This window comes from Chrysemys picta, chromosome 8, assembly GCF_011386835.1.
Source record: "Chrysemys picta bellii isolate R12L10 chromosome 8, ASM1138683v2, whole genome shotgun sequence".
Taxonomy (NCBI): Eukaryota; Metazoa; Chordata; order Testudines; family Emydidae; genus Chrysemys; species Chrysemys picta.
In genome coordinates, this window is record NC_088798.1 from 104,753,384 (window position 1) to 104,887,752 (window position 134,369).

General features: G+C 52.5%; 5 protein-coding genes and 2 long non-coding RNA genes across 13 annotated transcripts; 3 read left to right on the plus strand and 4 right to left on the minus strand.

Annotated features, from left to right (window-relative positions):
• Positions 1-3,106: 3,106 nt before the first annotated feature.
• On the plus strand, positions 3,107-9,549 carry LOC101936906 (platelet-derived growth factor receptor-like protein). Its single transcript, XM_005295896.4, has 6 exons — positions 3,107-3,843; positions 5,213-5,558; positions 6,688-6,839; positions 7,053-7,346; positions 8,105-8,244; positions 9,169-9,549. The coding sequence occupies exons 1-6, from the start codon at positions 3,789-3,791 to the stop codon at positions 9,388-9,390; spliced, it is 1,209 nt and encodes a 402-aa protein (XP_005295953.2). The 5' UTR covers positions 3,107-3,788; the 3' UTR covers positions 9,391-9,549.
• A 4,368-nt stretch (positions 9,550-13,917) lies between these two features.
• On the minus strand, positions 13,918-45,899 carry CCDC69 (coiled-coil domain containing 69). Of its 3 annotated transcripts, none has more exons than XM_042850976.2 (9): positions 45,703-45,899; positions 44,791-44,910; positions 24,199-24,368; positions 23,055-23,142; positions 21,595-21,668; positions 20,279-20,380; positions 19,574-19,693; positions 19,001-19,098; positions 13,918-18,312 (listed from the first exon to the last, which is right to left on the minus strand). In XM_042850976.2, exons 2-9 carry the CDS (start codon positions 44,852-44,854, stop codon positions 18,144-18,146), a joined length of 885 nt encoding a protein of 294 aa, XP_042706910.2. In that variant the 5' UTR covers positions 44,855-44,910; positions 45,703-45,899; the 3' UTR covers positions 13,918-18,143. The 3 variants fall into 3 exon arrangements, with proteins under 3 accessions (XP_042706910.2, XP_042706908.2, XP_042706907.1); XM_042850974.2 differs by having other exon boundaries at positions 44,791-45,042; positions 45,703-45,859; XM_042850973.2 differs by lacking the exons at positions 44,791-44,910; positions 45,703-45,899 and adding exons at positions 27,281-27,353; positions 38,912-39,341.
• Positions 45,900-50,227: 4,328 nt separating this feature from the next.
• Positions 50,228-53,158, minus strand: LOC135973202 (uncharacterized). The gene is made up of 2 exons (XR_010589932.1): positions 51,761-53,158; positions 50,228-50,396 (listed from the first exon to the last, which is right to left on the minus strand). It is a non-coding gene; the product is annotated as an uncharacterized LOC135973202 (long non-coding RNA).
• GM2A (ganglioside GM2 activator) lies at positions 50,731-65,664 on the plus strand. The gene is made up of 4 exons (XM_005295788.5): positions 50,731-51,220; positions 57,569-57,721; positions 60,517-60,699; positions 62,134-65,664. The coding sequence occupies exons 1-4, from the start codon at positions 51,101-51,103 to the stop codon at positions 62,287-62,289; spliced, it is 612 nt and encodes a 203-aa protein (XP_005295845.2). The 5' UTR covers positions 50,731-51,100; the 3' UTR covers positions 62,290-65,664.
• A 2,021-nt stretch (positions 65,665-67,685) lies between these two features.
• LOC101933334 (proton-coupled amino acid transporter 1) lies at positions 67,686-110,457 on the plus strand. 5 transcript variants are annotated; one of them, XM_042850980.2, is made up of 13 exons: positions 67,737-67,839; positions 70,552-70,767; positions 76,133-76,280; positions 77,280-77,370; positions 78,794-78,882; positions 80,461-80,556; positions 82,318-82,402; positions 85,135-85,353; positions 86,046-86,144; positions 91,286-91,452; positions 96,459-96,628; positions 104,902-105,155; positions 105,274-110,457. In XM_042850980.2, the coding sequence occupies exons 3-13, from the start codon at positions 76,138-76,140 to the stop codon at positions 105,292-105,294; spliced, it is 1,434 nt and encodes a 477-aa protein (XP_042706914.2). In that variant the 5' UTR covers positions 67,737-67,839; positions 70,552-70,767; positions 76,133-76,137; the 3' UTR covers positions 105,295-110,457. The 5 variants fall into 5 exon arrangements, with proteins under 5 accessions (XP_042706912.2, XP_042706914.2, XP_042706911.2 ...); XM_042850978.2 differs by lacking the exon at positions 70,552-70,767 and having other exon boundaries at positions 67,686-67,839; XM_042850977.2 differs by lacking the exons at positions 67,737-67,839; positions 70,552-70,767 and having other exon boundaries at positions 74,013-76,280.
• LOC135973201 (uncharacterized) lies at positions 69,907-70,514 on the minus strand. Its single transcript, XR_010589931.1, has 2 exons — positions 70,377-70,514; positions 69,907-70,076 (listed from the first exon to the last, which is right to left on the minus strand). It is a non-coding gene; the product is annotated as an uncharacterized LOC135973201 (long non-coding RNA).
• Positions 110,458-121,174: 10,717 nt separating the features above from the next.
• Positions 121,175-128,820, minus strand: LOC101936633 (melatonin receptor type 1A-like). Its single transcript, XM_005295895.4, has 2 exons — positions 127,705-128,820; positions 121,175-124,318 (listed from the first exon to the last, which is right to left on the minus strand). The coding sequence occupies exons 1-2, from the start codon at positions 127,886-127,888 to the stop codon at positions 123,534-123,536; spliced, it is 969 nt and encodes a 322-aa protein (XP_005295952.2). The 5' UTR covers positions 127,889-128,820; the 3' UTR covers positions 121,175-123,533.
• Positions 128,821-134,369: the final 5,549 nt, after the last annotated feature.

Consider the following 134,369-nt stretch of genomic DNA (forward strand, 5'->3'; position numbering starts at 1 on the left):
CTCATGTTACATGCTCAGGTATCCTCCCTTCCCCAATGCAAGCAGTCCCAGGAAAACTCCCCTGCAACCTTCCCAGGTTAATACTCCCCACTCAGCATTCAAACAACACATCAAGAACATTCCCACTTCGTCACAAGCTTTAAACAAGGGACATTCCCTTATTGAATACCACTCACACGAATGCTTTCATTTCTCTGACCCTGTCTATAAGATGCAGAATATCCAGCCATACCCCAGGGGATGTGATAAACCTCCGGGTCTATATGGGGTTTGGATAGACTCAGTTGAAGGTTGCCACTACATCCTCAAATGGGCTGGGACCCATTTATACAAAGGGTCTTATGCCCTATGCACACTGTTAGGATTGGCAGGGGGATTCCTGTAGCCAGACTCTAAGCATGCACCCGCCTTGTTAGGCAGCCAGTCACTCTGCCTACCTAAGGGCCCCATCTGCCCCCGCATTGTGTCTGGGCTCCTCACAATAGGGTTACCATACGTCCGGATTTTCCCGGACATGTACGGCTTTTTGGGCCTCAAATTCCCGTCCGGGGGGGAATCCCAAAAAGCCAAACATGTCCGGGAAAATAGGGAGGTGCTGGGCCGGGGGCCGGGCTGGGGCCGGCGGTGCTGGGCTGGGGGGGCTGGGCCGGGGGCTGGCCCGGGGCCCGGGGCCGGCAGTGCTGGGCCGGGGGCCGGGGCCGGCAGTGCTGGGCCAGGGGTGCAGGGCCGGGGGTGCTGGGCTGGGGCCGGGCCGGGGCCGGGGGTGCGGGGCCGGGGGTGCTGGGCTGGGGCCGGGCCGGGGCCGGGGGTGCTGGGCCGGGTGCTGGGCCGGGGCCCGGGGGTGCTGGCCCGGGGCCGGGGGCCAGGGGTGCTGGGCCGAGGGCCGGAGCCGGGGGTGCTGGGCCGGGGCCGGCAGTGCTGGGCCGGGGGCCGGGGTCCGGCAGTGCTGGGCCGGGGGCCGGTGGTGCTGGCCTGGGGGTGCTCAGCCGGGGGCTGGCCCGAGCCGAGCCGGGCTGGGGCTTGGGTCGGGGCCGGGGCTGGGGCCGGCCGCCGGAGAGATCCGCTCGGTTGGGGGGTGGGGGGGGGGGACACAGACTGGGCCACGCCTCCTCCCCCCCCAGCTTACCTGGAGAAGTCTCCAGTCAGTTCCTTGTAGGTGCCACAATACTGCAGCTGCCAGCAGGGGCCATAGACCCAAGAAACAACAAGGATTGCTGATGCCTGCATTGACCAGCCAAGCGTGCCTTTCCCAGGGGAGGAAGTGAAGAACCCCCAGAAATCCATCCCAACAGGGATCGTCATCTCCCTCTTGGTCTGCTTCCTGGCATGCTCTGGGGTTTCAGCTGCCCTGACTCTCACGGTGCTGTACCACATCTTGGACCCCAGGAGCCCATGGCCAGTGGTGTTCGAATACATTGGGTGGAGCGTGGCCAAGAACGTTGTGGCTGTGGGGTCGCTGTGCGCCCTGACCACCAGGTGAGAAGGGGGCTGTGGGGAGGAGGGAGAAGCACATTGGGAAGAAGTTATTTTTGCTGAGTTTACCTCAGACTCCGTTCATGTTCCATAGGCCCAAACAAAGTTTCCTGAGCATCGATAAAGCCTTGGGTGAGCTTTAGTCCTTGTGAAAGTCAGAGATGGATAGAGCCATGCCTGCTTCCCCGCCCAGCCCCAACTCAGCTCAGCCAATGCACCCCCCCCGTCATGACCAGCAGCACCCCTGCTTTTCCAGTCCTGGGCCCCAGCAGAGCTCTGCCAACGCACCCCAATTGTGACCTCCTCCAACCCTATCTGAGCAAGGATCTGGAGTCAGGCCCATTCGTTTCACCAGATTACACGTAGGCCTGCTCCCTGGAGTGCAGGGGGGGCAAAAAACACAAGGGACAAATCTGTGGGGAAGCTGCATTTCTGGGCTGTCCTGGGCCCAGGCTCTGCCGCTGCTTCACACGCAGAGCTCCCATGAACATCAAGAGCAGGCTTTGGTGTGTGGGACGGCTACAGATCCAGCATGTGTGCCATTGTGCTAATAATGCAGGGACAAACCTTTGCCCTCGGGGGCAATGCTAGGCAGGGCTTACGATTCCAAGCGGGAGGAGACCTCCGGGTGCCATGTGGCCCTCGCTCCATCGTCCCACAGGGAATTAACCTGCAGCTCTCCAGCGAAGCTCAGAAACGGGGCTTCTCCAGCAAATATAGGTAAAAAGTCAACACTGAATATTTCCTCTGCCCACATGCAGCTCTAACCCTAACCCTAAATCTCCCCCGAACCATAGGGACACTCCACACCACATCCTGTCCCCCTTTAAGGCCCCGCAGCCCCCACGTCTAGTTAATATGTGCACCCATCTTCCAGGTTGCGGGGATGGCCTTCGTTCCACAAGTTTGCCCAGCATCCTGCAGAACTGTCCTATCATGGAGAGGCCACATGAGTCAGGGCTTAATTTGTAATGGCAAGAGAGGCCAGGGCTCAAGCAATTGTTTTACATTCATAACGGATACAGCAAGCCCAGAGGTGCCGGGGCTCTGAACCGCCAGGCCCGGAGGTGCCGGGGCTCTGAACCGCCAGGCCTGGAGGTGCCGGGGCTCTGAACCGCCAGGCCTGGAGGTGCTGGGGCTCTGAACCGCCAGGCCCGGAGGTGCCGGGGCTCCGAACCGCCAGGCCTGGAGGTGCTGGGGCTCTGAACTGCCAGGCCCAGAGGTGCCGGGGCTCTGAACCGCCAGGCCCGGAGGTGCCGGGGCTCTGAACCGCCAGGCCTGAAGGTGCCGGGGCTCTGAACCGCCAGGCCTGGAGGTGCTGGGGCTCTGAACTGCCAGGCCCGGATGTGCCAGGGCTCTGAACTGCCAGGCCTGGAGGTGCCGGGGCTCTGAATTGCCAGGCCCGGAGGTGCCGGGGCTCTGAACTGCCAGGCCCGGAGGTGCCGGGGCTCTGAACTGCCAGGCCCGGAGGTGCCGGGGCTTTGAACTGCCGGGCCTAGTCTTGCCACTGTCTCACTGAGTTTCCTTGGGCTAGTCAATTCATCTCCTAGTGCCTTGGCTTCCCCTGCTGTACAGTAGGGATGGTGCTTTGAGATCGGAGGATGAACAGTGCTGTGTAGGAGCTAAGTATTCTATTATTCCAGGCTGCTGGCCTGCACTGTGTTGAACTCTGTGACATGGTCTTGCGCTGCAACATTTACCCTTCAATGGCGTGTATCAAAGGCAATAGCTGAAGGGGAAGCAAACCGCAGGATTCCAACAAGAAGCTCCCCTTCACCCACACTGCGCTATCACCATCGTCGGGGTAGATAGTACCCAGTGTCTTCCCTCGGGATTGGCACCCTGTTGTGCTAGGAGTTTGTTCAAACACTGGGGTAGAACTGGCCCCTTCCCCAAAGCGCTTTGCGTCTAACCACTCCACCTGCCCCATGCTCTCCACAGCGTAACTGGACTGGGCACCGCCTGGAAATGGAGGAGGTGGACACTGTTTTCTTTTTAAGCCTGGAGTGTGACTGCTGGAGCCAGGCGTTGAATAGCTCCATTCACCACCTCCGAAGGAACCTGAATGCCTTCATGGCACGCGGGGGTGAAAGGAATTTTGTTTAACGAGTCGAAGAGTCAAGCCTTTGACTTGCTTTGAAATCTCTCCCCTTCATCTCCCGAGTTCCCCGGCCTCTCCATCCCCTCAGCGCCCCCTCCTCCCTCTCGGAGGGAACGGGAGAGTGTGGAATTGCTGCGGAGCTGTGAACAGTTGCAGCTGCTGCAGCCCCACTCCAGCAGCGCGGCTCCCTGGTTTGTGTCCGGCTTGCCCCAGCATGAACTCCAAGGCCCTGGCTGTCCTGGGCTGCGGCCTTCTCCTCCTCCTCTTGGGTAAGTCTTGCTTTTCTGACTCTTTCCCTTCCTCCTACTCATTTCCCAAGCCCATACGTTTCCCTCCCCCTCCCTAGCTTGGTGCTCCTTGCATTCCTCAGTGGCCTACACCAGGATGCCTTGTTGGAGGGCAGGGCAGCATGCTGGAAAGGCATGGCATGAAGACAGTCCCTTATTGCCTGCAACACCAGCAGGAACTCAGGGACTGTGGCTGTATAGGGACTTGCTTCTGCAGCTTTGGCCAGGCCGTGGTACTGGAACAACTTTGCCAATGGGCCCCAGCCCCAATTATTTTGGCTTGAGTGTCATCAAGGGAAAGATCCCAGGTTTTGCTGGCTTTGTGGGTCCGCATAAAAGGAAGCTGGATGAGTTTCCCTTCAGACATGCATCATGTACAGGAGCCATCTCTTCCCTGGCCAGAGAAGAAGGATACATAGGAGGGTGGTGAGTCAGATGGCTTGGCAGATTTGGGAGATCCACATCTAAGTTAGGATGCCTGATCTCTTGCTCTCTGCCAGGTGCATCCCAGATGTCCTGGGCTTGGGTGCATGTGGGGATCACAGATAGGAGGCAAAAGCTACTTGCTACACAAATGCCTCCCAACAATCAATGAACAGAGAGCAGGCAAACCAGTGAGTGAACAGAGAGACCTCTTGTCTGCTCAGCTACGATACTTTCACAGCATCTTCCTGTGCCAATACCCAGAAGCAGCTTAGAGTAGGAAGACAAGTAACCCTACTAGGAAAAGCCTTGTCTTATATGGCACAGGGATCCTGCCAGTCATGTCCTTTGCACGGTGAGTGGGTAAGAATTTCCTTGGTAAATAATGTTACCCTGCAAGAATTGCAGATTTCTGCCCTTTTGGGGATATGCCATTTGGGACCCGATTTCCAGAACTTGTCTCTGGTTTTGAACCCGCGACTGATTATGGCCATTGTATCAGGCACACTCCCATTTTGAATACGCAAACAGCCTTTTGTGGATGTGAATTCCGGGATCCAAGAACCCAGGGCCAGATGCTCGGCTGGTGAAACGACACCGATGAACATCAGCTGAGGCGCTGGGCCGTATCCCAGTCAATGTGTGGTGGTAAACTGGTGCTGCCCCTCATTTTGTGGGCTCAGCTGCACACACAGAAATGGGGCATCTCATAACCGGACCCTTAGTGTGTCCATGAAACCTGTGCTGTGGGTTAGGAGGGAGAATAAACATCCCGGCAGTGCCTGGGGCCTGACCTGGCCCTGTTGCTGAACAGCCTTTTGTAATTAAAGATCAGTGCAAGACCCTGCAAAGCCGCGCTGCGCCCTCTGCCCCTGTGGGCCTGTGTCTGCTGCTGCTCTGCTATCAAATGCGTCTTCTCTGTCCTCAGCTGAATGTCAGGAGAAGGAAAAGCCCCCCAAAGCCACCGAGAAGAAGGTCACAAAAGAGCCCAAGCCAAACAAGCTCAAACCTCCCAAAGCAACAGGTGAAAAGCTCCATCAGGCAGCAGCCAAGCCCCCGAAGGGCAAAGCCGGAGTGAAACCCACGGCCCCTCCCAGCCAGGTGCACCCGCCTGCGTCCATCCTGACTCGGGTGGTGGCCAGGGGGCGGTTCCAGAAAGTGCCTGACTCCCTGACGCTGACGGCAGGCGACACCCTGGAGCTGCGCTGCAGAGGGCGGTCCGTCAGGTGGAGGTTCCCTGCGTACCTGGAGGACGAGGATGAGGGGCGGCTCAGGTGCGTGTCCGGGATGTGCAACGGGCTCTGGGAGGCTGTCCAGGCCCGGGGCCTGTCGTGGATGAGGGGTGAGCAGGGCCTGTGTGGGGTCCATTCCCCCGAGATGCCAAAGGCATCAAATGGCTTCAGTAAATGACATGCAGGAGGCTTGGATTTGGGGATGCCGGGCAGACCCTTGTTCTGGAGGCCAAGCACAGGTGAGGGCATGCAGCAGACGCGTTACCCTGGCGTGGACAATCGGAGCTCGTTTAACAGGCCCAAACACACAGACACCCCCTGCTCGCTCCGTGAGATCCACCAGGGAGCAAAGCTGGCAGGCGCTCAGGGATATAGAGCCCGAGTCTCACGTTCAGCTTGAGTCTGGCTGTGGCTTCCATTGCCCGTCCCACCTCTCACGCCCCACGGCCCTGGGCTGGGGGACAGTGCGAGCTACACAGCAGTTGGGAGCATGTTAAGAGAGGGGCTGTGCCAGGCACTATCCATCTCTCAGCATTTGGAGCACCCTGGCCACGTCTCCCGTTATTAACCATCTCCGGACTTCACCCCGCTGGGTGGGCAGGTAGGTCAGAGCGGGGGAGCTTGACACTCGGTGCCCACTGGGAATTGTTAGCGTGACCCTGTCATGCACGGTCTGTTCTTGGGCACAGGCTATGGGGGTACAGGAAGCCCTTTGCCGGCCCCAGGCTGTCACGGTGGGCGTGGAGATAAGTGGGTGTTTTCCTGCCTCACGCAGTGCACAGTCAACCTGTGGAACTCATTGCCAGGGGATGTTGTGAAGGCCAAAACTATAACAGGGTTCAAAACAGAATTAGATACATTCTTAGAGGATCAGTCCATCAAGGGCTATTAGCCACGATGACCAGGGATGCAACCCCCTGCTCTGGGTGGCCCTAGCCTCTGACTGCCAGAAGCTGGAAGTGGACGACCGGGGATGGATCACTTGATAACTGCCTGGTTCTGTTCATTTCCTCGGAAGCACCTGGCTTTGGCCATTATCAGAGACAGGACACTGGGCGAGATGGACCCTTGGTCTGACCCAGTCTGGCTGTTCTTATGTTCGACTGTTTGATGCAGAGGCCCAGGGTGACTCTCCTGGAGTCTGAGCAGGGCCCTCTCCCCTCTGTTTCAGAATCAAGCACTTTGAGAGGCACAGCCAGCTGCTGGTGGTGAACTCCAGGGCTGCTGACACGGGCGAGTACAGCTGCTGGTCCTTCCAGTGCCGGGACAGCGAGTGCCAGGACGGAGAGGACAGGACGGGCAAGGCTTTCATCTTCTTCACAGGTCAGGCTTCTGCGCTTAGACCGGTTTGGGGCAGGCAGGGGACATGAGCCAGAGAGCATCAGCATCTGCTCTCGTTATCCAGCGGACAGGGAAGCCCCGGGTGAGGCCTGCTGCGGGCTAGGGCGTGTTACACAGGAGGCCGGCGCAGGTGGAGAGCCGGGAAGTGTCTCCCTGCCTCCAGTATGTAATCCCACTGCCCTCCTCCCTCCCCAGACCCCCAGGAGCTGTTCGTGCCGACGGAGGATTACTACGAAGTGGTCCAGCTGCGCACGAACCACCCCACGCTCCTACCATGCCAGGTGACCAGCCCTCTGGCCAAGGTGACGCTGCACCGCGAATTCCCCCCCGAGGAGGTGGCCGTGGACGGGATCGACATCTCGTATGACGTGAAGAGGGGGTTCGTGATCCACCGCCCGCGGCCCTCGTATGCAGGGTCACTCTTCTGCATGGCCAGCCTGGACGGCATGCGGCAGATATCCACCAAGTACATGCTGATCTACATCAACTGTGAGTGACCGTTGCCTGGCAGGGATGGGAGATCCAGGTGGGAGAACACCTATGTGTTCCTTTGGTTTTGAGACCTCCACCTGCCTGCTTGCTGACATCCGCTGCCTTTACCCGAGCCAGCTCCACCCTTGTCAGCTCAGGAACGGCGCTAGCTAGCCAGAAACGCTCCACCACACTAGCAGTGGGGACAGGAATGGGGACACAGAATTCCACCTGCCTTCCTAAGACAGAGCAGGAGGAATTAGCCCACGAGGCTGTGTATCGTTGCGGCCTTCTCACTGTCACTAGCGTTTCTGGGCACTGCTGCGCTCATACAGACCTGCTTATGCAGAGCAGACCCTCTGCCAGCTGAGCTATCCGGACATGTTAACTGAGCGCCCCTGGTCACCTGCACTGGTCTGTAATTATCGAGGACCATACACATGCTGACGTACCATTCGTCAGCCCGCCAGATGAACACACGCCATCCAGCACAAGGAGATGGTAGGTTGCTACATTGACAGAGGTCTCTAAGCAGAAGCAGAGACCCCTTTAGCTGCTGGAGATACCTGTTAGCAGGCCTGTCCCTCCCTTAACCCAGCCCTAAAGCCCAGAAGGGTTGGCAGGGAGGTGGTGAGCTGATGGACGCTCAGCGCTACGGCTCCCTGAACTGCCATTGGTTGACTAGCCCATCTCCTACGATCGGGAAGTGGCTAACCCATGGTACTTTGCCGCCCTTCCTAATCCTGCTTCTCACCACTTCACTCTTGACCTCGCAGACCCGTCCTCTGCTCCCAAACCCACAGTCAGCGCCTCAGCCGCCACTGTGCGGGCTGGAGAAAACTTCAACGTGACATGCACGGTTTTTGGAGAACCAGAAGTCGCGGTCGATTTCACCTGGGAGTATCCGGGGCAGCAGGTAGGGAAGCGAGGTGGCTGGGTGGGAAGGGGGTTGTTAGCCTGATAATACCGAATGGCTCCAACCAAGATCAGGGTCCCATTGCGCCAGGCATTGTACCTACAAAGAGTAAGAGGCAGTCCTGGCCCCCCAGGGCTTACAGTCTAGACAGAGAAAGTGTGTGTGGGGGGAATAAAGGCAAAAGAGGGAGGATGAGTTGCCCCAGGTCACACAGCAGGTCAGAGCCAGAAACAGAACCGAGTTCTCCTGACTCCCAGACCATGGTGCCTCCCCATCTATAAGGGCACAGAGAGAAGAATGGGGCTTGTGCTGCACACAACTTTCCTTTCAGGGGCTTCTCCTCTGCAGCTGACCAGAGGCATTTTCCCCACAGGAAACAGCACAAAGGGCTGATGTGACCTTTGCAGAAGCACGGTTCACTCAGCACACCAGGGCCAACGAAACAGAACTGAACGGACATGGGCTGGGGCCTCCAGAATGATGGGCAGCTCCAGTGAAACCAATGACTGTGGGCGGGGGGGGGGGGGGGGGAGATGGCGGGGGGGCGGGAAATTGGGCTTCATCGGAAATGCACACGGCGCCCTTTTCATGGAGTGGGAGGTAGTAGGTGGGGCCGCCATGCAGACCAGGTGTGAAGCTGAGGTCCCTTCTGCCCATCTCTGGTGACACTTTACGGGGGAGATACCAGGAGCCCGTGGTGCTCCGTGCATGGAACAGGGGATGTCCGGGGGGTTGGCTAATATGCCCCCTCTTGCTACAGCAGATGCCAGTGACCAGGGCTAGGCGTGAAGGGCTGTTGAGCATCGGATGAGCCCTTCCTTTGCCTCCAGCCCTGCACTTACCAGCCCCTAGCTCTGCAAGTGCTGCAGGCTGCCTAGGAAGGGACAGGAGCTCTCCAACCCCCATTCCGCGCTTGCTTTTCAGATTGGCAGGCCCCCCTACAGCCGCGAACGCGCCGACCTAGTGCGCCGAGGCGGGCAGGTGCAGCAGGAGTCCGAGAGCATCCTCTATGTGGACGAGGCACGCGCCATAGATGAGGGGCTTTACTCCTGCAGTGCCATGAACCTACAGGGCACCACCACCGTCTCCACCCGGATCCAGGTACTTCCAGCCACCCCGGCCCCGAGGGGGACCCGGTCTGGATAGCCAGGCCGTGCTACAGACAGGGAAGTCAGCGATGGCAACGCATAGAAGTAATAAAAGGACCAGAGATCTCTTTGTGAGACAGGGACCAAATTTGCTTCCATTCTCCCGCCTCCCCTTCATGGGATTTATTTACTCATTAAACTGACCAGCTTCTTCAAAGAGGAGAGACTTTGTTTTGTCCACAGGGTGCACTGAGGGGAGGCGAGAGGCTGCCCCAGGTGAGTCTGGGTCAACCCTGAGCAAGCAGAGCATTTCACTAGGATCCGAGACGGGAAACCAGTCCCTCTGTGCCACAGAGCCTTGCTGCCAACGTGCCCCAGAGCGGCACATTGCTGGCTGGCAGGTTCTCTCACTGCTTCTGCTCTCTTGAGCTCTCAACACTACACCATGGGGAGCAGGGCCCAGGGTAGCAGAACCACGTCAGCTGGGTCACAGCTGCTGGGAAAGAAACTAGATCTGGGCAAAGCTCTCCGAGGGGAAGAGAGAGATGGAAGGTCGAAGCTGTTACGGTCCAATCCAAGTGGGGTCTGAACTTCTGCCAGGTTTAGGCCCACTTGGGCCTGGGATTCTGCCCAGGGCTCATTGCACATCGAGGGGTCAACAGCAATGTTCAGAACTGTGGGCTCCACCTATCCCACAGCTCAGGGCTGGTTGGATCCAGGATTTGGGGTCCGGCCCAGCTCTAGTTCACGGTAGCAGATGGTTGTATCATTTTAGTCACCCGTGTACCGTGTGCGATGACATACGTGCGTGGGTGTGCAGCGTATGGGAGCCTGCCGGGGCATATGCAAAGCTGTCCCTTGGGTATGGCAAATTGGGGCAACCGCTCTGGGCCCCGCGCTTTGGGGGGCCCCGCACTTCAGTGTGTGTGTGTCATGCGGGGGGGCGCTAGGCCGGCCCGGGGGTGGGGTGGGGTTAGGGGTGCCTCCTATTTCTTTTTCTTCCTCGGCATTTCAGGGCTCCGGCTCAGTCTCCGGCAGCAGCAACCCCAGCCCGCCCCGCCCCGCCCTGCCGGCTCCCAGCATTGCCCACCGCTGCACCAGCCACCAGTGTCCTAGCACCGCCGGAACACGCCAGCGCCAGGCTGACCCCATCCATTGCGCTTCTGCCCCCGGTCCCTCCCTTTTCCAGGACCCCCCAGAACAGGGGGGGCCCCCTCACCCCTAGCACAGGTGCCACCCTGTGACTCTCCATCATCCCTCACCCCCCAGCACTAGTGTCCCCTCCCCACACCAGATTTCACCTGTATAAAAAATGTTAAGGGGGGCCCCATACAGGCTGATTTCTCCCAGGCCCCCACCCCCCTAGGGACGGCCCTGTGCATATGTGTATGCTTGTGGGAGCATGCAGAGTGTGTGTGCGTCAGCCTATATAGCTGTACATGTGTTTGTGCATAGTTATGTGTGCGCGCCTACACATCTGTATAGGCAAATGCCTGCGCGTGCATGAATATGTGCATGGCATGTATATGTGCAGTGCATGCGGGGTACTCACACATCCACACATGAGCACGCTTTCCCATGGGCAGCCCTGAACAGGGACCAACATATGTATTTTCTAGCAGCCATGAACTTTAATTCTAACATGCCACCAGTCACGCTGCCCTCCCTCATGGAACCATTTCATGGGGAAAGCCAAAGGGGAGACAGCCATGATATAGAAATACACCTGGTGGCCAGGAATGTCACCACCCTCTCTTATTGCCTACATCTGTGAGAACACGGGGTTCATAGCTCACCCAGTAGGGTCCCTGCCTGCAATTCTTACGCTAAGGATTGTACCTCTGGGAGGTGACAAATACCCCCTAATACAGCAGGCCAGAGAAATGCATCATAGAATTATAGATTAGGGTTGGAAGGGACCTCAGGAGGTCATCTAGTCCAACCCCTGCTCAAAGCAGGACCAACCCCAACTAAATCATCCCAGCCAGGGCTTCGTCAAGCCGGGCCTTAAACACCTCTAAGGAAGAAGATTCCACCACCTCCCTAGGTAACGCATTCCAATGCTTCACCACCCTCCTAGTGAAATAGTGTTTCCTAATATCCAACCTAGACCTCCCCCACTGCAACTTGAAACCATTGCTCCTTGTTCTGTCATCTGCAACCACTGAGAATGACTGATGGCTGGAGGCCTCATCTCCCCCCTACCTCCCCTGACTCCTTCCTGACCGAGCAGGCTGAAAAGATATTAGCAAAAGACCAATTTGGGAGAGAGATAGCGAGCTGTGCAGTGCTCCCCGCAGCCTAATTGGTCCCAGGCACTGGGGAGAGCTGGGGCATGATAGAACGGCTGGTCAGACTCCAGAGATCCTCTTGGTCAGAGACCAGCAGAGGCAGCCTCCACGAAGGTTTGCAGCGTCTCTCCCTGGCTGTGACAGCCGTAACAGCAGGACTCAAGCTGCCTTTCCACTCCTGCCCATCCTTTCCTGTCTCCTGGCCCACAAGGAGCTGAGACTTCTTTTAAAATGAGTTTAGTGCCGGTGACAATTGCCTGATTGACAGCTCTGGGGAGCCACGTGCTCAGAGTCTCTGCAGAGCGGGGGTAGATCTTGCGGTTAGCACAATGGCATAGGACCCAGATCAGGATTCAGCTCCCAACTCTGCCACTGATGCCCTGGCTGCCCTTGGCAAAGTCACCGAGGGCCAGATTTTCCCAAGCGCTCAGCTCCCTATTCTATCTCGGGGTTCGTTCTGCACACCCCCATAGGCTCTCAGCTCCTTCCACGTACAATCAGCGGCAACAGAAAGGCTCTCAGGAGCCTCTTGGCGTCTCTGCCAACTTCTCCTTTTTCGGGAAAAACTCTGCTTGCAGGAGGGATTTTTTAAAAACAAGGGTTCATTTCTCTCTGTAGTGGGGTTTATTTAGACTGCTTCATTTCAGGGTTTCTTTGATTGGGGAATAAGGGGGGTCTTTTAGGCAGGTCGATAAGGGGCAGAGTTTCTGAAGTGCCCAGCAACCAGAAGCTCCCATTGCAACACGGGTGGCCAGGTTTTCAAGAGTTTAGCACCCCATGGGCTCCCACCCTGCTGAGTTCTTTCGAACATCCTTCGCCTCAGTGCTGCAGTTCCCCAGCTGTAAAATGGGGATAACACCTTCGCTCCCCCCACCCACCTGGGATAATTTAACCAGTGCTCTTGAGGGGCTCACAGACTATAATGATGGGGGCCAGATCTGTAGCTCGAAAACAATTGGTGAAAACAATTGGTGCAAACTCTCCCCCCACCCCCCAAGCTGCCTGTGTGTCTCTGTCCTGACAGGGAGGGGTAGGAGATGGGTAAGACGGTAGCTCAGTCAGTCCCTGGCTTCTCCACCGAGACAGCTGACAAGGAAGGCAAATCGTGGGGGTGCTTCCTATGGAGATCTGTGCGCTAGCCCCAGACCTGAGAGTCAACAGCTCCTTTCCGCCGGGAGGTGACCCTCGGGGCCGTCCGAGCCCACCCAGCATGCTGACGTAGGGTGGGAATTTCCATAGCATTAAGTGGCTTAGGAACATGAGTCCACACTGACCTGTGCTCCAGAGAGCATCCCAGCCAGGATCCCTTCCCCTGCCATCTGAATGTGAGCTCCAGAAAAACTTCAGCCAGCTCCAATGGGATCTCTAGGGCAGCTGAGGAGAGAAACACGGGCCAGCCCTGAAACACCCTCTGCTTCCAAAGGGCCCATGTTTGCCCTGCATCCGTTGTAGCGTAGGGCAAGGCATGTGTGACCCACAGCAGGAATCTGAGCTCTGTTCTCATACAGGAAAGGGCTTCTCACCGACTGCACTTATACACAACACCGTGAAGGGACCCTTGCTGCCAGTCTCCACATACCGTAAGGTCCTGGTAGCCGGCGTCTTCCCCTCTTTCCTAGTTTCAGGGAGGGTGCAGTACCTGCGGCAGCGCCATTCCAGCGGGGTCCCATTCTGGGTTCTGCAGCTGCTCCTCTGTTCTGGGACGAGGGTTTAACGCCCTCCCTCCCAAACACAGGGCAGGTTCTCTGCCCCCCATCTGTGGTGGGTCGATAGTTACAACCTTCCCACCGGTCAAGAAAAGGCTAAAGAACTCCTGTGGTCAGAATCCGCCCCAACCGGCCGCACCTGTCAGCCCAGCTAGCGCTCCTGGGCCAGGGGAGGAGATGCTGAGGAGCAGTTTGGGAGCACCGCCAACCTGAGGAGAGAAGATGGGCTGGTTTGTTTCTTTTGTTGAAAAACCTTGGCCACGCGAAGGGTGGGAACCAGCATTTCCCGCGGAGCCGGAGAGGCTGCTTCCCTCCTTTGTGTGCGGGAGGGGCCCGGCCCCTTCTGGGCCTGGGAATTACTTTCTTTTTTGGCTGGACTGTTTTATACCCCTGGAAAAGGGCGGACTGTAAGGGCTGTACCCTACCTCCGGGCCAGGCCACAGGACTGCTGCTGCCCAGGGAACGATCTATGAGGTAAGTAGCCGCCTGCCCTGACCCCAAGGGGGCAACCTCAAGACACAACCCTTAACACCGTCCATGAGCCACTGACGCAATCCGTGCCGCAAGCCAAAGAAACGCACACGCCGCCACGTGGAAAATACTGACATTTCATTCTTTGGGTATCTTCCCCTCCCAGAACTGTGTTGTTACAGCCTTTAGCACACAGGCGTTACACACACACAGCTCCACACTCCTGGTGCAAAGCTTAGGGGCAGTCTGTGGCACCAGCTAACGCTCCACTTGGTCTCTCCCGCCAGCATTCGCACGCCCAGTGGAAAGTGCTTGCGTGAATCCAATTAGTGCGTGTCAGCTCCCCAGCCATGCCGTTCTGGGCCGCCATCTCCTCTCGCCCCGCTTTACCGGTCTGCGTGGAGCACCGCAGTGCTCTGGGCACATTAGGGCACGGAGGAGGGGGGAAGGAAAGAGAAGACAGCCAGCGATGGGGCTGGCTTTACACATACCACTACAAACACAACGGGGACTTAGAAAGAAGCCACCCCTAGACGAGTAACAGCTACCCCAAAGTTAGCAGCCTCTGTTCGGCTTCCGCAGGAGGAGCTGGTATCACTGTGGCAAAGGGACATCAGCCACGTCTTCGGATGGATGCCAGACCCCGTGATGACTGGACCCCTAGCAGAGCACAGGGCCAGGGATTCTCGTCCCAGCCACTGTACTCTGAGCGAGTTGTAGGGTGGGACCCAAACATGGTTCAAATTCTCATTCAGCGGCAGGGGGGATTAACTCACTGCCACCAGTGCAGGCTTTGCTAACGGATGGTTCCTCATCTCAGACGGGCCCCGGGAGAGTCTCGGGGCTCTGAGCCCTCGGCGAGGGACGTGGGAGCACACACTTCAGGAGGCCACGTTGTCGTGACGCCTCCTATGACCGTCGCGCTTCTCGGAGCCAAGATTGATAGACTGTAAGGCCAGAAGGGACCCCTGGGGTGGCCTAGTCTGAGCTCTTAGACAGGTGCTTCTCTACCTAGTTCTTGAGCCTGCGTCAGCGCTCCCTTAGGCTGGTGTAACGCTGAGGTAGTTGCTCCTGTCACGTCAGTGTAAGCGAAAGGAGAATGGAGCCCACCAGAGCTGCCCCTGCCTGCTGCCATGCACCGTCTCTCTCTAGCCCTGGGCTCCGTAAGAAATGGGGCCGCAAGGAAAGGTACAAGATGGGGCAGCCGGGGAGCCGTAATTAGTCAGTACTGAGTGAGCAATGACTTCTCCATTGTTCCCGAGAGCCCCGCTAAGTTCCCCTCACTCAGGCCCCAGGGCTTATGGGGGTTCTAGAAAGACAGGCAAAGGTCTGAGACATCTTCAGGGGATCTTGTCTATCCCTCTCACAGACTGAGCTACGCAGAGCAGAACAGACTGGTTTCCCCCCAGCCCCCGTTGTGCCAACACTCGGCTCTCAGCGAGGATTGACCCTGTAGCAGTTCATGTTCTAGACACAGCTTCCTCCCGTCCCCCCGCCCCATTTGTTCACAAAGATGGTCGAGGAGAAATGCTTAGAATAGAATATCAGAGTTGGAAGGGACCTTAAGAGGTCATCTAGTCCAACCCCCTGCTTGTTAGTTGCGGTGTCAGTGATCTAGAGCATTTTTGTGCAATGTCTAAAAGACCCTCCTGGGGCCTGGAGTTTATAAAGGAAAGAGGCACAGAAGAGAACGAGAAAATGAAAAAGTGAGGAGGAAGAGAAGGGACAGGGAAGGAGGGGGAAGATCTTGAATTCCCCCCCTCCCCACTCCCACCCCCCCCCCCCGTGGAAACAGGCAGCTCCCAGACACAGAAAAACCTCATTTCAGTGTGAAAATAGTGACCCTTCTTTGGGAAAATGGCCAATTTTCACCTGAAGCAAATTTCCAAATTGCCCAGGTCGCTTAGTGGGCTGAACGGAATCGCGTGACTCTCCAAGCCCTGCCGGCTAGCACAGAAATGATGACAAAATTTCCGCGTGGGCCAAACTCTCACCAAAGAAACAGCCATTCTCCCAGGTAAATCTCGGCCAGGCCGACAGGGGTGGGTCTGCCCAGCCTGGCCGTCAGGTTGCGTGAGAACAAACTTGGAACAAACTCTTCCCACTTGACAAAACAGGACAATGGGAGCTGGAGGCATCGGGGCTCACTGGTTGAGAATTTTCAGAGTTCGGTGGTGTATGGGCCCTGCGTGGACAAGATGCCCGGTGGCCGTGACTCCGGTGTGAAGTGAGCATGGGGTTTTCGGCGTGCACAGACGCCTGTTCGCAGCCATTGTGAATTCTTCCAGGATCACCGTCATTTCCACAGCAATGGTGGGGAGAATTAAAAGGTTCACAAGGGGAGTAAACAACAGGAGCAGGTGAGCTCGCAAGGAACCAAGATTCTTTTCCAGGAGGTGTCCTGGAGCTACGAGAGAGAAAGGGGGTGAGTGTAGAGTGCAGCGGACAATACTTTGCGAACGACCGGGAGGCATCAGGGGCTCTTTGTACAGAGTGAATCCAATATGACGTCAAGGGGCCAGAGTCATATTTACAAAAAGGCTCCTTGACACCACACTGGCAAGTGGAAAGGAGTCTTAAAGGGGGAATAAATTACATTTGTGCCTTCTTTCCGGCCCTTTTACCCTGCCAGAGTGATGTCAAGGAGCCCAAGCGTAAGAGGAGATCTGGCGCCGCTGTGATGGGGTATAAACCTCCAGCTTGGTTAACCCAGCCTGAGCCCTGTTAGGCCACTGGGTGGCACCTGGAGGGGTGTTAGATGTAACTGGAGCTGGGCCTTCATAAGGGAAGGAGCAGAGCAGAAAGAAAGGCCAGGGAGGAGACCCAGGAGAGAGGTAGACCTAGGACTGTCTTCTCTTGGGCTAAGGGCAGAGAGGAGGCCAGAGCCAGAACTAGAAGGTGATGGCCCTTGAGGAAGCCTGGGGCAATAGGACTGTTGTCCTGAGCCAGGAGGAAGCAGGAGGCAGTGACAGCAAAGTCTAAGGGGGATTTGGACTGAAGCTTGGAGGACTGTGAAGAGGAGCTGCAGAAGGGGACAGGCACCTGCGGCAGCCCCTGAGGAGGGCAGATTCCAGGGAGGGAAGCCCTGGGAGGCAGTGCTCTGCCCCCCCATCTCCTCCCCAGAAGCACTACTGGACCACATGATCCATCCGCAGGCAGGGCTGGGATTTCTGAGACGGGGGCATGTTTGCTACAATCCCTCTTCCCCTCTGCTGCTCCCCAAACGCCTGCTGAAGGCGCTCACTGGTCCAGCTCTGGTTGCCACTGCTATGCAGTTTCCAGGGACAGGGGGTCCATGGGCCACCCTATGAAGCTGGAACCATCTGCTCCCAGAAAGCCTGGGCAGTGAGTGCACCAGGGAGAGACCAGCTCTGTCCACCTCTTGCCCACTGCGTTACCTTTCCCCATCCTCACCCGGCCCAGCAGACATTCCCCCTCTTTGCCGCCTCGGGCACCACTTCGGGTGCCTGCTACAGGCCATGGGAGCCGTTTCTCCAGCTGGGAACAGCAGGCTGGCTGCTTCTTCCGAAGCCGGTGTTGCTTCTTGGCCAGCAGGGGGCACCATCTTCTGCCCGTGACAACCCTGAGCCTGGGTCACACAGAGCAGCACATTCCAGCTCCGAGACTCTCAAAACTTTCCTTGCGGGGTTGTTCTCGAAGAATACCAGAGAGAGACGCCTAGGGGTCGCCTGACCCGCTGCGTGCCTGTGTACACCACAAAGCTGCCCCGCGGGGGCTGATGCTGGACTCAGCTAGGTGCTGTTTTCAACAGCTCCATCTGAGACGAGCATCCTTCTCTTTGGTTCTGGTTAGAGCTGGACCCGAGCGGCGAACTTCAGCCCTGGAGCCTGATCCAAACTTCCCCAAAAGCGGAGGCTGTTCAGATGCAGGGCTCCGGTTCGGATTCACCTGGGCAAACCAGTGCGGGGAACAGACCTCTTCTTCCCCACCCCAAATGCACCGGAGAGCCCTTTGGCTCCCCTTCTAACCACCGCTACTGACTGAGATGTGAAGCCAGGGGCAGCCAGGACATCTCGCGCCGCACGGGTCTAGGTTCTGGGGTGTCTCGTAAGCTCCCCCATGTTCAGAGTCAGACAGGGGGACACACAGGAGGGGTAAAAGCACTTTGAAAAGGTCCCGAGAAATACTGCACTGTTCACTTAGAGGGCGGCCGTCCCAAGGTTAGAAGTCTGAGGAACTCCCCTTCTACCGGACAGAGTCCCCATGACAGCAGCTCTGGGCCTGTGCAATAAAGGAAGGGCTAAAACGAGGGGTGGAAGAGTCTCTGGTGCCCCTCGCTTGCGTCCTCATCCCAGCAGCCTCCGTCGCCGCTTCCCGGAGCGCTACGTGGCGATGAGTGGCACCTCGCTGGAGGGGATGGGGAAGGTGGGGGAGGAGTCACCGTTCAGGACCCTGTATAGCAGCTCTTCCTTCTCCCGGTGCGCCTGCTCCCGCAGCTGGGACTCCTTGTCCAGGGCCTCCCGAACCACCAGGAGCTTGTCAGACAGTTGCCTGCAAAGAAACAGCAGGTGATGAAGCGGGCAGGGGACTGGACTCGATGACCTCTCGAGGTCCCTTCCAGTCCTAGAATCTATGAATCTATGAGCTGAAGTGGTAAGAACCCCGGAGTGAGATAAAGACGGGGATCAGGGCCCCGCCAGCCGTTCTGATCACTGCCAAAAGAGGCCAGGGCAGGGGGGGCATGGAATGGTCTTGAAAAGGGGTGGGGTGGATTATAGGCACTCCCAAAGCCAGTTAGGTACTGTGCCAAGTCACGGTCTTCCTCACACATACACACTCTCACCAGAGCCAGACTGGTGCTGTGCAAGGTCATGGTCTCTCTCCCTCTTCCACACCCCCCGAGCCGGATGGGTGCTAGGCAAGCCCACGTTCGTACATGTTCACCTGAACCAGACCAGTGCTCTGCAAAGTCACACACCCACAGGGGGCCTGGCTTGTGCACCTCAGCCCCTACTATCATAGCTCTACTCAGCTATCGCCCTCTGACCTGCAGCTTCTGTGCTAGCTTTGATGCCATGATCACACCTGCCGTTTGGGTCCTGTCCCCGCATCTAGTTATCAGCCTATAATTCAGAAAACAGCCTGTCCTGAGTGCAAGTCAAACCTAGCCCAGAGCTCAGCCCGTGAGCGCCGACGCTGGCAGCAGGTAGCTTGTTCTGCACTAGGCTGCGGATGTTACCTTGTCATTGTCAAGTGGTTCTGTGTCTGAACGTGCAGATCCTCGTTCTCCTGCTGAAGGGTTTTCACTTTCTCCTCCAGAAGCAGGTTCCTCTCCATCTGTGACATCCCAGAAGGGTTTGGGAAGGGAGGATTCAAAGGAGAGGTCAAGGGTCAGAAGTGACATGGATTTGGCAACAGACGATCCCCTACGCTGGTTAATGAGGTCCTGCCTAAGCGCCAACGTCAAAACGTTGGTGGTTACTGACAAAAGTTGCCTCTATGCGAGTTTAGTGATGCATAGCAGCAACCTGCTGTGTATGCCAGCAAGCACCCAGCTCCAATTAGTGCAGTCCTCCATCTGCTGGCTTCCCCCACTGGGTCTGCGCCCGACACGTTAGCTCGGCTGAGAGGCCAGCCAGGACAGAAAGCTGCCCCTAGGCAGCAGGTGAGCCAGAGGGGAATGCGCCTGGAGAACGCGGTTTGCATTCAGGTAGGTGGAACGCTCTCCTGCGAGCTGTGCTTTTCCATCTCCGCTATTGCTGCCCCTGGAAAGGAGTCCATGCACTTTTTGGTAGAACCACATCAAACCCACCACTGTTTCCAAGTTCAGCAGCTTCTTGTCCAGGTCATGGATGCGTTCGTTCTTCATCTCTATGACAAAATGCAGACTCTCCAGTTCTTGCTCCCAGAAGTGGCTGGGGCTCCCATAATCCTAGAAGGGGAGAAAGAAAACGCATGAGTCCCCCACTGACTGGAGAGGTTGGAGGGGCTAATGCATGGTTCTGGTTTGGTTCTTTATTCCTGAACGGAGATGAGCCAAGATGACGACCGTTAGGAGTCATAATTGTCCAGTGTTCTCAGTCCTGGAATGATAGGATTCTTACCCCATAAAATGTGCTTACTAGTGTTCATCCATACCCTACAGTTTTACGGCATTTGCACTAGGCACCTGAGTGCAAGGAGCTTGAACTACCTGCATAATGCACATAATGTGTACCCTTAATTTTCTTATGATCTACTTCCTATCCCTTTGCTTACTTCAACCATACTACAGGTTTACCAGGCACTACGAACACTGCCCTCTCCAGATCCAGTGATGGGGAGTCTTCCAGGGAGGCCTCTATTAAGCTTTTATTTTGGTGACAAAGCATTTATAGCATACAGATGCTTCTATGACTAAGTTTGAGCTGTCCATTGCCACAACTGCGAATCCAACAGGCTTGCTCGGAGACCCCGGCAAATGACGGGTTAAAGCAATACCTTCCCAAGAGGCCACAGTTTGTTTGTTTTCCTGCACCTGAATATGTTTCTTATAGTCTCTGCTCAAGATCGATTCCTCCACCCGTTTCATTTTCTCCTGGAAGGATTTCAGCTGGGAATTTAACCTGTCAATCGTCTCCTAGGGCAGAAGAGAAAGGAAGAGGGATGTGATTATGAGTCCTGTTTTATGACCTCCCCTCCAGCAGGGGCACTGTTTATATAAGGGAAGAAAATTACCTATTGCATTGTACAGAGGAGGCAGGAGTCAAACTGCAAGACATTTCACAATGAATAACAAAGTCCCATGTAGCAGTTCCCTAATACAGTATTTAATGGCAGCAGGGAGCAATTCCCACTATAATGCCTTCTGCCATCCTGGCTTCCCTGGTTACAATGGGTCAGTCGGTAACCACGGGAGAGATCTCTTTATAATTAGCACTTCCTGGGTTGCTTGCATAAGAACAGACTCCCGGACTCTGCCAAGTCTGCTCTGAGTCACAGTATGGCAGTTAGGCGGCTTGTTCGCACCAGTTTCACTTCTGGAGTGTTCCGGTTACAGACTTGCCTGCCAGTAGAGATGTGCCCTAACCAGAACCTAAGCTCTGAGCACCATTAACAACATGGAGACATTCCAAACACAACCCACCTGTCCCCTATGTCAATAGTGGTGTGATGGGGTGTCTGCCCCATACCAGCATGCAAGGGGTTAATAGAGCTCTAGAGAGGCTACGCAGGAAGCAGCCAATAGGAGAGGGACTGGAAGCAGCAGACAATCAGGCTGCAGGCCAGAGCAGGGTCAGTGACTCCCTGGAACTCAAGGAGGGAGGACTGGGTGCCTTGCAGGTGGAGGGAAGCTAGCACCCTGGACAGAGCAGGGCAGGAACAGGGGAGCCAGAGGGAGCACCTGGCTGGCTGCTAGGACTGGCATGCTGTGGCGAGGGTGAAGAAGGTGCTGGAGCTGTGGGGAACTCTGCACTTTTTTGATTGAGCCAGTGAAGGACTGTTTTCTGTTTTGGAATGTAAAGCCCAGGTGGCCATTTTGATTTAAATATCTATTTGACTGCTGCAAAATTAAGGCAAGATCACTTTGTGAGAGGCCCCTCTGGGCTCATTCCCACAAACAGCCAGCCTGGGTTACTCCAAGGGTGGTGGGCTCCGGGCAGCACAAACAACCTTTGTTTTCTCAATTTGGCTCTTGTGAAAGTGAGGGGCCGACTGTGCTGTTTTACCCCCGGGATAGTTCAGGCAGGTCCCTTGCAAGCTTCTCCCAGCACCCTCAGACCTGTGCGCTGAATCTAAAGAGCTCTGCTCCACGGGGAATTGCTCAGCAAGCCAAAGCAAGGGGGCCAGCACCTGTAAGGAAGACTGGGCCGTTTGGTAGGATTCCCTTAAGAGCAGCATCTCCTGGTCATGGGCCCTCTGGACTTCTGCAGGGAAAACATAAAATCAGTGTCAGAATCAGGAGACAGGAAAGCAAGCCCTGCCCAAGCCCCTTACCCGCATAGAATGGCAGTAGATGGCACTGCCATAAAGGGGGGACCCGAGTTACTCTGGGCTAAGAGTCAGCAGAGGCTTGGGACTGTAAGCAGAGGAAATGCCGTTTTCTGGGGCAGCCTTGCAGTTGGGAGCTCCCTGGAGGACTCGCTCAGCTAAAGTCACAGGGCTGCTAGCTGCGTGATTGCTACGCTAAGGAGAGAGGCAATATGTCGCCCGTAGCGAGAGGAGAAAGAGAGGGAATGACCCCATCACCAGTCACAGCCGTACTGCTGAGACTGGGTGACCACATCTCGCATGGTTGGCTGCAGTGTAAACGCTCCCAGCTCCCAGAGAAGCATCCTGCTCCGATGGAAGGAGTCTCCTTTTTGAAGAATTTTAGGTTTATTTCAGAGGCACTGGCAGTGTAATACCCCAGTGGGGTCAATTTTCCAGACCTTAGGTTGGGTTTCTACAAACGCTCCATGCTAGTTAATGAAATACAGAGTAATATCTCCTGCCAGCATTTCTCCATGCCCCTCCCAGGGTCCTCTCCCTCATGGCTTGGAGAGGTGCAGACAAGATAACAGTAAGGGAGCACCACGGCAGCCCTGAGAGCATGACAGGTGACAGTATGGTAATCCAGAGGGCATGGGAGGTGCTTGCCAATGGGGTCAGTCAAAGAGCGGGCAGATCTCTTGGCAGGGCCGTCCCTAGCTATTCTGGGGCCCTACTCAGCCCACTCGCGGGGGTGGGTGGGGCCCCAGGCCTCGGGGGGGGGGGGGGGAAGAGGCTGGTCCCAGGCCTCGGGGGGGGGGCGGGGCTGGCTGGAACCACCCCCCAGCGGCACGGCTGGGGTCGGGTCGCTGCACTTCCTGCCGCCGGTGAGTGCAGGCCCAGCCCTGCTGCAGTCCTCAGGGGAGTGGGGGCAGAGCAGGGGCGGGAAGAGGCGGGGCTGGGGCGGGAAGGGGCGGGGCAGGGTTGGGGTGGAACAGGGGTGGGAAGAGGCAGGGCAGGGAAGAGGCAGGGCTGGGGCGGAGCAGGGGCTGGAGCAGCTCCCAACTGCGCAGGGCACCAGGAAATGTGGTGCCCCAAATTCCCTGGTGCCCTACGCAGCTGCGTACTTTGCGTCTGGGTAAGGATGGCCCTGTCTCTTGAACACACAACATCTAATGAAAATGCTGAATATTCATTACAGGAGCGATCGGCCTCTGCTCAAGAGAGCCAAGGAGGTTGGAGAGGAGAAGACATGCAAGAGCAGCCCTGTGAGAAGTTTAAACCCTAGCGGTGGGGGCGTAGCGGGAAGCCAGCGCCCAGCAAAGGAGAGACTGGGGCCTTACCTCGGAGGTTCTCTTCATGCTCTCTGTTCAGTGTGTCGAACTGCTTGGAGAGCTGCTTGTTAAGCTCTAAATCTCTTTCCTTTTCCACCTAGAAACAAAGTGAGCAACAAGCCCTAAGTATCCGGGGATCTCAGAGAAATAAGTGTACCTGCCTGTGCAATCTCTTATTTATCTCCTGGGCGGCAGATCCAGTTTCCTGTTCCTATTTTCATGAATGAATTTAACTGTGGTGCTTATGACAGTGAGGGGTTAATATCACTGGCAACCATATACACTGGGGGAAGGGGAAAGAGCATCACACACAGCTCTGCTAGGACAGCTGACCTACGACTCCCTGGACTTTTCCAGGATTTCCTAGACAACTGCCCTTTTTGCTGAGCTCTGCGAGATCAGTAAAAGGGGGACAAGGAGTGAACCACTGAGCTCAGTTTCGCTCACGACGAAGGCCATGATTTTGGCGTGTAAATTTCACAACAGAGTGCAGGGGAAAAAACAAGTCAGAGAAGGGGGAGAGCTCACCTTGCAGCAGCAGCTGTGATGTCCTGGGCCTAGACACAGCTTCCTGGCACTGTGAGCTGGGGAATGGGTCACAGCACCTCTCAGGCTGGGTCTGTCCGCCCCTCCGTAGGTGGAGCCGGAGGGGCCAAACCTGAATAGCGCTGCGACCCCGGTGCACCAGGTCACATGTGTTTTTACAGCCATTTCTGAGATTTCACGGACTTTATTCAAATTCACGATTTTCGTGAACTCCATGACAAAACTGTATCCTTACTTGTGGCCTTAGGTGTCTAGAAGTGGAAATCTGAGGACACTAACCTACAATACTGAGTCTGCTAACCCTGGGGAAGGCAGATCGGTGCTATAACTGGGGGAGCAGGCCAGCTGGCTCTGAATGCGAGATCAGGGCCGGAAGGGGAATGTCAAAGCCTCCTAGCTGACCACCCAAAGGATCTCACGCTGTCTGGTGTCTTTGGAGACTATCAGGTCATCAAGGTCCTGCTATATACTACTCCCTAGCTCTGAACCTGTGGGAGTGGTGCAGTGTGAAGGTCAGGAAGCAGAAGCATGAATGCCCAGGACTGGGGTGACTGCGCTGGGACACTAGACAGACACTCTTGGGGTGGGGAAGCCACTTTGATCCAACCTGGATTTTAACGTCTTGGGTCAGTCTCTGGGTCTCTGCCTGGTGGGCTTCCTTCAGCCTCTCCGTTTCCTCCTGATGTCCTTGTAGCAGCCTCCCAATCTCCCTCTTCTGCTCCTCCAGCAGCAGGGCCTTCGTCGTCTCCACATCCTCGTGCAAGGGAGCTGCGATGACTGCAAATTAAACAGAAATGGCTAGACCGTGGCTGGCTGGTTTTGCTGACAGGATTCTGGGGCTGTTTTCTACTCGGTCACCAGTTCGAATCCAGACCTGGTCAAGCTCATTATCGCTTGGGGGCGGTTTGGTGGCCCGCATAAACTATGATCTCAGTCTAGTTCCTATTGGACAATTACCCACACTACTCCTGGCACTAATTAGCACCAATGGGCATCGTGTTGGCGGTCTGCACAATGGGGAGAAGTATCGAACAGAAACAGGCGACTCCCTTGGCCTCCCAGTCCTGGGACTGACCCTTCCAGCTCAGGGCTGAGGGGTGTGGCTAGCTATTTCTCCCTGTACCACAAACATGTCTCATTTAGGTCTTTGTTTCCTGTCAATCGTTCCCAGTTTCTGTGAGTGCATTCATTGCTCAACGACTAGTTGGAGCGAATCATTTCCAGCCACCAAGTGCCTTGCAAACAGTTGGCTACAGCTGACTGCTAGTCACAGTTTGTTGTGCGAGAGTGGTCACGTGGTACAGTGTCCAATTCCTGATTGGGTGACTGAAGCTATTTAAATGGGACTTTAGCCAATGACAAATACTGCTGAATAACTCAGCTGGTAGAGAGCACTTATCTCTGAGCTTGTCTGTAGTTCTATGCCTGAGCCAGCCATTCACATAAGGGCTAGAGTGTGTCAACTCCAGACAGGGCAACAATACACATACCCGTAAGGCAGTGTTTCTCGAACTGGGGTCACCACTTGTTACGAAAAGCCCCTGGAGGGCTGGGCCGGTTGGTTTGCCTGCCCCGCCCGTGGCTCCCACTGGCCACGGTTCGCTACTGCAGGCCAATGGGGGCTGCTGGAAGCGGCGGCCAGTACGTCCCTCAGCCCACGCTGCTTCCAGCAGCTCCCACTGGCCTGGAGCAGCGAACCGCGGCCAGTGGGACCTGCGGACGGGGCAGGTAAACAAACCGGCCTGGGGCTTTCCCTACACAAGCGGCGACCCCAGTTTGAGAAACACTGCCATAAGGTAATTCCTCCTACTAGCATACAGACACCATCCTCTCCAGCGAATATCCTCCTCACTACTGCACCGACTGCTTCCTTAGGGGCGGGATTGTTTGTCTGGTGGGACGTTTTGGCCAGCTAGTGCAGTGTTTGAGCGGGCCGTTTGTGGTGTTCGCCTGGTCATACATATTTCTAGACTTGAGTCATCGATTTCTCTGTCCATGAACAAACACTAAGGCAGCTTCCCAGCGTTCTACCTACCCACTTCCCTTGGGCAAGCAGCTTGGTTTTTTAACTTGCTTCCCTTAGGAATTCGTGACATTTTCAGACCTTGCTCAGATTTTCATGACCAGTGTTGTCACCCAGGCATTCGAGAGTGACTAATAAGATCAGTTCATGAACAGCCGCACGTGGAATTTGCTGTTCATCTTGGAAACTGTTTGTGAATCTCTGATTCTCATTCCTGGGCAGCACAGGGAAAACTTACACTGATGCCCTGCCAATACCGAGCCTGCTTCATCGGTAGAGGGGCTTCTGTGGTGGCAGCATGACATGGATGGAGTTTCAGCATAGATCCCCGGCTGGTGTAACTCAGCGTCCCTCCATTGAGTCATTGAAGATGGGCTAATTTATGCCAGATGAGGATACAGATCTTTATTTCTAGCCTGGCTCTGCATTGTGCAGTTTGTCTCATACAAGTTGGCAATATTTCCACTAGAACAAGCATGCATTTCCAGGAATGCATGCCAAATACTCTGTCGATTTCTAAGGAACCATCTGTGATGAAGTGGGAATCTCCTGTAATATTTTATGATTCCCATGAGTGCCTCAGTTTCTCTTTCTACTTTGCACTGCTCCCCAGGCGGGGCAGAGAAAGAGACACGGGCTGTTGTGTCAGGTATCTGTATGGGGTGAAATAAATGGGCCAGTCAAGTACTGGCTGAAACCGCCCCATATCAATGGAGGGTCCGCAAAGACAACGGAAGCCCCAAAGACTGAGCAACTGACATTTATCCGTGGGACTCTCCTGCAGGCGGAGCGTGTGAACTCAGCACGGGTCTGCAGGAGGTGGACAATGGACCAAAAGGTGTCAGGTGGGTGGGATAAGAGCTGGCTTTTGAAGGGTCTCAACAGCTCTCACCTGGGAGTGACACAGGGACATGGAGGACCAGAGCCAGGAAAGGACACTAGATGGAAGGCTGGTGTGGCCAGAAGAGATGGTGTTTTAACCTTTATTCCTCTATGCTAATCTCAGGCCTTCCCAGTGCTGCGTTCCATCTGCCTCTGTTCTGAAAAGGCTGCCTGGTGCCTGTGCCAATACTTGCCGAGGCGCACTGAGCCCTGAAGTGTGTCCAAGACTCTGACCGGCGATTTATCTCAGTGGGACGTGTGTCTCAGGAGTGCTGAAGCCCGGAGGCTCAGTTTTGGAGGCACCGAGGCTGCCTTAAGGAAGAGTGGGACCCCTTGAGGGTCTGCCACATAGAAGGGGATCCTCCAAATGGCTGTTTAAAACCTGGCGTGTAGCATCAATACTGTGGCTCTGTGACGCCATCTCAGGTGGGACTAATGCCAAGACCCCCAGGGAAACTGGAGTGAGAGAATCCACTCTGATTTAACTTGAGTCAGTAAAGCCCTTTTACCCCAGTGATCCTCAGACACATCGCCTCCCCGTCCGGAGGAGCTTTCTGAGCAAACACAGATGAGATGGCCTTGGTATGGACCAGAATAGAAGACTCACTAATCACAGTGCCACTTTGGCTGCATCAGAGCTCACAGTGCTGCCTGTCTTAGCAGGTACAGGTGCATCTGCGCATGGAACACATTGGCCCATCTGTTTGGACCCGGTCTTAGCTTAATGCTTTTAAAGGGGTAGGTGCACTGAAAAGCCATGTGAGGAAACAGATGTACACCTCACCATGATTCTCTGTCTTCACGGCCGTCAGCTCCTGGGAAGCCTGCCCCTTTGGCTGCCGAGCTCTTAGTCGTTTCTGTGGGGAAAATAAGACGACTGGAATCATGAAAGCAGGGAGGAAAATGTAAAAAAACCCACGCTGGTTTGTGGCAGAGCCAAGACCTGAAGGGAATTGTGTCATGGATGAAACACCCTGAAATTAGTCCCCTGCAATGGGTCCCCGTGATGCGGCGTTATTTAGCAGTTCCTCTAAATGAAAGAGCTGCAGCAACATTCAGATCCCAGCAGCTCAGCTAGGTCCTGTCCAACCCAGAGCACTGCTCTCAATTGCCAGAGTGCGGCTGAAGTGTACCCAGCACGTTGTATTTATCCCTGGGGAGTTCAACCTGCAGCCCCAGCCAGCGACCCCAAGCCTCTGTCACACTCCATCCTGTTTAGCCAGCTCTGAATCTGGGCCAGTTCTCCTCCTAGGGAGCTCAGTATCGCCGCTATTTCCACCTTTGGCCTCCGGTTTTAGGCTGCTCCATCTCCGCTTAGCCCACTGTGCCCTTCTGCCATCCCTCTCTCCTTTGGGTATGACGGAAAGTGACGCGTGGCTAACATGGTACAGCACACGAGGGGGAACGTGTAACCTGGGAGCGCCCATGCGGAGGGGCCCTGCCCCCATTATCGGGGAGATATCCTGTGGCATGTGAAGGGCTATTCCAGTGAGAAATCCCAGCAGAGGGACGTGAGAGTGGATCACACGTGCCTGTTCATTTTCTCTCCCTCCTCACTCCTGGTTACTCACGTTCCCACTTGGCCCTGGATTTCTGTTTGCAGAAGTGCTCCGTAGAGAAGGCACGTACCCGCGAAGGGAGGAGGCACCCGCACGCCTCCCTTCACACTCCCTACCACACACAAATTCACCCACCCCACACACACACACACACGCTCATCCTACGCAGCCGCCCAGCCACACGGACAGGCTAGAAGATTTATTGTCCTTCCACCTTTTTGGGGGGGCCTTTCAGTCTCACCAGCAGGCCGGTCTGCTTACTAGGACCCTCCCGGCCCAAGGTACAAATCTCCACTTTGCCTTAGTATCGTTATCAGCCCCACACTCCCACAAGGGCCTTCTGGGATGGGGGCACTGGACAATGTACAAATCTGTCCAGCAACCAGTCAGCGTGAGATGGGGTTAGCACCAAAACTCTTGGAGCTAGAGGGCTGGAAACATTTCCCAGTGCTCTTGCTGTTCCCCTCCCTTCACCCCCTCTTCACGCCACCTATGCATGCCCGGGACGCCGGACTACACGAGCCAGTCAGTGCTCGGGTCAGATAGTGGGTGCAGATCTGTTAGCAACGCCCACAAACTTTTAGCTCAGCTGATGCTTTTTATAGCCAGGCTCGGAGCCTAGAAATAGCTTGGGCTAGAGCACAGAGCCTGTGCAGGAATGAGAGATGAAAAACAACACTCAATCAAAGGCAATTACAGGGATCAAGCCCAGTTCTAACAACGCCTCGGAATCTCTGGCACCAGCAAAGCTCTCGCTTTCTCGCCAGTTCAAACAATTACATCATCATCAGAGCATCAGCTCCTGCTACCAGCCCCCCGTTGAGACAGCGCTAACTGTCACAGTTTCCATCCTAGCCTCCCTGTTTAACGGGGTTTATAGAAGTCAGATTTAGGAGCTCGCTTAGGCGATACAGTCCCAGCAGGCCACCTTCCAGCCCCGGAGCAGTTTAGTTGCATTAATAACACTGGAAGAAACCACAACATTATTTTTAGCTATTGGTCAACTGCCAAAGAGCAGCCCTGCTCTCTCCCCAACCCCAAACCGTTTGTGGATCTGATTGGTGTAAATCAGGAACACTGACACCAGTGGCGCTACACCCGTGTGGGATGGAATGAAGAGAACTGACCTCTGTGCTCTGGGGCTGTCTTCACTCGAAACGCTGCAGCGACACTCGCTGCAGTGACAGGCGGGGTTCTCCCGTCGCGGTCATTATTCCACCTCCCCAGGAAGCGGTAGCTAGGCCAACGGGAGAATTCTTCCACTGACCTGGCGCTGTCTACACCCGGGGTTAGGCGGGCTTCCCCATGTCGCTCAAAGGTGCGGATTGTCACACCCTGCTGCGATGAAGCAAGATCAGCCTAACTCTGTAGCGCAGACCTGGCGTCAAGGAACGGGAAGGAATCCAACTGGTGTCACTTACGCTTTCTTCCACCAGCTCCGCCGCACTCAGCCTCAGTCAGACTCCTGAAAATTCACACCCACTGCCCAACATGTATCTCACCACCTCCGACCTGGGCCCACGGAGCCTGGCTGAATGGAGGGCAGCATGTGGGCAAGGGTGTGTAACTTCGTGTACATGCCGAAGGGGATCGAAAGAGGCGCAAGTCACACCAGGGGAGGCCCTGTCCACATCCAGGAAATTCGTCCCAGTGTAACCACACTGATGGAGTTATGCCAGTGCATGTTGCCTTATTATAGACAACACCTTAGACTGGCTTGTTCTGCTTTCCTGTCCCAGTCTCTAATAGAGCAGAGGAATGGGAATCCAGCCATCTGGGTTCTGTTCCTGACTGACACCAATTTGCTGTGTGAGTTTAGCAAAGTCCTGGCTCAATGTCTCTGCCTCAGCATCCCTCTCTGAAAAGTGGAGATAGGAACCAGGGGTGGTTTTGTAACGTGCTTTGGGAGTCCTACTATTGCTTGCAGGGAGGCTGTGTCCGGGGCATCACGTGTAGACGGGGACCCTGCTGTGCTAGGAGCTGTATATACGCTGAACAGAAATATAGTCAGTCCCTGCCCCAGCTGAAAGGCAATAGATACGTGCCTAGCATTTTTATTATTTTATGTCCCAGTAGCTTCAGACTGACTCCATTTAGAGCAAGGGCAATAACAATTTCAATCAGAAAAGCTATAAGGAAGTAATCTGTTGAACGGTGTGTAATTCACCTATAATTGTTTTAAAAGCTGTGAGTGCAGTAAAACCTCAGTCATCTGGACCTTGTGTATAACGAACCAACCAACCACCACCCGCCCTCTTATTTAAAGTGAGAGCAGATCACCCTATGGGCAGTATCTGCATTAAAATTCTGTGGCTTGTCTACACCTCTTGCATGGTGGAGATGCACATCTGGAAATGAAGGATTCCCAGGGAAATAGCATGTGCAAAATCAGGAATGAAATATTCCTGACCTGGCGCACCTGCTGCTATGGGCAGGAAACAGTTCCCAGAGCAGAGCAGGTGTAGACGTGTGTAATGCATGCAGATGCAGATCCCCTCCCACCACAACAGAACATTCGGTTCATGGAAGTCTGAAGAGGGCTTATACCAGAGATTTCAAGGCCAGAAAGGACCATGGTGATCATCTAGCCTGACTTCATAACACTGGCCAGAGAATTTCACCCAGTGATCCCTGCATTGTAAGCTGCCTTCCATCATAAATTTGGCATTCACGGACTCCTACTCGGATTAGTGGCGGCGCATGGGATTCTCTGCTACGGGTCCCTCTCTGCATCCCTTGTTTTGACCTTGTGCCCTGCACCCGTCCCTGTTTTTTCATTCTTGGTTCCGGGTATTTAGTTGATTTGCTGGGATCTGTGGCCCCGTCCCCTCACCCAAGAGGACCTGTCGTTGCCCTAGTGGGCTCTGCCCTGGAAATCAAATAGGCTGGGGTGAACTGAACACAAACTGGCTGCCTGCCTTTCCCTGCAGACAGGAGGGTCCCTACAGATTGAAAGGTGCAGTACACAGAAAACAAAGGCATAATAGTCACATAGGTAAAGACACCTCAGGGGTGATCTGTGCCCAGCTCCTCCGATGCAGATAGAGGCATGCAGTCGCCACTTACTGAATGGAAACTGGTAGCTACTCAGGACCCAGCCCTGGGCAAGACAGGGGCCTTTAACTGACACAGGAACCTGAGAGCCAAGAAAACAAAGCCCTGACAATTATCCGAATTGTACGGACAGTGACTCCATGCCAGAATGGGAGGGAGAAGAGATGGGTTGAAGAGCAGAAGACCTGGAAATGGGTCAAGAGTTGTCACAGTCCCCTATGTTTTATGAGATCCCTCCTGCTCTAGCGACCCTTGCGAGGAGGATTTTGGCCCCAGGCTCTCAGTGTTTAAGTGCTGGAAGCACATGGCTCGTTCACTTGGGCCAGCAGGCTCCATGCCACCAAAACATACAGAATGCGAGAAGGAGCCAAGTTTCATCTGAAGCAGCAGCACAAAACTCATAAAGCCTGTCCAAAGCCCAGGCTGGTGCCTGCACCCTCCCCAGAACATCCCTAGAAGGACTTTGCAGCAAGCACTTATCTCACAGCAACAAGCACGGAGCGAGAGAGGAGACAAGGAGAGTCGTTTGCTGCCCACTGCCATGGGTCTCCTGGAGGGTGCTTGTAGCGGATGGATTAGAGAGGATGCAGGCTGGAAAAGAGACTGAAAACCTAATAGGTGCGGGTGGGGGGGAGGAAAAGAGGAGAAAATACCCAGTGCTGCCTTTCCTAAAAACTGCAGGACCTCCCTGAATTCTGAACCCTGGGCTGGAATGCTGTCCGGACCTCCAAGCCACAGCACGTGCAAGAGAGAGATTGAGAGGGGTCCGGAAATATCAAACAACTGCAGGGGCTGCTACGTTACAACCTGTGAAGTGTGACAGCCACATTTAGAGAGCAGTAAAAGGACAGCGGGGTTTGGGGCATGATTTCCCAGGACAGGGGAAGATCAAAGAGGTTGCTGTCACTGCATCAGGGAGTCCCTGGGGGTGGGGAATGAGTGACAGACAAGGAGACAGCCAGGAGCCTGAAAACCCTGAAATAAACTGGGGAGTCCACCTCTTCTCCGAGCAGTAAATTACCCCGAAAGGAGTGATTCTCTTAGGCACAGGGACTGCTTTTTACAGCAGCATCATATGCTCCTGCCATGTCTGGAACACTAAAAGATCACCTAAAGCTCTGGCCTGAGGACCACAATGGACAGCTCTGCTCCTCAAGGACAATGGAACCGCGACCATCAGGGTCAAGTTTGTCCATGCAGGAGGCAGAGCCCTTTCAGGGTCCGCTTGGAACAAAGGCCCATCACAAATCTTCCCACCTTCTGACCCAAGCGCCGAGGCACATTTCGTCAACTGGACTCCTCTAAAATAAACACAAAGCTGCACGTACACTTAAAAAAAAACCCCTCTCTGACAAAACCCTCCCCTGCACATGCGTCTCTTCCTGCATGGAGCATGCCACAGAGAACGGACCACACGTGGCAGATGTTAGCATCAGCACTTAATGCGCTACTGGAAGCTGCTCAGATACTGGGGTGATGTGGGGGAGGGGGCACACGAACCTGTACCGAATTCTTTCCGAGGCAAACCGGGGTGCTGTTATGTCTGTGTGCCGCGGGGGCTGGCAGGAGGGAGTGGTACCTCCAGCTCAGTGAGAGGCATTACAATGTCAGATCAAGGGGAGGGCGTATAATTGCTGCCTGGGCCCCCGGTACGTTTGGGAGGCAAGTCATCCCATTCGTTGATTGGTATCCGCTGCATGCGGTAAAAGCCGGGGTGTTCCCAAGTGCCCAGCACCGATTTGTGAAGCTGCGTGAAAGTTTTGCTGAATCAATCACAGACTGGAAAGCACACAGAGGCCAACACGCGGGAATCCTGAACCCATGGCAGAGCACCTCAAGGTTCCCCCTGGCACCTCTGGCCAGGCTGACCACCTCTTGCCGCCACAGCGTCCCCTTATGGCTGGCACTGGAGCTGCAAAGAGAGGACTCGAGGGCTGTAACAAATCATGGGCAAACCTTAAATCGGGCCCCTGACTCCAGGCAAACTTCCCCGATCACAGCTGGGAGCCAGATGTGCCACAAGCGGTTCCCAGCCCACACCCCAAAGGAGCAGTCAGGGGAGCGATCCTCTCCCAGCCTAGTCCCCGGGCAGCTGGGTGGCAGGTTCCGATCAGAAAGGGGCACCTGTGGAAACCTCAGCAGGGGATGGACCCTTCTCTGTCTAGCTGCCTGCCTTCTGCAGGGGCTGGCGGCAGCCCGCACCTTCCCAGGAACACACCTCACCTTAAGCCATGGGGAAACAGTGCATCCCCTTGGGGAGCGGGTGCGTGTGGGGTGTATGTGTGTGGCACAGACAGGGAGGGATCTGACCAGGTCCCTCAGTCCTACCTAGCCCTGGAACGAGCTGACGTCCTGTAAGGATGGGAGCCCATCAGGCCATATCAGCCCCCAGGGGAAAGGAGGTGGCAGCTCGGCTCCCAGGACTACCCCACTCTCCCCAAAGGTACCTGCTCTTGGTGGCTTTGCATTAGGCTCCCCTCAATCCCAGGTGCCCTCTTCCCACCCTCATAGAGATGGCTCCCGGGGGCCCACTTCTGCCCTCAGGCAGCGGCAGCTTCCAGGGCTCCTGCCTAAGGGAGACCGAGTGGTCAGGCGCTGCAGAAGCCTGGTGGAGGGGGCATTTGCATGAGCTCCTGGTGCCCTTTTGGGCTTGCGAGGGTCCTGACCACAGAGCAGCTATCTCTTCTCCTCAGCATTGGTCAGGCCAACATGGCCCCTCACCCCCGCCTAGAAGCAGGACGGGGCCTGCACAGGCTGCAGAGTGTGTGGGTAAACAGGGCCTCCTCCTCACACAGAACAGCCGCTCTCCCTGGCACCACGCCTGCCAGCTGCTGCTCCCGATCCTGGTGGCATAATAAGCGGTTCCAGTCTGGGATACCCGGAGAGAGTCTCTCTTATCCCTGTGCACTTTGATAGTCCAGAAGATGGTCGGGCCCATTGGCTAGAGCTGGGCAATGATAGGCAGGCCCCAAAGGCCTTTCCCCTGGGGCAAACCTAATGCAGAGACTGATGCCCTATTGCCACTTGGATTCCCCGCCCTGGCGAAAGGAAATGGGAACCTGGGAAATGCAAGAAATGCTGGCTTGATTTGTTCTTCTTTTCAGCTCTTTCTGGCCTGCGGCATTTGTGTCCATCACGTCTAGATCTGATCCCTCTCTCTGACATGATGCTATACACAAGTGATGGGGGTCTGTTCTCCCCACAGGAGAGGAATAACTTCCATGGAATGCAATGGGTGTTGTTTAGAGCGGACTGCACCTTTGATAATCCCAGGCGTGGCACCCCCCAGGAGGTGCAAGTGGCTGAATCTATGCAGGGCAATCTCTGAGCAAGCTGCAGTAAAGGGCTGTTTGTTGGAAGCTCCTGGATTGTGCCTGTCCCTGTGTCCAATACCAAACCAGGGACTTTGCACCATGCCCCGCAAGGGGAGTATAGGGCCTAAGGCTTACAATAGGAAGAAAAGTAGGAGTATTCCACATGTGCTATCGATCTCTCCCCGTTTCCGGGATAGTCTCTCTAGGACTATCCCACAGAGACCATGAACCGCTTCACAGGTGCCAGAATGAGCACACGTCCCTTGCTGCAGTTTCTGCTGGAAAGACGGTCCAAATTAATAGCACAGCAGGACGTCCAGCAGTGCAGGAATGCTGTGTTTCAAGAGCCCACTGCTCTGGCAATGTAAAGGGGCCTGTCCCAAGGTGAATTATTCTGCAGCTTGGTCCAAATCCCTTTCACTATTTTTGGATGATGAATGTGGGCAGAAGAAAATCAGACCACTTTTCCCAATGTCAGAAATTACGGTCATGGTCCCCACCCCCCTAGAGGTAACTGCAAACTGTCTGAAGTTTGGAAACTTGATTCTTAGGTGTCCATTCAACCTAACTGGGGAGAAGGCTCATAACCAAGCATCAAAACAAAACCTGGCTGAAAATTAAGAACGGTTTGGATGTGCCAACGGAGCACTGCCACGTTTGCAGAGGTACTTGGAGCATGTGCACTGTTCAGTGTGTATTTGCTGTGTCCCTTTGTTACTCTACTCTACTCCTCAGGAACTGAGGCCCCAGTCGGCCTTTGGCTGAATGAACCCTGCAGTCCTGCAATTGACTATGTGTGTGTGCTGCCCTGTGGAGTCAGTGAGTCTGGGCGTGGGTAGAGAGATGCACCCAGGAGCAGTCAATGGTGCAGGATCCGGGCCTTAGATTTTAGAGCAAGATTTTTTTGTAAAATTGCATTTTTAATGCATAATGCAACATTCATGTCGCAGAATGAAATCACCAAAAAACAAGGGATGTGTGTTTAAATCCTGACGCTGCTCCCCCTAAAGCCACCAAGAGCTTTGCTCTGTGACTGCTATTGACATCAGTGGGAGGAAGGTTAGGCCAATAACTTCAATGGAAGCAGGTGCTCAATGCTTCAAGAGCAGTGTTCACAGAGGCGTGGTCCACTTGTATACCATTGTCTAGTCACGGCTTTTAACATACTACCATTCATGCAATTAAATCTGCACCATAAACATATAGACTGAGCTTTGTGGCTGAGTTAACCGTCTTGTTAGCATCTTAATTTCTGACCCTTTCTGATTTTAAGTAAATAAAGTAGAACCTCAGACTCACAAACACCTTGAGAATGGAGGTTGTATGTGAATGGAGGTTGTTTGTAACTCTGAAATGTTCCTAACTCTGAACAAAACGTTATAGTTGTTCTTTCAAGTTTGCAACTGTACATTGACTTAATCCAGCTTTGAAACTGTACTATGCAGAAGAAAAATGCTGCTTTAAAACCATCTTAATTTAAATGAAACAAGCACAGAAACATGTTTCAGAGTAACAGCCGTGTTAGTCTGTATCCGCAAAAAGAAGAACAGGAGTACTTGTGGCACCTTAGAGACTAACAAATTTATTAGAGCATAAGCTTTCGTGGACTACAGTCCACTTCTTCGGATGCCGAAGAAGTGGACTGTAGTCCACGAAAGCTTATGCTCTAATAAATTTGTTAGTCTCTAAGGTGCCACAAGTACTCCTGTTCTTCTTTAAGCACAGAAACAGTTTCCTTACCTTGTCAAATCTTTTTTTTCAATTTTTTCCCTTTTTTTTTAGTAGTTTACGTTGAACACAATATTGTACTGTATTTGCTTTGATTTTTCTCTCCTGCTGTCTGATTGTGTATTGCTGGTTCCAAATGAGGTCTGTGATTGACCGGTCAGTTCATAACTAGTATTCGTAACTCTGAAAAGTGTGCGTGTGTGTGTGTGTGCGTGTGTGTGCATTTAATTATAATGTATATAACCCACTGCTGGAATGATGCCAGGCCTGAGCCCTGATCTTTCAAGAAGACCTCTCAGCACCTCTCATGGTTGGATGTCAGATGAAATGCAGGTGAGTTACAGAGATGATCACATTTCAGAGGTCTTATAGCTACAAGATCCCGGCTGGGTTCTTGCACTCGGCACCTGCACAATCACTTTCTTATCTTTATGCTCTTCTAAGAGACAGAAATAGATGACATGAAGGACTGAGGCGTGCCAATGCCCTCTCCCCTGCACTCAGAAGATGTGATACGCCCACTTGATCTGAACAGATGATCTCTGGTTCATATCCTCAAGAAAGGTGACGACTCCCCAAGGTCATTTACAACATGGGTCCTGAGAAAAAATTCCTTCCCGTCCCCAGTTCTGGCAATCCGGTTTAATCCCATGCAATGGTGAAAGAATCACAGCAGTTAAAATATCCACTCCCATTTAAAACATAAGAACCACTGGTGTCCAAGGGACTTTTCCCAGCCTGAGAAGTCACTAAACGTGAATGGAACCAGGCCTGCAGCGTCTGACTGTTCATTTTTCTCAAATCCTAGCATTGAGGACTCCTTGTGACTCTCTAAATTTCCCCCACCTTCAATCCCTTTCACACTCCCCCTTTCAGTCTTTCTGATCTATCCTTGTGCCAGAGGTTTTAAACCAGAAGGGACCACTGTGAGCATTTAGTCTCACCTACTGCTTAACAGAAGCCGTAGCATTTCACCCTGTGCTTTCTGCGTCAAGTCCATAAATTCTGGCTGCGCTAGGACATACCCTTTAGAAAGGCATCCAGTCTTGATTTAAAGATGTGGCCAGCAAGGGCTGTATCCCCTTCCTTGCCCCAGCTAAGTTTATGGTATTAACTGGACATATCAGAATCAAGGGAAGTGTCTCCAAATGACTCCATCTCATGTCAATGAAATGCCTTAGTGTCAATTCCTGGGGCCTTTTGTATGCAGCATTTCTCACCCAGTGTCTCTTTTGTACAGGGAGCCCTCAGGGGCATGGACTGGCCTAGAAGTGTTTGACCTTGTGCATAAGAGATTCGTACAGTTCTTTAATATACAGCTATTTGTGTGCATTGGGCTGGAAAAAAATATTCACAGATCTCGGTCTGCAACTCCCCTGTGAGTTCTCTTGGACAGTAGGTGTGTCCCTTTGTTTCCGTTTTCCCTGAGGATCTGTACAAGTGGGTTTTTTCTGGCTCAGTGTTCCTGGAAGTCTCAGAACTACTCCCTCATGCAAATATTAATGTGTGCAAAGCTTTGTGAAGCCATCTTGCAATCTCTGTGATTTCCCTCCTCCTTTTAAAATCATCCATGCAGGGTGCACTGCCTGGCTAAGGTGACCAATCACAGGCCCCGAATAACAAATAGCGAATAACTGTAAGCACAAGGGAAACCAATAGTTCACAAACAACCCAGAAACCGACAATGGCCACATGAAGTTTCAATCAAATACTGAACACGCTTGTAAAGATCAGTCTGTTTGCGGATCATTCCAAAACTGGAGACAGGCTAAATCCATAGAATCAATAGTTCACTGAGAGTACTTTGCCCAAATGTAGCTAGCACCTGAGAAAACCAGCTATCGCACTTCTTGCTTAGCAGAAAGACAAGGAAGAATCTAACCATCAGATGCTTGAGGGTGAGGTTTGCAGACATCCTGCCCTGATGCTGCTTTAACGTTCTAGGCTCATGTTATTATCTCAGATGCCTTCTCCCCTGCCGCCACCCTCCCTGCTGTAGAACAGTTAGTTTCCTTCAATCTTAAAAGCATCTTTTCCCCCCCATCCCCGGAACCAGTGATGGGCTGGAGGCGGATGGCGGGAACGCTCTTGTTTAAACTGAAAGGAGAATCGGCCCGATTTTGCTGCCTCTGGTGGAATTCACCCCTATCTCTGGGTTCTGCTGCTAACCCTTTCCTGGCGGAGAGAGGTTTTGCTGTCTGAGGCTCAGGGAGACACTTTTTTGCTGTGCCTTTGGGATTCACCAGAGACTTCCCATGTTGTGAATAAATATATATACCCAGGACAGTGGAAGGAACCCCTAGACCCTCTCAAGGACCCCCCCATTACTGGGAAAGGAACCCCTAGACCCTCTCCTCCACCACCACACACACACACACACAACACTAGGGAAGGAACTCCTAGACCCTCTCCACCACACACACACACACACACACACACACACACACACACACACACACACAACTCTACAATCAACACAGGCGCTGCAGTTTTCAGGAACAACGTGTCACCCCTTTCCAGCCGTCGGCCAGCCCCTCTTCTCCTGCTCATGGTTTTGGGGAAGGGGCTTTGTTTAAAGGGGGGGGAAGACGCCCAGCCCCCCACCCCGGTAAGCTCTGTGCTGGAGCAGTGGGGCGCTGGCAGGGGGGGGGGCCCAGCAGGGGCAGGCTCTGGGGGCTGCCACCCTTCCCCGGCGCTGGAACAGCAGTCAAAGCGGAACCCCCCCAAACCCAGCTGGAGGAGGGGGTCGCTCGCCATTACCTTGCTCCTGGCTTGGCAGCGGCCGGTCGTGCTGCATGTGCAGCCCATGGCCGGGCGGGTGAGACTCGCTCCGCGCCCCGTGCCCGGCGCTGCAGCTGCGAGCCCGGGAGCGAACCGCAAGCAGTCTGCTTGAACTTCTGCTGGGACCGCCGCGCGCCGTAAATACCCGAGCAGAAGCCCCCCTGCAAAAAGCCACATCCCCAGCTGGCAGGGCTGAGCCGAGCGGCATACCAGGCGCCTGTTTGATAACACGTGTTGGCATGGCCGGGGGAGGCTGGAGCAGTCCGGAGCCCAGCGCCGCAGGGAACCTGCACTTCCAAACAGCCCCCCGTCTGAGCCCCCAAGGTACAGCTAGTCCGCTGAGCTGGGCAGCTCTGGGGTCTCAGTTCCTCTGTCTCGGGGCCGCACGTGCTCCCCCACTTTTCCTGATCAAACGCGGGGCCACCTGCTCTCTGCCCCTGCGCTGGGGGGGGGGGGGGAGAAGCGGTTACTAGCTTTTAAGGCCAGAGGGGACCGTTATGGCCATCCACTCTGTCCTCCCCCAGGCCAGAGGACACCCTCCCAGCCAGTGATCCCTGCATCAAGCCCATAACTGCTCGGGGAGCTTTTCGGAAGTCCCCAAACAAAATACTTGCATGTTGCCCTGAAAATGCCCCCCCCCCCCCGAATTTGCTAGCTTCATGTGTGAATGAACAGATGGGGAAAGAGCTAGAGCAGAGGGCAGCCCCCAGCTGTTATCTTAGGTCAGGGCTAGGCCAGAAACTTTTGCCCATCTTTGTTGTGGCCAGTGATGTTTTTGCAACATTTTTATACCAGCAAAAGTCTTAGTGTAAATGCAGCTGGGGGTATCCTTGCTTTCACGCCGGGAACCCGTCTAAGCTACACTGGCAAACACTTTTGCCGGTATAAGCTGTGTCTTGGGCTGTGTGGGACTGGAATTTCTGTTTTGCAGGAAATTCCATTTTTTTAAAAATGTGTTTTGTTCCGAATCGGACTGGAAAGCAAAACTTTCCCGCAACATGACATTTTCAGGAAAAAAAAACCATTTTGTGTCAACGGAAACATTTCGTTTTGATTTCAACATTTTTAATGTTTTCAATATAAAATAAAAGAAATGTCTAAATAAAAACTTGTGATAAGAAAAATCAAAATGTTCCACTCTGAAAATGTCAACACAGCATGTTTCAACCTTATTGAAATGCTTTATTCCCCCCCTGCCACAACATTTCATCAAAATGAGCATGTTTCCATATAAATCAGGGGTGGCCAAACTTTCTGACCCTCCGATACGACAATCTTCTGAAGTTTGAGAGACGGAGTTTGCCTGCAGGGGCTTCAGCCCTGCTCGCGCTGAAGCCCCGTGCCCCAGCAGGCATGCCCAGTGGGGCTGAGGCCCCGACTGCAGTCTCCCCTCCCCATGGGGCAGAATCCCCTAGCCCCACCACTGCTGCAGGGCAGGAACCCCAACCTCCCCCCAGTCTGTTAGATGGAGAATGGTGGGTGGTGTGGGGGGGCTCTGTGCCCACCCCGATATAAATGAAACAGCATTTTCTAATGGAAAAACATTCCATAGGAATATTTTCAACCAGCATTAGCTCCATAACACTACGAGGGTTTACTGGTATGGATAGCTCTACTGGCAAACCTTTTCTAGTGTAGACGAGGCCTTTGGGAAGGCACCAGACTCATTTTTTCCTGGTCCTGGTGTGAATGGAGAGACCCAAGAAGTTCCCCTAGTAAGGACAGCGTGGCTTGTGGGTGCTTTTCCTGGCTGACGCATGCCAGAGTTCGCTTTGTCACAACCACAGGAGGAAAAAGCCCAGAGAATTGTGAAACGTTGGTTTGATAACAGGGTAGTCTGGGGGTGGACACACACTGCAGCAAGCAGGTCAGTCTGCAGCTCCGCACATCAGAGACGTTTTCTTGGGACTGGTAGAGCCAGCTTTGCCTATTCTCTCTTGGGTCAGATGCTGCATAATCTTTACCTTCTGCTGCAAATTAGCTCTGAGCTCAGCTTTGTGAGTTACTTTTGCCTCCCAGCATTCAGTTGTCACCAGCTTCTCCTTTGCAAAGGTGATGTGGGAGCCACAGATAGGGCCAGTGTTCTTCACTCTTCCATGGCTGCCATAAGGGAAGCATGTCCTGGCAGCGCGTTCCTTGGGAACATTAAATATACTGGGCAAGCCTGGGTCATCAGCTGAGGATATTTGCTGGATGTGCCTAAAATACCATTTGGTGGGCAAAGCGTCAATCAGCACAAGGAACTGGACTCAATGATGACGAAGGATTAATTAAAAATACTGGCCCAGGTTTTCAAAATTTAAGACATGCAAAACGGAAATGCAAAAATACAGGCACGTTTCGGTGTCTAATTTGCATGCCAGGTTGCTGTGATTGTGCACAGAAGCATGGGGATTAATTGCATGTGCAACTGACCAGTTATGTGTCTAATTGGTCACTTGCACTTGAAATTATGGCAATGACATGTAACTGTGTGTGCAAACGGAGTGCCCAAATCTGCACACAATTTTGTGCGTGTACATTTTTTGAGATGCCGATTCTCAGACGGTCAGGGTACGATACAGAGGCATCTTTAACTTATATATTAAAAAAAGAAAAAGAAATCCCGGGCACTGTTCTCGTCTTACTGCTTTTTAAATATAACGTGACAAGGGATAGCAGAGTGGACATTACATGCAAGGAGGCCCCCAGAAGGACCAGATCTGATGGGCCAGATTTTCAAAAGTGCTCCGCACCCAACAACTCCCATCATTCTTCCTGGGGGCTGCTGAAGATCTGTCCAATGTTCCTAAATGCAACCTGAGTTCTTTTGGAAATCTGGCGCAATATTTCTTTAGACATCATAAAAAGGCACAGACACAATCCCACGCCCCTTCGCTCATGGAAAATCCTACAGAACTTAATTATTAGGAAATGAGAACTCTTCTATCGTTTTTTTTTTTGGACTGAAATAGAAAATAATTTCCGGCTGCTAGATCATTCTGTAAGACATGTTTAAAAATCCCATAGCTTCAGTAGCTTTTTAGAGTGATTTCTCTAGAACCTTATTAAATTCTATAGGGCTTTGCCAGTCACCTTTTAAATAAGTGATCATGTGCCGTGTGATGTCAATGGTTGTGCAGGGTGACGGGTATTTGAGACACTGCTGGGGACTCATTCCATAAATGCCTCTGATTTTAGCAGAGTGGGGCAGGGGGCTGGTAGTCTGCACTAGACATAAGTCTAAACCACACAGTTTAGATCCAGATCAAACTTCCCCCAAATTCAGGCATGTCTGGATTCAAGGACCCGGCTGCAAAATGGAAGTCCGGATGTAGGCTGTTTGGATTATGGGACGAGGAGGGATGATGTGTAGCAGGAACTGTTGGGGAGATGGGAGGGGGTGCAGTAGGGCATTAAAGGACAGAGTGGAGGTCGGGCAGGACGGTTGGTCACAGGAGGAGAAGGAGGCCCTGCTGTTCTCATGAACTCAGCCATACAAAAGTGGTCTTTGGAACTGACTGTCCAAGGTCAATGCAAGGTCAATATCTGGGCGTTGATCTGTACTGTCGGGAACACCTTGACCTTGGCAGGGAAGTGCACTAAATGACCAGCTCTAACAACTCTGACTCAATTAAGGCTCCATCCTGCTTGCCCGCAGAATTGTTGGGTACTGTGCACAGATGCCATCTGCTGCTTAGCGCCGATCCCGGGTCAGTTCCCATCCTCCCAGCGTTCCTGTTCCCTCCTCTCGGCTTGTGGAGCTGGAGGGCTGGTCTCACCCCGTCTGTCAGGATCAATGGCAACCCGGCGAGAGTTTTGCGGTGAATGCGGGCTTGGATCCGTGTTTCTCTGGGCTGCTGCTCGGAGGGAGCTACTAGTTGTAATACGATAACTATGTCGGATGTGCTGATAGGCCAGGCTTCCTGTGCTGGGCAGCCACATGGCAGGGAGTGTTATGGTTACTGAGTGCAGTTACAACACATGTTTGTTTTTAAAATACTGCCATTTAAATCAGGGGTCTTGGGCCAGATGAGGTGGTTACATCCCCGAAGGCCCTCCCCTCAGCAAGGCGGTTGGCTCTGCACTGGTGCCTGGTGGAGATCTGGTTCACTGTGTAACTTTGCTGCACCAAAGATCACTGCATTTCACTGGCAGTAAATCATGATGAAACCTCTCCTGTGCGGGCTACACAGGATGTGCCCTCACTGGCAAGATTTCGCTTGTCAGGCCTGTTTCCTATGTTGCTTCCCCTGGCCCAGTGCACTGGGAGTTGACTCCTTCCTCAGACAGCCATTTAAAGGGGATTCAGTGTCTTTCTGTGCATGCATTTTGGTGCAGGGAAACAGTCACTTTAGGAACATAGGAACTGCCAGATGGGTCAGATCCAAGATTCATCCAGTCCCATATCCTGTCTCTGATGCTGGCCAAGACCAGATGCTGCAGGGGAAGGCGTAAGAACCCTACAGTAGCAGATGTGGGATAATCTCCCCCTACCCCTCACACTAGGCCTCATCCTGGTCTCTAATAGTTGGAGATGAACAGAAGCCCTGAAGCACAAAGCACCTTTTAGCACCTTCCTATCCTGGCTCACCTCAAGATAGAGCTACAGAGAGCGCCCCCTGTCATGGGCCCATGGGACTGTTTCCTGGAGACGGAACACACACCTTTCTGGGAGGTGGGAGATCTGTGAGCAGAGGGTTCTCTCCCCATGCAGATCCCAAGGGCACAATCTGGCACTCACTTATTTTGATTGTTGCTATCTGATACATGGCTGAATTTCACAACGGGCTGATTCACGAGCCATGGCCGGGGAGTCATAAGACTCTCTCATTGCCTAAAAGTGGCAGTTCTTCAACAACAAAACTTCAAAAACAGACTCCAGCGTGAAACTGCAGAACTGGAATTAATTTGCAAATCGGACACCATCAGATTAGGCCTGAATAAAGACTGGGAGTGGCTGGGTCATTACAAAACCTAAACCTAATTTCCCCAATACTAATTTCCCCCTACTGTTACTCACACCTTCTTGTCAACTGTCAGAAATGGGCCACTCTCATTACCACTTCAAAAGTTATTTTTCCTCCCTTGGAATCCTGCTGTCAATTGAATTGTCTCGTTAGACTGACCTCACACTTGGTAAGGCAACTCCCATCTTTTCATGTATTTACACCTGCTCCTGTATTTTCCACTCCATGCATCTGATGAAGTGGGCTGTAGCCCACGAAAGCTTATGCCCAAATAAATTTGTTAGTCTCTAAGGTGCCACAAGGACTCCTTGTTGTTTTGCTGATACAGACTAACACGGCTACCACTCTAAGACTCGTCAGATTCACTCCCGGTAGGAACATGGGGAGATTGGTTTGTTTTTTCCATATTTCTGTCATTCAAAATGGGCTGGAGATATTTGCACAGAGCAAAGGGACCTAAAAGTGGCTGGAGATGGCCCCGGGAGAACACGCCGCTCCCTGCACAAAGGGCTTTCCAGAGTGGACACAGGGGTTCTGTACCAGCCCTGCTCTCAGCTCCCAGCACTGGGGGCATGGCATCGTGCATGGCACTATGGGCATGGGTATCCTGCAGTCACAGGGAGTGATTGCCACTGGAGCTGACATACCCGAGGAGCTAGTTCAGGTCCTTTCAGCGTGGGCTGTGCAAACATGCCTGGAACCCTGCGTAGTTACTCGCATGGCTACGACTTTACTGTGCTGGGCCCTGAACTGAAAGACAATGGGAAGGAGGGTGAGGAGACCCACAGCAGGGGTCCATGGGCACGTGGACTGGCTAAATGCACAATTTGCCAGGGTGAGGCCTTTTTTTGGATAGGCTATAAATAAACGCGATATTAATGCTGTCACTGATCTCTGCTGGCTACTTACCTAGCCTGCGTATGTTTATGGGTTTTGTCCAACCAGCTGAGATGCTGCAACTTTGACTGGGCATGGCTGTGAGTTTTCAGAAGGTCAGTCAACCCGAGGAAGAGCTCAGGCCCATTGGACCTACAGGAAATAGGCACACAGATTCCTTCAGATGGAAACCGTGGAGTCTTCTAAGGCCTCATAGCCAATGTGGCTCTGGTTTTGAGCTGGGGTGGTGATTTCAGAGCATTCCTGTCATTCTGGAGGAATAATCTGTGTTTTTGCAAAAAGTGGGGAGAGGAGAAAGCCAAAGCCAGTCAACTGGGCTCCTTTTCTGGACTCTCTTTTTCACAGCAAAAAGGAAAAAAATAATTCAGTAAAAAAAAAAGAAGACAGAGAGGATGAAATTCACTTTGCCTGCAATAAGCTAGGCTAGCAGACAGGTGAAATGCACAAGGCTTAGACAAAATCCAGTCCCACCCCCGAAACTGGGGACAGGGATTTAGTTTCAAATGTTGGCCTTGGTCACGAGTGTAATGAGTGTGGTGTTCTCAGCCTAGTCACCAGTACAGAATTGGGCACTCTCCATCTTGGCTCAAGAGGGGCCTAGAATGCGAGGAACGCGGGCTCCGTGCATCAGGATTGGGGCACTGGCCAAGCCGCGTGGAGGCTTGGGACTGGAATCGGACAGGTATGGCAAGCCAGGTGTGAGGTGCGCTGGCAGAGCTGTGTGGGGATGCTGCTGCGACACTGAAGTGACAGACTAACCAGCACCGAGTTGGCTTCTGTCTCGGTCTAATGACAGGTCGGTTGCTGGGTGTGACCGGCCTATGCACAGGGCCGCTTCCCAGGTGAGTTCTCTGCACGCTAAGGGGCTTCCCTGGTAGTTCTCGGGCCCTGAGAGTGAAAACCGATCCATGCTGGGTAACTTACACTTTCTCGCCCCTCCTGCCAAGGGCATGGGAAGATCACGGCTGCCTCAAGGGGTGGGTGGGAGGAAGAGATCCCTGGGCCTGCTGCTCTTTATTCCTCCGCCCTAAGCCGCTGTAGGATGATAAGTGAAGCAGTTGTCGTTGCCTGGCTGGTGTGAGGCGAGGTAATACGTTCCAGGCACCCCTCCCCGGTCACCCCCCTCCACGCCCCCCCCCCCGCGCTCCCGCACGCACACGCTTGCTCGGCTGATGACTAAATAAGGACGAGCTGCAAACACCGGGCTGCTAAAAATAGAGCTCCGCCAAGAGCTCTGCTGACCTTCGGGACCCTTCCCCTACCGGAGTCAGCGACTGGGCGTGTAAGCCGGAGCCCATCGGAACATCGCTCCCCTCCCCACAGCTCCACATGCATTTCCACAGCCAGAGCAGGGCAGCCGGTCACGCTGGATCTGATCTGCCAGGGAAGGAGGGAGGCACCTAGGAAAAACTGCATCTCCCCTCCAGTCTCCAGGCCCACCCTCCCTCTTCAGAGAGTGGAGAGGGCAGCGCGGGCTGCACCTGCATCTCCAACAGCTCCCGGGGGTGTTTCTCTGACTCGTGGGGATCAATTCTAATGTTCAAAGCGCTTGCAGATATGCCGACACCGGCAGAAGCGCGGAGCACATTTGTCACGGATCGCTATGGGCTGAATGTCACTTACATTGATTTCTTTCTTCGCTGCATCATTCTGCATGTTGTGGGCGGGGCATCTATTGAGCAAATAAACGTAAAGTCCCAAAGTGCCGTTTCTTACCCCCATCCTGAGCTGCCCGCCCCGATGATGCTCCATTCCCTGGTGGGAAAGCTGCTAGGACAGTTAAAGGAGAGGATGGGTGTGTGGGTGCTGGGAGCAGGAGGTCCAAAGAGTTCCCCTAAGTGTGAGAAATAAACCCCTCCATTAGTTGGGCTGGAGCACAATGGACTTGCATCAGAGACACCTGGGAAAAAGTCAGAGCCTCTGCATAGGTACGTGCACGTCCCATTCTTGTGAGGTTCGTCATTCCAGACCTTCAACTCCGAACCTCCCACTGTCCAGCACAGGCAGATTATCTGAAGCCTAGAAATGCACAGCAGATCCCAGAAGGGGTAGGTGCCACAAAACAGAGCAGAAGGTGAGAAGAAGGCAGAGACGGTCATTCAGGGAAGGCCTTTTCTCCAGCAGGAACACATGTAAGCAGCTGCAAGGAGCGAGGGACTTATCCTGGTCTGGCAACCATCTGGTTCCCCTGCTAGTACTCACTTCTATTATCATTTACAATGCTGCAGACTGTGATCGTGAGAGCGTCCTTTGCATTCGCTGTGAGCATCTCCATGTGCCCTTCTAATATCCGCAGTCTCGGAATGGGTAAGAACGGGACTGGGTTTCAGCTCAGACGTCTACGTGGCCATTCCAGTGAGGAAGGACTATTTGGGTAAGCATTTGCAGGATGAGGTGTACAAGCAGCCCCTGACGCTTGGGTGAAGTACCCGTCTAAAGTATTTATTTATACCAGGCCTTTGCTTTGCATGGCGCTTCATAGAAATGTAGGAAAACGGGGTCCCTGCCCCAAAGGACTTATAATGCAAATGAACAAATGTGGATTATGTTGTTTTCATTGCTGAATTTTCTCTTTTCTTCCTGTGAACTTTCTACTCCTTCAGCTGGGTCTCTCTCTCTCTCTGAAAGTCTTTGTAATATTTGTGATAGACACGTGAACTAAACATGAGCTCATTGGCTCAAAGTCACATTCTAGCTTTACTTTGTTATTTGCACAGCTCAGTGTTTTCCCCGGATATAATTTCGCTCTTCGGGAGGCCGCTGGGGCTTTTTTCTTTTTCTTTTCTTTTGTGTGTGACGTTGTTATTTGTCCTATGAAATGTTGTGCTGATAGAGAGAGACCCAATTCCCAACCCCAGCCCCAGGCACCCTGAAATTCAGGGATGTTCGAGATCTGCCTCCATATGTGGTGGCTGGAGCCATTTAAAAGGTAAAGAATGGCAGAAAGTGTCACTTTCTTTTGAACTTTCTTTAGACTGCAGACACTGAACCACTGGATACACACAAGCACTAACCCAGAACCTTAAAACACCTTCAGAAATCTTGCATTTCAGTTGCAGGATGTCATTATACATTGTGTCAGCTGGGGAACTGCGCCTGTCAGGGACCTTCCTGTACACATCAGGCTGCAGGGAAAAGCATCCCCTGGGTGCAGGACTGTGAGGGGCTTGGTGATGGTAAAGCATGGAGTCATATGCAGCAGGGTGCTGGTGACTGGTCACTGCCGAGTATGACTTATGCTGCACAGAGACATGGGCAGTAGTTGCATCCACCGGTGGCATTACATAAGGTGAGCCAACACAGCTGTCCTGCTAGGCCTCATTCAGTACAGGCCATGCTGGGCTCGCTGTGTTGGCTGTGACATGCAGTGGTGGAGTTAATGGGGGTGACTTAGGTGTCTGTGTGGTACGTTTTCAAGCACATTATGCAATTGAGAAAGAAGGTGTACCAGGGGCTGCAGAGTGAGCCAATCCTGCACGCACCCATCAGCAGCGGCTCAGGTCCCGTGGGGCTGGGCCCAGCTCCCTGCTCCAGGCCTTGTGACATGGTGCCCAGGGCCGCGTGGCACTGTCTCCCCGTGCGCCATGTCGCAGAGCCACTATTTGGCCTGGCTGCCTCTCTGTCATGACAGGGGGTGGCCGAGCCAAACCTGAACAGCGCTGTGACCCCAGGGTCCAGGCCGCAAAGCCCGGAGTGGGGAGCTGGGCCAAGCCCCATGGGACGGGAGACATTGCTGCTGGGTGAGTGCAGGGTGGGTTGACTCTCCAGCCCACTACCAATGACCCATTCCCCCCCCTCATTCGCCAAACCTGGTTCCGCGGCTGGAGACATGATGCTGCTGTAGCGGTAGTGCCAGTCATGCACACCGCGTGGAACACCCAGGCCTCAGCGCTGTCTCTATACATTTCATCTAACTGGAGGCCAGTCCGCACTGCAGGGTGACAAAGTCGGTGCGTTGTCTCCAGAGGAACCGGGCAGAGGCCATGGAGAGAGGGTAACAACCGCCTTAGCAGGGAGAGACTGAGGCTAGGTCTACACTACCCGCCTGAATCGGCGGGTAGAAATCGACCTCTCGGGGATCGATTTATCGCGTCCCGTTGGGACGCGACAATCGATCCCCGAATCGACGCTCTTACTCCACCAGCGGAGGTGGGAGTAAGCGCCATCGACAGGAAGCCGCAGAGGTCGATTTTGCCGCCGTCCTCACAGCAGGGTAAGTCGGCTGCGATACGTCGAATTCAGCTACGCTATTCACGTAGCTGAATTTGCATATCTTAAATCGACTCCCCCCTGTAGTGTAGATGTAGCCTGATTCGACTGCGTGAGCAGGCCCCAGAACAAGGGTGTTCCCCACATCTGAGAGAGACGCAGCTCGACTGGTTCTGCAGAGCCCTCCACCCACCCATCCCAACGCCAGTAAGGATGTTACGTTATCAGAACTGCACCAAACGCATCGGCTAAACATACCCTTAGGGAAGACATCGCAACCACTTCCCAGACGTGACTAAGCCTTTAATAGGTGCCCTGTGTGTGTCACAATCTATACTCAATAAGACTCTCTCATCCCTTCCACCCATTCCCTAGGCAGTTGCATCGCAGCTACCCCCCTCCCCCCCGGTTTGTTGCAAGGAAAGATGTTCCGTCCCACAGAGCACTTTCTTCTCGCTTTTATGGTAAGGAGAAGGGCCCGAGCCACAAAACGTGGGTCTGGATCATGAAACCCCCCAAAGTTGGAGGCTGTTTGGATCCCAGGGTTTTGGTTTGGCCCGATATAAAGACAAAGGCAATGGTGTTTGGGTTAAATAACTTTGTGGGTGTTCAGATTCCGGCCCACCTCTTGGCTACATCTATACTACCCGTCTGAATCGGCGGGTAGAAATCGATCTCTCGGGGATCGAATTATCGTGTCTCGTCGGGACGCGACAATCGATCCCTGAATCGACGCTTGTACTCCACCAGCACAGGTAGGAGTAAGCGCCGTCGACGGGGAAGCTGCAGAGGTCGATTTGCCGTCGTCCTCACAGCGGGGTAAGTAGGCTCAGATACGTCGAATTCAGCTACGCTATTCGCATAGCTGAATTTGCGTATCTTAAACTCTTCAGCACAGAACTGGACTGTCCCCTTCCTGTTCAAATCTGCTCCTGGTTCACACAGATTTTAGGAAACTTGGATCCTGACCACCTGCCCCTCCTTTTCCTCCACATCTTCCCTAACTGGTATATTGCTGCCCAGACACGTTGCCTCTGTTTGCCTGGAACAAACCCACACAGCTGGGAAAAGTTCTGTGGCACTTTTGGACTGATCTGGAGGGGTTGGCTAAGGGTTCTAAGCCTCAGGTTTGGAGATACCAACACTCCTCAGGTAGATAAACTGATTACTTCTTTACACAACACGCTGGTAACCTGTGGAACTCACTGCCACGCTATGTCATTGACACCAAGAGTTTAGCGGGATTTAAAACAGGATTAGACATGTATATGACTAATAACATCCATAGTGACATTATATAGGATAAAGCAACCATTAATTGACTGGGGCTAGGAAAAAAACATCGTATGGGCAGGCTACTCCTTAAGTGTCCGTGATGCATGTTCCTCTGGAGCGTCTGGTACTGGTCCCTGTTAGAGACAGGATACTGGGTTAGACGGGCCATCGGTCTCACTCAGTAGGACTAGCCCTGTGTCATCGGGCGGCTGCATGTCAGCAGTGCCATTGGCAGGGGCGCTTGGGGAATCAGTGTGCCGAGATCATTGGGGCACCGTTTCCCTGTGCTCCCCTGGTGTGTCGGTCGGTTCCCACCTGTGGGCTCTTGTCTTCTACTGAAATTGCAAACTCTTTGGGGCAGGGCCTGTCTTGTCCTGTGTCTGCACAGCGCCTGGCCCTGGAAATGAGCGGTGGGGCTGCTAGGGAGCTGATGGCGAGGCAGGCAGGGCAGATCAAGGCAGCTGCTTCACTTCAGCTCAGCCCTCCGTTGCCGGCAGAGGGCAGGGCCCCTTTCCCTGCATCCCCGTGCCAGCTCCCTGCACCTCCAGCCTGGGGGTTAACCAGACCCAGGCGAAAGAGGAAGAGAGAAGCGGCCGAGCAGCAAGGAGGAGGGAGCGGAGGCCGGGGAGAGGGGGCGAGCGAGCGAGCCCAGAGGCGGAACTGCCGAGCCAGCCGCAGTCCGCCGCCGCCGCCGCCACCACCTTACCCTGCCCGGCTCGCTCCGGCACAGAGACCCGGCATCAGCCCGGCTGCCCCGGCGTCCTGAGCGGAGCCTCCCCGACCGCGCTCCGCCTCCCGTCCCGGCTCCGGCTCACTCGGCCCCGCAGCAGAGGCAGCGATGCAGGCGCTGGCCCTGGCCCTGGCCCTCTGTGCCCTGCAGCTGTGCCCAGCTGTGCTGGGCGGCCGGTGGGGGCAGCCCTTCCTGGTGGAGAGGCCTCAATCCAGGCGGCTGAGCAAGGTAAGGGGTCTTCACACCCCCCCCCCGGGGACGGGCCAGGGGCTGTGCCGTGGGGCAGACGCACGTTCCTAAGGGTCCCTGGGCACTAGCCCACACGTGGCAAGTGTCGGAGCCTGCTAAGTATCAGAGGGGTCGCCCTGTTAGTCTGGATCTGTAAAAAGCAACAGAGGGTCCGTGGCACCGTATAGACTAACAGATGTATTGGAGCATAAGCGTTCGTGGGTGAATGCCCACTTTGGAGCCTGCTAGTGTCCTGACTGCCTGGGGCGGGCTGGCCTGTGTGGACGGTGCGCCGGTGCGGGGAACGAGGTCCCAGCCCGGGGCAGCCGCCGGAGCGGGAGAGCTGGGTGGGAAATGGTTTTCCTGCCTGGCCTGAATTTTGAAGGTCTCCCCAAATGGTCCCCTCCTGCTAGGCTGACCAGATAGCAAGTGTCAAAAATCGGGACAGGAGTGGGGAGGGGGGTAAATAGGTGCCTATGTGAGAAAAAGACCCCAAAATCGGGACTGTCCCTATAAAATTGGGACATCTGGTCACCCTACCTCCTGCATTGGGACCAGGATCCAAAATTGCCAACGGTTTCGCACACCGACAGTGGGAGAAGAATTCCCGTCGGGTCAGTCGAGACGTCGTGTTTCGATCGTTTCGACGTGTTTCCATTTTGACCTCTGACAAATTTTTTTAACCTTTTTTGGGGTATCAATTAACAAACCATTTGGAAGGAAAAGTCAAGTGTGGCTTTAATGAAAAGCCCTTTCTAAGAGCCGGCTCTGTATCGTGATGATTTCTGAAGGCTGAAGGGGAGCAGGGACTCTTAGCGTGAGGGGCAGGACTGCATATCCACCTGTCACCCTTGGCAGCATGGGGCTATACACCCACTTCTGTCCCCAGGAGAGGAGTGGTGAGAGCTGGCCTGGATTCCTACGGGCGTAGCACCCTGCTTGCTTGTGTGGGAGCAGGGCTGCTTGCCAGCCTGTAACCCGGTGCTGCTAACAATGATCTCGAATCCCTGCGGCCCTGCACCTTGTGGAGTTGTTTACACCTGTGCCAAGCAGGTGTGAATTGCTGCCGTCCTGATGGGGCAGTGCGCCGAGCTCCTGTTCTGTGGGTACAAATGATGGCACCAGGTGGGGAATCAGACTCAACAGGCTTTGCCCTTCTGTGCACTGGCACTGCCTGTGTTGATGGCCAGAGAGGGTCTCCGTAGTGGTGGTTTGGTGACATGGATGCTTGTCCACCAGGAGCTGGACCAAGGTCCCCAGCCATCCCCGCATACTATGGATAACTGCGGCCTGAGCTGTTCCTAATGGCTGTCCCGTTCCTTACCCGCCTCCTGGAGTCCTTGCCATTTGGACCATCACTCAGGCATGAAATAGATTGCATTGTTATTGAATCTGTGCAATACCAGCCCTGTGACCTCAGGAGAGCCAGCACAGAACCCAGGCCCGGGGGCTGCCTTATCTGGGCCGGGCCCAACTTTCACTTCTCATTTTGTTCTTTTAAATGTCAGTTCTGCTTTTGCAGCAACCACCTCACCAGCCAAAGTGGTGAGAGGCTGGAGAGAGTCTGTGGGGGTGAGAGATCTCCCCAGAGCCAGAGGCTCTGTCCAAAAACACGCGGTTAGGCAGAGAAGCATGTAACTCTTTGTACAGAGGCTGCAGAACGGACATGGACGCCTGGCCCGGAGCCTCACTGCCGCTGAGGGGTGCAGCTTGGGAAGGGAGGTGCAGAGATGTCTGTAACCCCCCTTTATGCTCTCCTGATAGGGGGCTGTGCTTTGGATTTGTCTCAACCTGAAATTCGGCAGCTTTAGGCCTGTTCTAAATGACGCCGGTGGCCAGTGACCCCCAAGGAGCCCAGAAAGGCGCAGGGGTGTCTGGGGCTGGCTTGCAGGGCGGAGCGATCGTGTGGAAGAGCTGCTCCGCTGGCATTACACCTCATTGATGTGACCCCCCCCCAGGTGGCTATGCCAGGGCTAGAGTCACTCCGTGCTGCCAGCGTGGCGTGAAGTGACCTGGGTGCAGGGCACAATCTGGGTTGACAATTTTCAGGTCGGCCAGATTCAAACAAGCGTAGCAGCGCGTGGCTCCCTTTCCCGCTCCTGTCTCCCGAGCCATCCTGATCTCCAGCCTTTGAACTCAGGACTTGGAGGTGAAAGGCTCGGTGTCCATCATACATCCCTGAGCCTGGCTTTTGCTTTGGCTTCTGTCCCACAGATCCCCTTGCAGCAAGCAGCCAGAGGCCACGTGCAAGCTGTAGTAGATAGATGGGAAAGGATGTGGAACCTGGAAAGGGAGTTGGCTAGTGCTGGGCATTAGTAAGATGAAGCCAGGCTACTGCAATGGGCATTTTGCTCTTGGCTTATGCCAAAGGACTAGGGGCACCAGGCGTCTCCGCTGCAAAGAAGGAGACCTTCATCTCCCCATGGGGTTTCCGAAACGGTGCTATGCTAAGCCAAATACATCAAGAGTAAAAGCTGTTACCATTTGGAGCATGCCCCGTAGGGTTCTGAGTTGTGTGTGAGTACAGGATGGGGTTTCAGTGTGTGCCAGACCATTATCCAAGAGTATCTAGTCGGTGTGGGGAGCGAGGTCCTAGCCCTGGGCAGCAGCCGGAGTGGGAGAGCTGGGTGGGAAATGGTTTTCCTGCCTGGCCGGAATTTTCCAGGTCTCCCAAAATGGTCCCTTCCTGCATCGGGACCAGGAGCTGAAATCTCCAACGGTTTCACAAACCGAGAGTGGGAGAAGAATTTCCATCGGGTCAGTTGAGACCAGGGCTTTGGAGCGGAGGCCGGAGCTGGAGCGCGGAGCAACTCCGGAGCAGTGGAGCTGCAGGTTTTTGCCTGGAGTTGGAGCGGAGCCGGAGCACAGCTCCAAAGCCCTGGTCGAGACATTGTGTTTTGATCATTTCGACCCGTTTCGATTTTGACCTTTTACATATTTTTTTAAACCCTTTTTTGGGGTATAAATTAACAAACCATTTGGAAGGAAAAGTCAAGTGTGGCTTTAATGAAAAGCCCTTTCTAAGAGCCGGCTCTGTATCGTGATGATTTCTGAAGGCTGAAGGGGAGCAGGGACTCTTAGCGTGAGGGGCAGGACTGCATATCCACCTGTCACCCTTGGCAGCATGGGGCTATACGCCCACTTCTGTCCCCAGGAGAGGAGTGGTGAGAGCTGGCCTGGATTCCTACGGGCGTAGCACCCTGCTTGCTTGTGTGGGAGCAGGGCTGCTTGCCAGCCTGTAACCTGGTGCTGCTAACAATGATCTCGAATCCCTGCGGCCCTGCACCTTGTGGAGTTGTTTACACCTGTGCCAAGCAGGTGTGAATTGCTGCTGTCCTGATGGGGCAGTGCGCTGAGCTCCTGTTCTGTGGGTACAAATGATGGCACCAGGTGGAGAATGAGACCCCACAGGCTTTGCCCTTCTGTGCACTGGCACTGCCTGTGTCGATGGCCAGAGAGGGTCTCCGTAGTGGTGGTTTGGTGACATGGATGCTTGTCCACCAGGAGCTGCAACAAGGTCCCTCAGCCATCCCCGCATACTATGGATAACTGCGGCCTGAGCTGTTCCTAATGGCTGTCCCGTTCCTTACCCGCCTCCTGGAGTCCTTGCCATTTGGACCATCACTCAGGCATGAAATAGATTGCATTGTTATTGAATCTGTGCAATACCAGCCCTGTGACCTCAGGAGAGCCAGCACAGAGACCAGGCCCAGGGGCTGCCTTATCTGGGCCGTGCCCAACTTTCAGTTCTCATTTTGTTCTTTTAAATGTCAATTCTGCTTTTGCAGCAACCACCTCACCAGCCAAAGTGGTGAGAGGCTGGAGAGAGTCTGTGGGGGTGAGAGATCTCCCCAGAGCCAGAGGCTCTGTCCAAAAACGTGCGGTTAGGCAGAGAAGCATGTAACTCTTTGTACAGAGGCTGCAGAACGGACATGGATGCCTGGCCCGGAGCCTCACTGCCGCTGAGGGGTGCAGCTTGGGAAGGGAGGTGCAGAGATGTCTGTAACCCCCCTTTATGCTCTCCTGATATGGGGCTGTGCTTTGGATTTGTCTCAGCCTGAAATTCGGCAGCTTTAGGCCTGTTCTAAATGACGCCGGTTGCCAGTGACCCCCAAGGAGCCCAGAAAGGCGCAGGGGTGTCTGGGGCTGGCTTGCAGGGCGGAGCGATCGTGTGGAAGAGCTGCTCCGCTGGCATTACACCTCATTGATGTGACCCCCCCCCCAGGTGGCTATGCCAGGGGTAGAGCCACTCCGTGCTGCCAGGCCGGGGTTTCAGTGTGTGCCAGACCATTACACAAGAGCATCTAGTCAAAAGCAAACATTGAATCGATACTGAGGGCCTGATTCACTTTTATACTGAGGCCACTTTATACCGCTGTGACAGTGAAAAGGTGCATCCAATTACCCATTACCTGGGCTATAACTCTGTGGAAGCAGCATTTCCCTACTTTCCCCTATAGCCCCCACCTGTCAGAACAATTACTCGGTGCTCCTTCTGAACTCACATTGGTCAGTTCACTAGTGTCCCCTCCCAGGGAGCTGGGCTTATTTTAGTTATCCAAGAGGACAAAACCTTGTCTCTTGCTTGTTCAGACTCATGTTTGCACTCAAACTAAGTAAATGGCTTTAGTGATAAAGCTTCAAACTTGACCTGGACTTTTGTCCCTTCCCGGGAACATGTGCCTTTGATGTGGCTGGAGAAATGTTATTTAGAAGGAGCAGAGTTATCCATGACTCAGACTGAGGCACTCTGAGTAGGCAGCACAAGATGTTCCATGGAAATGCTAAGCAACCCATGATCTGGGTGGCCCAAAACCTCTGACTGCCGGAAGCTGGGCCTGGATGACAGGAGATGGACCACTTAATAATTGCCCCATTCTGTTCATTCCCTCTGACGCATCTGGCACCATCCACGGTCAGAAGATAGGATACTGGCCTAGATGGACCATTGGTTTGACCCACTGTGGCCATTCTTATGTTCTTATATTGGAGGTGTGAATCTATAGCGATACACCCACTCCAGCAGAACGCTACATGCTGAAATTTTCTAGGACTAGACAGAGGTGGGCTACTGGGACAAGTTCTCCTCTTGGTGACATGTTGGCAATCCCACTGATATCCGTGGGATGGAACCGACTATAAATCAGAGGGGTTGCCCCCGCAGAACCAGTCTGTCCCAATACGGGAGCAAGGTATGCTGATGAGTCCATGTGAGGGGATGTCCAATGAAACTATTGTTGCTTCTGCTGTACCTGTCCTGTGGATAAATGGACTTTGGTTTCGAATGATTTGTCTACACACAGACGTTGCACTGGTTTGAATGAAATTGGTTTTAATTTGATGTAGCCCCAGTCGTGCACATGAAGTTGTGTTGGTTTGAACTGGAGGTGAGACTTTATACCAGTTCAGTTAAACCAGTGCAGCTTTGTGCATGGATGCTCTTACACCAGCTTAAATCTGGTTTATATTGGTGTAATTTGTGTTGGTAAATTTACAGGTACAAGCTGAACTGACCGAAACAGTTTTAAACTAATATAAGAGTTTGTGCACAAAAGTTGGTGCATTGGTGTAACAAAACTGATTTAAGTGAAACTGGTACAACTTCTGTGTGTACGGCAAACCACTGTAGATACTCTTCTGGTGGTTTAGCTTGCACCTGTTAATTTACCGATACCAGCTAACCTGGTATTAAACCAGATTTAAATCAGTTTAAGACTGTCCACACACAAAGCTGCACTGGTCTAACTAAATCAGTATAAAACCACACCTTCAATTACACTGGTGCTAGTGTGTGTGTAGACTAGGCCATATATACTCAGTTCAGAACCTGTTAATAAAGCAAGCCCTCTGAGTTTCAGAGTCTAGTGTTTGTTGGTGACGTCAGCGACGAATGTGCGGTTTCTACACACACATTAAATCTGGGAGATGCATGTTTTTATAAGCATTGTTCAATAGGAAACTTGGAAATGCCAGATAGAGGAGCAAGTGTTGGGCTCAAATGTATTAAAAGGCTTTATAATTATTGCCTGAGGAGAGTTTCTAAAATGCCCGATGGATTTAGGATCCCAGAGGCAATGGCATTTGTGCTCCTAAATCCCTTGGGAGCTTTTGAAAATCTCCTCCTGAAATATTAGAACAGTGTTACCATTTCTTCAGCATTTGACTTCATGCTTGAAAAGCGTGTGTGTGTGTGTGTGTGTGTGTGTGTGTGAGAAATGGATGGAGTTCTCTGTCCCCACAATAGAATTCTGAGGGGCTGTCACACTCCAGAACTCTACACTGCCTCTTTCCAGCCAGCCCAGCTGAGTACAGAGACCGTTTAACCCTTTCCTTCGCTCAATCCTGTAGGTTGGTGGCTTCTCGTGGCAGAACTGTGGCAATGGGACCGATCCCTTTGTGATTAAGAGTCTGTCCGTAGCCCCGGACCCGATCCAAATCCCTGGGAACCTGAAAGTCAGCGTGGCGGTTTCCAGTGAAGTTGACATCGGCTCCCCTCTGAAGGTATGTGAAACAGGCAAGCCCGCCAGAGAGGCCTCTTCAGACACAGGATCTGCCCATTAACGTGCTGTGGAGTGCTGGGAAAGAATGTGCCCAAAGCCACCACAGCACCTGGCCCCGGCGGCCTTTCGATTCTCTGAAATGCCCAACAGGTGTGAATAAACGGGGATTGCTAGACCTGGGGCGTGTTTCCAGCCCCAGACCTTCCACTGCTGCAGTCGGTTTCCAGGGCCCAGAGTTTCTTATTCTGGCTTGGTCTGTGCACGGTCTGGCTGTTGGGTGGCAACTTTTCACTGAAACGGGTCAGTGCAACCCCTTGGACGGATGCAGTTATATGGGCAGAAAGGTGCTCGTACCACAATAGCTATTCCCCTCCCTTCAGGAAAGTTAAAGCAGCCCATTGATTGGTGTGTAGTCACTCCCTTGTGACTTCCCACCCCCTCTCCTTGCCCCGTGGGCCCGGCCTGCGAAGTGGAACTGGGTAAGCTCCAAGCTGCTCCCACCTCCCGCTCCCTGGAGCAACCTGGCGGCGTCTGTGTTAGGCTGGGGTGATGAATGAGGCTCTGAGGGAACGCAGCCAAGTCTGAGGAAGGCGGGCACCGAAACTTCCACGGCCTGATTGGCAAATCCTGGGCACCCGCAGATCCAGCGAAGCCAGTGGGACCTGCTGAGCGCTCAGCACTGTTGAGAATAAGGCCGAGAGTTTTAGATGCGGCGAGCTCCAACGGGGGCCGTTTCCTTGATCTTTCCTCACCCAGGTGGGGAATGATTTCACCGAGCTAAAGGCCACAAAGGGGTGTTCAGAGAATGAGGAAACACAGGGGGAGGGAGTGAGAGGAAGGAGGGAACACAGAAGCAATGAGAAGGGGGATGCTGGTGGGCAGAGAAATCGGAGACTCTGAGTGCGGGAGTCAGATTAAGGTCAGGAGGAGGGGAAGAGAAAAGGGGAAACCTTCATTGGAAATTGAAACGAGAGAAGAGGAAGGGGGGGAGGGATAGGACACCAGGAGATGCAGAGGGACAGGTGGGAGATGCCTCTCTACCAGGTGACCCCCCTCCCCAGAATGCCGGCCAGGGGGAGCAGACCCATTACCCACCCCCAAATGCCAGACTAGGCTCCTGATTGCGGAGACGCCGATAACTAACAGAATCCCTTCCTTAAAACTCCTCCACACGTGCACAGCACCTGCTGCAGCTGGGGGGCTGGGGCCCTCCTGAGCTCACACGCCTTCCTGGGACCCCCGGCAGAGGGTCTGGCCTTCAGAGATTAGTGACCCGCACCGCCCAGGCTGCAAACACGGCTGAGGGGTGGGCATTGCAGGGCGTGTGCCCCTTGGAGGAGGCGGGAGGGCTATGTCGAAGGCTGCAGCAGCCGGCTCAGCTGTTCCTGAGCCTCGCTGAAAGCAGAAGGGCTGCTGGTGGCTCTGGTTCACCAAGTTCCCCTGCCGTGCGAGCTGGATCATGTGATGGTGTGGGCGGCAGGGGGAGGCAGGCCTTGCTACAGGGCTCCCTTCCCATCAGGGACACTGCGAGCCCCGGCCTGCCCTTCTTCGTGTCAGTGTGGCGGGCGAGGGCTTGGCCAGGTGGGGGCAGTTACACCCGCTCTGCCCTGGGCCCTGATCTGCAGGGGCAGGACTCTGATGCAGGGTGTTAACCAGCAGGCAGCCCCGCCTGCAGAGCCAGTGCTGATGGGGTGATGTTGTTATTTCCCAAGAGTGTGCGTAGCGAGTGATAGCAGGCCTGATTCTCCCCTGTTCTTTACATCTGGGCAAGGTCACTGCCAGCGCTGGGCTGAGCCAGTGGAATTCCCCTTTGCTAGCCTGGCACGCCCAACTACCTCTGGCCTAACCGAGGACGCAGGGCATGACCTGTCCTGGCTGCAGCAGGCAGAGAGATGGCTGCTGGGATTCAGGGCAGGAAGAAACCGGGGCTGACTCAAGGACACAGCTGTGATTGCAGAAGTTATAGAAGAACTAGCCCGCCTTTCACCCCTGCCTCTCAAGTGCTTCCTGTCCCTCAGCCGGGCAGCTGCACCAGAGCCAAACACCCAGCCAGGCGAAACAGGAATTGCTGCCCAGGCCAGTACGTTTCTGTTCCGCTTCTTTTATTTAGTGGAATGTGGCTCTGGATTGACTTTCTGCTGCTCCTTGGGGTGGTTTATCACGCTGCTGCTCATGCCAAAGAATCAGAGCGGGTCAAATTCTGCCCTGGAGTTCGGCGGGAGCTGTGTGCCAGCATCTCCAAGGGCAAGACTTCACAGCCTTTACTGCTGTTCCCATCGCTGTTATTTCATGTTTGTGTTGTGGTAATGCTTGGAAGTTGCCTAGATCAAGGTCCCGCTGTGTTAGGGGCGCCACAGAGAGATAGTGAGGGTTTCAAATCTGGGTAGAGTCATGTGTTTTTTCGGGACCAGAATTAAAGAGGATGGGTCTCCATTGAGCTGTTCTGAATAGGAAACCTACGGCCTGCTGAAGGTTTCCCCAGGTGTTTTTGTTCCTAAAAATATCTTGCATTGTGCCCTAAGAACTCAGCACTTTGCAGACATAGGGCTGGTTTCTGCTCTGTCCATCTGGAGTAGTCCCAGTGCCTTCAGTTTAGGAAGGTGCTTTTCCAGCCTGGAAGAGCTTACAATCTAAAACCACCAAGAGAAACCATAACGGGCCATGGGCCAATTGGTCAGGAAAACTGGTGTATGGCAAGGTTACAGAGGAAGGCTTCCTGGAGCAGGAGAAGGGTGGAGGGGAGACCGTACCAGCTGGGATTCTCTGGTACGTGATGTGTGCAACCCTTTGTCCCAGGCGGTGTTTACCGTGGAGAAGAAGATAGTTGACATATGGATAAAGATCCCCTGTGTGGACCAGATCGGGAGCTGCACGTATGATGGCCTTTGCGGAATGCTGGACAACGTCATCCCCCCCGGATCACCATGCCCTGAGCCTCTACTCAGCTACGGCATCCCCTGTCACTGCCCCTTCAAACAGGTAAGCGCTAATCCAGCCATTTTCCGCATGTTCCTTGTCAGGACTCCCTGCTTCCCGTGTAGCCACGAGCCAGCAGGGAGCGTCCTGTCACGTAGTGCCATGGAAAGGGCAGTGTGGTCACACCCCCTAAGTCCAGGACCCCTGCTCAGCATGGCAGCCCTCCTCTCCCCGTGCCTTCTCAGTCAGCTATCTGTGTGCTGGGAAAGGGGCTTTGCGAGTCAATAAAAATAAATGAATGGAGATATCCTATCTCCTAGAACTGGAAGGGACCTTGAAAGGTCATCGAGTCCAGCCCCCTGCCTTCACTAGCAGGACCAAATACTGATTTTGCCCCAGATCCCTAAGTGGCCCTCTCAAGGATTGAACTCACCACCCTGGGTTTAGCAGGTCAATGCTCAAACCACTGAGCTATCTCTCCACCTAAAGTACTGGGAGGAGAGAGGATAGAAATCGGCAGCTGAGAGAAGGGGGAGTTAGAGGGCACCATGTCTGTTGGCTGGATTCTCCATTGCCTTACAGCCCGGGGGTCAGGTCAGAGGAACTGGCTGTTGGTGGAGACAGGGTCCTGAACTAGATGGACCTGTTCTGACCCAATCCGAAGCACCCACTTTGCACACATGGTGCAAGGCAGTGGGGAATCAGGCAGAGTCTGGGTCCAGCAGGCCCACCCCAGGGAGGTCTGGGCTTTGCCTCCCCATCCCTGGGGGCATTCTGCAGCCGTTGTGGGTCAGCAGCGCAGGAAGGCCCCCAGAGTTGTGGGCTAGGCTGGGAGCGAGGGAGTCCCTGAGGAGGGGCTCAGTCGCTGCGTGATCACTGGATCTTGCGCTTCGACTGGCCAAAGAAGGATGGTTCCAGACGGATTTGATGGGGTGTCAGCTCGCTTTGATCGCTGCTGCCATCTGGGGGCTGTTTGTAACATTGCTGGGAAACACTGCCCCAAAGGCAGCTGGACTCGCTCTGGCCTGGGAAAGTCTCCCAGATCAGGGGCAGGAAGTAACTTACCTGCAGCGGTGAAGCTGGCTGGTGTGGAGAAAGTCACCTTCCAGACACTGCCGGAGCCAGTCGTACTGAGCTAGCCCGGACAGTGGAAATGCGGCCCAGGAACATAGGGGAATACAGGCAGAAACCCACAGGTGCTGAGATCTCTGAACCAAGCAGAGAGGCTGACCTGGAAATCACCGGACAGTGGGCTGCAGGGTGGGGAAGTAATTAGTGATCAGTAGTTATGGATATTCGAACATGCTTGATTTGTTCATCTTGATAATGACTGAGATTCCACAAGAGGTGCAGGGCAGGGAGCAGATGGGGGTAGAATCCGAAAGCTTGGTGGGGTCACCCCTCAGTGAGCTTGTACCTTGGGGCAGGAGAGGCCGGTGGTGGGGTGAGGCGGGAGCTGCTGTGTGCTAACATCTTGGCATCTGTTTCCCTCCTCAGGGCTCCTATTCCCTGCCATCCACTGAGTTCTTCTTGCCCGTCATACAGTTGCCCTCCTGGCTGACTAATGGCAACTACCGCATCCAGGTTGTCCTGAGCAATGGTGCCAAGCAGCTCGCCTGTGTCAAGGTGGCCTTGTCCCTCCACTCTGAGTGAGGCTGGCCAGCCCTGCCCGACCACAAGCCCAGCCCCCGCTGCAGACTGCCGCGTTTCCTTTCTCTTCCCGCTGGCAGAGACACACACCGGAGCCGGTTGGCAGCTCTCTTCCTCCTTCCGCTGCCTCTTGCCGCCGCCTGCCCTCACACAGCTGCTGCTTGTCCTTTCCTGCCTCTATTCGCCCTTCTCCCTCTCAGAAAAAAAATGGCCAATGGAGGAGGGGATGGCGGGGAGAGGCCTTTGTCTTCTGTGCAGGGTGGACTTAGAGGTGGGCAAGGCTGGCAAATGCCAGCGGGGCCCTCTCTGGTTGGGTCCCTCCTGATCCTGATTCAAAGCCTCTTGAAGTCAATAGGAGCCTTTCCAAGGGCTCCGGCTCCTAGCGAGGAGACTTGAGAGAGTCTTCGTCACAGTCCCTACAATTGCAGGCCCATTTGTTGCCTTTCCCAGCGGGGCTTAGACCCTTCCCTCCACCCCTGTTCATGCTGTTCTGTAGAGCAGCGTCCCTCTCCCGGTCCTGGTCGGCTGCGCACCATTCACCATGCCAGCTTTGGGCAGATTCCCTGAAGTCAATAGAAAACACACACCCCGGAGGGATCAGGCCCACAGGGAGGCACACAGCACTAAACAGAACTTCCCATCGCAGTTTCTGTTTGAGTCCCAGCTGCGCTTTGCTGGGGAACGCCCCTCACTGCAGCGCTATGTGCTGGATGGCCGTATGGGTCTCTTCTGCCCCTGACTTCTCTGATCCTAGGAAATATCAGGTTAAACTGCTGGCTCGGGTCTAATGCTGACTCTTTCCGTCATATCCTAGTGGTGGCTCCAACTTTCCGGAGCTCCGTTCCAGGCCAGAATGTCCCTATGCGCACTCTCGCCTTGAGAGAGTCATATCGCTGTGCTACAAACCAGCCTTAAGGGGGGGGGGGGGTCTAGTTTGATTATTTTCCCACATATGTAATGAAATTGCATTTTTCATGTTGCTTAATGCTCCCTTCTCCTCCCCTCCAGTCAGTAACAATGGGAGGGCCCGGTAGCCCTCCAGTTGACTGGTGTAAAACAAAATGGGGTTTCACAATATTTCACCCATTGAGTGGCCTACTTAACCTCTACTGTCCCAGGGGGGTTTGCCATCTGTGGGCTAGGGTGTGGGGCTGTTTTTGTTTGTCTGGGTTTTTTTTTTAAATATCACACAGGGAATTTTAGAAAACAAAATTGAAGGAAGAAAACAGAAAGAAATAATCAGTTGGAAAAAGGAAAAGAGGCTTAGAGCTGGCTGCCCCTCTCTGCAATGTGGCGGTCGGTGGCCGGTCAGGAGTGCCGTCTTGTATACTTTGAGGGTGCAAGCCCCCTCCAGGAATGTGCACCCCGACACTTGACTGGAGAAATGACATGTTCATTCTTACTGGCCACTTCTGGAGACAGGATACTGAGCTAGGTGGACCATTGGTCTATCTGGGGGTGGCACTTCTTATGTGTCTGAGTCAACCTGGGCAGCAGCAGCAGGAAACCTGTCAACACGAAGAGCTGTACAGCTAGCACTGAATTCTCTGACAACAAATAACCTTCCTAAACGGGACCACGCAGGACCAGATCTATTCCGAAGAAGTCATTGCTTATGGTAATGTAAGGAGAGCCGGGAGGGTGGGTATTGCCAGCCAAAGAGACAGATCTTCAACAGTATGGACATTGTCTCTCTCCCATGTCTGCATGAAAAAAAGAAAAGAGGAACAAACCAAGAAAGCAATGTACTAATATTCTCACTACCCGGGGACCAAATGACTCATTCTGCTCTGGGCTTCTGTGACTCTAAAAAGGATGTGGTTGTGATGGCTTGAACCAAAGGAACAATGTGATTGGCTGATGAGGATTCCAAGCAACTGAAACCGAAAATCACCCGACTCTGAACTTCTCGACCCCAGTGTTGGAGTGACCATTTCTTAAAGGTGCTAACCCACGGTGAGGCAGGTGGTCACACTGCCATGTTCTGGGCAGAGGAACAAATGAGTTGAGAACCTCGTAGGTTTGCAGCCGGCATATTTAGCAGCTACAGCAAAGGAATGGGGCACCCGAAAATGTGCTGATCAGACTCTTGGTTCATCAGTCTTGACAGGCTTTAGGGAGCAGAGTCTCTGTTTGGCATAAATTGTTGTAACTCAGGACGTGCCCCTGGGAATAGGGAGTCAGGACCCTAATCCGGTGTACTATGGGCTGTTGATTTGTTCGCTTTGGGTGCGATTCTGCACTGTTAAGTCAATGGGAGCTTTGCTGTTGATTTCAATGGGTATGGATCAAATTGCTTGGGTGGTGTTTTTTCAGCGCTGTTAAGTCCCTGCCTCCCAATTCACATGCAGGGCTGACCTGGCACCCGCAGACCCAGTTCAGTGCAGCTGACCCTAGAATACGTAACCCAATCACTGCACACCCCGTCCCGTATTATTGCACTGGAGCTGTATGTGTACAACCAGCAGAGGGGTAGTTGTGTTAGTTTGTATCCACAAAAACAACGAGGAGTCAAGTGGCACCTTAAAGACTAACAGATTTATTTGGGCATAAGCTTTTGTGGGTAAAAAACCCACTTCTTTTCTACCCATGAAAGCTTATGCCCAAATAAATCTGTTAGTGTTTAAGGTGCCACCGGACTCCTCGTTGTTTTTATATATACAACCGTCGCTGTGTTAGCGCACCTGAGGTGTGAGTAGATTTACACCATCACTGCACACGTGCTATTACAGCCGAGGTGCATGTATGTGCCATGCCATCCCTGTCTTGTACCCTGTATTGTTACAGTCGACTTGTGTGGATAAGACACTGTCACTGCACACCCTCTCCTGTATTTCATGCAAGGCAGGTGTGTATGACATCATTAGTGCACACCTGTCCTGTGCTGTTGTGGTACATCACCATGTATTCTGACTTCCATTACTACCCTCTGAGCATGCACATGTGACAGCCACTGCTCACCCTGCTCTGTATTACATCTGCGATACATGGGGTATGACACCCTAATACTACTACTTAGCGGCTGTGTAGAACTGATCTTCAAAGCACTTTATAAGCCTTAACTACTGAATACCCGCAGCCCATGGGCTGGTGTGATTGTGCATTAACCCAATGCTAATCACTATGTTTTGCACAGTCTGTGTGTCCATGACAGGTTTAAGAGACAAAGGCCTTTCTGCTTCCTAAACTTGCTACGCTTTATAGCGACGTCCTAACAGCCAGTGGGTTTTGCTCTGGTTTGTTCTGTGTGGAGAAGCACTAACCGTCTCGCTGACTCCTGCATCCTTGCTGCTTAGCTGAAGCCTGATGGTTTTTTGGGAGGCAGCGGCCATTAGTACTGGTGCCACAACGAGTGTTTAATAAATCTTTTTAACTAGAGGGCTGAGTCCTTGGCAGTGGTTCTTGGGCCTTCGGTAAAATTAGAACGGGTGATTTTCTTTATTTTAAATGTAAATGAAAATCGGGTGAGTTGGTTTGATGCCCATGATGGTCTGACAGCACTGGCTGGAGCGAGTGATAGTGGATTCCAGCTGGTCTAAGCTCCTATCCCAGGGGTGGGCAAACTACGGCCCAGGGGCCGCATCTGGCCCTCCAGATGTTTTAATCTGGCCTGTGAGCTCCCACCAGGGAGCGGGGTCCGGGACTTGCTCCGCTCCAGTGAGGAAGTGGGGTCTGGGCCTTGCCTCACTCTGCGTGGCTCCCGGAAGCAGCGGCATGTCCCCCCCTCCGGCTCCTATGCATAGGGGGCAGCCAGGGGGCTCCGCACGCTGCCCCTGCTCCAAGCGCTGCACCTGCAGCTCCCATTGGCCGCACAGGCACTGCGCAGAGCTGCGCCTCCGTGTAGGAGCCGGAGGGGAGACGTGTCGCTGCTTCTGGGAGCTGCTTGAAGTAAGCACTGCCTGGAACCTGCACCCCTGATCCCCTCCCATGCCCCAACCTCCTGCCCCATCCCTGATTCCGCTCCCACCCTCTGACCCCCTCGGTCCCAGCCTGGAGTACCCTTCTGAACCCCCAATCGCTCATCCCCAACCCCACCCCAGAACCCGTACCCCCAGCCGGAGCCCTCGCCCCCCTCCCGCACCCTAACCCCCAATTTGTGAGCATTCATGGCACGCCATACAATTTCCATACCCAGATGTGGCTCTCAGGCCAAAAAATTTGCCCACCCGTCCTATCCCATGCTGCTGTCAGTGCATCTCATGCTGAACCTGCAACGTTCCCTTGTCCTGGGCACCCACACGGCGGTATCAAAGGATCTCAGTAAGGAGGTGCAAAATCCCCCTCTTAATACACTGCTGGGCTCGGAAGGGCCCTGGGCGTCAGGCAATCGGCATTTATGAGACTGCCTGGAGGAATTCTCCCCCAGCTTCCCCGTACGGGGCAGCATTTCCCAGCAGCTGCTCTCACTAGACGTTTCCCCAGACCACGGTGCCCCTGCTCTGACGCATGCCCCAGGGTCATTACTCCACAGCCTCTTGATTCAGGTGTCGCTTGGTGCAACTCAGGCTCTGACCGGCATTGCCCAGAACATACCATTAGCCAGGCTGTCCCGTGCATGCTTTCCTCCCCGTACTCCATCATTGGTATTGCCCAGACCCGGGCCCCAGCTTGGTTATGTGTCCCTGGTGCACGCTTGCCCCTCTGGCCCCTTGGGTGGTGCACGCTCCTTTCTCTGAGCCCTTGATAGTGAAACATGCCAAGTGTAGTGCTGGCTTTTGTTACAGCCACGTGAGCGTGGGGGGTGACAGAGCATCACATATATGTGAGAGGCTGACGCAGGATTCATAGGCCCAGCACCGCTAAACCTGCAGCTCCTACAAACACATCCCTGATGTTGTCAGTGGGCATGTCTCCTCCTGCTGAGTTCTGGCTCCATGCTGCACCCGCATCTTCTTCCCCACAACGGGGGGGCAGGGCAGCATTGCCAACTCTTGACTGTGTGGGGCCAGGTCCTGGAGTCACACCAACGCCCGGCGGGATCTCAGCTTTCCTTGCCAAAGGACGCTTCTCATCCCCCCTACCCCCAGGTGTGGGGCAAAGCTTGGAACGGGGAAGCCTCGAGGTTGTCAAACCCCAACGAGCGAAGACCCAGAACTGCAAAGAGATGAACCCTGGCCCCAGGCAGCCGGTCTGCTGACGGGCTGAGGCCTGGCTGTTCCTTGCAGGTGTGGGGAGGCCAGCAGCACCAGGGCCTGGGGAGCAGGCTGCATGTGCCTTTCCCACTGACTGCAGGGAGGGCTGGGTTACAGGCCATGCCGGGGAGCCCCCCTGCAAGCGCCCCCAGGCAGGGGACCCAGCAGAGCTTCCCCTGTGCTCCTGGTTCCCTCGCGGGGCTGGGGCTAGCTCTGCTAGCTCGGCTTGCGCAGCGCCAGCTCCGGCCGCCAGGGGGCATAGCAACCCCCTACTGCGCACGCGCAGGCTGGAGACGCCGGGCGAGGGAGCCGCGGGAGAAGGAGTCAGCTGAGCCGGGCGTCACGTGACTGGGCGTCGGGTGATCGGCACGCGGAAAAGCAAGATGGAGGGGCGGGGCCGGTGATCGCCGGGCAGCTGCCGGTGAGCGCTGAGCTGGGGGCGCGTGCCTGGGGCTTGGGGGCGCGAGCCTGGGGGGGCATTGGCCGGGGATTGGGGGCGCGTGCCTGGGGGGATTGGGGGCGCGTGCCTGGGGGGCATTGCCCGGGGATTGGGGGCGCGTGCCTGGGGGAGCATTGCCCGGGGATTGGGGGGGCGCGTGCCTGGGGGAGCATTGCCCGGGGATTGGGGGCGCGTGCCTGGGGGAGCATTGCCCGGGGATTGGGGGCGCGTGCCTGGGGGGGGCATTGGCCGGGCATTGGGGGCGCGTGCCTGGGGGGGCATTGGCCGGGGATTGGGGGCGCGTGCCTGGGACTTGGGGGCGCGAGCCTGGGGGGGCATTGGCCGGGGATTGGGGGCGCGTGCCTGGGGGGGTATTGCGGGCGCGTGCCTGGGGGGGCATTGCCCGGGGATTGGGGGGCGCGTGCCTGGGGGGGCATTGCCCGGGGATTGGGGGCGCGTGCCTGGGGGGGCACTGCCCGGGGATTGGGGGCGCGTGCCTGGGGGGGCACTGCCCGGGGATTGGGGGCGCGTGCCTGGGGGGGGCATTGCCCGGGGATTGGGGGCGCGTGCCGGGCGGAGGGCATTTCCCGGGGATTGGGGGGCGCGTGCCGGGGGGGGGCATTGCCCGGGGATTGGGGGGGCGCGTGCCGGGGGGGGGCATTGCCCGGGGATTGGGGGGCGCGTGCCGGGGGGGGGGCACTGCCCGGGGATTGGGGGCGCGTGCCGGGGGGGGGCACTGCCCGGGGATTGGGGGCGCGTGCCGGGGGGGGGGCACTGCCCGGGGATTGGGGGCGCGTGCCTGGGGGAGCACTGCCCGGGGATTGGAGGCGCGTGCCTGGGGGAGCACTGCCCGGGGATTGGGGGCGCGTGCCTGGGGGAGCACTGCCCGGGGATTGGGGGGCGCGTGCCTGGGGGAGCACTGCCCGGGGATTGGGGGGCGCGTGCCTGGGGGAGCACTGCCCGGGGATTGGGGGGCGCGTGCCTGGGGGAGCACTGCCCGGGGATTGGGGGGCGCGTGCCTGGGGGAGCATTGCCCGGGGATTGGGGGGCGCGTGCCTGGGGGAGCATTGCCCGGGGATTGGGGGGCGCGTGCCTGGGGGAGCATTGCCCGGGGATTGGGGGGCGCGTGCCTGGGGGAGCATTGCCCGGGGATTGGGGGGCGCGTGCCTGGGGGAGCATTGCCCGGGGATTGGGGGGCGCGTGCCTGGGGGAGCATTGCCCGGGGATTGGGGGGCGCGTGCCTGGGGGAGCATTGCCCGGGGATTGGGGGGCGCGTGCCTGCACGGGGGTTGGAGCCCGGGGCTGCAAGGGGACAGTGCACCCTCGGGAGCCCGGGGCTGCAAGGGGACAGTGCACCCTCGGGAGCCCGCTGCAGTGTTCGTTGCATGGAGGGGGCAGCAGGTGTCTGTAAACTGGAGGGTTAAAGCCCAGAGGTTGCCACCTCCAGGGTGGGGGTGAATCTGGGACTGCAGGCACATGCAGCAAAACAGGGGTGCAATGAGACTGAGGGGGGTGCTGTACTGTGCAAGCGGGTGTTATGTTGGGGGAAGTGTGAACCAGGTGGCATCTGCCCAGCATAGAGGTTGTGCTGGGTAGTGCCAGTTACAGCTGACTATACACCTAGGTGACCCATGTATATGGTGCATGGGGCGGGGGGGGGGGGGTAGGAGCAAGGGTAAGTAGTGGGCAATGTCTCTTAGCCGAAGTTGCACTAAGTATCCTCTGGACTGGAGATGCTGTGGAGCAATAAGAGGTGGGGTCGTGTGTGTCAGGTTGGGGCAAAGCAAACTCCCTAACAGTCAGAGCAGTCATAGGGAAATGCTTGTCAATGCCTCAGACCCACCCACACGTGGGCATGCTGGAGTCATGAGGGCAGTTTGCTAAATACAAATTGCCTGCGGAGGGTGAGTAATGTGGAGGGGCGTTCAGAGCACTGGTGCTGCGTGGCATCTCTGCAGGCACTGGAAAGTAAGAGTAAACGAATACTGACAGAAAAGAGCCCTGGCATCTGACACAAAACTCAAATTATGAAGGTCTTTTCCAGAGGTCTGAACAGCACCTTAATTTTGAAAGGAATAGCAGCCCCCCAACCTTTCGTGTCCAAACCAGACAAGGTGAAAACCCATCATAATGGCGGAAATGGCTCCTCCACTTCGATTCTGGAGGTAGAATCCTAACCTCAAAGGGCTAAACATGCTTATCTTTATGCACTTGGTAGCCTCAGGCCTTGGCTACACTTACCGGCAAGTTCGACGGCTGGAAATCGAACTTCTGGGTTCGACTTATCGCGTCTAGTCTGGACGCGATAAGTCGAACCCGGAAGTGCTCGCCGTCGACTGCGGTACTCCAGCTCGCCGAGAGGAGTACCGCGGAGTCGACGGGGGAGCCTGCCTGCCGAGTGTGGACCAAGGTAAGTTTGAACTAATTCGAAATAAGGTACTTCGAACTTCAGCTACGTTATTCACGTAGCTGAAGTTGCGTACCTTAGTTCGAATTAGGGGGGGTAGTGTAGACCAAGCCTCAGTGACTTCAGGGGGACTGTTCTTAAGTACACTTGCCTGCATGGTTAGAGGAGGGACTGAATGTTCTTGTCTCTCCTCTCTGTAAGTGATGAGGAAATAACTTGGTGGGTTTTGCTTTTAGCTGAGAATGTTCTCTGCATGGATGAGACGGAAACCCTCTTTCTCCCCTCAGTACTTTTCCAAACCCTGACTGAGTGGTTCTCCTTCTTGCTGATTGCATGGAAATTGACCACTTGTGCTTCCTGCTACTGTAAAATCTTTAATCCAGAAATGTCGATGTCAAGTTACGATGGGCGGATCTGCCTGGGTTTCAAAAGAGAAGAGCAGCGACGTGTACTCTAGGAAAATTCAAGGGAGGAACTGAGCACTGACTGGAGAGCAAGATAATGTAACTATGTTGTTTCTTGTATAGAGAACATCACTGACGTGAGCCTCAAATAGCATGTCAGGCTCCTGCTCCACTAATGGTTCGTTTCTAGATGAGCCATGCAGAGTAGGTGGTGCAGCTGGTTGCTGTGTAATTAAGTCCGATTGCTTTGTTGGAAGAGTTTCTCTTTGATCCCCAGGCTGACAATTGCCTTTACTGTTCACAGTACATACACCAGCAATTCCCTCGCCACTGCCATTTACATCCTCCTGTTCTGAGAGGGGATAGGATGCTGCTTGTAAAAATATCACCCGTTGTTTTGGCGGGCCTGGGTAGAGTTTGGAAATGAATCTGCCCAAGAGCTGGGGCGATCGATCTGCATTACTGACTGGATTTGAAATTATGCTAATTGCCTTTTGGGCAGGACCCCATTTTAATGGCTTGGCTGAAGTTGAGCTAAGCATGAAGGACGTTGCTCCTTGCTCTTCTATTGGGCACCTATGTTTTTCGCTCACTTCATTCTTTCTAGGCAGGGGAGGTAATTATTTGGGTTAGGGAGGGTGGGGTCTACACCTTCCCAAAGGCTTCGCTTTCTCTCTTCAGTTATCTTCCCCATGCTGTCCCTTCTCGAAGCCTTGCAGAATATCATTCCACTTCCTTTTCTGTGTGAGCCTCTCTCCTTCATTCACCTAATGCCAGAAGCTTAAACAAACGCTTTGGGGGATAAATTCATCCTGGCCGTCAGTGGATTTTGACCCTTTAAACTATGATGTTAGTTTCAAATGAATGCTTACGCCTCTTCTCTAACCTCTAGGACAGTGGTTCTCAAACTTTTGTACTGGTGACCCCTTTCACATAGCAAGCCTCTGAGTGGGACCCCTCTTATAAATTAAAAACACTTTCAATCTATTTAACACCATTATAAATGCTGGATGCAAAGTGGCGTTTGGGGTGGAGGCTGACCGCTCGTGACGCCTCACGTAATAACCTCGTGACCCCCTGAGGGGTCCCGACCCCCAGTTTGAGGAGCCCTCCCGCCCCCATCCTGATAACCTGGCTCACACCTCTTTTCAGCAAAACTCCCCTCCCCATTGAGAAGGGGGAATCATCCAGTTTTGTTAGATGCTGCTATGGAGCAGTAGATCTTGCCTTTACCATGGAAACGAGAAGCAGCACTTCTGCAGCACTGTGCCGGCCTTACGTGACTGCCTCTCCTCAATTCAAACCTGCCTTCCCCGCTGCTTGGTGCAATGGACTTCCTGTAGGCCACTGTGGTGACTCACAAGGCGTGTTCTGTGTCAGCTGATTTAGGGTTAAAGCTTGCTCAGAAATAAGAGCAGTACCGGGAGAGGACTCAGTGTGGTGAGAGACCTGGTTTTTTTTGTTTTTTTTTTCCCGGAACACCCCTTATCTGAGGGGGACTTTTCTGAAAGAGAAGGAAACCACTTGGGTCTCCAGGACAGGAGGGGTTGATGTAAACTAACTGCAGGTGAGACAGAAATAGGTGCCCTGCTGATTAAGGAAGGAGAAAAGTAGCTCGAAGGACAGCGGAACCTCAGCTCCCCAGTGCTGCCTCATCATTCTAGTATGTACTTTCGGTGGCTGTAAAACTTCTAACAGCAGGAGGAGTGTGGACTTGACTCTAACCACAGGGAGACTGCAACGGGATGAGATGATTCCCTACCTTGGAGCAAAGGGTTCTGGGTTGAAATGAGCCTCTTAAGAGTGACGGCTGTCTCAGGTAGTGGAGGAGCAAGTTAATACATGTGCTTTATGCAAATACACCTCTACCTCAATATAACGTGGCCTGATATAACACGAATTCGGATATAACGCGGTAAAGCAGCGCTCCGGGCGGGGACGGCGGGGCTGCACACTCCGGTGGATCAAAGCAAGTTCAATATAACGCGGTTTCACCTATAACGCGGTAAGATTTTTTGGCTCCCGAGGACAGCGTTATATCGAGGTAGTGGTGTAATCTGTATGCAGAGCCTTGCATTCCTCCACCTACAATTCTAACTGAGATCTGCCGATCGCTTGCTGAGAGCGTTTGGAGAGAGAATGTTTATGGTCCAACATGTATTGGGCTAGCAGTAGGCTGGGAGTGGGGAGCCAGGAGGGGAACAGCAGGGGTTATACTTTTAAGGTCAGGATTTAATAGCATTGGGCAGGGCTATGTAGGAGGAAGCTTGTGTGACTTCTGTCCGTGCTACGTTTGGCTCCAGCCGGAGCAATAACTTCCTCCGTTCCCCGGTCAACTAAGTTGCCAAACTTCAGAGACTAGATTTTAGAGGCACTGGGGCAGATACTAAACTGAGGTCGCTGCTTGCTGGATTTCTTACAATAGCGGGTCTTAGCTTGACATCCAAGATCTCTTTAGATAATAGCAGGGTGGAAGATGCCACGCTCTGCTGTCTCTGTTTCGTGTGTTCTTCACGTGCAAGCTCTTCTCAGACGTATTGCATGAGGCTCACTAGGTAAGACTGTTTCTATGCCTCTCTTCTCCTTCCTTTCCTCTTCCTCCTGCCAGAGCCCCCAGCCCGAAAAAGCAAATGTGGCATGTTTCCAGAGAACCCTTAGTTGCTGTGCTGCAGTGGCTATGGAGAGCAGTTGGAATGTTCAGAAGGAGAATGAAGAGTTGAAGATGACATGTCTGAGCCTGAGTGAAGAGGACAGTGGACTTGTCATAGTGGCACAGAAATGTTTTGGGGCAGGGTGACTACCGGGAACACAGTTGCTCGCTGGGGAGAGGGGGGAGAGGAAGAGCTAGGAACAGAGCGCACATAGCTGCTGGTGGGCATCCTGAAGGGAATGCTGGGAAGTGGCTGGACAGGAGGGAGGGGAGCTGGAAGAGCTCGGTGCCCTGAAAACCCAGGGGGTTACTCTCGGTAGAAATTCCCTAGCGTTGTTCAGGATACCTTCCACCCTTGTCTCATCTTTCTGGTACTAGGGCAGCAAACTGTCCTCCTGTCTGGCCTGCTGTGCCCCCGTGTGTTGTATCTGACTCTGTTGCCGTGTCTCCGCTGGCTTTTGTCTGTTCTCCCTCTGTCCTTTTATTATGTGCATTAGAGTAATGCCTAGAGATCCCTAGTCAAGTCAAAAAGAAGAACAGGAGGACTTGTGGCACCTTAGAGACTAACAAATTTATTAGAGCATAAGCTTTCGTGGACTACAGCCCACAGCTTATGCTCTAATAAATTTGTTAGTCTCTAAGGTGCCACAAGTCCTCCTGTTCTTCTTTTTGCGGATACAGACTAACACGGCTGCTACTCTGAAACTAGTCAAGTCAGGTGCCCCCAAAGAGCTTCCAATCTAAACAGACGAGTCAGAGGAGGGTATGATCCCTGCTTTCCAGATAGGGAACCGAGGCTCGGAGTTTGGGCAAGTCATATGACTGTGTTGCAGAGCCAGAAACATGAACCCAGGACTCCTGAGTCCCCGTCCAGTGGTGTAACCCCAAGGCCAGGCATCCATCCATCTTTCCATCCCTTGTTGTGTGTCCTAGCTCTCTCTGGGCCTTGCTTTCTGTTCTCACTCCTTGCTGCTTCTCTCTACCAATTCCCTCCGCTGCCTCCACCTCTTTTCCCCATTCTGTGTTCTTCCTCTCTGCAGTGTTGTCTCCCTGACCAGCCCACAAGCTATAGGAAATACTTGAGGGCCTGTTGTCCAGGGAGAATGGCTGTTTGCTCTGGGCCCAAACCTGCTTTCACTGCAGTCTCACAATTGCTGCAGTCGGAGCAGAAGCAGGCCCCTTGTGCCCAGGGGAGTGACTCCGAGCCGCATGTGCCACACACTTCCATGCACGTATATTGCATATCTCCGAGGCTGTGATGCTTGCTGGTTCTACTTGTGGTTTGTTACTTAAAGGTGAATTGTGACACTCCTGCGGTAGGAATGGAAACAGAGCCTGGATCAGCCCAGCAGTAATTAAAGCATATTTCTCTCTTTGTGTTTCTGCAAATTAACGACCGGTTTCCATCCAGTTGCTAATACTGCCTGTGGGGCTGCCACCATTGGTCACCCCAGTAGCAGACTTGTCTCTTGGTTTGCCGGATGTTTTCAGCCCAAGAGGAACTGCTGCTCAGAGGGCTGGCCCAGCAGCAGTGAACCTAGATGCTGGGTGGATTTCCATGTCTACTCTCCTAATCCTTCTGCAAACCTCTAAAGCTTCCTTGTTCCATTTACAGGCTTTGAACGTTTGCCATCTTAAGACACAGTAACATCATACTTGGGAGGAATAGTGCCTGGGCCTGCAGTCAGCATGGCATCTGGAGAGACTCCAGGCTTAATCTTGGAACTAAGCATCTGATTGCTTCTTGACTTGCCCCCAGGAGAAAGAGGCCTTCCTTTTAAATGCTAACCTATCGGTTCTGTAGGGCACCCAGTTGCTAGAGCACTGACAGAGTAGAAAGGCTCCTGAAAGCCTCTCCATTGTTTTCTCTTCTCAGACCTTATTAGGGTGGCCAGATGTCCTGATTTTATAGGGACAGTCCCAATTTGGGGGTCTTTTTCTTATATAGGCTCCTATTACCCCTCACCTCCTGTCCTGATTTTTCACATTTGCTGTCTGGTCAGCCTAGATCTTATCCAGGAAGCAGTTTAAACCCTTAGTCCAACTTGATCAGCCTGATTTCATGGGGCGGGGGGAGGGGAGGTCCTGAACCCTGGGTAAAGATTCCTGGAGCTGGCCCTGGCAGTGGGGGTTGGGACCTGCTTGTTGTCAACACGGATCTCAAAATACCAAGATGAACTAGATGAAAGACGGTTGGGAACTTTGCTGGATGTGTGTGGGCCACTTGTTCCCCCGCAGCCAATCAGTGTCTCTTCACTGGGAGTCCTTTGGGTGCCTGTCAGTCCTGAGTGTATCCACTCCCTGGTGGAACTGTACAGGACCCTCCATTCTGAGCACCTGTCAACAGCCTTCCGTAAAGGTGACCTGCAAGTAGATGGAGCGCTCCGGGGCTGCGTGCTGCCAGCTTGCACGGGCTGGTTGCGCTGCGTACCCGGCCTGTTTAGGAGAAGCGGTACAGACGTCCGTGTCATCTGGTGTTAAGTATCTGGGCAGGTCACCTCCGAGTGATCTGTCCCCGCAGGAATTGCTGGGTGCATCCCGGGTGGGTGTGTCTAGCTTCGGGGAGGAGTGCGGGACTTATATTGACCCCTCCACAGGCCTAGGCTCTCCGGTTATTCTGGAGGCTCCATTCAGGCATGCCGACACTGTGACTGCTGGGCGGGCTGGTGAGGTGGCGCCCTAGAATAGCCTGCCAGGGTGAGCCTGCCCTGACAATAGCACAGGGAGCTGGTCCTGTGACCATGGCTGAACCAAAGAAACCCCAGGCAGGGAGCATAGAGTTAGCCGCAGTTCCTGATGTGACTGTTTCCACAGCCACTATGTCCACCAGGAGGCTGCGCAGCGAGGACTACAACGACTACAGCTCCACAGAGGCTACGCCTGACGGGAGCCCCCCCGAAGGCATAAACAGCTTTGCCTCTCCTTCATCCTACCAGCGGTTCGGGGAGAGCAACGGGACGACGTAAGTGACTGGTTCAGAACCACCTCTTCTCTCTGCTGGCGCAGACGGCCCGTGCGTTACTGAGAGTGGGCACTGTATTCAGCTGCTGGACCCCACGGCCCCCCCTGTACTCCTCAGAGGATGCTCCGGGATCCTTTGGGTGTGAAATGTGCGGTGTAACCGGTAAAGAGCTACGGCTTGCCTTGCAGGCTCTCTCGTGCCTGTCCGTACAGGTCTCTGGGAGCAAGTGCTCCGCCTGCCAGGGTTGCTGTAAGTTCAGTCCAGGTGTGGATAGATCAGGTACTTTCCACAGATGCTGTGTCTCCACAGATTTTTTTTTTTTTTTTGGCAGTTTATTTCCCCCGTGAAGCCTGACTTAGAGATCGCATCTTAGTTTTTTTAAAAGCAGCTTTGGATTTCCCTCTTCCTCCCACCCCCTTCCTCCGCCACTTTTTTTTCCCCAGCCAGCTCTGACTTGGGGATGTGGAAGGCAAATGACTTGCCTGAATTCAGAGCAAATCAGTGGCTTGCTGGTAGTAATGTCTCTGCATCTTCCTTGCTCCCGGTTCAAGCAAAAGGGCACCCGCTGGGGCAGCTATAATCCAAAATGATTGAACACCCTGGGCGCCCAGGCTGCCGAACGGGGAAGCCCCTGAGCTGCAGTGTTCGCTCGGGGCTACACAGCATCTCCCTGAACGGCAGCGCAGGACGCTTGAGTTCACGGACCCATTCAGTATCCGTCGCTTCTGACTGCGTGGTCACCTGCTGGTGCTGCTGGGCTTACGAAGACCTGCAGGTGCTGAGCTCTGCTTGCTGCTCCGGCAAACGTATCCGCTGCTCAGAGATCTTGTCAGGGTATTTTCTGTTCCCAGCCACTGGCAATCTCTGTTCAAGAGCAGCCTAGGACTAGAGTGGCCGTGTGGCGGGGGGGGGCCGGGGCTGAAGTACGCTGGCAGGCTTGCACTGGGGCTAGAATAGCCTGTGCCATTCCTGACCGTCTCTGTATCTTCTCCTCCGCAGATGGTTTCAAACCTTGATCCACCTGGTGAAAGGGAATATTGGCACTGGCCTGCTGGGACTGCCCCTGGCTGTGAAAAACGCTGGCATCGTGGTAAGACGGCGTCTCCCTTAATAGCACGGAGGCACCCACTCCGATTGCGGGTGGGGGGCTCCTGCTTGGTTTCTAGACAGAGGCATGTTGCTGACTTGGACTCAGGCCTTCTGTGTGTCTAGCACCTCCTGCTTAGATGGCTGCTGGGGTTGGTCAGAGGCTAGAAAGTGTCCAGCCCTACATCACCGGTTCCCCTCCCTGCTAGGTCAGTAGTGACTGCGCGGCTAGTGGCTGGCTGTTCAGAAGCCCGAGTGAAGAACTGCGGTGTCGGGCTGGTTCCTTGGGGGAAGGCATCAGCAGGGTGTCGCTGCTGTGTTCCTCTTGGGGCCATTTCCTCTGCCCGGGCTTGAAACAGGGTGTTGGGGAAGGTTTGCCTGTGGGCTGTATTGTGTAGACAAACAGAGGGCTGCAGACTCCAGAGCGGTGGGGCTGGCGCTTTTTGCCAATCGTACGTCAACCCTTAGCAGGTCTCTTTGCAATGCTGCAGTTAGACCAGTGATTGTAAAGGCTCTGGCTGCTAGATGTCCTCTCACCCCCTTACCTAGACTGAGAAAACACCTTGTGTGAGGTCAGGCGGTCTCTTCTCCGCTTCTAGCAATTAAGTACAAGTGTAAATCATGACCTAAAACAAAACCTTGCTGTGTGACGACAACACGTCCGCCTAGCCCAGGTGGTAGAACTTGGGCGTTAATGCTGTCCCAGAAGCACCTCGCTCTGAACTGCATTCCTTAGCAGTCAGGTGCTCTGTTACCTTTCAGGTGCCGCTGAGCCTTCCTGCTTATTAACATTCTTGTGTATCTAGCTGCTCCTACAACCCTCAGGCACCGAGACAGGCGTCTTCGTCTCGCCAGTATCTATAACAGACCATACAGTGCATAGCGCCAACATCTGTGGAGGGAGCAGGCCGCCCTTCTGCCCATTGCCTCTGGAGCTCCAGGGAATCCTGACACTAAGTCAAACCCCAGCGGTTCCATTTCCCCCTTGACTTTGCTACTAATCTGGTGCCACGTGTGGTTTAAATACCGTCCATCTTCTGTAAAGCTCCTTGAGGGGCTTTGGCATCAGACAAAGCCAACATACCTCGCTTGAGGTTCCGCGGCTCTCCACCAGTCCGCAGGTGTGAGGTTGCCCCAAACCTGGGCCTGTGCTGTACTGCAGGGAACAATCCAGCATTTGGAAAGGCAGAGCCTGGATCCTACAGAGCTTTTCCCCCTTGCAGTTCTGATTCAGGATCAGAGCGGTGTCCCGCTGTGCTAGTAGTTTTGCGTGGCTTCCTTGGTACGCTCTTCTAATGCAGGCAGGACCGCGCTTGTGTTCTCAGCTCTCTGTACATTGCTGTCTAATGTGAACCCAGCCTTGCAGTTCTTGTTTTAACCATCAGAGTGCGCTCTTCTCTCTCTCTCCCCCTTCTCCTGCTGTCTAGCTGGGCCCGCTCAGTTTGCTGGTGATGGGAATCGCCGCAGTGCATTGTATGGGCATCCTGGTTAAATGCGCTCACCACTTCTGCAACAAGTAAGAGAAATCCTCACTGCTGTCGGGCCTGAAGCGTTGGCCTCCTATCCCCTCCCCAGCACCCCCCCTTGTCTTGGTTTTATGGAGCCCATTAGAAATGGTGACACATCCTTTAAAGTCCTCAGGCAGCATTCTGTCCGTTGAAGTGTGCCAAAGTGCTGAAAGCCCTTGTGCAACCTGTGGCCAGAGAGCTCTCCTTCCTGAATCCCTGGGGGGTGGCGCATGGTGGGCGTAGAGGGTTGGAGAGGATGTTGCCTTTGTAACCTTGTAACCAGATTTGCAGAGTGTTGCACCAAGTTCCTCATATTGGGAAGAGGCTTTTTGCAAGCTACCAGGCTAGGTAAGTTACGCAGACTTCCCAAGGGCTTGGTCAGTTTCTGGTTGAGAGAGGGAGCTGATGGGGAGGAACGTTTAAGGAGAGAGGCTATTATAAAGGCGATTGTGTACAGCACGTGATTGTGCCGTGCCTGGCCCTCTGAGTCACTCACGCAGCGTGTTACGGGTGTGCTCCTCGGTCCCGATTTCACACTACGCCCCCTTATCCCAATGCTGAGCCCGGCAGTGCACCTGACAGCACTGTATGTGTTGTCCCGGTCCTTGATCTCTCCATCTACCGCCACCAGGCAGTGAATCAAAGCTCTCCTGGTTCTGCCGACTCCTTTGTGAATCACTTCATCGCTCTCCGCCTGTGCTTCCCCACCTGTAAAAGGAGGGTGGCGACGCCTCCCTACCTCCCAGGGGCTTTGGGAGGGGCACGTCACTAATACCTGTGATGTGTCGTGAGATCACTGATTGGGAAGAGCCGCAGAGGGGGAAAGTATTAAAGAACGAAACAGAAAATGGAGGAGGTCACTTTCACTTCCCATGGCCTGGTTATATCCCTGCTTGCACCAGTGTAGCCAGGAGCACTCCTTGTCTGTTGATTCGAGTCCCCAGCTCACACCTGCTTTGGGTGGATTCCCATCTTCCTCTGAGCAGATATTACGGGGTTATTGCTTGTGGTTACACAAGCTTCTGACGCTCCCATCTCCATTATATGGTATCTGGGTTCAACAGAGAAGCGTGACGGAGTTATTTACAATGGCCTAGCACAGTGGTCCCCAAACTATGAGGTGCGCCCCCCTACGGGATGCAGAGGAGTGTTTGGGGAGGTGCAGCGGGGCCTGGGCCAGCCTCCACGGGAGCGCCACCTGGCCCTGCTCTGCCCCCAGCTGTGGCCCCGATTCTCAGCTGCAGTGGCACTCGGTCCCTGCTGCCCACCCTGACTGTGCCTCTGTTCTTGGCCCATCCCCAGCTGCGGCTCCGCTCTGCCTCCAGCCCTGCCACTGGCCGCAGCCTCTGGCCCTGGTGACGGCCCAGCTGCAGTTCTGCTCCCAGCCATGGCTCCGGCTCCCAACTGTGGCCCGCGTGGGGGCGGGGAGGGATATGAGGAAAAAGTCTGGGGACCCTGGCCTAACAGTTGCCAATCAGAAATATCTTCAGACTTGCATCTAATAGCAGCAATCTTGTGTTATTCCCCCGGTGTGTGCCTCTGAAAGTAGATTGGGCCACCAATGTCACCTTTCTCTCTCCCTTCAGATATCAAAGGCCTTTTGTGGACTATGGAGATGCTGTGATGTACGGGCTGGAAGCCAGCCCTAGCGCTTGGCTTCGGACCCATGCCATCTGGGGAAGGTACCGTGTTCTCTTCTTGCTTTGGGTTCGGATTGGGAGAGGAAGAGCTGGCTGGGCTCTCAAACATGCTAATCAAATAGTGAGTAAAATAAGAGACTTAACTGGTTCTTCCAGTTCAGGGGAATGCAACCTCCTCGTTCTCGGCTTTGTCCCGGTCTGATGGGAGCCTGGCTTTGTCCGTAGCACCTTTCTTGCCCTGAGAGAGGCTGCACAAAGCGAAGTGCTAGGGTCTGGCCAGGCTTTAGGCAAACACAACTGTTGTGTGCTCCGCAGTTGCTTGTATACACCCCTGGATGCTGGAGTCTGGCTCGCTGACAGGATTGTGTTTATTTCCTTGAAATGCGGGAGGTCATCCTTCCCCGTGTGCTCAGTTGTGGTGCTAGAGGGGAAATATGGTACTTTAGTGCACGTGTCTGGGTGGGAAAAGGAAACTCATTTGCTCCGCAGCCTAGCAAGGAAGGGACAGATAACGCTAATTACTTCATTGCATGTTGGCACATCTTCCTGTCAGCTGCTGGACACTGCGAAAGCTTTAACCGCTGGTTCAAACGCTTCCCGTCCATCTCAGTAACTCCATCGCCTTGCAGGTCTTGCCGAAGTCAGTACGTTAGCAGTGTGTCTGTTACACACACTGACAATCCGTATGTGAGGCAGTGCTTATGTGGGGCAACAAGAGCCTGTAACGCCTCTTGCTGGGACAGATCTCTTTGAACGCAGGGGGGAGAAGTGGCTGAGTCTCCCAGACGGCCGGGGGGCGGTGCTGGTCCCTTCCACAGAACGGGGAATCTAAACTCATGGGGGTGCGGAGAGACGCTCTTCAATTAACCACTGAAACCACTTACCAGGGCTTGGGGTGGATTCTCCATCACTGGCAATTTTAACATCGAGACTGGATGTTTTCCTAACAGATCTGCTTGTGGAATTACTTTGGGGCAGTTCTGTGGTTTGTGCTATACAGGAGATCAGACTAGAGGAGCACAATGGCCCCGTCTGGCCTTGGAATCTATTAATTTTGGGGGTCTAGATCTTCATCCCCACCCAGTGTAAACTGTGCGCTTCTGCGCCTCTCCAAGCTGCAAGATAACGTCCCCTCCTTGGCCACAATCTTTGAGATGCCTTTACGGGTCTCTTGGGCTAAATCTCTAGAGGCCACAATGTCAGACTTACCCATGTCTAGCACAGGAAACGGAACCCTTTCTAAAATGGGAGATGGAGTGGAGAAGGTGAACGGAGAGCTAGGCATTTTTAAGCATAAGATGCAGGATCCCATTTCATCCCTTTGCTGAGACAGCGGTTGGAGACCACTCTTGCGTAGCCGAGATCTGTTCACGCACCTTTCTCGGCTTGCAGCTCTTCTGATGGGCCTGTTCCAGGTATTGGCTTGTCTCCCCGTTGAGAGGTTCCACCTTGTACCCGGAACATTTTAGTTTGACAGTTGCTGGTGCAGCCTTAAAAAGGTCTAAGAGGACACAAAGGGGCTTCTGCTGTGCGAGCTTGCTGGTGAAACGGAGGGAGAGGGGAAGCGTCTACCTCGGGCAATGCTCCCTCCTACCATCTGCAAAAGCAAGCCATCCAGATCACCCTTTGACCTCTAGCTCTGTATTGCAGCCTCCTAGCCGAGGAATCGCTCACACTGTTGATGTAGCATTAGGATCAAAAGATGCACTTCTAGCATGAGTCCGTGTCTTGCAGGCTGCATGGTTTTAGCATTAATGATTCTTTTTTTAAATACTTTCTCTCTTCTCCCTCCACCCCCCACAGGTACATAGTGGGATTTTTCTTGATTCTCACCCAGCTGGGGTTCTGCTGTGTGTATTTCGTATTTCTGGCTGACAATCTGAAACAGGTAAGACTTTGGCTTTTTTGGTGATAAGGGGGTGGGGAGGGGAGTTCTCTTCCAGATTTGGGGTGAGGGAAGAACTCAGGTTGTTCCTCCTCCTGCAAACTAAAACCCAAACCCAGGGAGAAGGGTCTTGCTTCCGTAACTAGAGCAGTACAGGAAAACGTAACCCTTCAGCCCAAAGGCAAAGATCAATATCCCGGCCGCGTTTGTGCAAAGTGGGAAAGTGACAGATACAACCTCCCCCTACCATGTATTTGTCACCGGTGATAAATGGCTGCTAGACCTCTTGTCTTCCACACTCACCGAGCGAACTAAGGCCAGGACCTGGAAAAAACATCTGCACTAGATAAAACTTGCCTGCCACATCCCTTGGCTTTGGATGCTTCCAAGCCTCAGGGGTTAAGAGGGGAAGGGGATTATCCCACATGGCCTGTTGCAGGAATCTTGCATCTTCCTGTCAAGCGGTTGGTACTGGCCGCGATCCGATGGGATATTGGACTAGATGGTACGGTAGCCCCTAGAAGCTCCGGTTGGGACAATCTCAATTTCAGGGGGAGGTTCCTATTGTAGAATGATGCCAACGAGAGCCCTTTTAAACAGGAACAAATGAATTAGGTCTCTCCTGTCCGGATGGCAAACTTCCCAGGGCAGGGACCGTAGCGTTTAAGGCCAGAAGGGACCATCAGATCATGTAGGCTGACCTCCTGTATATCACACGTTACCAAGGCTGCCCGGCACCGACACCCTAAGCCCAGCAACTGAAATTAGACCAAAATATTACAGCCTAGAAACGCATTTGCAAAACTTCAAAGCAAGTTGGGAGTCCTCTGCATGCCTCCCCATGCCAGTTGCTCCTTTCCTCTTAAATGGCCAGAATCCAGCAGGCAGGGCATAAAAAGAAAGCATTGAAGATCTGACTGCGTCCCACGCTCTGAGCTGGGCAGTGTGCTGGGGGGAGCGCTGCCAAGTGTCCCACAAAGTGTCGGAGGAAACCCTGCCCACCTGCTTCCCCAGCACGAGGGGAGCTTTTCTGGGGGAACGCCCTTGATGCTGTGATGTATCTTTTTAAGTAAGTGGCTGGAAAGGAGACTGCATCAGCAGTGGTGCCTACTTAATAAACACTCTGTGGGGAGCGAGAAATCCACAGATGCGTGCCGGCTCAGCTAGTGTTTTGATCTGTTGGATGCTGGGGGGAGTGTGAGATTGCTGGAAACAGGCTTAGTTGGGTTTTATTCAGATCAGTGTAAATTATTACTCGTCTGGGAAAGGGTGGAGGTGTATGGAGGGAAGAGGGGAGAACAACCTCCGGTTGCTCCAAAGAACTGGGCCGTAATGTCCTGAAAACCAGTCTCCTCAGGAGGTGGAGAGAGGAGGGGGGGGGGAACCTCCCAGTCACCACATTTGGGAATACGCCTGAGAGAATTCCTGGGGGTTTCATGTCCTTCCCAGCGTTACGTTGCCTTCTGCCTTTTGGGGGCGTCCTGTCTCTTTTTTCCACAGGGCAGTGAATTAGTCTGTGAAGTGGCTGCTCTGCATCACTGCTCTCTCGGTATGATGGGCTGTTTTTTCCTTCACCTCACAGACCCTGTCATACTCAGGCGTGAATAGAGGGCAGGTGGACAAATGCAGCCAGCTGTTGGTTCACTGACCCCACTGGCTGTCACTGCTATTTCGAGGCAGGCTTCCTTCCATGGGAACCCTTCGTGTGGCTTTAATAATGGAGCAATCTCGGCGCGCCAATGCTGGCTGACCTACAAAGGCGCAGACCATTAGAAATGGAGATTAGATGTTTGCTTATTTACTGGCTGAGGGTGGGGGAAAGCCCTTTGCTGGTTTCAGAAGCCCATATTTTGGGGGCATTCTTTTACATGATGGTAAAGTAAATCCTCCTATGAGATCTTGAGCATTAAGTCTTTGCACGCTATCCGTGTTTATATTTTGTGCTGTGCTTCGCCAGCCCAGGAGTGGTTACGGCTTGGGTAATGCATTGTATACTAACACCAACGTGTCTTTAATTCAATCATGATGTGGCAAAAAAACCCGGCTGTTTCTGCTTTATGCAGCGCGTGTGTGTGCGCATTGAGTTCTTTGTAAAAATATACCGTGCTGTCTTTTTAATAGACTCGTTATGGGTTGGCTAAGAAGGGTTATTTGCAACTCGTTCGGAAATCCTAGCTCAGTTGTCCAGCAGTCTGACAGATTTACGCTTGATGTGATAGGCGAGGTGCTTGTCTCAAGTGTCTTTGAGGACCCAGGATCTGTGACCATGGCAGGGGGTGGACGCTCTTGTGCCTAAAGCACAGGGCTGGGCTCTATTCTAGTGCGTGCTGTATGACCTCGATGCAAGTCTGAGTCGCTACGCCTCGCTTTCCCCAGCTAGGGACCATAACGCGTCTCGCTTGGGAGTCGGAGTTTCATGTGCTGTTTACAAAGCTCTGTAAAATTCATATGGAAGCAGTTATAGAAGTTCAAAGTGTTTTCATAGGAAAAAAACATGTTAAATGTCCCCTCCGTGCCTGCCCTAGAGTGGCGTGTTGGGTTATTAAAAGAACTTGCAGTATTTAAGTTTTGCAAATGCAACCTCTCTCTAAAAGATAAAGGCTGTGTGGCTCTTAAATTGAGAGACCATAATTGTGTGGCTAGGACTCGCCAGCAGCCCCGCGACTCGGTTGCCAAGTTCAGGTTATGACAGGGAACAGTTCGGGATCCAGAGGTTTTTTGGCTCCTCCCTCCAGGTGATCTCTGCAGCAAATGGCACCACCAATGACTGCCATTCCAACAAAACCACGGTGCTGACTCCCACCATGGACTCCCGGTTGTTCATCCTCTCCTTGCTGCCGTTCCTGGTGCTGCTCGTGTACATACAGAATCTCAAGTTCCTGTCCGTCTTCTCCATGCTGGCCAACCTCGCCATGCTGAGCAGTCTCATCATGATAAATTGGTATATCCTCACGGTACGTGTGAAGACCAAAGCCGAATGCCTCTCGAGTCTAGAGACCTTCCTGAAACCTCCCAGACCTCACTCAGGGACTGCATATGATAATCTTCAGATGTTTGAGAGCCGGGTGCGCCTCTTGGGGCTTCAGCCTGGCGGGGAAGGAGGGGTTCTGGGGGATTCTACCTGACCCAGAGGGGAGGGGTGTGTGTGTTAGGGAGCAGGGCTGAAGCCTCAAGAGGCTCTCTCCCACTGGCCAGAAGCACTGAGACCCACCACCCTGCTGCAGGGCAGAAGCCCAGAGCTACCCCCCTGCCCCAAGTCTGGTAGGTGGAGAATCGAGGGGGCATGGAGGGCTCTGCGAACTACACTTTAACTGTAAAAGAACCACAGTTTGGCTACCCCTGCATTAGATGAGCTACTCTTAGGGAGTGCTGCAGGTCAAGACGGTTAGAGGAGGGTGTGTGTGGTGGGGGGGATGTACACTGGAGTCATTGGGGTACTGTAGGTAAAGCATTAGGTGCACTGCACGGGGGGGAACTTACCCAGCTCTTGCAGTGCTGGGTGTACACCTGCTTTCAGGAGCATTCTAGTCCACGTTTTGACTGAGTGCTTGTGAGCTGAAACTTTGAGCAAGCGCCACAGAAAAGAAACCTTTGGAATAGGCCTCGGTTTCTCTCTTGCATTTAAATCCCAGCTGCTCTTTTCTAGGGCCTTCCGGATCCCAGCAACCTGCCTCTCGTAGCGGGCTGGAAGACCTACCCTCTGTTTTTTGGCACGGCTATCTTTGCTTTCGAAGGTATCGGCGTGGTAAGTGTTGGCTTGTAGGCAGTGCAAGAACCGGCTGCTATCTGTGTTCTCTGCAGCATCTGTTCTGTGTGTGCTGAGATCTCTCTGGGCTTGTAAGCTAAATGTGTGACTGGTATTCATTGTGTAGTCACTACACAGACACAGCTTCCCTCCGTCTAACCTCGTTGCTACTGGGGGAATGGAAGGGTATCGAGCCCTTTAAAGAAATCTTGAAAGACCTTTATACTTCAGCAGCAATTGTTCAATTACTTCCTCTTCAGATCGAATACTTTCAAAGCCAGTGTTCTGACTTAGAGCCCTTGGGGTCTACCTGTGTGGCACAGATGAATGTGGCCTATAGGAGTGAAGTTCCCTGAATATCTCTACCGGGTTGGGTTTTAAAGCTGCCTTGCTGGAGAGAGAAAAGACAAAGTGACGTGAAGATTGGAATGCTTGGTCTATTCCCTCCACTTGAGTAGCCTGGTATCTTGCAGCGGTTTCGGTTCAATTTCCGGCGGTGCCAATTATGTTTGTCTACTTCCTAGTAGGTGCTGTAAATAGAGCAGCATGCGGATAGTAAAGAGGAGGAAGTGGGTGGGTGGAGCACTTTTATTATCTTGGTTAAACATCATAGGCTATTTCCCAGAGTTCCCTTTCTAAGAGAACAGCTGTTTTCATTTCTTTGTGTTACCTGGCTGCGTAAACACATGAGCTGGAAGCACCAAGTCCATTAAGAACATAAGAACGGCCACATTGGGTCAGACCAGTGGTCCATCTAGCCCAGTCTCCTGTCTTCCGACAGTGGCCAAAGCACTGGTCTTCAGAGGGAATGAACAGAACAGGCAATCATCGCGTGATCCATCCCCTGTTGTCCACTCCCAGCTTCTGACAATCAGGCTCAGGACACCCAGAGCATAGGGTTGCATCCCTGACCATCTTGGCTAATAGCCATTGATGGACCTGTCCTCCAGGAACTTATCTAGTTCTTGTCTAAGATACCAGAGTATTGACTGCACAGAACTGTAAAGCAAGCATAGGGCGGTGGGAATAAAAGCTTTTTCTTTGGCTTAGTTTGCTTCTCTCAGTCCTCTGCTCCAACCGCTGTGCTTCTGTGACCTGTTGGTGCGCCCTCTTTCCAAACCACCGGAGTCGAAGACATATAGCAGCTAGCGAAGGAGCTCACAGAAATCTATATTTAAAAACCCAAAAGCACCACTGACAAATCAACTGTAAAAGAATAAGACTGGCCAAGAAAGAATTTGAAGAGCAGCTAGCTCAGGACACAAATACTAATAGAAAAAATGTAAGTCCATCAGAAGCAGGAAACCTGCCAAATAGCCTCTGGGGCCACTGGACGATTGAGGTGCTAAAGGAGCCCTCAAGGAAAACCAGGCTATTGTGGAGAAGCTCAATGAATTCTTTGCATCCGTTTTCACGGCAGAGGACGTGGGGGAGATCCCCACACCTGAGCCATTCATTTTAGGTGACAGACCTGAGGAACTCTCCCAGACTGAGATGTCTGTAGAGGAGGTTTTGGAACAAATTGATCAGTTAAACAGCAGCAAGTCCCCAGGACCAGATGGGATTCACCCAAGAGTTCTGAAGGGAACTCCAATATGAAATTGCAAAACTACTGTACTAATGGTAGTATGTAGCCTATTGCTTAAATCCGTCTCTACTAGATGACTGGATGATAGCTAATGTTATACCTATTTTTGAAAAAGGCTCCAATCCTGGCAATTAGAGGCTGGAAAACCAAACTTTGGCAAATTGGTTGAAACTATAGTAAAGAACAGAATTATTAGACCCGCAGATGAACATGATTTATCGGGGAACAGGCAACACGGCTTTGGTGAGGCAAGATTTCACTTTACAAATCTATGACAATTCTTTGAGGATGTCAACAAACTTGTAACAAGGGTGATCTAGTGGGAAAAGGAAATTGGACTTTAAGAAAGCCTTTGACAAGGTCCCTTACCAGAGGCTCTTAAGCAAAATGAGCAGTCATGGGATAAGAGGGAAGGTCCTCTCATGGATCAGTATCTGGTTAAAAGATAAGAAACTAAGGGTAGGAATAAATGGCCAGTTGTCACAAAGAGATAAATAGTGGGGTCCCCCAAAGATCTGTCCTTAGGACCTGTGCTGTTTAACATATATTCATAAATGATCTGGAAAAGGGGTGAACAGTGAGGTGGCAAAATTTGCAGATGATACAAAATTACTCAAGATAGTTAAGCCCGTAGCCTACTGTGAAGTTACAAAGGGGTCTAACGAAACTGGGTAACAAAATGACTGATGAAATTCAGGGTTAAGTACAAAGTAAATGTGTTGGAAAACCTAATCCCAACTATACATACAAAATGCTGGGGTCTAAATGAGCTGTTAATATTCAAGAAAGCAATTGTTTAGTCATCGTGGAGAGTTCCCTGAAAGCATCCGCTCAGGGCCACTGAGAGCGGGTTTGGGCCCCGGTGAAAAAATTTTTTCAGGCCCCCCAGCAAGGGCGGACCGGCTAAACAGGGCTGACGAAGCCGGGCCCCGGGGCCCCTTCTGGACCACGGGGCTCCTTCCGGACCGCCGGGTCCCGGTAATTTGTACCGGCTTCTCCCCCTCTCGTCGACCCTGCATCCGCTCAGTGTGCGGCAGCAGTCTAAAAGTCTAACAATGGTAGGAATCATTAGGAAAAGGCTAGATAATAAAACAGAAAATACATAATGCCACTATATAAATCCATGGTGTGCCTACACCTTGAATACTGGGTACAGTTCTGTTTGACCCATATCAAAAAAAGATCTATTAGAATTGGAAAGGCTGCAGAGAAGGGCAATGAAAATGATTAGGAGTATGGAACAGCTTCCATATGAGGAAAAACTAAAAAGACGGACAACAGCTAAGCAAATAGACAAGTAAAGGGGCGGGGGATATGACTGAAGTCTATGAAAGCATGACTGGTGTGGAGAAAGTGAACAAGGGAGTGTTGTTTAACCCTTCACATAACACAAGAACTAAGGGTCATCCGATGAAATTAGTAAGCAGCAGGTTTAAAACAAATATAAGGATGTACTACTTCTCACAATGCACTGTCAACCTGTGGAACTCTTTGCCGAGGGATGTTGTAAAGGCCAAAAGTATATAGAGTCCAAAGAAGAATTGGATAAGTTCATGGAGGATAGCTCCATCAATGGCTATTAGCCAAGATGGTCAGGGACTCAATCCCATGCTCTGGGTTGTCCTTAACCAACTGCCAGAACCATCTGGCACTGGCCACTGTCATGGATAGGGTACTGGGGTAGATGGACCATTGGTCTGACCCAGTATGGCCGTTCTTAAGCACAGTGACCATAGGCTTGAGTAGAGGTAAAGCAACATGCTGCGAACTTCACAATGCACTCCTGCCATGCTCCCAGAAAAGTATCGTCTTTGTCTGCCACGTTACTCTTGATTACTAGGGTTTCTTGAAAATTGTTCGTCTCAGCAGTTTACAAAAAATTGCATTTTCAGTGGAATGAAATTGTTCAAAAAGTGTCTGATTTCCATGGAAAACTTCGATATGTTGTTGAAAGCCAAATGCACAAAACCTGAAATATTTCGATTCAAAATGGTGCACTTTGGGGGCTCTGTGCTCCCATTCTCTTGTATAGGATGGGCTCGCTGCCTGGACTCTTCTTTGCATAAAGTCAGTGACTTCTATCATGAATTCCCTTCTCCAAAAGGGGATGAAGCATCATGGGAGATGTAGTCCTGCTAGCAAGCCCAGCCCTTTGAGGAGAATGGGAGCATAAGGCACCCAAACTACAATTCCTCTGAGGCATTGCAGCTTCATTGTTTTTCAGTATTTCATGGAAAAGTTGAAATAGCTTAAACCTGTGCTTTTGTTAATCCATCACCTTCTGGTTGAAATGATTGGGGAATGCGATCAGCTCTGTGTTTACAAAGTAGGGAAGGCTTAGTAGCTTCCTGTAAATAAAACCTGACACCTCCTAACTCCTACACAACTCCTTCAGCAGCTACATTACCTGTGGCCCAAGCATGAGAATAGCAGACGGGGCATGACAGAGAAAGTACATGAGTTGAATGGCATTCTGGTACATCCTGAGTGAAGTTCATGTATAACTTACAGGGATGCAGTGCTGGTATTTTCAGCAGGAGATGACATGGTAAAGCCAATTAGTCTTAAGGAATGAGGAAGAATGTGAGAGGGGGTTTCCTTTGATCTATTAAGGGGAGAAGGGGGGTTTCTTGAAACCGTTTATTGTGAAGGGGGGGAATGGAAACCTACAGGATTCACAGTGATAGTGAAGGCAGTTAACAGTTCTAGATGTAGGACAAACTAAAGTATAACTTTATCATCCCGGTATAGACTAGTCCCACCCATGTGATAGAATTCTTCCCCACCCCCGGCAATCCCAGCCAGTAGTTCTCTGAGAGCCAGCAGTGCAGGGAGACTGGGTTGGACACGGGGATGATGATGATGCTCCCCCTCTGGAGTGGAGCGTGGCGACCAGCTGATACAGCATGCAACAGGGGAAATCTTGCCCAATAGCAGGATTTAAGGGGAGGGAAAATGGCATGGGTGTCTAACCGCACAGAGGAGATAGCGGCAGGGCTTTCGGTGCTATGGTACGTTGCGTGGCACTCTCCTTTTCTTTTGGAAGGTTGAAGGGATGAGCTGACCCCATTAGGATTTGACCATGTGATTCCTAGGAGCCTGGGTACTTCATGCCAGAATCTTAGACCATGTAATCCACCCCTGGGCCTTGTAATTCACCCTACTGTTACCTTCCCAATTCCTTAACTCCTCTGCAGCGTAGCGACTTGGTTAGTCTCTGCAGTCACATGATTCCCTGCTCCTTTTCCTTGGGTCTTATTGCAACATGGCGTAGGTGGGGGAGGTTCCCCGTGGACTAGGGAGCATCTCGTCCTGTCCAGCTGCTGCACTGTTGGTAAATGGCTAAACCGCAACAGTCAGCTGTGTGTCATGGCTGCTCCTCACTGCTGCTTAGGGTTTCCTCTGACTACGGGGCACAGACCCAAAGAGGCTTCCTCAGCCAGCCCCGTCCAGGAAGATGCCTGCTCAGAGGTGGCGCGCTAGACTCCGAACCCATGGAGGTGAAGGGGAGGGAAATGAATTCAGTTTGGTTTTTTTTTCCTCCTCCTCCCAGGTGCTCCCCCTGGAAAATAAAATGAAGAATCCCCGGCACTTCCCGATGATCCTGTATGTGGGAATGGCCATAGTCACCATCTTGTACATCAGCCTGGGGACCTTGGGATACCTGCGATTTGGAGCCAGCATCCAGGCCAGCATTACTCTCAATCTGCCCGACTGCTGGTGAGTCTCCAGTCAATGCTAGTTACCACTTCCCGTAACACAAGAACTAGGGGTCACCAGGTGACCTTAATAGGCAGCAGTTTAAAACTAACATAAGGACGTACTTCCCACAGCGCACAGCCAGCCTGTGGAACTCATTGTCAGAGGATGTTGTGACGGCCAAACTATAGCTTAAGAAAGAAAAAAAGAATGAGATGAGTTCATGGAGGATAGGTCCATCAGTGGCTATTAGCCAAGGTGGCCGGGGATGCAGCCCCATGTTCTGGGTGTCCCTAAACTTCTAACTGCCAGGAGCTGGCACTGTACAACAGGCCGGATCACTCGCTAAATTGCCCTTTTGTGTTCGTTGCCTCTCTAGCACCAGCAACTTGGAAGGCAGGATCCTGGCCTAGATGGACCATTGGTCTGACCCAGTGTGGCCGTTCTTGCGTTCTGCGTGTGGGGCGCTCGCATTTCACGTGCTGCAGAAAGGGAATCGGTGGATGTAATAGCTCTTAGTGCGGGGCTGCTGAGGGGATGAGTAGCTTGACCACACTCGACTGCTGTCCAGAGCAGCATCTCAGGATACCACTTGGCCTGTGGTGTGGCCCTGCAACCTTTGCCCTGTCCCGTGTCTGCTGTCACTTCCTCTGTGGCAGGAGAGCGAAAGTGAATGTCTCTGCCATTTCTGAAGAGATTTGGCTCTGACTGTCCTGGTCTTTCCACTGTACTTGTAAGAGTAGCACAGACGTTCTACTACCATGGAACCCGCAACTGGTTTCCATCACACATGGGTGCAGGGGCGGGAGGGTTAATATGAACACAGCACTTTCTATCCCAAAGGAACCATAAGTTGTGACATGCATCAGAGACATGCAGGCAGTGCCAGGTGTGGAGTGTAGCATATCGGGGAGGGGAGGTTTTGGCCAAAGTCACCAAGGGAAACCTCTTCCATTATGAAAAGTGCCATAGGAGCTTTAATGTAAAGGTGGTCTCCAAAACACAGGCACTAAATTGCATCTGTATAAGGACTAAGCTTGGTTCTGGTGGGCCTTGAACCTACAGCTCCAGAGCGGGTGCTTAGATCACAGAGCTTTTCCCTCCGGGCTCCAGTCTGGTACTGGTTAAGTGCTACTTTTGCCTCTTTTCTTGGGATACTGTACCCCTCTGCTCTGCGTCTTCCTTTGTAAGTGGAAACCTTGCTGGACTTTCTGATTCATCACACGCAATACAGAGGAGGGTGTCTATCAGGCTCCAATCCTGCTGCAAAGATAGATATCTATCTCTACCCCTTTGGACCAGACTGCCCCACAGTTACCGGGAAAGGTGTGAGTGGGAGACAGGTTGTAAACAGGGTAAATCATTTAATTTTGCTGCCTTAGTTTCCCTGTCTTTCCTGTGAGAAGTAATGGGGTTTAAAGCACTTTGGGGATGAGAAATGCCAGGTGTTTTTACTGGGCTTGCATTGTGCGTTTCAGTCCAACACACACTTCATTCATTAATCAAGGGCAACACATACAATTCAAGCAGGGTGCTTGCAGGAATGGCTTGTGTGTGGCATTCTGACGGGTGTCAATAGGCAGCCTCACGCTTTACCAAATAGCCAGTTTTTGTTTAGATTAAATTCCTAATAGGCTGATATTGGGGAGTGCCTTGTTTAGGGTGACCAGACGTCCCAATATTAGGGGCTTTGTCTTATATAGGCACCTATTACCCCCATCCCAGTTTTTCACACCTTAGCCTGGTCATAGAGAATGAGATTAAAAACAAATTTGCTTGGCAAAGGTGCGGCTGCTGCATGTGTCAGTATATAATGCCTGCATCTGTAACTTTCACTCTATGCATCCGAAGAAGTGAGGTTTTTACCCACGAAAGCTTATGCCCAAATAAATCTGTTAGTCTTTAAGGTGCCACCAGACTCCTTGTTGTTTTTGTAGATACAGACTAACACGGCTACCCCCTGATACTTGACTCCAGCAACAGAGCTACCTTCTCTCTTTTGTCAAAGGCAGGTTTCAAAGGACTCTGAGGAACTAAGGTAGCGGGGAGCAGGAGAGCAGGAACTAATTAAAAGCCCAGTGCTGTCTGCTAGCCGCTATGGGCTGTGTTTTGCAACTTGTTTGGAATGTGGAGGCTGTGGTAATTGATTCAATGAGGCGCACAGATGTGAGGCTTTTGAAACTGTTTGAGGTTTAACATTTGCCAGTCTAAGTCCAGGAGAAGGCATGTTGTGTAACTCCCTTTTTGTCTCGACTTGCTGATGTTCCTCCGCCACTCAGGAAGGTGGTTTTAGGGGGGGATTTAAGTGGGCCCCTCTTCCTGGGAGGACGATCTTTTACTAGGATGCAGAGTGACTCCAACTTCTGGTGTCTAAAAGTGAAACATTCTGCTAGGTGCAGTAGAAAGACAGTCATCACCCCAGAGAGTTTACAGTCCAAACAGGCAAGACACAGGGTAGGAGAGCGGAAATATTACTATCCCCATTTTTACAGATGGTGAACTGAAGGGCAGAGGAACAAAGTAGCTTGCCCAAAGTCTCGCAAGGAATCTGACAGAGCTAAGAATTTAACCCAGCTCTCTGCAGTGCCTTAATCACAAGACCATCCTTCCTCTTTGCAGCATCATCCACTTTCTAAAACATCAGTGGCTGTTTCCAAACTCGGGGGTGGCAGGTTTGAGAAGCTGAAAAAAGGAAGCAGCTCTTACTTCCAGTTCTACTCACTGGCAGAGGAAGAGTGGTGCAGTGTCTTCTGGACACACTTCAGGCTGTTTGCAACTTCTAATAAACTTTGGTTTTATTATAGACCAAAATGACCAAAACGTTGGGCAGAAAAATCCAGATTCTGAACTATGTGCCAGGCCCCTGCGGGACCTTGGAGTCTACATCAGATTGGGCCCTCTCAAAAGTTGGGCTTTATACCTTGCAGAAAACTCCCAGCATGCCTCATCCTTAAAGGAACATTGCTTTCTTTTCCCCTTAAAGGGCAATTGCCCCATCCCATGAAAAATAAAACCAGTGAAAGATCATCCTTGACCCCGAGGGATCGCTGATAAGTGGGCTTTTGTGGAGGTGAAGATGTGGACAGTACAGTCTCTGGGGAAATGGAATCCTCTACACCTTGCGAGCAGAGCTAATAATACGAAACACTTAATATTGTCATAGCATTGTGCAGACATCAATTAATTTCCAGACACAACACTTGGATCAAGTTGTAAATAAGTATCGATAACTTGGAAGTATTACAAAAAACAAACTCAAGATCCTAAATGAGGGTAAAAACTAACTTTCTGTTAAGTGTGGAAATGCCAAGTTAAGGTGGCTGATGAACATCTGTCCATGGAGCACGTGCTCAGACGCAGAATGGTTTATTCCTCAGAAGTCGGTGGGCTACATCGATGGAGGAATGTAAGTTTGGGTAACGCAGCATTAGTGGGATGCTGAGCAGCAATGCCAGGTTTGCGGCAGTTGAGAGCTTCATGTCTGTCACTGTATTAGGAGTACTTAGCGAGACCCCTGCTGACTTGGGGACTTAGCTAGGGTCTCGACCAGGACACACAACCTGCCCAGCACTGCTATTTTAACAGTCTCTTCCCCCAAACCCTCTGCGCCGAGCTCCAAAAATAGTCGTTGTTTTTTTTAATCGAGCAGGTTAAAGTTCAGGCGGTGGTGACGTCCGCATTGCGTTTAACTTCCTAAGCCCGTGCTAATCCTTGCAGGGCAGTCCTTCCCCCTAGCTGGGGCGGGGAGGGAGGCAGTAATCAAAAACTGTGAAATATTCATGTCGAAAGCTGATAAACCGCTTTGAAGGTAGCCTTGATCTTTTTATATTAAGGCACAGAGTAAAATCGGGCTCGCTGCAGAGCGAGGCGAAAAGTAGCTTTTTCTTCCTCCGGCAAAGAACCCAAATTTTGCTAGCAAAGGTAGGGATGAGAGAGCGCCCAGGGAACAGGTAATAAGAGACAACGTCTGTAATTCTAGCTCACTGGCTCACAGCCAGCGTTGGTTGCTGGTGGTAACTGACGTCTGATCAGCCGGCTCCTCTGTGAGACGACCTGTGGTCTCTGCCCATTTCCTGGTGGATGGGTGGCCAGGTGCCCCAGTGGTTAGTGCCCTCGTAAAGATTAGCCTCCTGCATTCCTTAAAGGTGGCACCTGCAGGTCTGCCTGGGGAAGGTGGTCGGGGAGCTTGCGCTGCTGGGACAGTGCCCGTTTTGTAGCTGAGCGAAGGCCTTGGGACTCCATTCGGCAGGAGCTTAGTGGACAGTGTCATGCTGTGTGTGCATGAGCTCACAAGTTCGAAACCCTGGCCCCCATGACCCACCCTGACTAGGATATGAAATGACCCCCTTTCTGAGCAGTGGGAGAAGACTCATCTGCAAGCGGCAGAGCCCTGGAACTGGCTAGCAGCAGCCTGCTTTAAGCCAGGGGCTGAACATGTGGTCTGAGGAGCTTCCCCAGAAGCCAAAGGTATTTAGGGGCCCAGCGATGCAGTGAGGCATCTAGTGGGATTTTCCAAAGTAGGTTAGGTGCCAAATTCCCATTGTTTTCAATGGCAGGCACTTCCCTTTGGCAATTTTGTAAATTCCCCCAGGCACCCGGCTGCATCTTTAAGCACCTAAATACCTGTGTCAGTCTGGCCCTTTGTACCTTCCCGATGGTTGGGGCGGGGTCAGAGCACTCAAAATGCTCGTCCTTTAACTCCGGTCCTGTCGACTCCTAGGGCACCAGCCCACACTGAGATCTCTCTCCTCGTGGATACAGAGCTGTCTGGCCAGAGCAAGTGCCTTTCAGCTGTGGGCTTAGGGCGTGAGCTGCCCTGTCTTGCGAATGAGATGCTCACTTACCCCTTATCCATGGATTGCGGGGCTGGCTTCACAGACATGGGGATTAAGCCCAGTTCTCTCTCCCTTCTAAATTCACTCTTGTCGCAGAGTTACTTTTATTTTGCTTTATCTTAAATCTGCCCTTGAGGCAGGGAGCTGGGGTGTGAGTGGAGGTGACTGGATTTCTCCCTGTTCCCTTTGCAGGCTGTACCAGTCTGTCAAGCTGCTCTACTCCACTGGGATCTTCTTCACCTACGCGCTGCAGTTCTACGTCCCTGCGGAAATCATTGTGCCCGGGGCTGTTTCCCAGGTGCCGGAGCGCTGGGCGCTGTGGGTCAACCTGCTCCTCAGGACGTGCCTCGTCTGCGTGACATGTGAGTAGGAGCCAAACCCGTTTGGTTTGCTCACCTTCTAGGGAGGGGATGGGGTGCCAGCACTGTGGGAACCCTTGTGAAAGTATTGGCATTGTATCCTTGAATCTTCCCCCATTGCTTACTGGACGCTCGCCTCCTCCACGCAGTCTGACACCCCTCGGCACAATTGTTAGACTCTGCCCAGGAGAGCCCGTGGCATGGGATCAGAAGTATTGCTGGTTAGGACTTGCCCAGCATCTATCCCTTCCCTGCCTCTAGTCAGAGGCTGTCCTGCTTGGCTCTGCATGCACCCGGAGTAGGAGCTGCAGGTGGTCTGTGTGTCGGAGCAGCACGTAGGAAACTTGCACAATGCTTGCCCGTGTTAGGTCACTTATCAGGGACTCATTCCCAAAGTGCCGGTTGTTGGGCGATGAAATCCCGTTCAGAATGCAAAGCGTGGGGCAAACCTCCTGGTGCACGGAGTACACACTGCAGAGCCTTCCCTGTCCGCTTATGTAGGGCTCATGTGCGTTCGTATTTGACAGTTACACCCTCTGCAGGCGGTTTCTAGCTGCTCTTCCTTGCTTTAAGGCTTGTCGGCAGCTCACAAACGGGCAACCTCCCCCAGTGGCTCAGAAGTTGCTGGCTAATACAGTAGCTGGATGGGAGGGGGCAAGATAGGGAGCGGGAGCATGTTAAATCGGCCAACCACACTTTCATATATAACTGACCTACTTCACCAGGCCTCTTTCTTTTGCATTCTGTGGACTCTGTTTTGAAAGCAAAACTCTGCATCTCCACCCCCCCCTTCTAAATTAAAAACATTTTAAAAATATTTAACACTACCACAAATGCTGGAGGTGAAGTGGGGTTTGGGGTGGAGGCTGACAGCTCGCAACCCCCCACATAATAACTTTGTGACCCCCTGAGGGGCCCCGACCCCCAGTTTGAGAACCCCTGCCTTAGACCCATTGTCCATCTGGCTAATAAGTGCGTGGGCTTTTTTATTCTCTAGTGACTTATTCTTTCCTCCCTGAGTTTGAAAAGAGATGTAGCTAGCAGAAAATGGAATTAAAAAGAGAGCAAGGCGGGTGTGGTGTTCTCCGCTCTGCTTTGAACTAAGGATAATACTGGAAAGATTAGAACCCTCATTCAGAAGGATAAGAGGACAGGAATTTGCCAGCATCTGGAGTGCCAGAGTGGGACAGAATAGATGAAATAAGGTGGGGGTGTGCACAAAAAACAGACCCTTCTGCCTTCCTGTACTGCGGGCTCTTTACTATAGGAGACAGTGCTAGAACAGAGATTCTCGGCAGAGCACTCCCCCAGTGCCAGGGGACACTTCCCCACCATTACCGCTCTAGTAGTGCCGCAGGATGTGGACTCTCCAGATCCGAGAGACACCCGGAGTTGACGGTTTCAAGCAGCTAAGTGGAATAGGCTGGAGTGAATCCAGGGCCGGAACCGTGTGGATACGTCAAGAGGCTGGGAAAGAACAAAGGGTTAAAGGATCATCCCAGAGGTGCTAAGGGGGCCGGGCATGGATTCCTTTGTCGCACATATTCCTGCTGGGTTTGCGCACTCGGAGCGGAATGAGTGAGAGATCGCAGGGGTTCTCAGAGAGGATAAAAGCCATTAAGTGGTTTGCATGAATATTAATTGGAATGATCTCATGGCCTTGGACCAAGCCTGCGTCACAAAAGAGGGCGCAATTTGGATTTGTTTTAGCTTAGCACTTCAAAACCTACACAGTTAAAAGCCCTTTGTATTCATATCTGTGGAAAGCACAACGGTTGTCCCCTGAGGCTGAAGAACTGCAACTGGTGATTTACTTTTGCTGCTTGTTCGGGGGGGGTTAATCTTGTTACTTTGAGCCACCGCAATCGAAGAAGTTACTCTGCTTGTCCTGTGAGTTGTCTCTGTAGGGTTGTGCCCTGTGGCGCCAGGAGACGGGGGGATTATTTTGACTGGGGGAAGGGGGAGGGAGAGGTGAGAGGAAAATGAGGTGCAAGAGTGTGTGGCTCCTGTTATCCCTCAGCCTCCCTCCCTCCCTCCCATCCCGCTCACACCCGTAACTTGAGCCAGAACTGAGCAAGTGTCATACTTGAGTTAAGCAGTGGAACAGGGCAGCCCCCCGCTTAAACTGCCCCCATTGGAGTTGGGAGCTTTTTGTCAAGAGGTGAAGCCTCTTTTTTTACGGAGCTTTGTAAGTGATCCAGGCTTCCTTCGCTCTGTTGCGTGGCAAGATGGCCGCCTGTTCCTGGAAGTGGCTCAGGGCCAGTGAAATATCTGCTTCTATGTAGTGGCCAGTATCTCAGTACGATCACTCTGTCCGGTGTCGCGTTTGGGCCACTTGCTGAGCCTGCTTCTGAGGCCTGGGAGCCCAAGACCTGAGTTCTAATCTTGCCGTTGACACTGACCAACCTTCCTGACAAGGTGGTTTGACTTGAGGTGAAAAGGATTGTAAATTTTGAGAGGCTGCATCTGCCATCAATTATGTGGCTACAATTCCTGTTGACTTCAGTGGGAACTACTCCCTGTAACTGAGGGCAATCATCTGTGGCTATCTTGTGCAAGCAGCAACCTGCTTATAGAGGCTAATTGACTAGCTTTAGATGAGCAGGTGACACTAAAGTTCAATGCCCAGATGTTTGTCTAGAGCAAACCAGAGGACTCCAGGCAGACAGAGCTGTGGTAGTAATATAGGGAAAAGTTACAGGAATGCTACAAGTTCATGAATTGCTCAGAGGTGCCCCCTATTGGCGTTAGAGGATGCTGCATTATGAACAGGCTGTAGCAGGAATCTCTCACTCCAGCACTCTAGGGTGAGCTGCTTGCTGGCTTGATTGTGATCATCTCTCCTAGCCTCGCTGCTTCTTAATCCGTGAACGTGCGGTCTCCTTTGCTAGGTACTGCATGCCTTCTGGCGGGCTGGCTCCTGTCACCTGGCATGCAAAAAGACGCATCGCCTCGTTGAACGTAATGTGCCAGAACCCTGGTGTCTACTCTGCTTCTTCCAGCAGGTGGCGTCGGTTGTGGCTATTTGCTCCAAACCGTAAGAGCCATAGTCCTCTGTGCCTCAGATCAGCCTGAGACAACTTTCAGCTCCGGTGCTCCTGGTCTTTCCAGGAAGACTTGCAGCAGAACAGGGAAGACCGGACTTGACACCAAGCCCTGGGCTACACTACAGATGTATGTTGGGATAACCGCATTGCTCAGGGGTGTGGAAAATCCACAACCCTGAGTGATGCATTTATACCGACCGAACTCCTGGTGTAGACCGCGCGATGTTGACGGGAGGGCTTCTCCTGTCACCATAGCTACCGGCTCTTGGGGAGGTGGAGTACCTACGCTGACGGGAGAAGCTCTCCTGTCCGCAAAGATAGCGCCTTTACTAAGTGCCACCGCAGCTCAGTGCTGTAAGGGATAGACAAACCCTAAGACTACTTCCTCGCCCCTTTTTCCTATGCTCCAAAGACAGGCAAGAGCACACACCGGATTGGTTTTCTCCTCAGGTCATATTTACAGTGGAAAGGGGTAGGGTGAGCTCTGCATCCAGTTGGTCTCATGCTGCTGTAACCTTACTCAGAGACTGACAGCAGCACACATCTGCAAAACCCTATGCTAAAGAAGGTCCTGAACTGTCTAAGCACGGTGGGGCCACGGAAAGACAAGTTGGCCTTAACTCAGGAGTTGCCGCCTGTGTTGACACATTGTCTTTAATTCCAGCAAAACTCGATAGAGAACAGATTTCTGTTGCAACCCCTCGGCCCTCCCTGAGGTTTCACCGTGGCCAGTCTTTAGCTAACCAGCCAGGCTTGTTCGTGCTGTGGAATTAGATGGCTGTTACTTTCAAGGCCCTGATCTTGTGACATGATTAGAAAGCTCTGTCAGAGGCGCTCACCTAAGCGAGTTGCTGCATCGGTGGCTCTGTACTTTGCTTTCTGACGGTCACATAGCCACCAAATGTGATGCAGACTCCCAGGCTGTCAGAACCTTCGGCTCCAGTGGCTGTAATAGAGTTGAGTTGCCATCTTACCCTGCTGCCCCTCACCCCGCGGCTGTATTGGCAGAATGACCCCATGACTGAAGACCTTGGTGTTGGGGGCGCTGTGATGCAAGCTGAACAGCGCCACGTTTCTTTCCAAGCACGTTTCTTGTTCCGTTGCACAAGAGATCCGTTTTCTGGTGACCCATATTAAAACAAATAAGCTCTGGGTGCAAAAATGCCATGTTTGTTTTTTCTATATCCTGGGCTCTAGGAGTTGGATCTCCCCCCTCCCCTGAGTGGGTAGCAGACAGTATTTTTTTTGACAGGCCGTGTTTTCAAAGCAATCAACCAATTTCCTTTTCTCTGTGGTGATTATGCTTTGAAGTGCCCTACTTTCATTGCCGAGAATCTTTTTGTTGTGCAGAATCCGGTTGCCTTCCTTCTTAGGATTTTGTGTCACTGAAAAGCCCTAACAATGCCATTGAGCACCAGAGCTGAAGAGGGCTGGAGAGCTACCCACCTTGTCTTTTCCTTTCCTAATAAGTCGGCTGTTTGGGGCTTGGCCCTTACAGCAATTTTTTTTTAATTGATTTATTTTATTGAACTGCTGTCTGTGATACTTATCCGGCCCCACTACTGTAGTGTTGGAGTGCCTCAGGCTTTAAGGCACTAATCTTCACAACAGCCCTGTGAGGTAGGGAAGTGGTGGTATTGCCATTTTACAGATGGGAAGCTGAGGCATTATAAAGCTAAGTGACTTGCCCAAGGCCACACAGGACATCTGTGGCGGAGCAGAAGATTATACTCCGCTCTCTAGTGTCCCAGACTAGTGTCCTAACCACTGGGCCGTCTCTCTTCGGTGTTGTAAGTTCATCATTCTGTTTAGGATTACAAAAAACGAAGCTCCATACACCCAGGCTAATGTGGCTGGAGGCTGAGAGAACATCCCCCAAGTAGCTTGGAGTTTCTCTCTCCGTTTCTGTGTAGCAGAGCATGTCACACCCAGGGCCCAACATGCAACTTCAGTAATGGAAATCATTAGGGGCAGTTAAACCAGGGTAAGTATTTTCTGTAAGCATTGAAGCCGAGGGGAAGAGTGGCCTGAGACGCTGGGAAAGTGGGGAGAGGCGGAGATGGATGTGAGGAGTCTCATGACAGCATGTGGCTGGTGGGCCCTTCCGTTGGAACTGAGTGTCGGGAACACCTTCTGTTTCTGGAAGTGGAGTCTATTGGCTGTCACCCTGACTGACGTGGCATCGCGTGCTCCTTTCTTCGTTGTGATGAGGGCCCTTCAGCACTGGTGCCAGAAGATGGGCACCGACCTCTGTTTTAATTTACACCCTTTTGGGTAGAGCAGGATGCTAAGTTTCTTTTTTTTCTGGGCAGTTACTGTCCGGGTGAAGAATGTGAATTGTGCAGGAATGCTGGGACTGCAGATAGCGTTCAGTGGGGCCTGTAATACTTTACAGATTCTGTTAACAAAGAACCGAAAGGCATTGGCCCGGCAGCAGGATCCGGGTTTCGGGTCATTATCATGGAGGTCATTGTTTAACCAACTCAGCGTGTTAAGTGGTAAAGTCAGAGGCAGTGCTGTCCCGCTTCCTCTGCTGCCTTTGACGTTTTTTCCTGCTCTGTGGTGGTCTCCCCGCCACCCCCCTGCCTCAGCCTCTGTGGTGTCACCCTCCACTCCTCCCTCTTCTTTGCACACACATTTCCTATCTTCTAAGTGAGGGCTGAATTGGAGCTGTGACCCTCATTCATGGCTGTCTGAAGATGACCAGGAGAGGCATCCTCTAATGGCAAAGGCAGAACTGCAGTAAATTCCCTTCACTGCTAGCTGTTCAAGTCAGGAGGTTCCTTATGAAAATGGGACACGTGTGGCGAACGTCTGCACGTTTCTAACTACCATCCAAGCCCTGAGGTGGGAAGGGTTGAAGTTGCCATTCCACGTGTGACACCACAATTACCTTCCTTAACAAGAGCGTGGTTCCACTAATTCAGGACTGTGACTTGGCTGGGGGATTAAGGAGAGAGCTGTTGTTTCAACACAATATCGGAGACACACACGTTGGCGAATAGAGAAAACGCCTGGCCAAGGAACCTGCTTGTTTTTCTTTTACGTTCTAGTATAAAAATTCCCCCTCTAATGGACCAAGTTCCCTTTTTAAAGCATCATGTTCTTGATCCATATTGCCTTGATCGTTGCCAATGACCACAGTGCTTGTTGGCAGTTGGAATGCTACGAAGGCCGTGGATTTCGTGGTGTTCCTTACACGCAGCAGGTCATGCCTATTTAACCCTTCCTCTGCCCTAAGAGATCAGTGTCCCTTGAAAATCCTCTTTATTGCTCTTATGGTCCCCACAACCATCGATTTGAGCATCTGTTACTCAGCCAACCCTTCTGGTGTTGGCCCTAATGTGAAGCGTGAGCACCTGACGCTGGGCACGTAGATCTGAGTTTAACCCCTTGATTTTGAAAATTGGGCCCTTACTTGGCGGGGTGGGGGGGTGGGGGAACACGTGACTCTGGACTAGCTAGAAAAGCTCTGTTTGTGCACAGAACAACAAAGGCCTTGGTGTCGCTGTGCAGCGGGTGCAGCATGCAGCTGCTCACCTGCTGTAAGCACATACTGCAGTCCAAGGCCTTGCCAGGTTTGTAAAGGCCCAGACTGGCCCAAGGCTTGTTAGTGCCTAGCTCGGCTTCCTGTCACTGCTGTTAAGATTGGTTGGGGGACCCTGGCTGTCCGGCCCTGTGTGTGCCCGGCTTTCTCAGCTATCGGCTCACTCCCCTCTGTAGCCTGTTGGAGCCAGAGTCCAGCAGACCTCCAGGGCACGATGCTAAAGACCCAGGCCTTTGACAACAAGCTGTGTTTTAGCTCTTGTTCTCCGGGGCCGCGCCGGCTGTCTATAAGTGGGTGTCAGTGGGTGTCTCACTGCCGCAATCATGGGCCCTATAGAAATAAGTTAAATGAGCCGCCGCCTCATAAAACTGAAGCTCTGAGAGTAGCCTCGTCCTATTGCTATGGTGCCATTACTGGCTCTCACTTCAAAATGCCTTTTCCGAACAGCAATTGAACTCCTCCTGTGCAGTGGGCCGCGCCGTCTGCTTTCCACATCAGTGCCTTGCTTCACCCCAGCCAGTGGGCCTCTGTTCCATAGGGGCCCTTGAAGGTGTAAACGTTTGACTGGTGAGAGCGCTGGGTCACCCCTCCCACCTCCATCGCCCTGTGCACTAATGATCTAGCCCCTATCTTCCCTTCCACTTTCCCGCAGAGGCAGCAGAACCCATGGGGGATGGGGAGGGGGCCTAAGCTTAAACTCTAAAATAACTTGCCCCTGGATGCCCAGCCTGGTCCAGGGAGTCCTGAGACAGCTGATGAGGCTTGCAGCTCTGTGGTTTATTCCTTTGTCCAGGGCTGCTGTCCGACACATCCTGTTGCTCTGAAGGAACCTACCCTCTGCTGAAGAGCAGCATTCCCCATTGCAAGGAGACACTCACCCCTTGGGCTGCTGGCCTTTCTGTGGCCTAGCCAGCTGGGAGCACGACACCCTTCTGATTCCCGCTCAAACCCGACGCCTCAGTCTGGTGGCCACCGAGGGGACCCCCTGCTCCCTGGACTGAAGGGGAGAGGGCGTGGCCATGTCACTGTTCTTCTGGGAAAAGATAATGGCCACGGTTCTTGGGACTGTGAACCTGACTGATTCCCGGAGCGAAGCTGCCACCATGGGGATTTCTGGGTGCAGCCCCATGACTCATTTAATGATATGCGAGTCCAGGAGCGATGGTGCCGAATCCCTGTGCACGATGGATCTCCATGGCACCCTAGTGCACTCCTGGAGGAAGAGCCCCTCCTCCCCCCCCAATCTGGTCACAGTCTCTCTAGCCAATCTTGTGTGCACGCTGGGGCAAGGTGAAGCTCCAAATGGCTTCTCAATACCGAGTGCCAAGGGGCCATTCAGGAAGACCAGCCCCTGAAAAGCTACAATGCTGCCTCGGGCGTGGGGGAGGTTGTGCCTGGATTGGGTCGTTCTGTATCCTAGACGTGTGTTGTCACTTTAACAGTCGGGGGGGGGGGGGGGGGGGGCGGGAAGAGACACCCAGGCTGCTGGCTTCCAGCAAAGCTTGCTTTGATTGGTGGGCAGAGGGAGATATAATCCAGGGGGCCAAACACAGACCCCCTGCTGCCTCATTCACCTTACGTTGTGGTGGCCTGTCTGTTCCCACCTGCTCAGAGGAGAGCGGTCTCTCTGCAGGTGCCAGTACTAACAGCCCTGTGTTTCTCTCTCTCTCTCCCGCCCCCAGGCCTCCTGGCAATCCTGATCCCCCGCCTGGACATCGTCATCTCTCTGGTGGGCTCCGTGAGCAGCAGTGCTCTCGCCCTCGTCATCCCTCCCCTGCTGGAGATCACCACCTATTACTCCGACGGCCTCCACCCTGTCACCATCGCCAAAGACATCCTGATCAGCGTCCTGGGCTTTGCGGGGTTTGTGGTGGGCACCTATGAGTCCCTTTGGGCTCTGGCCACCCCCCCCATTTCCAACACCACCAATGCCTTGGTACACTGACCCCTTTTCCTTCTCCCGCTCCACCCCAGCAACGCCGTGTAACCTCTTGGCAGCTCACGGGGTTTTCATCAGGGTCATGGCAGCGAATCTCCCTTCCTTCTCTTTAAAGGCATTTGTCCAGGAGAAGTGAGGGTCAGTGCACAACCAGAAAAGACAGGACCCTGATTCCCTTTCCCTCTCCTCATAGCGTGCGGTTCCCACTTCGGGGGTCTCATTGCTTGGGTCTGGGAGCCCTGCAGAGATGACTTGCGGCCCCTGGTTGGGATGGAGTGCCTTCCTTCGCTCCACCGGGATCCTTCTGGCAGATTAAGATGACATACCTACAGGTGCCAAGGTACTGCAGTTTGAAGTGGACATGCTCTAGACTATAGAGTACCAAGGGGAGGGAAGAAACCTTTGGGCTCGTTCAGGGATCTAGATGACTGCTTCACAAGCAAGGGTACCGCTACCCTTCCCAAACTCCCCTCTGCCCAGAAAAAGAGAATCTCCGAGTCTTTTCTGGTGCCAATTCTTTTTTTTTTTCCAGCACTTTAATTCATGGCAACACAGCAATTCCAGCCAGTGAGTGACACATTAGAGCCCTCCTCCCTAAGAGCTGTAGAACCTGGAAAATTACAGTGACAGCAAGGGGAAAAGGGAGCAGGAAACTGCACAAGGAGAGAGAATCTCTTGTATGCGCTGCCCTGGCAGGCTGACCGTCACAGCCCGGTCTAACACTCACTGTGGGTAAGCCGGGCCTCAGTGGGTAGAGCGCTCTCTAGCTTGAGGAGCCAAACACATGAGCATTAGATGGCAACGTTTACTGGAAGCCACGTTACAAACCCGTCTGTGAGGGCCTTTTTCAGCCTAGATCCCCCTACCACACCCCATCTCCGGCTCCGTCCATTGTAGGTAGTGTGGGATAAGGCAAGTCTGTGTGTTTGGGTTTCAGAGAGGAATTGGGGGATTGTGCTAAATCCCTGATTTAAGTTTAGTTATGATTCCCCCCCCCCCCCCCCCATCGTAGACTCTGTATAAGGGATATGGGGTTATCGAAAGCATTAGGAACAAGGTACCCACGGAACAGGCTGGGAGGGTGTCTGGGGGCTCCAAGGTACTTAACTGCTGAGGCAGTTATTTTATTCTTGAACTAGGAGCCCACTTTCCTTTACACCTTTTCTTCAATCAAAAAAAAAAAAAAAAAGGCGGCACGGGACAGGGACGTCCCCTTGCCGGTACTTCTTTAAGCTCACTTCTCTTCCCCCTGGAACGCACCCCGCCTACAAGGGATGTCTTGTGTTTACACCCACATAGCTACGCCCCTACCTCACTGTTTGTTATAAATCACTGATCGCGCAAATGCTGAATCATGACGCCGAGAACCGAAGGCACATTGTTATAATGAACCTGCGTTCCTCTTCTCTTCCCCTGCTGGATCTATCCTTTGTTCTCCAGCTAGTTAAGTGGAGGTCCCACTACTTGCTAGGTAGGAAGAAGCGTTATCTGTTTTACCCACTTGGTTTGATTAGCGAGGGAAGGGAGCTGTCTCTTTCGTGTTCCTCTTTCATTCATTTCCCTTTACTTCACACTGGATCTCTAGACAGCGATAAGCTGTTTAAAGCTTTGTCATGGTCATGCTTTGGTAAGGAGTGGCTTGACACGACACCATAGCTCTCATTCATGTGGCTTGTAACAGTTTGTCAATGACCAAAGGACTAGAGTAAGCGATCTTGGACCTGGATGCAGGGTTTGATTTAAAAATCTCTTCCTTCTGGTTAGCATAAGAGGAAGGCATCACTCAACATCTGAATGAAAGCACTAATGAAGGGAGTGTTCGTAAAGTGACGGCTGGAAATCAAATAGCGTCCCACACAGACCCATCCAGGACTACTTTGTAGTGATTGTTTTTTGTAATTTAGTTTTTTACATCGATTTTTAAAGGCGCTGCCAAGACCCCAGCAGGATTGTTTGTTAATCTCATGTCTAAAAGTAAGCCCAGTCTGAAAGGGCATTGGGCTGAACTAGGATGGGGCAGGTAGGGCCAATGTATATTCATCTTGAAATAGAAGATTGGAAGCCAAACTTTCAGCAGGTGATCGACAGAGGTTTGTTCCCAAAGCCCTGTGCTGTAATATGAATGGTCTGAAGGGAGGGTTGATGCTGTCTCTAAACCATCCAAAACCTCTGAGCTCTTGGACGAGTGTAGCAATGGAAAGATCAGTCTGTACAATGCCTGGAGCATTTCATTTCATTAGAACAGGAGCAGGGTTTGATTTCCCCTTGGCTGCAAAGTGGCTGACTTAGGTAACTAGCAGGGCCTACCCGCTAGCCTCTACAGCCTGGAAATGGAGTCTGTGTGCTTTTTTTTTTTTTATGGCAATTCCAAAACATGGCTGGCAGGTCCTGCTGCACCCGAGAGGTTGGGTTGTGACTACCTGACCCCGAGGGCTTTACTGGAAGGTGTCAATTTATGCTGCGGCAATACCAAGGATTGGTTTTAAAGGGTACTCTAGTAAATGGGGTTATTGTGTTTTTTGCTGTTTCTTCAAAAGCTGCTTGTGTCTCCAGGAGCCCTTAGGGAGATGTTTAGGAAGCAATTGTGGACCTACATTTTCTGTGCTTCTCTCTCCCTGTACATTCCTAACACAGATGTTTTCATTAAATGAGAGTTCACTTCCTTCATCAGCTCCTGTTACTCAGGTTGTTTCCTGAAGCAAACAAACCCTTCACAGATTAAGTTCAGATCTCCTTGAAAACAGCCTGACCAAAACAATGCATATTGGCACCTCTCCAACCCCTGGCGTGGGCCAAGCTTCTTTTCCGCTCTCTCTTACCTCTCCTTCAAAGCCTCAGTGTGTCCTCCCGGGGGCACACCTTTCCTTTAGAGATCCCCTCTCCCACCCTGCAGATACCCTGCTCTCTCTGCAGCCTCAGTGCAGCCAACAGATTCTAGGAACCGGTCCCATCTGGTCCGAGAGCCAGCCCTGGTTTCAGCAAGGAACACTGTGATTGGTTTGAACTGAACTTGAGGAAATACAGGCAAATTTGGCATGCTAGCATCTTGTTTCTGACACTGGAGAACAGCGGGGCTTACAGTTCTTTGGTGTTTGACCTCTTTTGAGAGAAGACCAAATGCCAGGATGAGAAGCTATCTGGAGATGAGCTCCAATACATAAACTGCCTCCAGGTCCCTCCTATTGTACGGAGGCTACGTAAGTAGCCTCTTTCCCCGCAATGCAGCCGCAGTATAGAAATTGCATTTGGTTCAGCACAGGGTGCATATGTTGTCGAGACCTCTACACCCGTGTGCCCAAGCCTGGTGTCTTCCTGCAAGATTGTCAAGCCAGTCATGTGGTGGTGTAGCTTTTTTTTTTAGCTTCAGGTGGCTATATCTTATGCTCCTTTACACATTCACTGCCACTCACGTCATCGGAGTGGCTGCAGCTGCAAAGCAAAACCTGCTCCATCTGCAGCCTTCCTGCTGAAGGTCATAGCAAGCCCAGCAGCCAGTGAGGGCTTATTACTGTTTACTTAGGGGACACTCTTGAGTTGCCAGTTGCTGGAGTGTCCCTTTAAGACCAAGGACCTGACCCTGATGTTGCTTGCTTTGGTGTAAAGTTCAAGTAACTGCCCTGAGATCAGTGTGAGCGAGATCAGGATCAGCAGGCCCCGGTTTCATGGAACTGCACCGGGGAATAGAGCCTGACGTGCACACTACATATGGCAAGAGTGCAATGGAAAAGATCATTGTATATAGAACTTACTCTGGTGTCTGATTTCATTACTGACACGCAGAATCATTGGGCTGCACCTTTTCTACCCAGCATCGTTGCATGCTGGAGTCTCGGGGAACGGTTTCTCTTGGCTTCATGGCTTTGCCTTCTGCTTGATGGAACGTTGGCAGCAATTGATAGCCACTACCTCCTGTTATCAGCAGGGCTCTCCTTTTCTGCCAGCCAGCCAGCGTAAGGATTATTACATCAAATGGAACACTAATGTGGGTGTCGCTCCCCCTGCCACTCCCACCCATCCACATATGCTGCTCTTGGCCTCTAGGCAGTCCTGATTGATCACTGAGGGGTGTCTCTTCTCCATTTCCCCAGGTAGAAGTGGCAGTTCAAGTTAACCTCAGCACTGCATCAACTCCCCCCCCCCCCCCCCCCCCACTCACACCATGTGAAATACTAATGTCAGAATTATTGCTAATGGGACATGTACTGTTGGGAGCGATAACTTGTAGTCTGTCCCCTCTTCCCCACCTCCATTTAAAAGCTCTTTCTGTTGTCAGCCGAGTTGATGCGACACTATACAGCTCCAGGGGTTGGCTCAGTGGGCACTCTTGCACAGAACACAATATAGATTCAATACAACTTTGCAGAGCACTTGGATAACACGGGATTATTTGCTCTCTGAATATTAGCAGCTCGCTGCTGGCTCAGAAGAGGGGGAAAATGGTTTTGTTTGTACTAACTGCCTTGGCCATATGATCATGTTTCGAGTGATATTGTAGAAGTGGCCATATCTCCTTTTGGAGCTCCTGGTCGCATTTGACATGCATATCATGCTGTCCCTCTTCACTCCCAGTGGGGCTCCAGTTCTGGTGTGGTACCACATCTCCAATCAAGGGAATGAAAAGGGCATTTCATGGCAGAGCAGAGGGAAGGAGTGCATGACATGCCCATCTGCAATGGTAAAGAAACCCGGGACAAAATTCCACTTTAGATTTACCCCTGTGTAACCAGAGTAACTCCATTCACAGTCAATGGAGTTACGCTGGCTTTACCCCTGATGAGAGCAGCATTTGGTCCCTGGTGTTAGAATGAATGGTTGACCTGGCAGTTCAAGTAGCTGTGAATTTAGACTGCAATCAGTGCTGAAGTCCTCACATTTGAGGTGCTTGTAGATTCTTATGATCAGGACGTTGTTCACATTTTTTTGGACTAGCTTAAATGTTGGGCCTTTCTGCTATATTTAAATGAAAATAAAGGGGTGGGGAGCAGGGTGCATTTACCTGGGGTTACACTTATCCATGGAATGACTGAATAATTGTGGAGCGAAGTGTATTTTGACATAAGGTAGTCACAGCCAGCATAGGACTGGATGATCAGTGAGACCTACCATTTGACTTCTACATTGTCAGCAGGTCAGTAATGCGGAAAAGTGTATGTGTAACTATATCTAATCTGTTGTGTGTGTTTTTCGTGCCAGCATGTATGTATATCTGCCCAGTGAAAGAACTTATTTGTATTTGGTGCTGTACCTGGATCATGTATTCTGTTATTTTATTCAATAAATAAGGTCTATTTTTATTTTATTAAAGGCTTCCATGATGTGATTTTTGTACTAAGAACTTTATTTTTTTTTAGATGTTGGATAAATTTTACCCTTTTGGGTTAAATGTCCATAGGTACCAGCTGTGATCATTTATATGTAACAAGTAGGCTGTTCTTAATAATTATTTAAGATTCTTAATTATTGGGGAGGGATAGCTCAGTGGTTTGAGCAGTGGCCTGCTAAACCCAGGGTTGCGAGTTCAATCCTTGAGGGGGCCACTTAGGGATCTGGGGCAAAATCAGTACTTGGTCCTGCTAGTGAAGGCAGGGGGCTGGACTCGTATGACCTTTCAAGGTCCCTTCCAGTTCTAGGAGATAGGATATCTCCATTAATTCAGTATTCAATTCAACACTGTTAAATATTGTTTGGCACCCAAAATGTGCAAGGCGTTTTATCAATGACCTTAAGCCATGGGTCCCGGCCCCCAAAGGGCTTGGCATGTAAATGATGAAACTCCTGTCAGATCCAGGACATAGGTGGCTGGGCCTAGGGGTTAGTGTAGGACAGGGGACCGGATTCCTGTGTCAGAATGGGGTTCAGGAGCTGAGGTCAGGAACTGAGAGTCCGTTATCAGGCCTGTTAAGGATCAGGAGACAGGAGCGGTTAGCACTCGGTGATCAGGGTGGAGCCCAATTATACAGATAACTTCCTGTTCCTCCTTCTGGCTTAAGTAGGGGGGGAACAGGCCAATCAAGACCTCGGGTGTTCCACCAATCAGGGCCCAGAGGTGGAGCTTTCTAGCTGATGCCATTAAGCTGTTGGGTGGAGCATTGACCCCCCCAGGAGCCTTGTGGGCCCAGGTTTTAGACATGTGGGTCATGACAATGGCACAGGAGGGAAAAACAAAAGAGAAGGCAGTTGGCAGGGAGATCTGTAGATCCACCTTCCCTTCCTTGGCACGGAAATAAGGGTATGGAGGTCACATGTGCAACATAAAATGAACAAGTCTGACTGGTTCTAAAGTATCCCAGATCTGTGCAAATTGGTTACTTCTCCCCTGACCAGGAAAGGGGAGGTCATGGTGACTATAAATCTGCATTGTGGGAGAAGGGGTTTCAAAGCCACCAGGGGAAATAGCTGTCCAGCTCCCATCTATTTCTAATAGACCTAGACACCTGATTCCCATGAGGCAGCTTTGAAAATCTATGCCTACATCTCCTAACTCTCCTCCCTTCCCTCCTAGCACTTACTAATAAGTTGCTTTTGAGAGAGACTGAAGCCAGCCCTTCTGCAGCAGGCGCGCAGAACCTGTAATTCCTCAGTTCCAAGCACTGTATCTAAACGTGTGGAGACTTCTACGGCATTGGAGAATTCACAGGGCTTCACCTGCAAGAAACTATACTCAATGGGAGCTGGTTGGGAGTGGATTATTGAACAGGTGCATCATGGTGCACCCAAGAGAGGCAAAAGGGAGTAATAGAAACTGCTAAATTTAGTGGGCAGTATGCTAAGCAAATACTTTATTAAAATACCCCAGCATGTTTGCCCTTACATGGCATGACCTTCCTTTTTAATTTCTTCCAAGGGACTTGTCTATGCTGGGGAATTGCAAGCAAGGACAAGGACTGTCATTTGTGTCAGCAAGTTGTGAACACTGAATGCTAAGCTGTGTTTAACACTGTTACTGTAACTCCGCAATGTCGCTTCCCAGTGTATTCAAGGACCCGATAAACAGCATTTTGCACTTGTGTAGTGCACCCAGTGAATTTTTTGCACTTGTGTAGTGCTTCCCCTTCCCAACACCAATGAACTAACTCGCCAGTTAATTCATATATCCCCATTTTACAGGTGGGGAAAACCGAGGCAGGGAGAATTAAGTGATTTGCTCAAGGTCATATAGGAAGCTGCAGCAGAGCTGTGAATAGGACTTGGGGTGTCCTGGCTTCTCCTCTTGTGCCGGCACCATAAAATGATTTTTTTCTCTCTAGTAAACGGTCCAACTTACTAGTATTCAGTTTTACGTTTTCTGTTTCTCCTGTAATAAGTTCTGACCATCACCTCACTTTATAACCTACTTGTAAGAACAGTGATTAAAATGATGCCTTGATCCTGCATCTGGGTGGAAGGACCTGGGTTTGTTCCTTTCACTGTCGAGTGTTGGTCAAAATGTTTTCCTGCTGGGACTGCAGGAAAGCCAGCTGTGTTCTATTCACCTCCTGTATGATCAACATAATTGCTGCCTAAATGCTTGTTACAGAATCTTTACTGCTAGTCCCAGTGTGCAAAACAGAAGCAAAAGTTTGATCTTCAATTAGCAGGTCAAGCTTGTGGTTCCAAGGGTTGTGACTTATCAATTGAAATTAATTTGTTCTCCCCATCAGTGAGGGAGACAAGTTTAGGTAGAGCCCTATGTGGATGCAAAATCCGCATCCATCCACCATCTGAAACCTGGTCTGCGAATATAAAGCAGATAGCCGCAGATGTGCGGGGCTCTAAGTATGGGACATATCAACCTTTCTACAGTACGGACAGGGTGTTTTCTTTCTAAACTGCAGATGGAGCTAGGGTTTTCAGAACGTATCAGTGTAGTCAGGAAAGGTCTGGAGATCCACCTCCTGTATATATGAGTCTGTCTGTCTGGCCACCTGGATGCAGAGTTGTACCCGATCCACCCAACAGCGTGATATGAAATTCACCTGCACTCTTTGATAGTTACTCATTTGGAAAGTACAGCAACAAGGCTGGAACTTGAATTCTCTTCAGATACTGCTGAATAATTCATGTTGCTGCTGTATGTCATTATCAGGGCCATTTGGAAAATCAACTCTAAAGAAATTAGTCTCTGGGTTTGAAGGATGCTTGGCTACCAAGCACAAGAAATTGTCCATAATGGATGGAAGGCCTGAGCATTGGGAATGTATGACCCCAGGAACAGGACCAAAGTGGCACCTAACTGCCCTTTGTGCCTTTTGCAAATCAATCCATTCTGTGGGTGGCACCATTCTCCAGCAGCTGTTTGGGTAGTGGGAGAAGAGGGAACCTCCTTGCACACTGCGCTGAGGGAACCTGGCATTTGGAGGGTCACATCTTCAGTCAGCTGATGGAGTTCCTGAATAGAGCGGGGTCAGTTTTGGGAAATGGGGAGGGATAATCTCCAAGTTCAGCAGAGTGAATTCTGCGTTGGGAGGGAGGAGAGTCCACTAGTCCCTTGTCCTGTGTGCCACTCACAGTAGCAAGACAAAGATGCTACCCTCTTGAACAAGCTTAGTATTAATGCGGAGATTATAAGTCTTCAATGTTTACATGAGCCAAATAATCAGTTTGAAGCCAGCCCCCGGCATGAAGTGGATACAGCAGTGTTTCTCAACCTATTTACCATTGTGGGCCGCAGGTTGAGAACTATTGGCCCGCCCAGCCCTGCGCCGCCAGGCTGCCCCTTCTCGGGGGAGACCCGCACCATGTGCCGCACCGCCCCTGACTCCCTATGCCTGGTAACCCCCCCGCTAAATCCCCCCACAAACCCCAATGCCCAGAGACCCCTCCACAGAGCGGGGCTAGCAGCCAGGATCCCAGGTGCGGGGCCAGGAGTGGAGCCCCATGTAAAACCTGGGGGTGCTGGAGCATGTCCCCACAGGGCTAGTGTCTGCACCTATGCTGCCCAGCACCCTCACCAAATCCCCCACTTCCTACTGTCTGTCCCCCCTAAACCTCCCCAGAGCCTCTCTCTCCTGCACCCTGCCGGGGCCCACTGCTGGCAGGAGCACTCCAGCAGGGCTGTCTGGCACGCTGTCCTCCACTGCCAGCCCTGCCCCCTGACAGATGGGCGCAGCAAATTATGAATGTTTTTAGCACACAGCTGCGGTCCAGCTGTGTGCTAATTGGGCTGTGGGTTGAGAACCAGTCCACTGGTATTCAGTATGTCCATTGCTCTCACCAGTAGATTTCAATTACACGTCCTTCTCTCCCACTAGTTTGTAGTTTGAGCATGCATTTAGTAAAGCAGGTGCTACCCTAGGCCGAGCCGGGTTCAGACTGACTGCAAATTCATACATCTCATTTTCTTCAGGGCCAACTTACCAGTACTAGAGCACTTCTAACTCTATCTGATTTTACTAATTTAAGGGCCCTTTCATTTGAAGTGTTGGGTGTCCTCAGCATGCACTGAAGTTGATCAGTTGAGCTTGCTTCATTCTGTTTGTTACCGCTACGTGCTTTATTGAAAGTTTAAGGGGAGTTGATTCCCCCCCCCCATGCAATGGGTTGCCAACTTTCTAATTGCACAAAACCAAACACCCTTGCCCTGCCTTTCTCCAAGGCCCTGCCCCATTCATTCCATCTCCCCTCCCTCTGTCGCTCGCTCTCCCCCACCCTCACTCACTTGCTCATTTTCACCAGGCTGGGGAGGGTCCCTTTTCGACCAGGTGTTCCGATTGAAAACCGGATACCTGGCAACCCTTACACTAGTCACTGCATATGTGCTGTGGGCCAAGGAAAAAAGCCAGGGGGACCATTAGAAAATAAAGAATTTCTAATATCAGAGCCCACCAAATCTGTTCATTTCATTCACAATATTCCACTAGCAGCTTCTTAAGAAATAAATCCCCCAACCTTAAGGTGGGAAGACTTTTAATTGAAACCCTTAGCTAAAATCTAGCAGCTGTAGGTCTTAGTCTAGGCTGAGCTCTTAACTCACATTAAGCTTCTGAAACTGGAATGGGCTCCCAGAACTGGAGCAAGGTCCTAAGTTGTGCTAAATATCCAGGCTGGACTGAGTTCCTGACTATGCTGAAGGGCTGGAATAGACGTCTGACTAAACTGAGCTCTCATGCTGCAGTGAGGTATTCAGGGCTGGAGTTCATCATAATAGAATATCAGGGTTGGAAGGGACCTCAGGAGGCCATCTAGTCCAACCCCCAGACAGATTTTTGCCCCAGATCTGTAAATGGCCCCCTCAAAGGATTGAACTCACAACCCTGGGTTTAGCGAGCCAAGGTTCAAACCACTGAGCTATCCCCCCATTAGTTTTAGTCAATCAGCCCCCTCCACATGACCCAAAAATTGAATGTCCCAGTCAGCTGCAAACACAGGGATCTCTTTCAGCTCCAAAGAAAACTCCACCATTATGTTACCCCATGATAACAATTCCAAAGACTTCATTAGTTGAAGATCAGAGCATCTCGAAAGAAGAAGTTGGGTTCTATTTCACTGTATCTCCCTGAGCTTCAATAAGGAATTTTATTACAGATCATAGTTGTTACCAATTTGACCCTTTCACAGACTATCTATCCCCTTGGGCCTTTGCCCTCTCTCCAATGGCTTGCGATGTCAGTTTTATTTCACAAGCTTTAATAATTCTTTTAAAGACACCCACAGAATACACTCAGGCGATAACTCCCCTCATTGCTAGAGCATGGGCATTAAGGATTTTTTTTACACGATTATACAATAATCTGCCCAATGCACTACAGATTGTAGTCTCTTTCTAAGCATCTGACATCAAACAGTGACTAAAGTCTGATCCACGGTTGGAAATCTTGGTCTTATGTCTTCTCTTTCTAGCCACTTTGAGGGCTGTAAAGTAGAGTTTGGTCGCAGCTTGACTTTTCATTCTTAAGAAGGTCAGAGTCCTAATTGTGACATCACCTCTGAGGCGATGTGGCCTCCCTGTGGTTCGTGACACTGCACTTCACAATTCAAGGTGGTGAGCGAGCCTGTTGGATATATTAATAGAACATGTGTCTCCTTCTATCACCATCCCCAAGTGCAGCATTATGTTTTAATTTGAATTTTCCAAAGTACTTCAGACACTCTTGAACGTGGACTGTCATAAAAGGCTGGAAATTGATCCTCGCATTTTATTAACTATTATTTGCCATTTGGAATTCACAGGGCAGCCAGCCACCGCTGTCTGAAGTTGGCAAATGGCAATAAAACTCATTACAATCCCATTTCTGGGGTGTTAGCATATTAGCAATGACAGGGGGGAGCATTTTTTTAAAGAGATCAACCACGATCAGGTATTCTCTGTGGATGAGTGCTGACTCCTTTGAGAACCAGAGCCTGCTCTCTCCCGAAGTGGGTGTGTGTGTCTCTTATGCTGCATCAGTGGGTGTGCACCTGTAGACAGTGCCTGTTAAATCCTATTTGTCTCTACCTCTGCTCCTTCTCCTCAGAGGAGTGGTGCTGCCACTGGGCTAAGTCCCTATGGGACAGTTCCCAGCTCTGTTAACTCCCCATCTGATTTCAGCCTGGAATTACAGGAGACCGTTCTCCCCAGAACAGTCAGTCTCCTTCCCCCTTGACCTCAAGCAGAGCCCCTTATGGGTGAGGGGCTGGGTTTGCTGCAGCCTTCCTTATTTCTCTGACCTTTGGCCTTTGCTGAATTTGACCCTGCCTGTACCTGGTGCCTGTCACACAGACTCTTCCTTCCTTATGCTGGCATGAAGGTGGGGAAGGAGAGCGGGCAGCTGCACCAGAATGATACTAATGCACGAGGCCTATGCGCCCCAGTTGTCAGCAAGCGACTTGCCCACGGAAGCCCACAGAACACCCTGGCATGCTTGGCCGCTGTCACCGAGTGCAGAGGACCCAGGGGCAGCCAGGAATGAGGGTCTAAGGGGCTCAGCCCCACTTTTGGCTTCTTCAGAAACACACTTTCTGCTCAATGCCTTTTCCCAGTGCATTCTGGGTCACGGTGGATGGGGGGCGTGGGAGGGAGGAGCTGCCCTATGGAGCTCAGGCTGGGTAGGGCAGGTGATTTCCAGCCCCTGAGAGAGCTCCTCCCGCCGCTGAAAACATGGAGCAGGGCTGAGGTCAGAGCAGGCTGCTTTCTTCTACCCCTCTGGGGCAAAGGATTTGCAGCGAGGTGTCTGAGCAGACTCAAGGCAGAGCGCCATCCCGCCCCTTGCTGGAGCTGAATGGGAGAGCACCAGGTGGAGGAGTCTGCCAGTACCACCCTTTGAACTGGAAGATGCCAGGCAGCAAGTGAACCAGGTAAGAAGTGGGGCCTCTGAGGGATGCTTTTGGCCCATGGAGGAGGGCTCTTCTGCCCAGCATGGGGTTTATAGTCCACAGAGGGTCCTCCTGGCTCAGTGGGGGGCCTTGGTGTTCAGGGATTGAGGAAGGGGATTGAACAGTCTTTTCTCAGGGGGTGTTTTCCCTTTGTGGTCTAGTGGGTTGAGAAAGCAGCTTCAGGAGGCAAGCAGGGAGCTGCAGTGGGGTTAGCTCAGACTGGATCTCCTTTGCTGTTTGGGGGAATTGCTGCTTTTTTTGGGGGTGGACCAGAAGTGGGTTTATGTGTGGGGTGGGGGCGGAATTGCAGCTGGGTTGATGTGGTGGGTAAGGAACGGTTTCATGGTGTGGGTTGTAAATGGTTTTATTGTGGGGGATCAGCCTGGATTTCACTTGGTGTGTGTTGGAGGCACAGCTGTTTTGCTGGTCAGCAATTTAGGCCTTTACTCAGAAATGATTTCATGTGTGGGTGGGGGGTGTTAAGTGCTTTTTGTTTGGGGGGAGTTTGGGGGAAGGTGTCCGAAGTGATTTTGTGGGGAAGGTTATGTGGGACAGGTTTGGGCAGTGGTATTTGTGAGGATGACAGAAATGACTATGGGGTGGGGGTGAGAAATGGTTTTTAATTTGGTGGAGTCACAACTGTTTCATTGGAGGGGGTGGGGTCCACCATTGGTTGATTGATTGTTTGTTTAGTTGGTCAGAAATTATATTGTTTGGTGGAGTCTGAACTGATTTTGTGTCTGAGTGTGTGGTCACTCTTCAGTCTATCGGACAGGGAGAGCGCCTCTGGGTGCTAATATAATCCAAACAAAAAATGCTGGGTAAAAATAAAATCAATTAAGCGAGTCTGTTTTGCTTTTTAACTGCACGTTGTGTGAGCGACTACGTTTGAGCACCAACCAGCCTCAGAGGTTTCTGTCATGATGGGATGCAACCCCCATCCCCATCCCTGGCTTTGGACTCCAGCCACCACTGGGAGTAATGTAGAAAGATAAGAGGATGATCTGTGACACTAGAACATTGTGCCTGGGGCTGTGTTCTCAACCTGTGAATAGTGGGAGATGCAGAGGTCCAGTGGTGGGACTGCCTGTTTCTTCTCTGGTGATAGATATATTTTGGTATCTGAGTCTGGCAGCACCACAGGGATGAACCAGGAAGGATCTAGCATCGAGACACGAAGATGACTCAGATTGATTTTATATCAGAAATGTCTCTTTGATTTACGTAAACAGCTAAAATACCAACCAGACTCCAGGGCAGTGACTGGGATTCTGGACAACTAACCTGATCCTCAGTAAAGTGCTTTTCTGAATCCGTCACTAGCCTTGCTTTGAGCAAGTCACTCCCTGTAACATTAGTTCACCCATAGGTGCTGGAACTAGGGGTGCTGGGGGTGCTGCCGCACCCCCGGGCTTGAAGTGAATATTCAGGGTTTACAGTTTGGTTCAATGGCTCTCAGCACCCCCACCGTACAAATTGTTCCAATGCCCCTGAGTTCACCTGCTCAATTTCTTATTTCTATCCTGACCACCAGCCAGGCACACCACATGGCAGCACCTCCAGCATCTGGTAACCAGGCCAGATCAACACGGCTCTCGGTTGTGTCATCATGGAGTGTGCTGCTAGGAACTCATTCCGGAATTTGGCTTTAGCAGTGGATTGACAGAAGATTTCAGCAGCTGCTAACCAAACCATCCAACGCTGCGGAGCAAGTACCCCAAACATTCTTCGCTACGCCCAGAGTCCAGTGGCCTGGCCGAATGTGCGCCTTCTATTTTAAACACGTTGCTGGGGCATGTGGAAGCGAAGGACCTTTCTTAGAGAAAAGCACTGATGCGATGATTGGGCATGTGTATGTTAAACGTGGGGACAGGCAGGCTGTTCATTGCTCCATTACTGATGGGATTTTTACACTTCGGACAGAACCCATTGGAAACTCTCTTCAGTGCTGGGGTAAGTGAAAATACAAAGTTACTGGAGATGGGGGGGCAAACTTATCCCTGGTGTAACACCACTGAAGCTGATAGCGTTTCTTCAACCCCGTTAACTAGAATGAGATGTAAACCTGATGGCCTGAGTGACTGGGGATCATTAGAGGAGTGAAGTTCTGGAACAGCCTTCCAAGGGGAGCAGTGGGGGCAAAAGACATATCTGGCTTTAAGACTAAGCTTGATAAGTTTATGGAGGGGATGGTATGATGGGATAGCCTGATTTGGGCAATTAATTGATCTTTGACTATTAGCAGTAAATATGCCCAATGTCCTGTGTTGGGACACTAGAGAGGGTGGGATCTGAGTTACTACAGAGAATTCTTTCCTGGGTGCTGGCTGGTGAGTCTTGCCACCTGCTCAGGGTTTCACTGATCGCCATATTTGGGGTCGGGAAGGAATTTTCCTCCAGGGCAGATTGGCAGAGGCCCTGGAGGTTTTTCGCCCCCTCTGCAGCGTGGGGCACGGATCACTTGCTGGAGGATTCTCTGCACCTTGAGGTCTTTAAACCACGATTTGAGGACTTCAATAACTCAGGCATAGGTTAGGGATTTGGGTGGGTGAGATTCTGTGGCCTGCATTGTGCAGGAGGTCAGACTAGATGATCGGAATGGTCCCTTCTGACCTTAAAGTCTATGAGTCTATTAGAGATCCCATAATGCTCTTTGAATTGTCCTAGCCAGCTCAATTTCTGGAATTATATTCCTCAGCCACAGTATTCTCTTTTATCTCTTTGGGTAGCGCTGCTGTGCACTGTTACAGGTGGCTGCGTTTCAGTGACAGATGAAGCGATCCCTATGCATCGTTCATGGATCAGTTTTTACAGTGCTTTGGGATCCTCCCGGCTGAAAGGGTCGGTATGAATAAAAGATTAGCATTGTTCATTCTCCCTGTGGCTTGTCTGAGCCTTCCCATCAGGGTCTGAGGAACCGTGGAACAAAGCACTCAAAGCCAGCTGAAATAAAGTGCAGGGACGTTGTTATTTTTTAGCACAAATTAGAGGTTTCTGTGCTAAATGGAAGGCACAATAATCTCCGGAGCTCCGTCAAACCGGTGTCCCGACCAAGAAGTGAATGGCTGTGTCTGTGTGAGCTCACAGACTCCCTAGGAATCTGTCGCACAAGGTAACGTTTCTGTTGCCCCCAGGTGTTTCTAATGGAGCCGATTAGAACTAGTCAGAGAAAAGGGTATTTTTCAGGGAGTGGGGTTGTGGGAAATTTGGACTTTTTTTCCTTTGGTCAAAAAAACTCAAAACCTGTTAAGTTTTGGTTTTCAACCAAAATCTTTTTGCATTTTTCATGATATGTCAAAATTTTCTATGGAAAGCAGAGACTGCGGTGAAAGCATAAATGTTCTGTCAGCACCTGTCAAAACAGCCTGGAAGGAAAACTCTTGGCCAGACTTGGATCACATGCTGACACTGCTGCCTTTGGTTTTTTTCCTTGCTTGTGCGTGGCCTCTGTGTTCTGCAGTGAGGTGCCCAGCAGTGAGGCTATAGTCCAAGTGCTAATGCACAATCAGACAAGGGAATTATTACACTGTGGGGGTTTTGGTGGCATGTACGAAGATAGTGGCTTGGGGGTGGCAGGGACTTATTTATTTTTGGCAATGGTATGGTGGCTATTTAGTGTCCCAAAGACATTCCCCGCCACTTCATCATAAAGTTATGGTGGCATAGAGCAATTCTGGGGTCTGTGTGACTTAAATCTTTCTTGTTGCCTTTCTAGTGCTGTTGCAACGAAGATTCTATAACCACAATTCAGGAAACATCAATTTTATTTGGGGGCAGGGAGAGCAAAATGGGCAATTTCATACCTATTGTAAGCCTAGTTATCCCTTTGCTCTTCCCGAGCAACAGGTGACGTGCAGGTGAATCAGATCTGACTGAATCGATAGCAAAGCTTTTTCACTTGGGTATTTGTGTTGGTTTTTGAACCCACGTGAAAATAACCTCATGAAACCAATGACTGTATCTGGGGAAAAAACTTTGATTTTTTTTCTCTTTCATGCCTATCAAGGAAGACAAGATGATGTTTTTAATCAAGGTAGGAGTATGTGTGTGTGTGTGTGTGTGTGTGTGTGTGTACACACACATACATAGAGAGAGGTGCTTTTGTTGCATTGAAAGTCAATGGGACTTACACTTATAAGTAATTTAGGCTCATTTGAAAATCCCACCCATAATACATTACAGACATACTCACACTTGTAAACTTGCATTTAAAACAGTGATACTCAGACTTCAGTGGTTCAGGAGTCAAATTAGCGATCAGCATTACCCAAAAGAGCCAAGGTCGTGTGAATTCATTATTTCATTTACTATATAGTCATACTTAAACAGTGTGATGGGAAATATTTAGTTTATTATTCTCACAGCAAAATGACTGACCAAGTAGTATTATTTTATAAACTACAATTGGTTAATAACATAGTAAAAGCCTCCTGATTGGTTAATCATTCAGTCACACAGTGTTTTAATAGCATGTGCTGGAAAGAGCCGCAGGAAACCCATTAAAGAGCCACTTGCGGCTCACGAGCCTCAGACTGAGTATCACTGATTTAAAACATATTTTCGTGTCTTCCTGGATGGCCAGGCACAAAAGCAGATTTCTGCTTTACATGCTGGAGTAACCAGATCAGAACATCTCCAGGGATCAAAGGGAAAATCTCATGCAAAATGTGTTCTGTGGTGGCACACCCCATTGCACACTGGAACATGTTGCATATGCTAGTACGACAAGTGGATAATTTCCTTACTGCTGGTCAGACTTGTTGAATCATCTTGGCTCTGTCTTTCTTATTCCCTTCTCCTCAGTCCCACAATCTGTTAAATTCAAGCCCAACGAACCATTGCCGTTTGGGGCCACTGGGGACCAAGACCCAGATTCTTCACTGAAATCAATGGAAGTTAGAATCCTAAATACCTTAAGGATCTGAGCCCAACTCCTTTTCCTCTAGTCCAAAATATCTCTTGAATTAAATACCAAACAAGAGAAAAATTGGCTTCCATAAGCTCCTCTCAGCATGGGAACAGTATTCACACCTGTGTTCTAAATATCTTATCAAGAGCCTCCAGGTCTGGTCTCATTTAAAGGTAACATGCTCTCTTCGAGCCGCTGGCATTTCCAAAGGACTTGTCGTCATTGTAGATTATCTTCTGACTTTTAGATTCAGCCTCACTGTGGTGGTTTCCACTTCCCATTGTGATGGTTTTTCATCAGAGGAGCAGTCAAGTCTCACTGACGATTGTCTTCTTCTGAAGTGGATTCAGTTTTCTGATGATGGGTTTTCCTTTCTGAAGGGTTCACCCTTGGCTCCAAAGAGAAGGGAAAGGGTTCATTACCTCAGCTCATTCAAGGGAATCACATGACTTAGCAAACACTACAATTTTTGTGTATATTCACGTAAGGTGGGGCTTTCAGAGGCACCTGTCTCCTTCGGGAGCTTCTGGAAAATCCCACCACTCAATAAAAATATTGAATTCCCTTTGGCTGAGTTTGCACCCCTTTCTGCTTTCACTCTGGGGTAACCTTGTGGCCAGTGCAAATAGTCAGTGAATACTGGAGAATACTTAGGGAAGACAGATCCCAAGTCATAGAGGTGAGTGTTCACACAGGAAACTTCAGTGCTAGGACTTGTGCTCATCCAATCATGGAACAGTAACTATTTCATGGGTCCAAATGAAACCAGTTGGATTTGGGGTCTCCAACGCTCAGCTAGCTGTTCACAAACATCCTTGAGATGCACAGAATTATCTGGCGAATCATGGAGAAATTAGAGAAAATGCTGAGATGTTTGTGGATAGTTCACTGAATAAATTTGCTAGGAATCACTTGGTCCTAGCTGTTTCCAGCATACCTATCTGACTGAGGCTGGGGAAACTATGCCAGGGCAATTAAGCAAGGTTTTCAAACCTCATTGCATTCTAAAAAGGACAGTATGTTGCAGAACAAGGTGGGCTGCACCGTTCTTGTTGCAGACAGCTTATATAGGGAGCTGTGTCCTCTGCCGACCTCTCGCTGTTTTGACTGCATTCTTTGCACTTCACTTAAAAGTGGAGCAGGGGATCAGTGTGATTATAGTAAAACCTCCTCCCTTCCGGCTCAGCACATGGGTGCTAGTCTCCATCAGCCCTGTAAGCCAGTTGCAACACAGTCAGTATGATTCTCTTGTACTCTTTCCTAAAGTTATGGTTCATCGCCCCATAAACCACAGCGTTCAGACAGCTGTTGAAGTAGGCCAAGAAGTAGCTAGCCGTGAAGAGCCACTCGGGTATCAAGGAACCCAGTGTGGGCTGGACCGCCACCGCGAAGCCGATGAAGTTTAACGGCGCCCAGCACACAGCGAAGAGCACAAAGACCATGAACATGGTCAGGAAGTTCCAGAAATCGTGGGACTTGATTTTGGGCTGCGTGTCCGGCTTGACCCTGCGGCGCACCTGGATGACCAGCACCCAAATCCGCAGGTAGCAGTAGGTGACGATGGTGATGGGGAGGAAGAAATGGATGAGCACCACGGCGATGGTGTAGAGGGCGCTGACGGACTGGGCAAAGGTGCAGGAGTACACCCGCGGGTCGTACTGCAGGGACTCCACAAAGAGGTTCGGCATGATGGCCAGCAAGGTGAGTGCCCAAACCAGCCCCACGTAGCACACGGTGTTGGGGCCCGAGAAAAGCTTGTCGTACTTCAAGCTGTGGCAGATGTAGCAGTAGCGGTTAATGGCGATGCCAGTGATGTTGAAGATGGAGCCGATAACGCTGATGCCCATCAGGAAGCCGCTGACCTGGCAATGGAGGTACCCCATCACCCAGCCGTCATGGAAAATAGCCGTCAGGACCAGGGGATAAGGGTAAAAAGCCACTAGTAAGTCTGCAATGGCCAAGCTCACCACAAAGGCGTTGCCTGGGGAGGGTAACAAAAAACAACAAACAGTTAGAACCTATGATCGGAATGCAGCAGCAGCCCGGAAAACGCCTTCTCCTTGCTAAACAGATCAGCTTCCTGTGTCTACTTCAAACTGCACCTGCCTGTCGTACTGTCTTTTTACTTCTCTTTGCATGGCAGAGGTGGCTCTGAGAGCTGGATTCTGTTCTGGCTCATGCATCGTCTACAGAGTAGCGTAACTTATTACCCCTTTAACTACCACGACTGCTTCCTTTCATCGCTACCTTGTACCCCCACCCATTTGTCTGTTTATCCCCTGGTTGCATCTTGTCACAATCTTAGATTTTTAGCTCCCGGGGGCAGACACTGTCTGTTTTATTCATTTTGTACAGCACCTAGCACAACGGGGCCTCGATTGCCTTTAGGTGCTACCAGAATTCAAATAACATTGAGCATCCATCTAATATATTATCCTCATACACCCTTGGGAGGCAGGGCAGTGCTATTAGTACAGAGGGGGAGTGGAGGAACAGACGAGCTAGTGGCTAGATTTGTTTTCTAAAGTGAAACCCACTTTTGAAAATTGGGCTGTGATTGACTGGCCCAAAATCGCACAGAATGTCTGTGGTGGAGCCAGGCATCGAACCTGGGTCTCCCGTGGTGTCAGGCCCTAACCACTGGGCCAAATTTGAGGTGCACATCTATCACTTGAGCAAGGAAAGCCAAATGGGTGCTTTGCAGTTCTTTGGTCCACAATCGTGTGCTTCCTCTCTGCTGGGCTGATTTGGGAATTAAAGCCCCAAAGGGGATAATGCTGCCCAGAGCTATTTGCGCCTCCTCTTCCACAAGAGGACTAGTCCCGAGCCAGCGGCAGTGTCTTTTCACGCAGGGATCTTTTTTCTTCCTCACCGTGACAGGAGAGAGGTGGGGTTTTCCCTCTCTTTGGAGCAGCTCTAGGGAACTGGTGCACTGGGTGGGGTAGGGAATTCGGTGGTAGGTGAAAGGCATAGCCCAGCTGCCTGGAGAATACAATGTCTCGGCTGCAGGACACCCGTCAGATGGAACCGTGTGATGGAAGAGGCAGAGAGCTTGCAATATTCTGTACCCGACCTGACCCCTCTACTGCTTGCAATAAAAGAAAAGAGCAGGCGAGGGGTTTAAATCACTGCTCTCCCGGGAGACAATACAACTGGGACGTGTTCTCCTGGGTGGCACTTGCAGCTGAAGCCAAAGCAGATGGTAACCACTCAGTTTAATGCAATGGGTCCATTCAAGCTGACTGCACTACGTTGCCCTCGCCACGGCTCTGCTCCAGCAGGGATGTGGAATTGGCCACTCCATGCACAGGGGAGTTGATTATACTCAGGTGCTTGGAATGGGCTCTGGATTTTGACACTGGGGACCCCTGTTAAAGTCAGTCCTGCTGTGATGACCGATTTGGTTCTGGCTTTGTGCTTTTCAACGTCCTTTGACATTTCTCGGCTCTGTAGGATTGGATTGATCCTGGCGTTAGATTGCATCAGTCGCACCCGGGCTATCCCCAGCCACTGACTTCGAATTTGGTTAGCCAGAGACAGTCTAGGTAGCATAAATGAAGCAGCGGTTAGGTGCCCCCCCGGTAAGGGACATGCAGGTGCACACACACCTATCAAAGTTATTTGTTTGCTCTCCCAGCCCCTCCTGCCTTTTCCCGGCAGTAAAGTCAGAATACTGGGATGCAGGGGATCAAACCCTGGACACAGCCTGGAACCCAACCCTGGCCATCACGGACCTACTTCTGCCAGGCGTGAGAGCCCTCCACGCTTGTATACCTAGTCATGCCAGCGAAGTCCAGTCATATTGGAGCATACATAACATTGTTCCCGCTCCCATTGCAAAGACTGTGATGTCCTAAGGATTGCATTGTCCCTGCACGGCAAGGGAGAGAACCCATTAAAAGATAAGGAGGTGACAACTAGAAATGTAGTGTCTAGCAGTTACTGAACAGGACTAGGTGTCAGGACGCCTGGATTCCATTCCTGGCTTTGTCTTTTAGACCGGAGCTTTCGAAGGTATGCTGACTTTGAGTCACTGAATTCTGGGGAGAAAGACAGCCTGCTTTTAAGAGGCATGGGATTTGCCTGGCTCCCACTGAAGTCACTTGGGATTCTTGGACACTCGGCCCCACTGAAAATCAGACCCAATTTGTCTCCAGTTAGACATCCTTGACAATATAAGCCTCCAGCTTTCTGCCTCAGTTTCCCCCCCTTAAAATAATTTCCTAGTGGCGCTGAGAGTCAGATTTAGTGTAAAATGCTTCGGGATCCAATGCTGCAGAAGGACAAAGTATTGTTACATGAAGGGACTGAAGGGCTTTTCCAGAGATGGAGGCTAATTATTACGGACCAAGACCTTGGCTTGTAGCCTGGGTTTATTACAGGCAAGGGAAGACAGAAAACTTTCTACCTATGTGGGGCTTGCAAGCAGAGCGTGAGGTCAGCAAAATTCTCCACTTCGTTGCCGCAGAAACAGCCTAACCCAGAGAGTTACTGGTAACTTTTTTAGTGCTTGAAGATGGACAAAAACCCAACCCCGCTGATTTGTTAAATGCCAGCTGAACAGTAGCTGCTGCTCGAATCAGGCTGTGCAAATGGAAAAGAGCTGTTTTCTCCTGTGCGAAGGCTGGAACAATTCTTACCATTCATTTTGTGTCCCATTCTACCCATGCACTTACAAGATCACCAGACAGGCTAGGAGGGGGGAGCTTTAGGTCCTCCAAACCCCTTAATTGACCTAAGAAGAATCTAAATCCCACAAGGAACTAGGCCAGAATTCCCCCCGAGAGGGGTTGATGAGCCCTGAAGCCAGCTGGTGGAATCTGAGTCAAGATTTTCAGAAGTGATGGGTGATTTGGGGTGTTTCAGTTTTTGGGGTGCCCCGGCTGAGCACTGAGTACCCACCCTCTGAAAAATCGGGCCCTTTTTTAGGCTGTCCCAAGTTGAGCAGCCAAAATCACTAGTCACTGGGCCGCGGATCTGGTTGAGACTGTAAGCCAAAGGGTGCAATGTATCTCAGGCATGGAAGCGCGGGTCAGTATGGCCAACAGAATTTTCCCCTCTTAGCTTTGGTAGCCTGCTTTACTAGCCTTTCCAACTCCAGGCACTCCGCACCTACTCGAAATTTGCCTTGAATCTCAGCTGTGCTGGGGGGGAGAAGTTTACATACCGAGATGGACGGACAGACAGACACGCACGCACGCGGACGGACACACAGACACAAAGGTGGATTCTGCTAGCATGGGCATGTCACTGCACTAGCGGGGCAGGAGGCTGGCTTACTGCTCCTGGGCCCTGCGGAGGGAGGAGAACTGCTCCTGGGAGCCTGGAGAGTGAACCCCGCCCCCCGACCCCCAGCAAGGCCATTACCTGCTTTTCTCAGGTTCTTGTTCTTGAAGACTGAGACAATCACCAGGAGATTGCCCAGGATGTCCACAGTGATGGTGATGATGAGGATGACAGCCAGCGTGATCACCACCCAGGTGGGGTAGAGACCATCCTCCCTTCCCAAGCCAGCAGACAGGTTCTTCAGCCGAGAACCTTCCTCCTCCATCCTCGGTCATCTAACCTGCCTCTCAGGGGGGCGCAGAGTCCTCAGCCAGTCAGGACTAGCATTTCCAGTGGCCCTGAGCCAAGAGGTCAGGGCTCAACCAAGGCAAGGGTCAGTGCCCCTCTCAAAGCACCAGGAGAGGCGCATGGGCCGCTCCCGGAGAAGTTCCTTGGAAGTGTGGCTTGCTCCGGAGTCCGGCGTGGCAGGGTCTCGCCTTTGTCCCTGTCCGCAGGCCTTGCGGGGAGGTGGGATTCCCCGGCCGATCACCGCTTTGGGCACCCGGGCGGAGCTAAGAATTGCGCACACGCGTCTCTGCGACCGGCGCTGTGGCTGCTCGGCGGGGCGCTCTCTCCAAAGCACCGTGCCTGGGGGGCGGACGGGGGCCGCTCCCCACACGCGTCCAGTGGCTCTAGTTGGGGAAGTCCCGCTCCCGCAGGCAGCGCTAGGAGCCCGGAGGAGCTCCCAGCTCAGCGCCTCCAGCCCCTTGCTGGGGGCGCTCCCTTCCCGGTGCCGCGCTCTGGGTGCCAAGCCCCGGGCACCTCTCCAGCCCCACTGATGCTCTTCCCACCTCGTTCATCCCTTCGGCTCCATTCAGCCCCGTCCCTGGGCTCCCTCGGCAGCCGGCGCTCCGCGCTCTCCCGTGCGCTCCTCGGAAAAGTTCCCGTTGGTGGGGGCAAACTTTGCAGCCTGCGGCAGAACCGGACACCCCCGCGGAGCCGTGCGCCACGCTTTCCCCGGGGCTCCGGCTGGCGGAGCCCTGCCGCTGCCCTGCTCCTTCCAGTCCCCCGTCTCCAGCAGCGACGCTTGGTCACGTTCTCCTCTTTGCCCTTGGCCCCTCCATCCCCTCTCCCAGCCCCCCCGACCTGCGGCTCTGGGCCAGGAGAGCCCCGTGTCTCCCAGTCCCCGTGAAGCACCTTCCGAGGCGCAGCCTCCGCACCGCAGCCGTCTCCTTCGCGCATTTATAGGCTAACCTGCCCCGGGTGCGCTGCTCGCTCCTGGTTAGGGGCTGGTAACTCCTCCCTGCCCGGGGCGGAGAGCAGCGGCGCACGGAGCCCCGCGGCTGTTCACGCCAGTTTTATCCAAGCTCTGGATGCGCGCAGGTGGGGAACGGGTCCCTGTGGTGCGAGGGGAAGGCAAGGAGCCCTGCAGGCCGCTGGTCACAGTCACTCAGCCCCTTACAGCGAGGCTAGCTATGCCCCCTGTCCGACCCGGTACAATGAGCCCACCAGCAAAGGAGCCACCGTGAACAATGTCTGAAGTGGGACCTCAATTCTGCCTCTGTTTTGGCCACTTGGTACCAGTCCCAGCATTGCGGGCATCGTCGCTGTGGGAAGCCCAGCACCAGGATTCCCAGTCTGATCTCCCACGAGTGTCTCTCTCCCTCTGCTCTTCCAGCCAGAGGGAGGCCAAGGCAAACATCACAGAGCAAACTGCCAAAACAGCACCCAGCCGCCCTGCGCCAATGTTCTCCAGCCTACAGGCGCCAGGCTGGGATGCCTGGAGAGGACGGTGTGGTCATGGCATGCTGCTGCTCTGGGGGGGGGGAAGGGGTGGCAGCTGTATGAGCTACTTGGTCTCGGGGCTCATCTACAGGGGGATGCTCAGGAAAGTTAGGGGAAATCAACCCACGGGGTGAGGTCGATGCACATGGGTTAACCCGCTCCCCCCCCAGCAGTGGCGTGCTGTCTGCGTATGCAACACATGGCCCAGGACCGGCTGTGCCTCTAGGATGATCCCTCCAGCCCCCAGACGTGTGCCGGAGGACGCCATTTTCTAGGACAACATGGCCTCCTCCACACAGCATGACTGGCATGCAACGTATGTGCAAGGGCTCGCCTCGTGGAGGAGGCCATTTTGCATGCAAGTGTAGCATTGCATGCCGGGCGAAACGCCTCGCGGCTCGCCATTGCCCCCCAGTGCAGATGCTTTCGGGAGTGAAGTGGCCTTGCCAACTGGAGAGTTACGTTACAGTGAACTGAAAACATCCCCCGGGGTTTAAGGGGCCTTAATTCATGTGCGTTGCCTTCACATCAGTTGTAGTTGATTTGCCTCCACTTTCCTGAGTGTCCCCTCCCCATGTCGGTTTGGCCTCTGTGCTCTTCCAGCAGGAGTAGCACTCAGAAGGGGTGAGCAGAGGCGTTACCTTCCTTCCTTCACTAGGCACAAAGCGCTGAGTGTTAGTTTGAGGGCAGCGGGTTTTAGTTTGAGTGACAGACTTTGCCATCCAGGGCTCAGTTTTCATAGAATCATAGGACTGGAAGTAGGGTTACCATATTAAAGGTTTTTAAAAAGAGGACACTCCACGGGCCCTGGCCCCGGCCCTGCCCCAACTCCGCCCCCTCCCCTGAGCGCCCCGCATTCCCCCTTCTCCTCCCTCCCAGCCAAGCGAAAAGGGCTGCCCGAGCGCTACCGACTTCACGGTTTGCCGGGCAGCCCCCAGACCTCCAGACCCTGCCCCCGGCCGGGCATTTCCCCTCCTGGGCTCCGGCTGCGCTGGGGAAGCGCCCGGCCGGGGGCAGGGTCTGGAGGTCTGGGGGCTGCCCGGCAAACCGTGAAGCCGGTAGCGCTTGGGCAGCTCGGCTCTTCAGCTACACAGAGCTGAGGTGTCTGGGGGGAGCAGCAGCAGCCGTCTCCACCGCCGCAGCGGGGAATCCGCCTGCAGTACGCAGCCTGCCGGAGCCGCTCAGGTAAGCAGGGCACTGGAGCAGGGATGCCGGCATTTTCCCGGACATGTTCGGATTTTTGGCATTTCCCCCCGGACGGGGATTTGAGCACCAAAAAGCCGGACATGTCTGCGAAAATCCAGACGTATGGTAACCCTACTGGAAGGGACCTCGAGAGATCATCTAGTCCAGTCCCCTGCACTCAAGGCAGGACTAAGTATTATCTAGACCATCCCTGACAGGTGTTTGTCTAACCTGCTCTTAACAATCCCCAGTGATGGAGATTCCACAACCTCCCTAGGCAATTTATTCCAGTGCTTAACCACCCTGACAGTTAAGAAGTTTTTCCTAATGTCCAACCTGAACTTCCCTGGCTGCAATTTAAGCCCATTGCTTCTTGTCCTATCCTCAAAGGTTAACAAGAACAATTTACCTCCCTCATCTTTGTAACAACCTTTTATGTATTCGAAAACTGTTATGTCCCCTCTCAGTCTCCTCTTCTCCAGACTAAACAAACCCAATTTTTTCAATCGTCCCTCATAGATCATTTTTCTAGACTTTTAATAATTTTTGTTGCTCTTCTCTGGACTTTCTCCAATGTGTCCACATCTTTCCTGAAACGTGGCACCCAGATCTGGACACAATACTCCAGCTGAGGCCTAATCAGCGCAGAGTAGAGTGGAAGAATGACTTCTCATGTCTTGCTTACAAAACTCCTGCTAGTACATCCCAGAATGATGTTTGCTGTTTTTGCAACAGTGGTACACTGTTGACTCATATTTGGCTTGTGGTCCACTATGACCCCCAGCTTTCCGCAGTACTCCTTCCTAGGCAGTCATTTCCCATTTTGTATGTGTGCAACTGATTGTTCCTTCCTAAGTGGGGTACTTGGCATTTGTCCTTATTGAATTTCATCCTATTTACTTCAGACCATTTCTCCAGTTTCTCCAGAGCATTTTGAATTTTAATCCTATCCTCCAAAGTACTTGCAACCCTGCACAGCTTGGTATTGTCCTCAAAGTGTACTCTCTATCAAGGCCGGCTCTAACTTTTTTGCTGCCCCAGGCAAAAAAGAAGAGAGACACCCTGCCGTACCCCCCGCCCCGCGAGCGCTGCTGAAATCCCCACCCCCCCAGCACCACGCCACCCGAAGCCCCGCCCCCCAGTGTCACGCCGCCCGAAGCCCCACCCCCTCCAAGCGCTGCGCCAGCACCCGCTGCCCGAAGCCCCGCCCCCCTCCGAGCACCACGCTGCCCGAAGCTCCGAGCACCACGCTCTGAGCACCACGCCGTCCAATCCAAAAATAAAAAATAAAAAATCGACTGCCGCCCTGCCCAAAGTGCCACCCCAAGCACGTGCTTGGTCGGCTGGTGGCTGGAGCCGGCCCTGCTCTCTATAGCATTATCTAAATCACTGGTGGGTTTTTTGTTTTTTTTGCCCTGGGACGTGAGCCCAACCCCCCCATTTTCCCCTTTTGTCTGACTCCATGGCAACTGCTGATGACATCACTGACACCGAAGGGCTTCGGTGCTGATGTCACCCCCTGTTGTTGGGGAGATTCAGAGCCAGCTGAGTTCATAGGCCCGATCCTGTGTCTGTGATACTGGTGTAAATCTGCTCGGAGGTTGGTGGAGTGACTCCTGATTGACCAGGGTGTAACGGAGAGCAGCAGTGAACCCAGGGTCAGTAAAAACCAGCACAACCTTTAAGACTGGTGCACGCCTGCCAGCAATAGGGAGCTATGAACAGGCGTAGCTGGGGAAGAAAGCAGAGGCCAGCCAATGAAGCACAGTGGGCCAGGAGAGGTGCCGAGGTGCTAAACAATCTGCTCCGGCCATCGGCATCAGGGCATTGGCTGCTCTGCTGGGCGTCCGTCCTTAACTCTGATTTTGGGGCACAGTGGTGTGGATGGAGGGGGAAGGTGGGGCTGGAACCACCCCCTCGGTCCCCTGCTCACAATCAGAAGGCCAAGGTCTCAAACCCAGTCTGATTGCTGCCCTGTGCTGAGCCAGTTCTCTTGTATTTTGCGGGGACAGTCACAGCGGCCACCCCCAGACTGGTTTGTTGAGCGCCCTCCACTCTCTGCAGGACCTCACTGAAGGTATTGGAGCTGTGGCCACTTCCACCAAGGTGGAGTTTGGCCCTCTGGGTCACAGGAAGAGGAAACAATCCAAAAGCGGGATCATCCCCATATGGCAGTGTGCAGAAAGGACCCTTCCCACTTGGCTGCCCTCCATCCTGCAGGCCGGGTGTGGTGGTGGTGGGGTCGGCCACCTGTGGGAAATGGGGTCCCCTCTTCTGGATCCCCACCAAGTGGCCTTTGTCAGGCAGAAGCTCGGTGTGGTGGAAGGGCTGGATGCAGGGCTAATGGGGGCATGCACCACTTCCCCTTCCACCCCCCAAGCAATGCAAGGGAGTTAATGCAGCCTAGGCCTCCGCTTGATGCTATGGGAACTTGCCCATAGGGCTCTAGGGACATCTGCCCCTGGAATAAGCCTGGTCAGTGGGACCCCATGGGCTGCATGCTTGGGAGCCAGCCCAGAGCCTCCAGGCAGATGACTGGCTCCAGAACATCCTGTGAGACTATGGGCCTTGGGGCTAGAACCTCTCTTCCTTCTGGTGGTGATGGGGGACATGGCCAACCCTCTGTTCTCCTCGGAGACCCTTCTGGGAGAATTTCCCTCTTCGAGAGCCCCTCCCATGGGAAGGGGCAGGCTGGCCTCTAACACTGAACTTCTCTTGCCTTCCCTTTTAAAAAGGAAGGAATGAAAGCGGCCAGGTGCTTTGAGCCGCATTCAACATGTCCTCCCTTTAGTTCTGACTGTCCTTGCTGCAGCTGGTTAGGAACCTGCAACTTAAAAGTTACATGGTGGTTCACCTGGTGTCTGATGGGGGTGGGTGGGTTCTTCCTTTGGGGGCGGGGGAGGAGGGAGAAGAGAGCGCTCCCTTTTCCAACGACAGAGTTCATTTAAAAAAGGGGGCGGGGGAGATAGTTTAAGACCCCGCCTCTGTGTCCGTGGGCCTCATCCCGAAGAGCCACCAGTTTCTGATTTGGGTCCCACTTTCATTATCTTGGCACAAAGAAAGATTTCCGAGCACTGAGCTATAATATGCCCCCTCCCCCCAACAAATCAGCCCCATTTTTTACATTCAAGCGAGGAGGTCGGGGGGAGGAATCGCACTCATACAGAGTGTTTCTTGAAAGCGGCTGTTAAAAAAGAACAATTTATTTTCTCTGCACCAACCGAAAGCCGGGGGACAGTAATAAACGGCAGTTGCTCTCTTTAACAAAGGCTCCTTTGCAGAATAAACCTGTCCACCCCCACTCCAAGCCCATTTTCAGCACGCTGGGGGGGCTGGAGGGATGGAAAAGGAGAGGAGAGGTGTTACTTTGATTTTTTTTTCCTAGCAAGACCCATCTCCTTAAGGCCCCCTGTGTGACTCATTCAAACCTGACTCTGGTGCAATTCAATTTCACCCTTCCTTAATGAGAAGTGCTGGCTACATCAGAGAGGCTGTAGTTACGGTTGCATCACTGCTTCTTTTCAAAGGGTGACCTTTCTAAATCTTCTGAAATTGACATGCGTAGTCAGATGCCTTTGAGGTTCAGTGTGCCTCAGAAGGGAGCAGGGTAGGGGTTGTGTCCCAAATTTGGGGTCATTTGAGTTGGGGGTTGCAGAGATATAAGCCCTGAGAAAAAAGAGCCATTTTTCAAAAAGTTTCCAGGCTGTGGGTTTGTTTGGTGTTGTTTGCACAGAACTAGAGATCAAACTCTTGATATGATGCCGGTCAGAATGGTTTCAAGCTGTTGAGTTTTACCA

Excerpts from the sequence above, each read along its gene's own strand:
- LOC101936906 (XM_005295896.4), top strand. The coding sequence starts at position 3,789 with ATGAACTCCAAGGCCCTGGCTGTCCTGGGCTGCGGCCTTCTCCTCCTC. Across the intron at positions 6,840-7,052 it reads GGCTTTCATCTTCTTCACAG|ACCCCCAGGAGCTGTTCGTG; the intron begins GTCAGGCTTCTG and ends CTCCCTCCCCAG. Across the intron at positions 8,245-9,168 it reads GGGAGTATCCGGGGCAGCAG|ATTGGCAGGCCCCCCTACAG; the intron begins GTAGGGAAGCGA and ends CTTGCTTTTCAG.
- CCDC69 (XM_042850973.2), bottom strand. The coding sequence starts at position 39,109 with ATGTGGCTTTTTGCAGGGGGGCTTCTGCTCGGGTATTTACGGCGCGCG. Across the intron at positions 23,143-24,198 it reads CCCAAGACGTTAAAATCCAG|GTGGAAAAGGAAAGAGATTT; the intron begins GTTGGATCAAAG and ends CTTTGTTTCTAG. Across the intron at positions 19,099-19,573 it reads TGCTGAACTTGGAAACAGTG|ATGGAGAGGAACCTGCTTCT; the intron begins GTGGGTTTGATG and ends GGGATGTCACAG.
- GM2A (XM_005295788.5), top strand. The coding sequence starts at position 51,101 with ATGCAGGCGCTGGCCCTGGCCCTGGCCCTCTGTGCCCTGCAGCTGTGC. Across the intron at positions 57,722-60,516 it reads ACATCGGCTCCCCTCTGAAG|GCGGTGTTTACCGTGGAGAA; the intron begins GTATGTGAAACA and ends CCTTTGTCCCAG. Across the intron at positions 60,700-62,133 it reads GTCACTGCCCCTTCAAACAG|GGCTCCTATTCCCTGCCATC; the intron begins GTAAGCGCTAAT and ends TTCCCTCCTCAG.
- LOC101933334 (XM_042850977.2), top strand. The coding sequence starts at position 76,060 with ATGGCTGAACCAAAGAAACCCCAGGCAGGGAGCATAGAGTTAGCCGCA. Across the intron at positions 80,557-82,317 it reads ACCCATGCCATCTGGGGAAG|GTACATAGTGGGATTTTTCT; the intron begins GTACCGTGTTCT and ends CACCCCCCACAG. Across the intron at positions 105,156-105,273 it reads CCAACACCACCAATGCCTTG|GCATTTGTCCAGGAGAAGTG; the intron begins GTACACTGACCC and ends TTCTCTTTAAAG.
- LOC101936633 (XM_005295895.4), bottom strand. The coding sequence starts at position 127,888 with ATGGAGGAGGAAGGTTCTCGGCTGAAGAACCTGTCTGCTGGCTTGGGA. Across the intron at positions 124,319-127,704 it reads CAAGAACCTGAGAAAAGCAG|GCAACGCCTTTGTGGTGAGC; the intron begins GTAATGGCCTTG and ends TACCCTCCCCAG.